General features: G+C 47.5%; 2 protein-coding genes across 2 annotated transcripts; both read right to left on the bottom strand.

Moving 5' to 3' along the window:
- Nucleotides 1-49,755: 49,755 nt before the first annotated feature.
- LOC134966016 (trans-1,2-dihydrobenzene-1,2-diol dehydrogenase-like) lies at nt 49,756-115,001 on the bottom strand. Its single transcript, XM_063942467.1, has 7 exons — nt 114,714-115,001; nt 70,953-71,064; nt 66,689-66,852; nt 60,764-61,016; nt 60,419-60,543; nt 51,942-52,092; nt 49,756-49,899 (listed from the first exon to the last, which is right to left on the bottom strand). Exons 1-7 carry the CDS (start codon nt 114,876-114,878, stop codon nt 49,796-49,798), a joined length of 1,074 nt encoding a protein of 357 aa, XP_063798537.1. The 5' UTR covers nt 114,879-115,001; the 3' UTR covers nt 49,756-49,795.
- A 9,447-nt stretch (nt 115,002-124,448) lies between these two features.
- LOC134967015 (trans-1,2-dihydrobenzene-1,2-diol dehydrogenase-like) lies at nt 124,449-137,169 on the bottom strand. Its single transcript, XM_063944009.1, has 7 exons — nt 137,024-137,169; nt 131,387-131,498; nt 129,439-129,602; nt 127,907-128,159; nt 127,702-127,826; nt 124,688-124,838; nt 124,449-124,607 (listed from the first exon to the last, which is right to left on the bottom strand). Exons 1-7 carry the CDS (start codon nt 137,111-137,113, stop codon nt 124,510-124,512), a joined length of 993 nt encoding a protein of 330 aa, XP_063800079.1. The 5' UTR covers nt 137,114-137,169; the 3' UTR covers nt 124,449-124,509.
- Between the last annotated feature and the right edge of the window lie 7,010 nt (nt 137,170-144,179).

Genomic DNA, 144,179 nt, shown 5'->3' with positions numbered 1-144,179 from the left:
TGTCGGCCACTAGGGTCGCTTATCTTACTCACACAGCTACCTCATTGCGCCTCTTTTTTTCTTTGCGTCATGTGCTGTTTGGGGAGGGTTTTTTGGAAGGGACATCCTGCGTGACACTGCAGTGCCACTCCTAGATGGGCCCGGTGTTTGTGTCGGCCACTAGGGTCGCTTATCTTACTCACACGGCTACCTCATTGCGCCTCTTTTTTTCTTTGCGTCATGTGCTGTTTGGGGAGGGTTTTTTGGAAGGGACATCCTGCGTGACACTGCAGTGCCACTCCTAGATGGGCCCGGTGTTTGTGTCGGCCACTAGGGTCGCTTATCTTACTCACACAGCTACCTCATTGCGCCTCTTTTTTTCTTTGCGTCATGTGCTGTTTGGGGAGGGTTTTTTGGAAGGGACATCCTGCGTGACACTGCAGTGCCACTCCTAGATGGGCCCGGTGTTTGTGTCGGCCACTAGGGTCGCTTACTCACACAGCTACCTCATTGCGCCTCTTTTTTTCTTTGCGTCATGTGCTGTTTGGGGAGGGTTTTTTGGAAGGGACATCCTGCGTGACACTGCAGTGCCACTCCTAGATGGGCCAGGTGTTTGTGTCGGCCACTAGGGTCGCTTAGCTTAGTCATCCAGCGACCTCGGTGCAAATTTTAGGACTAAAAATAATATTGTGAGGTGTGAGGTATTCAGAATAGACTGAAAATGAGTGGAAATGATGGTTTTTGAGGTTAATAATACTTTGGGATCAAAATGACCCCCAAATTCTATGATTTAAGCTGTTTTTTAGGTTTTTTGGAAAAAAAACACCCGAATCCAAAACACACCCGAATCCGACAAAAAAATTCGGTTAGGTTTTGCCAAAATGCGGTCGGACCAAAAACACGGCCGCGGAACCGAACCCAAAACCAAAACACAAAACCCGAAAAATTTCCGGCGCTCATCTCTAGTTGAGAATACACTCAAATCTTTGTATACAGCTGCTGGGGTGGCCCAGAGACCCACTATAGCATGTGGGTGGATTACTAAGGCCATTGCCAAATGGTCGGGTAACCTAATTGAGGGGTTAGGTACCTTGCCTCAGGGGGAGATTATTTTACTCCTGCAACATATACAGGACTGGTAGAAACCATAAAAGAAATAGGCTTGCTTAATGCACACACCACTGCTATGGTGGCGTCGGCACGCAGAGGCTTATGGCTACGCCAGTGGACTGCTGATGCGGACTCCAGGAAAGGCGTGGAAGGCATATCATTCACAGGAGAGGCCTTATTTGGAGATGAACTAGACAAATGGATCTCCAAAGCTACTGCAGTTAAGTCTATGTATCTTCCTTCCGCAGCTCCCCCAGCCAGGAAGGCCTACTCAGGACCTATTCTATAGTCCTTTTAGACTGCCAGGTTTAAAGGTAAAACCAGAGGTTCTTCTACAGCCACCAGAGGCGCTAGAGGTAAACCACGAAAACCAGTAACCGATGGTTCACAGGAGCAGAGCCCAAGCTCTGCTTCCTCAAAGCCTTCAGCATGACGGTGGGCCGCGATGCCTGGAGGACTGGCAGGTGGGAGCCCGAAAAAAAATTCAATCACATCTGGACAACATCATGCCAGTATCCTTGGGTCATAGATCTTATTTCCCAGGGCTACAGACTGGAGTTTCAGGAGCTCCCACCTCACAGATTCTGCAAATCAGGCTTACACGTGTAACCTTACAGGACGCCATTCAAAAACTGGTACATACTCAGGTCATTGTCCCAGTCCACCTCATCTGCAAAACAAGGAATATAGGTGGTCATTCAGAGTTGATCGCTCGTTGCCTGTTTTCGCAACGGAGCGATTAGGTGGAAAATGCGCATGGTACGCAGCGCGCATGCGTTCACTAATTTAACACAAAACTTTGGAGATTTGCACAAGCTCGAACGACGTTTTTTCATCGCTCGAGTGATCGTAGTGTGATTGACAGGAAGTGGGTGTTTCTGGGCGGAAACTGCCCGTTTTCAGGGAGTGTGCTAAAAACCGCAGGTGTGCCTGGAAAAAAATGCAGGAATGTCTGGAGAAACGGGGGAGTGGCTGGCCGAACGCCGGGCGTGTTTGTGACGTCAAACCAGGAACTAAACGGACTGAGGTGATCGCAGTCTAGGAGTAGGTCTGGAGCTACTCAGAAACTGCAAGGAATTATTTATTAGCAGTTCTGCTAATCTTTCATTCGCTATTCTTCTAAGCAAAGATACACTCCCAAAGGGCGGCGGCCTAGCGTTTGCAATGCTGCTAAAAGCAGCTAGCGAGCGAACAACTCGGAATGACCACCTTTGTTGCAACTTGATTGTAGTACCAAAGCCGGACAGTTCTTTAACACTGATTTGGAACTTCAAGTTGTTGAACCCGTACTTACGAGTGTTCAAATTCAAGATGGAGTCTCTGAGAGCGGTGATCTCAGGTCTGGAGGAGGGGGAATTCCGAGTGTCTCTGGATATCAAGGATGCGTACCTTCATATTCCGATCTGGCCACCTCATCAGGCTTATCTACGGTTTGCACTGCAGGACTGCCACTACCAGTTCCAGGACCTGCCATTTGGTCTCTCCAGGGCACCGAGAGTGTTCACCAAGGTGATGGCAGAGATTATGTTTCTACTCCGCAAACAGGGAGTGAACATAATTCCGTACCTGGACAATCTTCTGATAAAGGCACCGTCCAGGAAGCGGTTGTTGGACAGCATTGGCCTCTCAACCAAACTACTCCTGGATCATGGATGGATCCTGAACTTACCAAAATCTCACCTGGAACATGTCGAAGTCAGAAAAATGTCTCTATGCACGTTGCCATATTTGCACCGCACACTGGTCCGTGCTGCGCATGCGTGCGCTCTCCCGTGGAGGCGCATACCCGCAATAGCGTGCACTCGCAGGCGCGGTATGCGTATTTACGGTAGAGTTTACGTAGTCGTAGCGTGCGACCCATTCGTTACAACTGTTCACAATTAATGTAGTTTATAGATCATGGTCCCTTTGATAGATTCTGAAAGTTTGGTTAAAATAGAATGTCCCTGAGCTGAGGAATCCCTCTTTGCATCATACGAAGGGTCTAACAGGAATCATACAGCAGTGTTTGGTACCCATCGGAAGAGTATTTAATTAGCAATATTCCGGTGTTGGTTTGGAGCGTATTAATTGCTCGTGCGAATAGTTATGGACATAAGAAGTTATGTCCATTTATTTATTATTATTTGTTCTTACTTAGTCATGCATCTGAACAGTTGGAGACAGGCATCAGTAGGTCTCAAATGTCTCTTTGACCTCAGAGATCCCCCAAACAATAGTTTGCATGTTAAGAGGGCCTCATATCTACACATGCATAAGGTAAACACAGGAATAGTAATTGAAGATCAATTGTACTCCAAATCAGTATCTTTCCCGCAGACGGAGTACAATAGCCTTTAATTACACTGAGCTTTTGAGACTCAATAAGGAGGGCCAACACCTGTGTTTACAAATGGGGCTGGATTTGTATACAGGAGAATGAGGGCTGAGATGTCATTGTCTCAACTGAAAGTGGACATCATGAATATAGAACAAAACCCAGACAGGATTCTGTTTTGTATTCGCCAAACAATAGCTTCTCACTAGACAGGAATGTGTTGGTCATCACCCATTGTGTTACATAACCAAGGCCACTGATGCAGCTGGCTCACATGCTGGGAGGGACACACACTTCCTGTGGTTGGCACACCCCCACAGCTGGAATGCAGGTATGATATACCCACTGGAGATCACAGGGCTGACTGACACTCAGAACTAAGCTAGCATCAAGCAGCATGGCGGCTACATCCCCAGGACAGAATTCCTTCCCAAAGGCTAAGTATAGAATCACATGGCTATAGAAGGAAATATAGACATATTGCTTTCTGGTTTAAATAGGATATTGTAACTTGGCTGTGATGATTGTTGGGTGTTAGTGTTGGTGCCCTGTGGAATCTGTGATGGTAGCTGGGATCTTGTTAATCATAAATACCACCATGCAGTACTTTTGAATATGTGCTGGTAGCAATGGCAGGCTGATACTTGTGAGTACCTGGTGGTCTGGTCTTGTGATAACTCATATGCTCTGGTTATAGAGATACTGTGTTTGCTTGAAATTGTGAAAATCAGAACATATGCATTGTTTTGAGGCTTGGACATTTTGGAATAAAATGGAGTCTAGCTTCTGCCCCATGCGGCATTGTAGGGACGATTGTGTAGCTGGGTGTTGTGTATATAGGGACAGGCAGCATGGGTAAGCTCAAGTACTTTCTAAACAAAGATTCTCAGCATTGATTAACTGCGCAGCGATTGTTCCTCACATGTGTAAGCTTCGCTGCAACCATATTGTCTTTTAATGTTATTGTGAGCCAATCTCTCTCAAATCTCTCTCTCTCTCTTGTCTTCTCATCTTCTCTTATTTCTCCTTAAACTTAACTGTATTGTATTGTAGTGTGTTTCCTGTATAGTTATCTGGTTAGGTGGTTCATGTTATACTGTAGTGTATCATTTGTACTGTGATTCCTTTTTGCAAGTATATTAGTTATAATACAGTTAATAGGCTTTGGAACCTAAACCAGTATCTGTGTATTTTCTATAAGTGTTAAGTGTTCACTTGAGCGTCGGTGACTCTCAAGCAGCTTTGTAGTTAGTCAGGTTACACAAGGTTGCACTTACACCCTGTACCCACATTAAGGTATTCAGTGTATTTCATTGGTATAAGGTTTTAACATCAAGGTATAGTGTTGTGAGCGTCTGCATCGCTGGTGACCTCCTCGTGGTCTCGAGCGTAGGCTACGCTACAGCGAATCTTTCCCCTAGTCATAACCAATAACGTGTCCTGTGATCACTGGGCCGCGAGCGAACGTGACGCTTGAGCGTCTCGCCTACGGCCGAGCGATCGTTACGCCAACAGCGTACCATTACGGTACTTCTTAAGTAAACAGCGTACAGTGTTCTTAGCTTCATAAAGGGTTGTTTATACGACAAAGGAATTTAGCATTGTCAATTGGGAACTCGTCCTATACTTCTCACATCTGCACTAGGTAGATCAGCAGACATTATCCCCCAGCAAAGGGTGGGAGATTGTCTCATAGTGCTGGCGGGATAAGCGTCTGCTTCGCTTAGATAAAGAGTGCTGAAGGAACCCGGTAACCGGAAGTAAGAACAAAACGCTTGTGTCCTTTTAAAACTGTTTATTTTTCTTTTGTCTTGCGTACGCACGCATATATCTGCATTTCTGTTTCATTTTCGTATATCACTATTCCTGTTTGCCAATTTTATAGTTGATAGAAAGTGCTAAAAAGAGATTTGCTGTTATTTCATAGTAGAGGTAATAGTTAAAGTATAGAACAACACACGGTTTGTCTGAGATACAAGGCAGTCAGTGTGGATTGCGGTAGATGATCAGGGATCATTTACATTGATAAAAATATATTGTGTTACGGTGGATCCTTTGCATTGCGTACACGTGTCGCTAACAAAGACTAGCGTACGCAATCCAAAAGGCAGACGCACGCAGTGTACATTACGCAACGTAGCGTCCGGTTACGCCCACGTAGCTCAAGTTGTGATAAAGTGAAGTAACGCAAAGGCGATAAGTAACGCACAGCGGTAGATAACGCGACGCGGAAAATAACGCAAGTCTATTTTTGGAGAATCTGAAATTTAGTTTAACAGATCCTGCTCCTAATTGGTAACACTGTTGGGCTAAAGACAAATTTCTGCGCAGAAATAGATATAGAAACAAAAGTGTACATGTGTTGAGTGAGTGTGTTTTGTATACAAAAGTTTATATAACTGTGAGGTGGAACCAAAAGGAAAGCCGGGTACTCGTCAAGGGACATACGTGTAAGTGACATATACGGTGGCTAGGGAGGCATCCCTGGTTAAATAATATTTGAGCATTAGAGTATAGCGGACCATAAGGTAACAAGACCAGGAGGTCATAAGGTAACAGACCAGGAGGTCATAAGGTAACAGACCAGGAGGTCATAAGGTAACAGGTAAAATAGACAAAGAGGTCCGCTATAAAAGTCCAGTGGCACAACGCCTGGGGTGTTGGTGCAGAACCCATATAGGCCATACAAGCTCTTGCTGAAGGAATCGCGGCCGGAAACATCGATTCCATTGATCTTTCAGTACATGACAAGTAGTGCTCGTGTACTGAACGATTGGACCGCACGTAATTGTGTGCAGTAGTTAGTAATCTGACCTAATACCATTAGAGTAAAGTGGTCACAAACGCTATTTGTACATTCTGACGTGATTTGTGTAATTTTTTATTTTTGGAAGGGAAGTTCGCTGGTCACTCAGGAACTATCCAACAACCGATACTTGCTGGGGAACGCGCCCCAGTAAATAAAGGTTCACAGGGGCCCTGGGTTGGGTACAGCAGCTCTGGTTACAGTGATTGCAGCACAGGCCAACGTGGGCGAGAAGTAAGTGGGGTACTTGATAAACCACCACCGCCGGCCTGCCCAAGGACATCTTGGTTTGTTTGTAAGGGTTCGCTGAAAACCTTGAGATAAAGATCCAAGGAGGAATAAGCAACGCCTGCAGATTATGGGGGCCATTTGTTCAGGTAGGGGGCGATCAACCTCGGTTCGGGTTGATTCAGAGAACCGACCAGTTGGGTCGGCACGATATGTAATGTGTGAAAAATACGGTAGTCACACAGAAATTTTATGTGATGAATGGGAGAGAATGACTGTACAAGACAGGGACAAATTCCCAAGAATAGGTAGCTTCAGTCCAGTAGTGTTACAAAATTTAAGGAGGAGGATAAGTCTCATTGAACCAACGAAGAGACAAAATAAACATTATGAATATTTACAGTTATGGCAACAGGAAAGTGAATTACAAAAAGAGTCTATTGACTTTTCTGACTCTTATCTTGAGAGGAGAGACAGTGGCATCAGGAGAGGGGTTGATTGCGGAGAGAAAGACACAAGGGTGAACAATAAAAACGCTCTTAGCAACTGTAATATAGATTATAAGAATAAGTGTAATAAATGTAACAATGATTATTGTAATACTGTTGAATGTACAACTATTAACCTGTGCAAGCTGCACCCCATGTCAAACCTCCCTCAGGAATACAAACAAGAAAGTGAGCCCAGAACGATGTCGGCACCTCTTCCAGAAGCCATCCTACAAGACATCCAGGTGGACGCGACCAAATTGGTAAAGGCAATAATCAAACCCCCTAACGGAGGGTCAGGTGAGGTCGTGTCCACAGGTACGTACAATGTTTTATATCACGCACAAACAAATGTACCCCATATTATAAGACCAAAACAAGGTGATGTAATTGAGTTTAGTCCTGTCAGGGTGATCACAGTCCCCAATGGGAAGACTGACGATCAGGGAACCATTCCCGTCAAGGACAGTGCAATGCGCCATCCCTGGTCCCGGACAGAATTGAGATCAATCATGTCTGATTACCCAGATCCTAGGAAAGATCTAACTGTATGATCAAAGATTCACAGAAGGTATATCAACTCCCTAGACAACGACATAATCATGGTATCCAAGGAATCAGGTAGGTACAGGGAAAGCGGTTGATGGTGATGAGCATCCAAGCGTTTGAGGAGGCATCAAATCAACCAAAACCCCAGGCCATTGGCACATGGAGGAACTTAAGGATTTGTGATCTGTGCAAAAGAGAAGGGCATTGTGCTAGCAACTGTAATAACCCACATAAAGTTAGACCCCCTAGACCAAGAAATGAGCAAAATTACAATACACACCATTATAATCAAGGATCACATAGGCAGGAAAGGTGATTATTAGGAATGGAGGCAAGCCTGAAGTAACGGTTAATGAAGTGGGAGGTCATTCACTAAAGACACAGGAATGACCAGGTGAAAAGTTGTAAATGTATTTGTGAAAAATGTTTTTCTCTCCCTCTCTCTATCCCCATCTCTGACTAGTAGTGGTAAGAATTCACACATTGCATACCCACTTGGTCCTTGCAGAAGTCTACCAAACCCCAGCATGACCTCCGCCACAATGTATTTCTGGCCAGATACAGACAGTGGAGTAATGCAGGTGCTGGTGGGGAGGGACTGCTCAAGGAGACCAGTAGACACATAGATATGACAGCCTAATAAGTCTGACAATGTTTTTCTAATGCTAACAATGTTTTCTTACAATGTTTAAAAATGCTTTGTTTCTCTTTTCTTATTGATGGTTATTGTCGAGTTATGTAATGTATATATGCACATGAATTGTTCTCTATCTCTTTTGTTTTTTTTTATTTTCTCTCTCTTCTCACTCATGTTTCCATGGTTTAAAGATGCTATGTCACCCCTCAGTTGGACCAATGGTAATGCCAGATTTTTGCTCCTTACAGAAAGATCGTCGGTTAGGAAGGAATATTGCATCACCAGAATGATCGTTTTTGAAGACTGAGAGACAACACCTTTGAGAGGACAGCAGAACAAGAAGAACAACAAGACGAGAGAACTTATTATCGTAACGAGTTCTCTCCCCCTCAAACTGATTTTCTTATACCCCATTTACAAATTTCTTCTTTTCTCCTCCTGTAAGATGGACTTGCCCCAAGAGACTGTGATATGGATTTTTCCCGTTAACCATGATGTTGACCAGAGCAGTCTGTTTCGGTGAGAGTACCAGTGAGGTCGAGAAAGGATCCAGAAAGGTCCTGATGACTGAGACGGAGGTGTAAATTTCCAATAGCAACCCAATCACCAAGCAAAGGCGAGTACCGGGCACGATCTAACAACCATGTTATTTGTAAACAACTGTGAAGGAATGTTAGTTCAAAAAGAAAGTTGTATCTGTAGGCTCTGTAACAAAGAAATGCCAATCCAGTTTTAATATCCATATGGACCGGCATCCATTGAGTGACTATCACTCTCTAGTGGGTAACGTGTTAAACCAAACAGATTGTTGGGTATGCTCTCAAGTACCTCAGGGTCACAGCAAATCAGGGCTAGTACCATTTCCTTTAACGTTAGGGGAGGTACTTGAGCTAAGTGGTGGGAGACCGGTGGACCGGAGGTTTAATATCTCCAGCCCTCCTAGTTTGAAGCTCCACCAATACCATGTGGATAGGTCCCTCATATGTTTTAACATCTCCAATCCCAGAAAACCGGGAAATTGGGAAGTGTCATGGAGCAACCTTACCATGACCTTTTCACACAGAGCAGATAGAATGCCTACAGATACAGAGCTGGTACGCCACATAGCCAGTAGAGGAAAATCTTTCCGGTATCGATATACCTTAGGAAATAGGATTACTAGAGTTGGAGAGGTATCACCAGGATACTGTGCACATATCATACAAACTGATACGTGCATTAGGCAGATGGAAGAATTAGGGTCAGGAGATTTCACCTGGAAGGTTTGTAACATGGTCATGTCCTTCTCCGTCCCATATGTTCTCCCCGATGATGCATATTTCATATGCGGGAGAAAGGCGTACAAGTGGCTTGCCCCAAACTCTGAAGGATTGTGTTATATTGGAAAAGTATTGCCTGAAGTGATGACTGTAACACATGACAAAATGAAGGACATACACCGTGGTGCCCAAGCTCCTTATACTCACACTCATTACGAGCACCGAGTTAAAAGACAACTGTCAGAAAGGTTAGAGCATCCGGCCTCTGATCTTATCCATGAATCCACCGGGATTCAGGTTCTGGTAGCGTTAGATTTCACTCGCACCGCTCGAGGTGTGATGAATTATAGATACATTTCCGCACTCGCCAATTTGTTAGATAATATCACTGAAATGTATGATGACACGTTTAGATACACTGGAAGAGAACTTCAAGCTTACAAAACAGAACTAGTTCAGCATAGGATGGTTCTTAATTATCTTACAGCAGTAACAGGCGGATATTGTGTTACATTGGCAACACAGTACGGCATAAAGTGTTGCACGTATATCACAAATAGCACCGAGGATCCGGTAGAGGTCATAGACCAAAAGATGGACGATATTCTCCAATTGAAGTGGGAATTTCGTCGAAAACACAATCTCACCCTTGCTGCTGTAGGTAATGAGCTGACTAGTTGGGTGTCATGGTTGAACCCGCGAAATTGGTTCTCCGGTTTGGGAGAATGGGCTCAAGGAGTCATAAAGGATGTTGGAAAGTTTCTACTATGTATCTTGGGTGTCGTTATATCAATTGGATTGATATTTAGATGCGGGCAGGCTTTAATGAGGTGCAAACAAAGTACAAAAGTGATGAGCTTGAGGAGTGAGGAAACTGTAATTAACCTGGATTTGATTTATGACCCAATGATAGAAACCAGAATGTGATGAAAAATAGGATTTTGGTACTTACCAGGTAAATCCTTTTCTTTGAATCCATAGGGGGCACTGGAGTACTCTTGGGATATGGACGGCTTCCACCGGAAGAAGGCACTGAATAAATTAATTTTGAGACTACTCCTCCCCTCCATATCCTGCAGCACTTCAGTGTTTTTTACTGAGCCGAACAGGATCGATAGAGAGATTGACAAAAGGAGAATTACATATAGTCTCACAGACAACAATAAAGTTGACACAACGTAACAGACAACTAAACAGTTGACACCATAACTGATTAACCCTTGTTAAATTTAAACCAGTCGTGAAAGTGTGTTACCATAAGAACCACTGAACTCCTAAAACAGGTAAACTGCTCTGGGTGGGCGTCCAGTGCCCCCTATGGATTCAAAGAAAAGGATTTACCTGGTAAGTACCAAAATCCTATTTTCTTTTTCATCCACTAGGGGTCACTGGAGTACTCTTGGGATGTACCAAAGTCTCCTCCGTGGCGGGAGAGCTGTTTGGCCCTTGTAACACTAAACGGCCAAAGCTAGATGCTGATGCCGCGAACGTATCAAACTTGTAAAAGCGCACGAACGTGTGCACTGACGACCAAGTAGCCGCACGGCAAAGCTGTGTCGTAGAAGCCCCACGACTCGCTGCCCATGACGTCCCCACAGAACGTGTGGAATGAGCTGTTACTGAAGTAGGTGGCTGTAACTTAGCATAAAGGTAAGCCTGACGTATAGTCAGTTTGATCCATCTGGATAAGGTCTGCTTAGAGGCTGGCCAACCCCTCTTAGCTGCGTCATAGAGAACAAACAACGTATCTGTCTTACGCACAGTAGACGTTCGGGAAACATAGATGCGCAATGCGCGAACTACATCCAACATTCCAGAATCTCCTGTTAACACAGGAACTACTATTGGTTGATTGATGTGAAAAGACGACACTACTTTTGGTAGAAAAACGGGATTCGTCCGAAGTTCCGCTCTGTCATCATGAAAAATTAAATACGGTGACTTGCATGACAAGGCACCCAAATCTGAAACACGCTTAGCCGAGGCTAAGGCTAAAAGAAAAATCGTTTTCCAAGTGAGAAATTTAATATCCACTTGTTGTAAGGGTTCAAAGTAATCGGACTGTAAGAAATCTAAAACCAGATTCAAGTCCCATGGTGCTGTAGGTGGAATGAAAGGAGGCTGTATCCTCTTTACACCCTGTAGAAACGTATGTATTGACTGCAACGAGGCCAATTTCCTTTGAAAATAAATTGACAACGCAGATACCTGCACCTTTAGTGTGGAAAGACGTAGTCCTCCATCTAACCCCATTTGTAAAAATAACAAAAGACGGGATAATTTAAAAGACGATGTCGGAAATTTCCGAGCTTCACACCAACCTATATAAGTACGCCAAATTCTATAATAATGAGCTGCCGTAACCGGCTTCCTAGCTCGTACCATGGTTGGTATAACAGACTCAGGAATGCCCTCTTTCCTTAAGATGGCCTTTTCAACAGCCACCCCGTCAAACGCAGCCGCGCTAAATCGGGGTAGAGGAACGGACCCTGTTGTAACAGGTCCGGACGTAGTGGGAGTGGCCATGGATCGTCTGCGAGTAACCCGAGAAGATCCGAGAACCAAGCCCTCCGAGGCCAATGAGGCGCTATTAGAATGACTGTGGCGAACCCTCTCTTGATCCGTTTTAGCACCAGCGGGAGCAGCGGAAACGGTGGAAACAGATACACAAGGCTGTATGGCCACGTGGCTGTGAGAGCATCCACCGCCACTGCCCCTGGATCTCTTGTTCTGGACACATATCTTGACACCTGATGATTGTGGCGGGATGCCATTAGATCCACCTGAGGGTAACCCCACTTCTGGATCAACATCTGAAAAACTTCTGGATTTAATGCCCACTCTCCTGGATGAAAATCCCGACGACTGAGAAAATCTGCCTCCCAGTTGTCCACTCCAGGAATGAACACTGCCGATAATATCACCTGGTGATATTCGGCCCATCTGAGGATCCGAGCTACTTCCCGCATAGCCATGCGGCTTCTCGTTCCTCCTTGTTTGTTTATGTATGCGACTGCCGTCGCATTGTCTGACTGCACCTGCACAGTCTGAAAACGAAACATGTACACCGCTTGTCTTAGAGCATTGTAAATCGCCCTGAGTTCCAGAACATTTATGGATAGCGATCTTTCGTGATCCGCCCAGAGGCCCTGGAGCCGATAACTCTGAACTACAGCTCCCCAACCTCTGAGACTTGCGTCCGTTGTCAGAATTATCCAATTCGCGACTCCGAATCGTCTCCCTGCAGATAGATTGTGTATTTTTAACCACCAGAGAAGAGACACCCTGACTTGTGGTGACAACCTCACCCTGTGGTGCAGCTGCAGATGTGATCCCGACCACTGTGCTAACACCTCCAGTTGAAACGGACGTGAGTGAAATCTTCCGAACTGAAGTGCTTCGAAAGCCGCCACCATTGTGCCTAAAAGGCGAATGCACAAATGTACTGAGACTGTGCGTGGCTTGAGCACTAATTGCACCAGATGACGAATGCCCTGTACTTTCTGTTGTGGCAAGTAAACCCTTTGTTTTACTGTATCGAGAATCATCCCTAGGAATTGAAGTCGTTGACACGGAATTAGATGTGATTTCTTTAAACTGACTATCCAACCGTGCTGAACTAGTACATTGTACGTTAGCAAGGCATGTTGGAGAAGCAATTGTTGAGACGGAGCCTTTATGAGTAGATCGTCTAAATACGGAACAATTATTACCCCTAGGGACCTGAGATGAGCTGTCATCACGGACATTACCTTGGTGAATACCCGAGGCGCTGATGAGAGGCCAAACGGTAGAGCCTGAAATTGGTAATGGTCTCGCCTTATCGCAAACCTTAAAAAACTTTGGTGAGGTGGCCAAATCGGAATGTGCAAATACGCATCCTTGAGATCTAGTGCAATCATGAATTCCTGTGGCTCTAACCCTGCAATTACTGACCTGAGAGATTCCATCTTGAATCTGTGGTAAGTGACGTAATGATTGAGACCTTTTAGGTTCAATATTGGCCTGACTGAGCCATCTGGTTTTGGTACCAGAAACAGACTGGAATAATAACCCTGCCCCTGTTCCTGCACAGGGACTGGAATTATCACTGCAGCATTCAGCAGAGACTGAATGGCAACCTGCAGAACTGCTTTCTTGTCGTCCGACACAGGCAGTCCTGTCGTGAAAAATCTTCCTGTCGGAAGATAATCGAACTCTATTTTGTAACCCTCTAATACTAAATTGCGGATCCACCCATCTGTGGACGTCTGCAGCCACGCCCCCTGAAAGCTCTGAAGGCGTGCTCCCACAATTGGGGATCCGAGATGGGCTGGGAGCCCGTCATGCCACTGGTTTGTTAGTGGTCTTGGTGTCTTGACGACGTGCATTGGATTGTCGGGCACTACGTCCCCGACCTCTTCTGCCCGGCGTGACTGCTCCTGTGCCCTGCCCACGAAAGGGCTGAGTTCTAAAGGATTTGAACGCCGGACCAGAATATTTCCGTTTAGGTATAGTTGTAGGCGAAGGAAGAAAAACAGACTTCCCTCCAGTAGCCTCAGAAATCCATTTGTCCAATTCAGGACCAAAAAGTTTCTCGCCATCATAAGGCAATGCCTCTATACCTTTTTTAACCTCCGTCTCCGCCTGCCACGAACGCAGCCAAAGTGCTCGTCGTACTATGACTAGCGATGAGGACAGGCGAGAAGTAAGCTGACAGACGTCAGTAGAAGCTGTACATAAATATTCAGCAGCTTCCCAGATTTGATCTGCGAGAAGTATAAGATGATCATCTTGCAGAGCCGACTTGAGCTCTTTTATCCATACCATTAAAGCTTTAGTAACCCAAATGCCAACCAACCCAGGTCTTAACAGCACTCCAGTTGCTGTATACATGGACCTTAGCATAGCCTCTATTTTACGATCTGCAGGGTCTTTAAGTGTAGTAGCAGTTGGTACTGGTATGGTTAACTTCCTCGTAAGTTTAGATACGGATGAATCCACCAATGGTGGGTTCTCCCATGTAGCTGTCATGGCCTCTGGAAACGGGTAACTCGATTTAAATCTACGAGGAATAGAAAACCGTTTGTCCGGATTTTTCCGTGACTCCAGTAACATTTTATTAAGAGATTCCGAGATAGGGAAACACATCGGAGATCTCTGTCGTTTAGTAAAGACTACTTCATCATTCGTCAGTGGCTCCTCAGTTTCTGTAAACTCCAGCGACTGACGAACTGCTCTGATGAGATTGTCAATACCTGGGCTGTCAAAGTCGTCACCTTCTGACTGTTGTTCTATTTCGCCCTCCTCATACTCCTGTTCAGTGAGATCTAGTATCCCAGAGACAGGAAAATTAGTAGGAAAAGGAAACTTATCTTTTCCACTCAAGGTGGACTTATGACCAGCTTGAGATTCTCCAGGTAACTCAAATGGTCTCATTTTAAACTCAGATCTTGCCGCCTCTCTTTCTTCACGAGAGGCGGCCAGCTCTGATTGTAAACCAACTAATACATCTGCAAGTAAAGCCCACGGAGGGTCCTGAGATGCTGGCTTTACTTCTGGAATGGAAATCGTATTTATGGCTGTATTAACAACACATGCTGTACATGTGGTGGATCCATCAGGCAACACACTCTTACAGACATGACATGACAAATGTTTCTTAGATTTTGCTGGTGTCTTACTCATTATGACAGACAATACAAACTCCACACAGACAGACTGCACGACTCAGTAATAACACCAAAGTTCCTGGTATATATTTTAGGCAAGTGCAGTGCCTGCTAATACGAAAACTGACCCAAAAATTCCCCTAGTACCACTCTTAGCTGAGATGTAAAATAGGAAACCTGGAACAGACAGGAGAACATTAAACATACTAAGCACCAAGTTTTTTTTTTTTTTTCTTAAAACCTAACACTGCCCTTCTGTTAAAGTCTCCCCCCCCCACTCCCACGACCTCCGTGTACAGCACCGGGTCTGGGCCTGTGGAAGTTTTTGCAAAGGGCCGTGTGAGCGGCCTGTCCTGTAGGCCCCGGACAACGGAACTCCTCGGCTGCTGCGGGCGGATGGCGGAAGCAGAGAGCGTGCTGCATAGAGCCGTGGAGCGGCCTATGCACACGTGCTCCCGCCCGCCACACACAGCATGGCGGCGTGTTTGTGTAGCCAAGCAGCGCTGCTGCTGCGCAGGGAGCAGCGGTCTCCTAGGATGCTGGGGGCCGGAGAGTGAGAGCGCGCCCCGGGCAGCGGTGAGTACCAAATAATCCCCCACAGTGGAGCGGCAGCAAGCGCTGACCGCCCCAACCCAACATACCTGGACCGTGACAGAAGTCTATGACGGGGCTTTCATCCAAGCTCCGTCCAGCTTTCCTGCAGGCAGCCTGCAAGTGGAGTGAGGGAGCTCTTTACAGAGAGGTCCGACACTCACGGCTACTCAGCCGCTTCCACTGTCCCTGACCCACGCCTGTTAGAAGGGGGGAAAGGACGTGGAAATTGACGGAAAAAAAAAAACTTAGAAAAAAATTCCAATACTTTGTGGACGAGCTCCACTATGCCTTCTAACTGTGTCGAGCACAGAAAAAACACTGAAGTGCTGCAGGATATGGAGGGGAGGAGTAGTCTCAAAATTAATTTATTCAGTGCCTTCTTCCGGTGGAAGCCGTCCATATCCCAAGAGTACTCCAGTGACCCCTAGTGGATGAAAAAGAAAATGCGATTATACGGTCCGTTTCTTTCACCTGTTTTTCTGCTTTTCTCCAAGATGCAAAGACCCCCTTGGACGTGGAAGTTGACGAGACGCTATACAGACAACAGACAAGCACCAAAGATGAAGTTTTGACAACCTATGATATGGACACTTGATGAACTTTGCCATGGATCCCCAGTTTCCCTAGTACTTTTAAACTCACGCTAGCCCAACATTTTTTGTAAATCTGATGGCTCAGACAAAGCTATTTGCTCATGCCTAAGGAGCAATACAGCGCAAAGAAGACGACTCTCAACAGATACCGAACACAACCTCAACGACAGATGTACATTTCCCTGACATAGAATATCATTGCATTCTCCATAAGTGTTCTTTATCTTCATCTCTACAACCCTCAGGTAATAACACACATAGTCGACAGGGAATACAGGCACAGATATCAGCAACCACATACCTCCCCCATTCATGTATCATCAACTAAAATGTGCATCCCCATTTTGTTACAACCATAGCCGAAATGAGCTCGGTAGAGTTTGACAGCCCATCCACAGACCCTTAGTACGGGATAAGAAGGAATTCAAATGTATACTTCGCAATACCTCGAAGCTTGATTTACCACACGTACGGCACGATGATACATGACCCTCCAAACATGGACTCATACACACATGCTTCTACTCTCTCACTAGGTCATACCCTTTTCACACCTACTCCTCTCTTCTTCCTTACCCCACCATGGAAATCAATTAACCCCTGACTTACATTTTTCTCCTTAAACGTTTTGTGGCAGTTATTATTGACTGCCAAAGGGTGGACTGTCGAAGTCAGCAAAATGTCTCTATGCACGTTGCCATATTTGCACCGCACACTGGTCCGTGCTGCGCATGCGTGCGCTCTCCCGTGGAGGCGCATACCCGCAATAGCGTGCACTCGCAGGCGCGGTATGCGTATTTACGGTAGAGTTTACGTAGTCGTAGCGTGCGACCCATTCGTTACAACTGTTCACAATTAATGTAGTTTATAGATCATGGTCCCTTTGATAGATTCTGAAAGTTTGGTTAAAATAGAATGTCCCTGAGCTGAGGAATCCCTCTTTGCATCATACGAAGGGTCTAACAGGAATCATACAGCAGTGTTTGGTACCCATCGGAAGAGTATTTAATTAGCAATATTCCGGTGTTGGTTTGGAGCGTATTAATTGCTCGTGCGAATAGTTATGGACATAAGAAGTTATGTCCATTTATTTATTATTATTTGTTCTTACTTAGTCATGCATCTGAACAGTTGGAGACAGGCATCAGTAGGTCTCAAATGTCTCTTTGACCTCAGAGATCCCCCAAACAATAGTTTGCATGTTAAGAGGGCCTCATATCTACACATGCATAAGGTAAACACAGGAATAGTAATTGAAGATCAATTGTACTCCAAATCAGTATCTTTCCCGCAGACGGAGTACAATAGCCTTTAATTACACTGAGCTTTTGAGACTCAATAAGGAGGGCCAACACCTGTGTTTACAAATGGGGCTGGATTTGTATACAGGAGAATGAGGGCTGAGATGTCATTGTCTCAACTGAAAGTGGACATCATGAATATAGAACAAAACCCAGACAGGATTCTGTTTTGTATTCGCCAAACAATAGCTTCTCACTAGACAGGAATGTGTTGGTCATCACCCATTGTGTTACATAACCAAGGCCACTGATGCAGCTGGCTCACATGCTGGGAGGGACACACACTTCCTGTGGTTGACACACCCCCACAGCTGGAATGCAGGTATGATATACCCACTGGAGATCACAGGGCTGACTGACACTCAGAACTAAGCTAGCATCAAGCAGCATGGCGGCTACATCCCCAGGACAGAATTCCTTCCCAAAGGCTAAGTATAGAATCACATGGCTATAGAAGGAAATATAGACATATTGCTTTCTGGTTTAAATAGGATATTGTAACTTGGCTGTGATGATTGTTGGGTGTTAGTGTTGGTGCCCTGTGGAATCTGTGATGGTAGCTGGGATCTTGTTAATCATAAATACCACCATGCAGTACTTTTGAATATGTGCTGGTAGCAATGGCAGGCTGATACTTGTGAGTACCTGGTGGTCTGGTCTTGTGATAACTCATATGCTCTGGTTATAGAGATACTGTGTTTGCTTGAAATTGTGAAAATCAGAACATATGCATTGTTTTGAGGCTTGGACATTTTGGAATAAAATGGAGTCTAGCTTCTGCCCCATGCGGCATTGTAGGGACGATTGTGTAGCTGGGTGTTGTGTATATAGGGACAGGCAGCATGGGTAAGCTCAAGTACTTTCTAAACAAAGATTCTCAGCATTGATTAACTGCGCAGCGATTGTTCCTCACATGTGTAAGCTTCGCTGCAACCATATTGTCTTTTAATGTTATTGTGAGCCAATCTCTCTCAAATCTCTCTCTCTCTCTTGTCTTCTCATCTTCTCTTATTTCTCCTTAAACTTAACTGTATTGTATTGTAGTGTGTTTCCTGTATAGTTATCTGGTTAGGTGGTTCATGTTATACTGTAGTGTATCATTTGTACTGTGATTCCTTTTTGCAAGTATATTAGTTATAATACAGTTAATAGGCTTTGGAACCTAAACCAGTATCTGTGTATTTTCTATAAGTGTTAAGTGTTCACTTGAGCGTCGGTGACTCTCAAGCAGCTTTGTAGTTAGTCAGGTTACACAAGGTTGCACTTACACCCTGTACCCACATTAAGGTATTCAGTGTATTTCATTGGTATAAGGTTTTAACATCAAGGTATAGTGTTGTGAGCGTCTGCATCGCTGGTGACCTCCTCGTGGTCTCGAGCGTAGGCTACGCTACAGCGAATCTTTCCCCTAGTCATAACCAATAACGTGTCCTGTGATCACTGGGCCGCGAGCGAACGTGACGCTTGAGCGTCTCGCCTACGGCCGAGCGATCGTTACGCCAACAGCGTACCATTACGGTACTTCTTAAGTAAACAGCGTACAGTGTTCTTAGCTTCATAAAGGGTTGTTTATACGACAAAGGAATTTAGCATTGTCAAACAGACGCAGAGGCTCTCCTTCCTGGGAATGATACTGGACACAGTCTCAGAGTGTTCCTTCCCTGGGAGAAGGCTATGGAAATCCAGTTGATTGTTCGGGCTGTCCTGAAGCCAACCCGGATATCTGTGCACCTTATGAGGTGCTTCAATACGGAAGGTTTCATGCGAGCCTTCCAGTTGAATCTGTTGGACAAATGGTCCGGATCGCATCTTCACATGCACCAGAGGATCCATCTGTCGCCAAAACCAGAATCTCCCTTCTGTGGTGGCTACAAACTTCTCACCTCATCGAGATGGTCAAGTCAGGAAGTCGTCCTTCCAATAAACATCTTGGAACTCAGGGCAATCTACAATGCCCTTCTGCAGGCCTCATCTCTACTTCGGAATCAGGCCATTCAGGTCCAGTCGGACAATGTAATGTACATAAACCGACAGGGCGGAACGAGAAGCAGAGCAGCAATGTTGGAGGTGTCAAGAATCCTCCTCTGGGTGGAAAAACACTGTGGCGTTGTCGGCGGATTTCATTCTGGGAGTAGACAACTGAGAAGCAGACTTCCTCAGCAGACACGACCTGCACCCCGGAGAGTGGGGCCTCCACCCGCAGATGTTCCAGTGGTTGACACGTCGGTGGGGATATCCACAGATCGACATGATGGCCTCAACTCAACAAGAAGCTCAAGCGGTATTGTTCCAGGTCAAGAGACCACAAGCAGTGGCGGTAGACACTCTGACAACTCCTTGGGTCTACCAACTGGTGTACGTGTTTCCTCCACTTCCTCTGATGCCAAGAATTCTAAAAAGAATAAAAAGGGAAAAGGTTCAAGCAATCCTCATTGCTCCGGACTGGCCTCGAAGGGCCTGGTACGCGGATCTTCTCGAGATGCCGTTAGAAGATCCGTGGCCTCTACCTCTTCGCGAGGATCTTCTGCAAAAGGGCCCGTTCATCTATCAAGACTTACCACAGCTACATTTAACAATATGGAAGTTGAACAGCTGATTCTAGCCAGGAGAGGGATTTCTGACAAGGTCATCCTGACTATGATCCAAGCCAGGAAGGGGTGACGTCTAAACATTACCACCGTATATGGAAGAAGTATGTCTCTTGGTGTGAGAGCAGACGATATTCTCTGGTGGAATTTCATCTGGGATGTTTCCTGCTTTTTCTGCAGTCGGGAGTGGATGTGGGCCTACGCCTAGGCTCTATTAAAGTCCAGATTTCAGCTTTGTCTATTTTCTTTCAGAAACAATTGGCTTCTCTCCCTGTCGTCCAGATGTTTTTGAAAGGTGTTCTGCACATCCAGCCTCCCTTTGACTCCCACGGCACCTTGAGATCTCAATTTGGTGCTGCAGTTCCTCCAATCAGACTGGTTTGAACCGTTACAGGAGGTTGACATAAAGTACCTTACGTGGAAGACCGTCACAGTGTTGGCCTTGGCCTCAGCAAGACGTGTTCGGAGCTAGGGGCGTTGTCTCACAAGAGTCCCTATTTAATTTTCCATGAGGACAGAGCTGAACTCAGAACCCATCAGCAATTTCTTCCTAAGGTGGTGTCCGCTTTTCACATCAACCAACCTATTGTGGTTCCGGCTGTGACAGACACCTCTGCTACTTCAAAGTCTTTGCATGTTGTGAGGGCTTTGAAGGTGTATATAAAGAGAACAGCTCATCACAGAAAATCTGACTCGCTGTTCGTTCTCTATGATCCCAATAAAATTGGGTGTCCTGTTTCAAAGCAGCTGGATTAGGCTTACTATCCAGCATGCTTATTCCACGGCAGGATTGCTGGTTCCAAATTCTGTACAAGCCTATTCTACTAGGTCGGTGGGTTCTTCTTGGGCGGCTGCCCGGGGTGTCTCGGCTTTACCGCTCTGCTGAGCAGCTACACGGTCAGGTTGGAAAACGTTTGCAAAGTTTTACAAGTTCGATACTTTGGCCTTTGTGGACCTTCAGTTTGGTCAAACAGTTCTGCAGGAACCTCAACACTCTCCCACCCTGTTTGGGAGCTTTGGTACTTCCCCATGGTACTAAATGGATTCCCAGTATCCTCTAGGACGTAAAAGAAAATAGGATTTTAATTACCTACCATTAAATCCTTTTCCCATAATCCGTAGAGGATTCTGGGCGCCCACCCGGTGCTTTGTTTTTTCCTGCACTGTTACTTGGTTAAGTATTATGGTTGGTTCAGCTGTTGCTGTTAATGTTTCAAGTTTGGTTAGCATGGCTTTCCTATTGTTCTGTGTGCTGGTTCGTAATCTCACCACTTTCCTTATCTATCCTTCTCTCAATGTATGTCCATTTCCTTGGGCACAGTTTCCTAGACTGATTTTGGTAGGAGGGGCATAGAGGGAGGAGCCAGCGCACACTTTCAAATTCTTAAAGTGCCCAAGGCTCCTAGTGGACCCGTCTGTACCCATGGTAATAAATGGATTCCCAGTATCCGCTACGGACTATGAGAAAAGGATTTACCGGTAGGTAATTAAAATCCTATTTTTACACACTTTGGGGACATTGGGGCCAGTATAAATATCTGCAATAGTCTGGGCAGGCTTGCTTGTACCTGTTGTTCGTGTGTGTGTGTGTGTGTGTGTGTGTGTGTGCGTGTGCGTGTGCGTGTGCGTGTGTGTGTGTGTGTGTGTGTGTGTGTGTAAGTAAATGTCCTCTGTCAGCATGGTGGAAAAAAGCTGTGCGCACCATTTGTCACACCAGGTTTTCCCCTTCCCCTGTAGATTCTCTCATGTGTTAACAATGCAGTCAGCCCTCACAAGATAGTGGGGCTTCAGGGGGTAATTTGCAGGAGCCTGTGTGGCTCAGCTCTAAAAAAAATCTATGATGGCTGATATGTCAAAAAAACTGACTAGTGCTTGACAAGAAAGGCAGCAGTTACAACAATCTATGACTGCTCTGGCAAAATATAGGGTAGGCAGTAGATGTGTTTCCCCTCTATCAAATCCGTTACCCCAAAAAGTAAAAAAAAATAGTGTGGAAGCCTTACCCTTCACATTACATTGGCTGTTCGAGGGTGAATTGGATACCTGGATTTCGAAGGCTACTGCTGGCAAATCCACATACCTCCCCTCGGCTGCTCCACCGGCTAGATGTTCCTACACTGGGCCATCTCTGCAGTCCTTTTGGACTTTAAAGGTAAGGTGCGAGATGCCTCAAATGCAGCACAAGTTTCAAGAGGTAAGTCTCGTAAACCTGCCACCTCCGCTTCCCAGGAACAGGGCGTCAGCTCTGTCTTCTCAAAACCCTCAGCATGACGGTGTCCCTCCAACTCCAGGGGGATCTCAGGGTGGGAGCTCGTCTGAGATTCTTCAGCTCCATCTGGAGCAGCTCCTGCCAGGACGCCTGGGTAAAAGATCTAATCTCCCAAGGCTACAAGCTGGAATTCTAAAGTCTTCCACCTCTCAGGTTTTTCAAGTCGGGTTTACCAGCTTCAGAAACCATGCGCCTCACTGTGTAGGAGGCCATTTAAAAGTTGGCACAGGAACAAAATCCTTGGTCTTTGCTACCTCAACAACAAGGCGAGGGATACTACTCCAGCCTTTTTGTGGTACCAAAACTAGACAGTTCAGTGAGACCCATTTTGAACCTCCAATCGTTAAACCCATATCTGTGGGTTTTCCAGTTCAAAATGGAGCCTCTGAGAACAGTGATCTCAGGTCTAGAGGAGGGAGAGTTCTTGGTCTCCCTGGATATAAAGGATGCATACCTCCATATACCAATATGGCCGCCTCATCAAGCTTACCCAAGGTTTGCTCTGCTGCAGGAACATTACCAATTCCAGGAGCAGCCCTTTGACCTATCCATGGCCCCAAGGAAAATCACCAAAGTGATGGCGGAAATGATGTTCCAACTCAGGATTCAAGGTGTGAACATTGTCCCCTACCTGGACAATCTGATCAAAGCAAGATCGAAGGAAGTACTGCTGGACAGCATCTCCCGTACTACATCCCTGCTATCACGCCACAGATGGATTCTGAACTTTCAAAAGTTCCACCTGGATCCAACACAGCGTCTCCAGTTTCTCGGGATGATCCTGGACACGGTAGCTCAGAAGGTCTTCCTCCCTACGGACAAGGTGAACGCAATTCAGGAGTTGGTTCAGGACGTTCTGCAGAAGGACCGGGTCTCGGTACATCTCTGCATCCGTCTGTTGGGGAAGATAGTGGCCTCCTTCGAGGCCATTCAATTTGGCAGATTCCATAAGAGGATATTCCAACTGGATCTCCTGAAGAAATGGTCGGGTTCACATCTGCAGATGCACCAGGTCTACGTCTCTCACCGCAGACCAGGATCTCCCTCCTGTGGTGGCTGTAATCCTCCAACCTCTTGGATGAGCGGAGTTTCGGGATCAAGGATTGGATTCTCTTGACCACAGATGCCAGCGTTCGGGGCTGGGGAGCGGTAACCCAGGGACAACCGTTCCAGGGCCAGTGGTCACTCCTCGAAAGCAGACTCCCTATAAACATACTGGAACTCAGAGCGATCTACAATGCTCTGCTACAGGCAGCTCATCTGCTCCAAGGCCTGGCCATTCAGGTACAGTCGGACAACGCCACGGCTGTGGCTTATGTCAATCGGCAAGGTGGAACAAATAGCAGGGCTGCATGAGGGAGGTATCCAAGATTTTGGCAAAAAGATTTGGTAGAATATATGGGGCGCTCCTTGGAAGTGGAGTTCCTGCTGCCTCTTCCTAACACCTATGGATCAATCCCAAAAAAGATCCAAAACCAGAAAAACTAAAAGATGGGTTGGTGTCGAAGTTGGCGCTGGAATGGGGGGCTAATAGCTGATGAGTCAGCTGGAGATAATATTGTTGGGGTGTTTAAAAAAAAATGGTGAAATGAAAAAAATAGGGTAATGAATAATTTATACTTAACCTTGATGGTTTTTCCAATATATTTCTGGTTATCCAGATGATGAAAGGTGGTGATGGTGTATTTCTCTCTGTGGTGGATTGGATCACAAGATGTAATGGTGAAAAGAAAAAGATAAAGTTTTCAATGTGGATTCTTCAAAGCTCCATATGTATAATATTTCACTTATGATGATAGGTAACAAGTGATGTGGCATGTGAACAGAGGATTTCTCCAAAAGGATTAATCATACCTCACTTACATGAAGTGGGTGACAAATGTATCAAGGTATCTTTTAAAGATGTAATGGTGAATCTTAAGCGTACCTAACTTACAATAAAAGGTAAAAATTGAAGCTCATCAAGGTATCTTTTTTACTGAACTGCGTACCGGTACTCACTGGTTAGTGTGTCCTCCGTAATTTGTAAGTTAGGTACGCTTAAGATTCACCATTACCACTTTAAAAGATACCTTGATACGGTTTTTTTGTCACCCACTTCATGTAAATGAGGTATGATTAATCCTTTTGAAGAAATACTCTTCATACGCCACATCACTTGTCACCTATCATCATAAGTGAAATATTATACATATGGAGCTTTGAAGAATCCACATTGAAAACTTTGTTATCATTTTCTTTTCACCATTCCATCTTGCGATCCAATCCACCACGGAGAGAAGTACACCATCACCACCTTCATCATCTGTATAACCAGAAATATATTGGAAAAACCATCAAGGATAAGTATAAATTATTCATTACCCTATTTTTTTAATTTCACCTTTTTTTTTTTAACACCCCAACAATATTATCTCCAGCTGAATCATCAGCTATTAGCCCCCTATTCCAGCGCCAACTTCGACACCAACCCATCTTTTAGGTATCCAAGATTCTCTGCCGAGCCGAACAGAATGCAAGGACTGTGTCGGCCATATTCATTCCAGGAGTCGACAACTGGGAAGCAGACTTCCTCAGCTGTCACGACCTCCACCCAGGAGAATGGGGTCTTCACCTTCAGGTGTTTCAACTGATAAAAGATCTGTGGGGCTGCCCACAGATCGATCTGATGGCCTCTCGGCTCAATAACAAGCTTCAGTGCTATTGTTCCAGAACGAGGGACCCTCTGGCATCAGCAGTGGATGCGCTGACTACTCCATGGGATTACCAGATGGTGTACCTGTTTCCTCCGATTCCGTTGCTCCCCAAGGTTCTAAAGCGAATCAAAAGAGAGGGAGCTCAGGCGATTCTGATCGCCCCAGACTGGCCTTGGAGGGTTTGGTATGCGGATCTTCTGGAGATGGCCATAGAAGCCCTCTGGCCCCTACCGCTAAAGGGAAGATCTTCTTCAAGAAGGACCGTTCATCTACCCAGACTTACGGTGGCTTCGTTTGATGGCATGACGGTTGAGCGGAACCTTTTAGCTGAGAAGGGCATTCTGGCCAAAGTTATTACCACCATGATTCAAGCCAGAAAACCGGTTACGTCAAAGCACTACCACCATATCGGGAAACGATACGTCTCCTGGTGTGAGCTCCGAAAATATCCTGCAGATTTCAACCTGGGGAGCTTTTTGCGCTTTTTACAGGCTGGTGTGGATATGGGCCTAGTGGACTCCATAAAGGTTCAGATCTCGGCCTTGTCCATTTTCTTTCAGAAAAAAATGGCTGCTTTGCCTGAAGTCCAGCCTTTCCAGCAGGGTGTCCTGCACATCCAACCTCCTTTTGTGCCGCCCACGGCACCTTGGGATCTAAAATAAGAATTTACTTACCGATAATTCTATTTCTCATAGTCCGTAGTGGATGCTGGGGACTCCGAAAGGACCATGGGGAATAGCGGCTCCGCAGGAAACTGGGCACAAAGTAAAAGCTTTAGGACTAGCTGGTGTGCACTGGCTCCTCCCCCTATGACCCTCCTCCAAGCCTCAGTTAGGATACTGTGCCCGGACGAGCGTACACAATAAGGAAGGATTTTGAATCCCGGGTAAGACTCATACCAGCCACACCAATCACACCGTACAACTTGTGATCTGAACCCAGTTAACAGCATGATAACAGAAGGAGCCTCTGAAAAGATGGCTCACAACAACAATAACCCGATTTTTGTAACAATAACTATGTACAAGTAATGCAGACAATCCGCACTTGGGATGGGCGCCCAGCATCCACTACGGACTATGAGAAATAGAATTATCGGTAAGTAAATTCTTATTTTCTCTAACGTCTTAGTGGATGCTGGGGACTCCGAAAGGACCATGGGGATTATACCAAAGCTCCCAAACGGGCGGGAGAGTGCGGATGACTCTGCAGCACCGAATGAGAGAACTCCAGGTCCTCCTCAGCCAGGGTATCAAATTTGTAGAATTTAGCAAACGTGTTTGCCCCTGACCAAGTAGCTGCTCGGCAAAGTTGTAAAGCCGAGACCCCTCGGGCAGCCGCCCAAGATGAGCCCACTTTCCGTGTGGAATGGGCTTTTACAGATTTTGGCTGTGGCAGGCCTGCCACAGAATGTGCAAGCTGAATTGTACTACAAATCCAACGAGCAATCGTCTGCTTAGAAGCAGGAGCACCCAGCTTGTTGGGTGCATACAGGATAAACAGCGAGTCAGATTTTCTGACTCCAGCCGTCCTGGAAACATATATTTTCAGGGCCCTGACTACGTCCAGCAACTTGGAATCCTCCAAGTCCCTAGTAGCCGCAGGCACCACAATAGGTTGGTTTAAGTGAAATGCTGAAACCACCTTAGGGAGAAATTGAGGACGAGTCCTCAATTCTGCCCTGTCCGTATGAAAAATTAGGTAAGGGCTTTTATAGGATAAAGCCGCCAATTCTGATACACGCCTGGCTGAAGCCAGGGCTAACAGCATTACCACTTTCCATGTGAGATATTTCAAGTCCACAGTGGTGAGTGGTTCAAACCAATGTGATTTTAGGAATCCCAACACTACATTGAGATCCCAAGGTGCCACTGGAGGCACAAAAGGAGGCTGTATATGCAGTACTCCCTTGACAAACGTCTGAACTTCAGGAACAGAAGCTAGTTCTTTTTGGAAGAATATCGACAGGGCCGAAATTTGAACCTTAATGGACCCTAATTTGAGGCCCATAGACAGTCCTGTTTGCAGGAAATGCAGGAATCGACCCAGTTGAAATTCCTCCGTAGGGGCCTTCCTGGCCTCGCACCACGCAACATATTTACGCCAAATATGGTGATAATGTTGTACGGTTACATCCTTCCTGGCTTCGATCAGGGTAGGGATGACTTCATCCGGAATGCCTTTTTCCTTCAGGATCCGGCGTTCAACCGCCATGCCGTCAAACGCAGCCGCGGTAAGTCTTGGAACAGACATGGTCCCTGCTGGAGCAGGTCCTGTCTTAGAGGTAGAGGCCACGGGTCTTCCGTGAGCATCTCTTGAATTTCCGGGTACCAAGTCCTTCTTGGCCAATCCGGAGCCACGAGTATAGTCTTTACTCCTCTCCTTCTTATGATTCTCAGTACTTTTGGTATGAGAGGAAGAGGAGGGAACACATACACTGACCGGTACACCCACGGTGTTACCAGAGCGTCCACAGCTATTGCCTGAGGGTCCCTTGACCTGGAGCAATATCTGTCCAGTTGTCCAGTTTTTTGTTGAGGCGAGACGCCATCATGTCCACCTTTGGTTTTTCCCAACGGTTTACAATCATGTGGAAGACTTCTGGGTGAAGTCCCCACTCCCCCGGGTGAAGATCGTGTCTGCTGAGGAAGTCTGCTTCCCAGTTGTCCACTCCCGGAATGAACACTGCTGACAGTGCTATCACATGATTTTCCGCCCAGCGAAGAATCCTTGCCACTTCCGTCATTGCCCTCCTGCTTCTTGTGCCGCCCTGTCTATTTACGTGGGCGACTGCCGTGATGTTGTCCGACTGGATCAATACTGGCTGACCCTGAAGCAGAGGCTTTGCCTGACTTAGGGCATTGTAAATGGCCCTTAGTTCCAGGATATTTATGTGAAGTGACGTTTCCATGCTTGACCACAAGCCCTGGAAATTTATTCCCTGTGTGACTGCTCCCCAGCCTCCCAGGCTGGCATCCGTGGTCACCAGGACCCAATCCTGAATGCCGAATCTGCGGCCCTCTAGGAGATGAGCACTCTGTAACCACCACAGGAGAGACACCCTTGTCCTTGGAGACAGGGTTATCCGCTGATGCATTTGAAGATGCGATCCGGACCATTTGTCTAGCAGATCCAACTAAAAAGTTCTTGCGTGGAATCTGCCGAATGGAATCGCTTCGTAAGAAGCCACCATCTTTCCCAGGACCCTTGTGCACTGATGCACTGACACCTGGCCTGGTCTTAGGAGTTTCCTGACTAGGTCGGATAACTCCCTGGCTTTCTCTTCCGGGAGAAACACCTTTTTCTGTACTGTGTCCAGGATCATCCCTAGGAACAGCAGACGTGTCGTCGGAATCAGCTGCGATTTTGGAATATTTAGAATCCATCCGTGCTGTCGTAGTACTATTTGAGATAGTGCTACTCCGACCTCTAACTGTTCTCTGGACCGTGCCCTTATCAGGAGATCGTCCAAGTAAGGGATAATTAAGACGCCTTTTCTTCGAAGAAGAATCATCATTTCAGCCATTACCTTGGTAAAGACCCGGGGTGCCGTGGACAATCCAAACGGCAGCGTCTGAAACTGATAGTGACAGTTCTGTACCACAAACCTGAGGTACCCTTGGTGAGAAGGGCAAATTGGGACATGGAGGTAAGCATCCTTGATGTCCAGAGACACCATGTAGTCCCCTTCTTCCAGGTTCGCTATCACTGCTCTGAGTGACTCCATCTTGAACTTGAACCTTTTTATGGAAGTGTTCAAGGCTTTCAGATTTAAAATGGGTCTCACCGAGCCGTCCGGCTTCGGTACCACAAACAGCGTGGAGTAATACCCCTTTCCCTGTTGTAGGAGGGGTACCTTGATTATCACTTGCTGGGAATACAGCTTGTGAATGGCTTCCAATACCGCCTCCCTGTCGGGGGTAGACGTTGGTAAAACAGACTTCAGGAACCGGCGAGGGGGAGACGTCTCGAATTCCAATTTGTACCCCTGAGATACTACCTGCAGGATCCAGGGGTCCACTTGCGAGTGAGCCCACTGCGCGCTGAAATTCTTGAGACGGGCCCCCACCGTGCCTGAGTCCGCTTGTAAGGCCCCAGTGTCATGCTGAGGACTTGGCAGAAGCGGGGGAGGGCTTCTGTTCGTGGGAAGAAGCTGTCTGTTGCAGTCTTTTTCCCCTTCCTCTGCCCCGGGGCAGATATGAGTGGCCTTTTGCCCGCTTGCCCTTATGGGGACGAAAGGACTGAGCCTGAAAAGACGGTATCTTTTTCTGCTGCGAGGTGACTTGGGGTAAAAAGGTGGATTTCCCAGCCGTTGCCGTGGCCACCAGGTCCGATAGACCGCCCCCAAATAACTCCTCCCCTTTATACGGCAATACTTCCATATGCCGTTTGGAATCCGCATCCCCTGACCACTGTCGCGTCCATAATCCTCTTCTGGCAGAAATGGACATCGCACTTACTCTTGATGCCAGAGTGCAAATGTCTCTCTGTGCATCTCGCATATATAGGAATGCATCCTTTAAATGCTCTATAGTCAATAATATATTGTCCCTGTCCAGGGTATCAATATTTTCAGTCAGGGAATCCGACCAAGCCACCCCAGCACTGCACATCCAGGCTGAGGCGATTGCTGGTCGCAGTATAACACCAGTATGAGTGAATATACTTTTAAGGATATTTTCCAGCCTCCTATCTGCTGGCTCCTTAAGGGCGGCCGTTTCTGGAGACGGTAACGCCACTTGTTTTGATAAGCGTGTGAGCGCCTTATCCACCCTAGGGGGTGTTTCCCAACGAGCCCTAACCTCTGGTGGGAAGGGATATAGTGGCAATAATTTTTTAGAAATTAGCAGTTTTTTGTCGGGGGTAACCCACGCTTCATCACACACTTCATTCAATTCATCTGATTCAGGAAAAACTACGGGTAGTTTTTTCACACCCCACATAATACCCCTTTTTGTGGTACTTGCAGTATCAGAGATGTGCAAAACCTCCTTCATTGCCGTGATCATGTAACGTGTGGCCCTACTGGAAAATACGTTTGTTTCTTCACCGTCGACACTGGAGTCAATGTCTGTGTCTGGGTCCGTGTCGACCCACTGAGGTAACGGGCGTTTAATAGCCCCTGACGGTGTTTGAGACGCCTGGACAGGCACTAACTGAGCTGCCGACTGTCTCATGTCGTCAACAGTTTTCTGTAACGTGCCGACACTGTCACGTAATTCCTTAATTACGGCCATCCATTCAGGTGTCGACTCCCTAGGGGGTGACATCACCATTATAGGCAATTGCTCCGCCTCCACATCATTTTCCTCCTCATACATGTCGACACACACGTACCGACACCCAGCACACACACAGGGAATGCTCTGATAGAGGACAGGACCCACTTAGCCCCTTGGGGAGACAGAGGGAGAGTTTGCCAGCACACACCAGAGCGCTATATATGTATAGGGACAACCTTACAATAAGTGTCTATCCCTTATAGCTGCTTATATCTGTTATTTTGCCAAATAAGTGCCCCCCTCTCTTTTTTTACCCTGTTTCTGTAGTTGCAGGATGCAGGGGAGATTCTGGGAGCCTTCCTACCAGCGGAGCTGTGTGGGAAAAATGGCGCTGTGTGCTGAGGAGATAGGCTCCGCCCCCTTCACGGCGGGCTCTTCTCCCGCTTTTTTCTGGAAAACTGGCAGGGGTTAAATACATCCATATAGCCCAGGAGCTATATGTGATGTATTTTTTGCCAAATAAGGTAAATTCATTGCTTCCCAGGGCGCCCCCCCCCAGCGCCCTGCACCCTCAGTGACCGAAGTGTGAAGTGTGCTGAGAGCAATGGCGCACAGCTGCAGTGCTGTGCGCTACCTTATGAAGACAGGAAAGTCTTCTGCCGCCGATTTATGGACCTCTTCTTGCTTCAGCATCTGTAAGGGGGCCGGCGGCGCGGCTCCGGGACCCATCCATGGCTGGGCCTGTGATCGTCCCTCTGGAGCTAATGTCCAGTAGCCTAAGAAGCCCAATCCACTCTGCACGCAGGTGAGTTCGCTTCTTCTCCCCTTAGTCCCTCGATGCAGTGAGCCTGTTGCCAGCAGGTCTCACTAAAAATAAAAAACCTATTTAAACTTTTACTCTAAGCAGCTCAGGAGAGCCACCTAGATTGCACCCTTCTCGTTCGGGCACAAAATCTTAACTGAGGCTTGGAGGAGGGTCATAGGGGGAGGAGCCAGTGCACACCAGCTAGTCCTAAAGCTTTTACTTTGTGCCCAGTCTCCTGCGGAGCCGCTATTCCCCATGGTCCTTTCGGAGTCCCCAGCATCCACTAGGACGTTAGAGAAACGTGGTTTTGTCTTCTCTACAGTCGTCTTGATTTGGACCTCTGATGTCGGTGGAGGACAAATACCTTACGTGGAAGACTGTTATGCTATCCTAGCCTTGGCTTCCGCTAGGTGTGTCTCCAAACTTGGCGCTTTGTCCTGTAAAAGCCCCTACTTGGTCTTTCATGAGGACAGAGCGGAACTCCGGTGTCAGGATTCTGATTTAGTATGTCCCCGGAGGGGGCACTAGTGGGTCAGTGTAGGAGTGATAGAGGAAACTGGTAAACGGACAAAAAGTTCCGCGCATGTGCGCTTGATATTTATTATCACACAGGGATAACCGATGACAGGAACAATGAATAATAACTTAATCCGATAAATGAATATTTCAAAAGTCACTGGTAACAAATAAGCAATGAAGATGAACTTGAAACTTGATATAAATGATAAGGCAATAATGAAATCAGATGCAGCAAACAAAACTCTGGTATATAACGAATAGCCATCAAAGCACACAGTCTCTGTAGAAGCATACGTCTTTAAGCCAAGCAAGGCCCTAGCAGGAGACAGTCCCAACACAGCAAGATGTTAAGTGCTAAAGGCAATGCACAGTATGGAATGCTGGTAATTAGGTGAAGAGGCTGAGAACACACCTGAGGAAAGTCTCTACTGCAGATTGGTGTAGCAGACTGTGGCTGGAGTTTGTAGCAAACTGGAACAATGAAGACTGGAGACTGGAACACAGGAACTTGCACACTGAATGTGACTCGCAGGAGAGCTGGAGTGGTTGCTGCTACTTGTAGTTCCACAGGAACACAACTTGGGGATGCCAGAAATAGGAGATTGCTGGAAACAAAGAATTGAAGACTGGAACCTGGAACTGGAACGGAACTGGAACTGCTGGGACCTGTAGTTCCACAGGTCCAAAACACAGGGGTATCTCTGCTGACAGAGGACTGCAAACAGGAGACGCCTGTTCACAGAATGTGACGTGTTGTCCAAGGCTGGAACCTGGAACGGAACTGGAACTGCTGGGACCTGTAGTTCCACAGGTCCAATACACAGGGGTATCTCTGCAGACAGAGGACTGCAAACAGGAGACGCCTGTTCACAGAATGTGACTTGTTGTCCAAGGCTGGAACCTGGAACTGGAAACTGGAACGGAACTGGAACTGCTGGGACCTGTAGTTCCACAGGTCCAATACACAGGGGTATCTCTGCAGACAGAGGACTGCAAACAGGAGACGCCTGTTCACAGAATATGACGTGTTGTCCAAGGCTGGAACCTGGAACTGGAACGGAACTGGAACTGCTGAGACCTGTAGTTCCACAGGTCCAATACACAGGGGTATCTCTGCAGACAGAGGACTGCAAACAGGAGACGCCTGTTCACAGAATGTGACGTGTTGTCCAAGGCTGGAACCTGGAACTGGAAACTGGAACGGAACTGGAACTGCTGGGACCTGTAGTTCCACAGGTCCAAAACACAGGGGTATCTCTGCTGACAGAGGACTGCAAACAGGAGACGCCTGTTCACAGAATATGACGTGTTGTCCAAGGCTGGAACCTGGAACGGAACTGGAACTGCTGGGACCTGTAGTTCCACAGGTCCAATACACAGGGGTATCTCTGTAGACAGAGGACTGCAAACAGGAGACGCCTGTTCACAGAATGTGACGTGTTGTCCAAGGCTATGAGACTGAGCCAGGAACTGGCGTTTATACTAGAGATGAGCGGGTTCGGTTTCTCTGAATCCGAACCCGCCCGAACTTCATGTTTTTTTTCACGGGTCCGAGCGACTCGGATCTTCCCGCCTTGCTCGGTTAACCCGAGCGCGCCCGAACGTCATCATGACGCTGTCGGATTCTCGCGAGGCTCGGATTCTATCGCGAGACTCGGATTCTATATAAGGAGCCGCGCGTCGCCGCCATTTTCACACGTGCATTGAGATTGATAGGGAGAGGACGTGGCTGGCGTCCTCTCCATTTAGATTAGGGTTGAGAGAGAGAGAGAGAGAGAGATTGACCTGAGGCTGTGATACTGTAGAAGAGAGTGCAGAGTTTAGTGACTGACGACCACAGTGACCACCAGACAGTGCAGTTGTTTGTTTTATTTAATATATCCGTTCTCTGCCTGAAAAAAACGATACACACAGTGACTCAGTCACATACCATATCTGTGTGCACTGCTCAGCCCAGTGTGCTGCATCAATGTATATATATATCTGACTGTGCTCAGCTCACACAGCTTATAATTGTGGGGGAGACTGGGGAGCACTGCAGTACCAGTTATAGGTTATAGCAGGAGCCAGGAGTACATAATATTATATTAAAATTAAACAGTGCACACTTTTGCTGCAGGAGTGCCACTGCCAGTGTGACTAGTGACCAGTGACCTGACCACCAGTATATATAATATTAGTAGTATACTATCTCTTTATCAACCAGTCTATATTAGCAGCAGACACAGTACAGTGCGGTAGTTCACGGCTGTGGCTACCTCTGTGTCGGCACTCGGCAGCCCGTCCATAATTGTATATACCACCTAACCGTGGTTTTTTTTTCTTTCTTTATAGTCATACTAGTTACGAGTATACTATCTCTTTATCAACCAGTCTATATTAGCAGCAGACACAGTACAGTGCGGTAGTTCACGGCTGTGGCTACCTCTGTGTCGGCACTCGGCAGCCCGTCCATAATTGTATATACCACCTAACCGTGGTTTTTTTTTCTTTCTTTATACATACATACTAGTTACGAGTATACTATCTCTTTATCAACCAGTCTATGGCCCTCATTCCGAGTTGATCGGTCGCAAGGCGAATTTAGCAGAGTTACACACGCTAAGCCGCCGCCTACTGGGAGTGAATCTTAGCTTCTTAAAATTGCGACCGATGTATTCGCAATATTGCGATTACTAACTACTTAGCAGTTTCAGAGTAGCTCCAGACTTACTCTGCCTGTGCGATCAGTTCAGTGCTTGTCGTTCCTGGTTTGACGTCACAAACACACCCAGCGTTCGCCCAGGCACTCCCACCGTTTCCCCGGCCACTCCTGCGTTTTTTCCGGAAACGGTAGCGTTTTCAGCCACACGCCCCTGAAACGCCGTGTTTCCGCCCAGTAACACCCATTTCCTGTCAATCACATTACGATCGCCGGAGCGAAGAAAAAGCCGTGAGTAAAAATACTTTCTCCATAGTAAAGTTACTTGGCGCAGTCGCAGTGCGAACATTGCGCATGCGTACTAAGCGGATTTTCACTGCGATGCGATGAAAAATACCGAACGAACAACTCGGAATGAGGGCCTATATTAGCAGCAGACACAGTACAGTGCGGTAGTTCACGGCTGTGGCTACCTCTGTGTCGGCACTCGGCAGCCCGTCCATAATTGTATATACCACCTAACCGTGGTTTTTTTTTCTTTCTTTATACATACATACTAGTTACGAGTATACTATCTCTTTATCAACCAGTCTATATATTAGCAGCAGACACAGTACAGTGCGGTAGTTCACGGCTGTGGCTACCTCTGTGTCGGCACTCGGCAGCCCGTCCATAATTGTATATACCACCTAACCGTGGTTTTTTTTTCTTTCTTTATACATACATACTAGTTACGAGTATACTATCTCTTTATCAACCAGTCTATATATTAGCAGCAGACACAGTACAGTGCGGTAGTTCACGGCTGTGGCTACCTCTGTGTCGGCACTCGGCAGCCCGTCCATAATTGTATATACCACCTAACCGTGGTTTTTTTTTCTTTCTTTATACATACATACTAGTTACGAGTATACTATCTCTTTATCAACCAGTCTATATTAGCAGCAGACACAGTACAGTGCGGTAGTTCACGGCTGTGGCTACCTCTGTGTCGGCACTCGGCAGCCCGTCCATAATTGTATATACCACCTAACCGTGGTTTTTTTTTCTTTCTTTATACATACATACTAGTTACGAGTATACTATCTCTTTATCAACCAGTCTATATATTAGCAGCAGACACAGTACAGTGCGGTAGTTCACGGCTGTGGCTACCTCTGTGTCGGCACTCGGCAGCCCGTCCATAATTGTATATACCACCTAACCGTGGTTTTTTTTTTCTTTCTTTATAGTCATACTAGTTACGAGTATACTATCTCTTTATCAACCAGTCTATATTAGCAGCAGACACAGTACAGTGCGGTAGTTCACGGCTGTGGCTACCTCTGTGTCGGCACTCGGCAGCCCGTCCATAATTGTATATACCACCTAACCGTGGTTTTTTTTTCTTTCTTTATACATACATACTAGTTACGAGTATACTATCTCTTTATCAACCAGTCTATATTAGCAGCAGACACAGTACAGTGCGGTAGTTCACGGCTGTGGCTACCTCTGTGTCGGCACTCGGCAGCCCGTCCATAATTGTATATACCACCTAACCGTGGTTTTTTTTTCTTTCTTTATACATACATACATACTAGTTACGAGTATACTATCTCTTTATCAACCAGTCTATATATTAGCAGCAGACACAGTACAGTGCGGTAGTTCACGGCTGTGGCTACCTCTGTGTCGGCACTCGGCAGCCCGTCCATAATTGTATATACCACCTAACCGTGGTTTTTTTTTCTTTCTTTATACATACATACTAGTTACGAGTATACTATCTCTTTATCAACCAGTCTATATTAGCAGCAGACACAGTACAGTGCGGTAGTTCACGGCTGTGGCTACCTCTGTGTCGGCACTCGGCAGCCCGTCCATAATTGTATATACCACCTAACCGTGGTTTCTCTATCGTCCTAGTGGATGCTGGGGTTCCTGAAAGGACCATGGGGAATAGCGGCTCCGCAGGAGACAGGGCACAAAAGTAAAGCTTTCCAATCAGGTGGTGTGCACTGGCTCCTCCCCCTATGACCCTCCTCCAAGCCAGTTAGATTTTTGTGCCCGGCCGAGAAGGGTGCAATCTAGGTGGCTCTCCTAAAGAGCTGCTTAGAAAAGTTTAGCTTAGGTTTTTTATTTTACAGTGAGTCCTGCTGGCAACAGGATCACTGCAACGAGGGACTTAGGGGAGAAGAAGTGAACTCACCTGCGTGCAGGATGGATTGGCTTCTTGGCTACTGGACATCAGCTCCAGAGGGACGATCACAGGTACAGCCTGGATGGTCACCGGAGCCTTGCCGCAGGCCCCCTTGCAGATGCTGAAGTAAGAAGAGGTCCAGAATCGGCGGCAGAAGACTCCTCAGTCTTCTAAAGGTAGCGCACAGCACTGCAGCTGTGCGCCATTTTCCTCTCAGCACACTTCACACGGCAGTCACTGAGGGTGCAGGGCGCTGGGAGGGGGGCGCCCTGGGAGGCAAATGAATACCTATTTTGGCTAAAAATACCTCACATATAGCCTCCGGAGGCTATATGGAGATATTTAACCCCTGCCAGAATCCGTTAAGAGCGGGAGACGAGGCCGCCGAAAAAGGGGCGGGGCCTATCTCCTCAGCACACAGCGCCATTTTCCCTCACAGAAAGGCTGGAGGGAAGGCTCCCAGGCTCTCCCCTGCACTGCACTACAGAAACAGGGTTAAAACAGAGAGGGGGGGCACTAATTTGGCGTTTAGAAATATATAAAAAAGATGCTATAAGGGAAAACACTTATATAAGGTTGTCCCTATATAATTATAGCGTTTTTGGTGTGTGCTGGTAAACTCTCCCTCTGTCTCTCCAAAGGGCTAGTGGGTCCTGTCCTCTATCAGAGCATTCCCTGTGTGTGTGCTGTGTGTCGGTACGTGTGTCGACATGTATGAGGACGATGTTGGTGAGGAGGCGGAGCAATTGCCTGTAATGGTGATGTCACTCTCTAGGGAGTCGACACCGGAATGGATGGCTTATTTAGGGAATTACGTGATAATGTCAACACGCTGCAAGGTCGGTTGACGACATGAGACGGCTGACAAACAATTAGTACCGGTCCAGACGTCTCAAAAACACCGTCAGGGGTTTTTAAAACGCCCGTTTACTTTAGTCGGTCGACACAGACACAGACAGGGACACTGAATCCAGTGTCGACGGTGAATAAACAAACGTATTCCTTATTAGGGCCACACGTTAAAGGCAATGAAGGAGGTGTTTCATATTTCTGATACTACAAGTACCACAAAAGAGGGTATTATGTGGGATGTGAAAAAACTACCGTAGTTTTTCCTGAATCAGATAAATTAAATAAAGTGTGTGATGATGCGTGGGTTCCCCCCGATAGAAAATTATGGGCGGTATACCCTTTCCCGCCAGAAGTTAGGGCGCGTTGGGAAACACCCCTTAGGGTGGATAAGGCGCTCACACGCTTATCAAAACAAGTGGCGGTACCGTCTATAGATAGGGCCGTCCTCAAGGACCAGCTGACAGGAGGCTGGAAAATATCATAAAAAGTATATACACACATACTGGTGTTATACTGCGACCAGCGATCGCCTCAGCCTGGATGTGCAGAGCTGGGGTGGCTTGGTCGGATTCCCTGACTAAAAATATTGATACCCTTGACAGGGACAGTATTTTATTGACTATAGAGCATTTAAAGGATGCATTTCTATATATGCGAGATGCACAGAGGGATATTTGCACTCTGGCATCAAGAGTAAATGCGATGTCCATATCTGCCAGAAGATGTTATGGACACGACAGTGGTCAGGTGATGCAGATTCCAAACGGCACAAAGGTGTATTGCCGTATAAAGGAAGAGGAGTTATTTGGGGTCGGTCCATCGGACCTGGTGGCCACGGCAACTGCTGGAAAATCCGCCGTTTTTACCCTAAGTCACATCTCTGCAGAAAAAGACACCGTCTTTTCAGCCTCAGTCCTTTCGTCCCTATAAGATCATATCTGCCCAGGGATAGAGGAAAGGGAAGAAGACTGCAGCAGGCAGCCCATTCCCAGGAACAGAAGCGTTCCACCGCTTCTGACAAGTTCTCAGCATGGCGCTGAGACCGTACAGGACCCCTGGATCCTACAAGTAGTATCCCAGGGGTACAGATTGGAATGTCGAGACGTTTCCCCTTCGCAGGCTCCTGAAGTCTGCTTTACCAAGGTCTCCCTCCGACAAGGAGGCAGTATGGGAAAAAATTCACAAGCTGTATTCCCAGCAGGTGATAATTAAATTACCCCTCCTACTAGAAAAGGGGTATTATTCCACACTATATTGTGGTACTGAAGCCAGAAGGCTAGGTGAGACTTATTCTAAAAAATTTTTTGAACACTTACAAAGGTTCAAATCAAGATGGAGTCACTCAGAGCAGTGATAACGAACCAGGAAGAAGGGGACTATATAGTGTCCCGGGACATCAGGGATGCTTACCTCTATGTCCCAAATTTGCCCTTCTCACTAAGGGTACCTCAGGTTCGTGGTGCAGAACTGTCACTATCAGTTTCAGACGCTGCCGTTTGGATTGTCCACGGCACCCCGGGTCTTTACCAAGGTAATGGCCGAAATGATGATTCTTCTTCGAAGAAAAGGCGTCTTAATTATCCCTTACTTGGACGATCTCCTGATAAGGGCATAGTCCAGGGAACAGTTGGAGGTCGGAGTAGCACTATCTCGGATACTGCTACAACAGCACGGGTGGATTCTAAATATTCCAAAATCGCAGCTGATCCCGACGACACGTCTGCTGTGCCTAGGGATAATTCTGGACACAGTCCAGAAAAAGGGTGTTTCTCCCGGAAGAGAAAGCCAGGGAGTTATCCGAGCTAGTCAGGAACCTCCTAAAAACAGTGCATCATTGCACAAGGGTCCTGGTAAAAATGGTGGCTTCCTACGAAGCAATTCCATTCGGCAGATTTCACGCAAGAACTTTTCAGTGGGATCTGCTGGACAAATGGTCCGGATCGCATCTTCAGATGCATCAGCGGATAACCCTATATCCAAGGACAAGGGTGTCTCTCCTGTGGTGGTTATAGAGTGCTCATCTTCTAGAGGGCCGCAGATTCGGCATTCAGGATTGGATGCTGGTGACCATGGAGCCCAGCCCGAGAGGCTGGGGAGCAGTCACACAAGGAAAAAATTTCCAGGGAGTGTGATCAAGTCTGGAGACTTTTCTCCACATATATATACTGGAGCTAAGGGTAAATTTATAATGCTCTAAGCTTAGCAAGACCTCTGCTTCAAGGTCAGCCGGTATTGATCCAGTGGGAAAAAAATCACGGCAGTCGCCCACGTAAACAGACAGGGCGACACAAGAAGCAGGAGGGCAATGGCAAAAACTGCAAGGACTTTTCGCTGGGCGGAAAATCATGTGATAGCACTGTCAGCAGTGTTTCATCCCGGGAATGGAAACTGGGAAGCAGACTTCCTCAGCAGGCACGACCTCCACCCGGGAGAGTGGAAACTTCATCGGGAAGTTTTTTCCACATGATTGTAAACCGTTGGGAAATACCAAAGGTGGACATGATGGCGTCCCGACTGAACAAAAAAAACGGGACAGGTATTGCGCCAGGTCAAGAGACCCTCAGGCAATAGCTGTGGACGTTCTGGTAACACCGTGGGTGTACCAGTCGGTGTATGTGTTCCCTCCTCTGCTTCTCATACCTAAGGTGCTGAGAATTATAAGACGTAGAGGAGTAAGAACTATACTCATGGCTCCGGATTGGCCAAGAAGGACTTGGTACCCGGAACTTCAAGAGATGCTTACAGAGGTCTTATGGCCTCTGCCGCTAAGAAGGGACTTGTTTCAGCAAGTACCATGTCTGTTCCAAGACTTACCGCAGCTGCGTTTGTCGGCATGGCGGTGGAAAGCCGGATCCTAAGGGAAAAAGGCATTCCGGAAGAGGTCATTCCTACCCTGGTCAAAGCCAGAAAGGAGGTGACCGCACAACATTATCACCACATGTGGCGAAAAAATGTTGCGTGGTGTGAGGCCAGGAAGGCCCCACAAAGAAATTTCAACTCGGTCGTTTCCTGCATTTCCTGCAAACAGGAGTGTCTATGGGCCTCAAATTGGGGTCCATTAAGGTTCAAATTTCGGCCCTGTCGATTTTCTTCCAGAAAGAATTGGCTTCAGTTCCTGAAGTCCAGAAGTTTGTCAAGGGAGTATTGCATATACAACCCCCTTTTGTGCCTCCAGTGGCACTGTGGGATCTCAACGTAGTTCTGGGATTCCTCAAATCACATTGGTTTAAAACCAGTCAAATCTGTGGATTTGAAGCATCTCACATGAAAAGTGACCATGCTCTTGGCCCTGGCCTGGACCAGGCGAGTGTCAAATTGGTGGTTTTTTCTCAAAAAAGCCCATATCTGTTTGTCCATTCGGACAGGGCAGAGCTGCGGACTCGTCCCCAGTTCTCTCCCTAAGGTGGTGTCAGTGTTTCACCTGAACCAGCTTATTGTGGTGCCTTGCACCTACTAGGGACTTGGAGGACTCCAAGTTGCTAGATGTTGTCAGGGCCCTGAAAATATGTTCCAGGACGGCTGGAGTCAGGAAAACTGACTTGCTGTTATCCTGTATGCACCCAACAAACTGGGTGCTCTTGCTTCTAAGCAGACTATTGCTAGTTGGATGTGTAATACAATTCAGCTTGCACATTCTGTGGCAGGCCTGCCACAGCCAAAATATGTAAATGCCCATTCCACAAGGAAGGTGGGCTCATCTTGGGCGGCTGCCCGAGGGGTCTCGGCTTTACAACTTTGCCGAGCAGCTACTTGGTCAGGGGCAAAACACGTTTGCTAAATTCTACAAATTTGATACCCTGGCTAAGGAGGACCTGGAGTTCTCTCATTCGGTGCTGCAGAGTCATCCGCACTCTCCCGCCCGTTTGGGAGCTTTGGTATAATCCCCATGGTCCTTTCAGGAACCCCAGCATCCACTAGGACGATAGAGAAAATAAGAATTTACTTACCGATAATTCTATTTCTCGGAGTCCGTAGTGGATGCTGGGCGCCCATCCCAAGTGCGGATTATCTGCAATACTTGTACATAGTTACAAAAATCGGGTTATTATTGTTGTGAGCCATCTTTTCAGAGGCTCCGCTGTTATCATACTGTTAACTGGGTTTAGATCACAAGTTGTACGGTGTGATTGGTGTGGCTGGTATGAGTCTTACCCGGGATTCAAAATTCCTCCCTTATTGTGTACGCTCGTCCGGGCACAGTACCTAACTGGCTTGGAGGAGGGTCATAGGGGGAGGAGCCAGTGCACACCACCTGATCGGAAAGCTTTACTTTTGTGCCCTGTCTCCTGCGGAGCCGCTATTCCCCATGGTCCTTTCAGGAACCCCAGCATCCACTACGGACTCCGAGAAATAGAATTATCGGTAAGTAAATTCTTATTTTTTTTTTTCTTTCTTTATACATACATACTAGTTACGAGTATACTATCTCTTTATCAACCAGTCTATATATTAGCAGCAGACACAGTACAGTGCGGTAGTTCACGGCTGTGGCTACCTCTGTGTCGGCACTCGGCAGCCCGTCCATAATTGTATATACCACCTAACCGTGGTTTTTTTTTCTTTCTTTATAGTCATACTAGTTACGAGTATACTATCTCTTTATCAACCAGTCTATATTAGCAGCAGACACAGTACAGTGCGGTAGTTCACGGCTGTGGCTACCTCTGTGTCGGCACTCGGCAGCCCGTCCATAATTGTATATACCACCTAACCGTGGTTTTTTTTTTCTTTCTTTATACATACATACTAGTTACGAGTATACTATCTCTTTATCAACCAGTCTATATATTAGCAGCAGACACAGTACAGTGCGGTAGTTCACGGCTGTGGCTACCTCTGTGTCGGCACTCGGCAGCCCGTCCATAATTGTATATACCACCTAACCGTGGTTTTTTTTTCTTTCTTTATAGTCATACTAGTTACGAGTATACTATCTCTTTATCAACCAGTCTATATTAGCAGCAGACACAGTACAGTGCGGTAGTTCACGGCTGTGGCTACCTCTGTGTCTTCACTCGGCAGCCCGTCCATAATTGTATATACCACCTAACCGTGGTTTTTTTTTCTTTCTTTATACATACATACTAGTTACGAGTATACTATCTCTTTATCAACCAGTCTATATATTAGCAGCAGACACAGTACAGTGCGGTAGTTCACGGCTGTGGCTACCTCTGTGTCGGCACTCGGCAGGCAGTCCATAATTGTATACTAGTATCCATCTCCATTGTTTACCTGAGGTGCCTTTTAGTTGTGCCTATTAAAATATGGAGAACAAAAATGTTGAGGTTCCAAAATTAGGGAAAGATCAAGATCCACTTCCACCTCGTGCTGAAGCTGCTGCCACTAGTCATGGCCGAGACGATGAAATGCCAGCAACGTCGTCTGCCAAGGCCGATGCCCAATGTCATAGTACAGAGCATGTCAAGTCCAAAACACCAAATATCAGAAAAAAAAGGACTCCAAAACCTAAAATAAAATTGTCGGAGGAGAAGCGTAAACTTGCCAATATGCCATTTACGACACGGAGTGGCAAGGAACGGCTGAGGCCCTGGCCTATGTTCATGGCTAGTGGTTCAGCTTCACATGAGGATGGAAGCACTCAGCCTCTCGCTAGAAAAATGAAAAGACTCAAGCTGGCAAAAGCAGCACAGCAAAGAACTGTGCATTCTTCGAAATCCCAAATCCACAAGGAGAGTCCAATTGTGTCGGTTGCGATGCCTGACCTTCCCAACACTGGACGTGAAGAGCATGCGCCTTCCACCATTTGCACGCCCCCTGCAAGTGCTGGAAGGAGCACCCGCAGTCCAGTTCCTGATAGTCAGATTGAAGATGTCAGTGTTGAAGTACACCAGGATGAGGAGGATATGGGTGTTGCTGGCGCTGGGGAGGAAATTGACAAGGAGGATTCTGATGGTGAGGTGGTTTGTTTAAGTCAGGCACCCGGGGAGACACCTGTTGTCCGTGGGAGGAATATGGCCGTTGACATGCCAGGTGAAAATACCAAAATAATCAGCTCTTCGGTGTGGAGGTATTTCACCAGAAATGCGGACAACAGGTGTCAAGCCGTGTGTTCCCTTTGTCAAGCTGTAATAAGTAGGGGTAAGGACGTTAACCACCTCGGAACATCCTCCCTTATACGTCACCTGCAGCGCATTCATAATAAGTCAGTGACAAGTTCAAAAACTTTGGGTGACAGCGGAAGCAGTCCACTGACCAGTAAATCCCTTCCTCTTGTAACCAAGCTCACGCAAACCACCCCACCAACTCCCTCAGTGTCAATTTCCTCCTTCCCCAGGAATGCCAATAGTCCTGCAGGCCATGTCACTGGCAATTCTGACGAGTCCTCTCCTGCCTGGGATTCCTCCGATGCATCCTTGCGTGTAACGCCTACTGCTGCTGGCGCTGCTGTTGTTGCCGCTGGGAGTCGATGGTCATCCCAGAGGGGAAGTCGTAAGCCCACTTGTACTACTTCCAGTAAGCAATTGACTGTTCAACAGTCCTTTGCGAGGAAGATGAAATATCACAGCAGTCATCCTACTGCAAAGCGGATAACTGAGGCCTTGGCATCCTGGGTGGTGAGAAACGTGGTTCCGGTATCCATCATTACTGCAGAGCCAACTAGAGACTTGTTGGAGGTACTGTGTCCCCGGTACCAAATACCATCTAGGTTCCATTTCTCTAGGCAGGCGATACCGAAAATGTACACAGACCTCAGAAAAAGAGTCACCAGTGTCCTAAAAAATGCAGCTGTACCCAATGTCCACTTAACCACGGACCACGTCAAGTGGAGCAGGGCAGGGTCAGGACTATATGACTGTGACAGCCCACTGGGTAGATGTATGGACTCCCGCCGCAAGAACAGCAGCGGCGGCACCAGTAGCAGCATCTCGCAAACGCCAACTCTTTCCTAGGCAGGCTACGCTTTGTATCACCGGTTTCCAGAATACGCACACAGCTGAAAACCTCTTACGGCAACTGAGGAAGATCATCGCGGAATGGCTTACCCCAATTGGACTCTCCTGTGGATTTGTGGCATCGGACAACGCCAGCAATATTGTGTGTGCATTAAATATGGGCAAATTCCAGCACGTCCCATGTTTTGCACATACCTTGAATTTGGTGGTGCAGAATTATTTAAAAAACGACAGGGGCGTGCAAGAGATGCTGTCGGTGGCCAGAAGAATTGCGGGACACTTTCGGCGTACAGGCACCACGTACAGAAGACTGGAGCACCACCAAAAACTACTGAACCTGCCCTGCCATCATCTGAAGCAAGAAGTGGTAACGAGGTGGAATTCAACCCTCTATATGCTTCAGAGGTTGGAGGAGCAGCAAAAGGCCATTCAAGCCTATACAATTGAGCACGATATAGTAGGTGGAATGCACCTGTCTCAGGCGCAGTGGAGAATGATTTCAACGTTGTGCAAGGTTCTGATGCCCTTTGAACTTGCCACACGTGAAGTCAGTTCAGACACTGCCAGCCTGAGTCAGGTCATTCCCCTCATCAGGCTTTTGCAGAAGAAGCTGGAGACATTGAAGGAGGAGCTAACACGGAGCGATTCCGCTAGGCATGTGGGACTTGTGGATGGAGCCCTTAATTCGCTTAACAAGGATTCACGGGTGGTCAATCTGTTGAAATCAGAGCACTACATTTTGGCCACCGTGCTCGATCCTAGATTTAAAGCCTACCTTGGATCTCTCTTTCCGGCAGACACAAGTCTGCTGGGGTTGAAAGACCTGCTGGTGACAAAATTGTCAAGTCAAGCGGAACGCGACCTGTCAACATCTCCTCCTTCACATTCTCCCGCAACTGGGGGTGCGAGGAAAAGGCTCAGAATTCCGAGCCCACCCGCTGGCGGTGATGCAGGGCAGTCTGGAGCGACTGCTGATGCTGACATCTGGTCCGGACTGAAGGACCTGACAACGATTACGGACATGTCGTCTACTGTGACTGCATATGATTCTCTCAACATTGATAGAATGGTGGAGGATTATATGAGTGACCGCATCCAAGTAGGCACGTCACACAGTCCGTACTTATACTGGCAGGAAAAAGAGGCAATTTGGAGGCCCTTGCACAAACTGGCTTTATTCTACCTAAGTTGCCCTCCCACAAGTGTGTACTCCGAAAGAGTGTTTAGTGCCGCCGCTCACCTTGTCAGCAATCGGCGTACGAGGTTACATCCAGAAAATGTGGAGAAGATGATGTTCATTAAAATGAATTATAATCAATTCCTCCGCGGAGACATTGACCAGCAGCAATTGCCTCCACAAAGTACACAGGGAGCTGAGATGGTGGATTCCAGTGGGGACGAATTGATAATCTGTGAGGAGGGGGATGTACACGGTGATATATCGGAGGGTGATGATGAGGTGGACATCTTGCCTCTGTAGAGCCAGTTTGTGCAAGGAGAGATTAATTGCTTCTTTTTTGGGGGGGGTCCAAACCAACCCGTCATATCAGTCACAGTCGTGTGGCAGACCCTGTCACTGAAATGATGGGTTGGTTAAAGTGTGCATGTCCTGTTTTGTTTATACAACATAAGGGTGGGTGGGAGGGCCCAAGGACAATTCCATCTTGCACCTCTTTTTTCTTTTCTTTTTCTTTGCATCATGTGCTGATTGGGGAGGGTTTTTTGGAAGGGACATCCTGCGTGACACTGCAGTGCCACTCCTAAATGGGCCCGGTGTTTGTGTCGGCCACTAGGGTCGCTAATCTTACTCACACAGTCAGCTACCTCATTGCGCCTCTTTTTTTCTTTGCGTCATGTGCTGTTTGGGGAGGGTTTTTTGGAAGGGACATCCTGCGTGACACTGCAGTGCCACTCCTAGATGGGCCCGGTGTTTGTGTCGGCCACTAGGGTCGCTAATCTTACTCACACAGCTACCTCATTGCGCCTCTTTTTTTCTTTGCGTCATGTGCTGTTTGGGGAGGGTTTTTTGGAAGGGCCATCCTGCGTGACACTGCAGTGCCACTCCTAGATGGGCCCGGTGTTTGTGTCGGCCACTAGGGTCGCTAATCTTACTCACACAGCTACCTCATTGCGCCTCTTTTTTTCTTTGCGTCATGTGCTGTTTGGGGAGGGTTTTTTGGAAGGGACATCCTGCGTGACACTGCAGTGCCACTCCTAGATGGGTCCGGTGTTTGTGTCGGCCACTAGGGTCGCTTATCTTACTCACACAGCGACCTCGGTGCAAATTTAAGGACTAAAAATAATATTGTGAGGTGTGAGGTATTCAGAATAGACTGAAAATTAGTGTAAATTATGGTTTTTGAGGTTAATAATACTTTGGGATCAAAATGACCCCCAAATTCTATGATTTAAGCTGTTTTTTAGTGTTTTTTGAAAAAAACACCCGAATCCAAAACACACCCGAATCCGACAAAAAAAATCCGGTGAGGTTTTGCCAAAACGCGTTCGAACCCAAAACACGGCCGCGGAACCGAACCCAAAACCAAAACACAAAACCCGAAAAATTTCAGGCGCTCATCTCTAGTTTATACCCCTTGGTCTGTGATGATTGGATGTTGCATCTGTGAGAGCACACCCCGCTGGATTAGGTGTTCAGATCAGCTGTGGGTTAGCTGAAGCACTGTGTGCTCCAGGCTGCAGTAGACTGAAAACTAGAACTGGAACAGAAATGAACTGCTGGAACCTGTAGTTCCACAGTAGTGATGCAATGGAGAATGCAGATTCATGACATCCGGACTCGACAACAGTTCCTACCTAAGGTGGTATCTGCATTCCACTTGAATCAGCCTATTGTGGTTTCAGCAGCTTCAGCCACTTCCTCAAATTCCTGAGTCATTGGATGTGCTGCAAGCCCTGAGAATTTATATCAAGAGGACTGCTGCTGTCAGAAAATCAGATTTCCTCTTTGTGCTGTATGATGCTCACAAAAAGGGTCGTCCTGCTTCAAAGCAGTCCATTGCCCGTTGGATTAGACTTAATGTTCAACAGGCCTACGCTTCGGCGGCCTTGCCTATTACTTGGTCTATCACGGCCCACTCCACAAGGTCTGTGGGTTCCTCCTGGGCGGCTGTCTGGGGATTGTCGGCTCTACAGCTGTTTCGGGCCGCTACCTGGTCAGAGACAAACACGTTTGTCAAGTTTTACAGGTTTGATACCCTGGCTGCAGAGGATGTCCAGTTTGGATGTACAGTGTTGCAGGCATCTTGGCACGTTCCCACACTGTTTTGGAGCTTTGGGACGTCCCCAGTATCCCTTATGGATGATAGAGAAAAGAGGATTTTATTTACCTAGCGGTAAATCCTTTTCTCGTAGTCCATAAGGGATACTGTGCGCCCGCCTCTGTGCTGCGACTTTCCTGCAAGGTTTTGGTCTTGTGTGAAGTTGTTTCAACAGCTGTTTCGGTTGTGTTTTGCTAGCTCATTGTTGTGTTGTGTGCTGGTTCGTTAATCTCACCACTCGTTTTTTGTCACGTATCGTCCTCTCAAGTATGTACATCTTCGGGCACAGTTTTCCTAGACTGAGCTGTAGGGGAGGGCATAGAGGGGAGGAGCCAGCACACTCTGCGGAAGAAATTTCAAATGCACCAGCTCCTTTGGACCCCTTCTATACCCATTGTACTAAGGTCCCCAGTATCCCTTATGGACTACGAGAAAAGGATTTACTGGTAGGTAATTAAATTCCTCTTTTCAGGGAAAGAAGTGAGAACTGTCCCTGCAAGTTCCATCCCAGGCATGTTAGAGCGGTCTCTCAGTGTAAACTGCAGAGCTTCTGCCATTGCATGTGTGCACCGCGACTGTTTTCAGTGTCTAGTACAAAGGGGTGAGAATGGTTCCATCAAGAATGGGGTCTTTGGTCTCTTTGCAGCAGACTTCTGTGAAATCTCCCAGCACTAGACTATTAGCACATACTGCTAGCAATACACACAATGGTACAGAAACTGCAGTTTATCCATACTGTTATGAAAAAGAGGCTTGATAAATAGACCCCAAGTGTTAGTCTGACACCTTGGTACAAATGGGACTGTACACGAGAACCAGAGTGTTGTAGGCAATAGTAATATGTACAGTTGCCTACACATTCAGTGCCATTGTAGTTCTCTATACCATTAGACTGACCCTTACATTAACAAGGCTATCTTTAATATCAGATCTAATTGAATGACTTTGTTACCGGTTGCTGCACATAGGAGTTCCTGATTGGACTACAGTAGCTAGAATATCTGGGCAGTTGATTGTGTGGGTTCATCAGCCAATCACTGTGCTGTAAACTATGTATTGTCCGGCTTCAGTGTGTGATGTGACTGTCCACAAGTCTAGTTAGGAGCTAAACTGGCCCAAATGTCTCACTAACAGTATGGAGTCTTACTAAAGCATTAGGAGATTAGCAAAATACAGCTGTTGCCACACTAACTTGTGAAGGCGAAAACATGGCCTGCAGTTGGATATGCCCCTTAAGGTCTCGTTTCTGTAATGTGGTGCAGAAAACTTTAACTTTCTGCCAGGGCATATGCTATGCCTATCTAGAGGTGGATTTACGAAAGCTTCTGTATGTGATGTTGCCATAGCAACCACATTCTAGCTATCATTTTTATTCTAGCAAATCTGGTTGCTACAGGCAACAACGCTCCTTGTCTTAAACACTTTAGTAAATGTACCCCCTAGTGTAGGGGTGGCAAGTGGGCATCCAGCTGCTGCAGAACTAAATATCCCAGAGTGACCTGCCACAGTTTTGCGATTTGGCCATGAGAAAACTTTTGCAGGGCATGTTGGGATGTGTAGTTCAACAGCAGCTGGGGGAACACTTATTGGGGGTCATTCCGAGTTGTTCGCTCGTTGCAGATTTTCACAACGGAGCGATTAAGGCGAAAATGGGCATGCGCATGGTACGCAGTGCGCATGCGCTAAGTTTTAACTCAAAACTTAGTAGATTTACTCACGGCAGAACGAAGAATTTTCATCGCTGAAGTGATCGCTATTTGTGAGTAGGTCTGGAGCTACTCAGAAACTGCTAAGAATTTTCTATTCGCAATTCTGCTAATCTTTCGTTCGCAATTCTGCCAAGCTAAGGTACACTCCCAGAGGGCGTTGGCCTAGCGTGTGCAATGCTGCTAAAATCTGCTAGCGAACGAACAACTCGGAATGACCCCCATTGCTCCTCCCTGCCCTAGTGTCTAATCTGGAGATGCTTCCACAAACTAGACTGTTCGGAGGCAGGCAAAGAACAATGGAGTGTCAATATCATCAGCAGTCCATCTTGCAATGGGGCTTCTCCTAATACTTGGATAAGCCTCACTCACCCTCTCCTTGGTTTGCCCAGTTCCTACCATTGCCAAGTGTAATGGTCTGCTTGCACCATGCTTTTCCTTCACAAACCCATCTGGAGATCTAGATTTCTGCGAGCCATGATAATCCACATCACCGCAGAGGGTTTTGCACTCCTGTGTGCAGTGATTTGTAGGCGAGACCCTCAGAATTACAGAAACAAGACAAAGGTGTCGCAAAGTGTTTATTTCTGCATTTTAGACTTTTACATTCATTCACTTTTCTTACTGATCCCAAGTTGTACTTGTGCCTCTTCCATAATGCCAGCCAACAACTCGCTGTCAGCCAGGCTCATCACTGGGCTCTCTTTCACTCCTGAAACACAAAATGACAGTCGTGATTAGATAAACTTAGAAAGCAACTCGCATTGTATTATTGGGTGTGTATTTACAAATAGGTGGATAATGAAATGATAGAACGCTTTGCTCTGGCAATGGCAGCCTGTATCCCCAGGTCTCTTCTGCTTCTCCTCAACTTTCCACCTTTTTAACCAGTAGAAAATTCTGAACAATTCATGTTCTGCAGGATAAATCCGGCCTGCCCTTAGCGCTAAACTTTCTTTAGCGGATCCCCATGTTCAGCTGTTATTCCATCCTATATACCACATATTATGTTACCTGCTAATCTATGTAATGCGCCCTACACACTGGGTGACAGCAGCAATATGGACAATGATCGATCTCGATATTGTCCCAATTGGCTTGCACTGCAAAATGACGGAAAACCAACCATGTATGACCGCGGGGCCGTGCATCGTTCATCGTGGGTGCATTAATGAATGTTCATATCGCCCTGCAACATTACACAGGTACTTACTCTTAAGCCCAGTACACACTAGCCGTTCCCCGCCGATATTGGCGGCGGCGGGGTGCCAGCATCAGCAAGTGCATACACACTTGCCGATGCCAGCGGGAAAGGGAGCGACGGTCCTGCTGCAGGTGCAGCATGGCTGTCATTAACCAGGACCTCCCTAGTCTGTACATGTTCAGACGAGGGAGGGGGTCATTAACGAAACACGGGAGTGCGCATTGTTAACGACACTGAGTATACACACTGGACGAGATTGTGAAAGATCTTGCTCAGATTGGCCCTTCTGAGCGAGATATTTCACTTTCTCGTCTAGTGTGTGTGGGGCTTTACAGTGCTGATGTCCCATCGTCCAAATCTTACCTCATGACCAGAGCACATATTATATCTATCTATCTATCTATATATCTGTCACATTCACCTTTCAATCCTGAGTGCCTGGCCTTACTCCACCTGGTCTCTCCTCGTACTTCCATTCCCCAGCTATCCTCAGCTGCTTCCCACACTCGCTCCATAGATCCTTCCCTGATTTCCTCCCACATTAAAAACCTACTCTAATCAAATGCCTCCATCACAGACCTCTGCAATTCATCCCCTGCCCCCAAAGACTGCCATTCTAGATCAGTGGTACCCAATCTCAGTCCTCAAGTCAACCTAATAACAGTCAAGGTTTTAAGGATACCATGCCTGAGTACAAATGGTTAAATAAAATTGACTGAGGTACTAATTTAGCCTCATGTGCTCGTGCATGTATACCCTTATAACCTGGACTGATAGGGTGCCATGAGGACTGAGTTTGGGAACCACTGATCTAGATTATCCTCAAAACCACACACATTCCTCTTTATAATTGTTATTTAGGGTTGCTTAATATCTGTAAGCTGCTGTTTGCTTGTTTTATGACCCCCCCTGCCATCCTTACTTCCCACCCCTGACCACTGTTCTTTACCCATCCCCCTTTCACCATGTAGTAATTTCAATGACCTGCCGCTTTCTCCAAGCTTTCAATCCTTGTCTCTACCGTCTAGGTCAAAACTGCCCTCTTTTATTTCTCCTTTACCATCATGTTTGACTTATAACCCTGGTTTGCGTTAATGCCTTACACAACTGGGCATTTGTTTCAGACCCGTTATGCCCTCTTCTTACAGTCTCAACGTGTCCATGTCTCCGGGGGCTCAGGTTTCTTCCCACTGTGGTAAATTACCTTCTGAAGAAACTGCCCTTGGGATCTGTTCTGTTTTTTAGATTAATTAGTAAATGTAATGTGGCTTGTAGGCCCCGGCAAGATCCCGGCTGGTCTGGCCAATGATTCAAAGTGGTAATCATTTAAAAAGCAAAACCAGGCTTGAATTTTCTTTAAAATAATTGCCACTTTAAAACATCAGGGAGATTCACCAATGCCTGCAAGTCACAGACTTCCATTTACCCTAGGTGTTATTTCCCATTCCACAGTCTCCATTCCCTCTCCTCACCTACAATTATCCACCTATTCTGACCATCTCGGAACCTTTAACATAATCCCCTACAGTATGTATCAGGGCTCATGTTACCTTTTAATAGACACTGTCGCACATGTTCTGCTTCATAACTCAGTCCAGTGCTGTTATTAAAGTTCAGGTGCCTTGTGGTAGGGGGAAGGGAGTACTTGGTTTCTTTCCCGTTGACGATTATGGAAGTTGGAGACCAGACGTAGGACGGAATCTGGATAGAATAAATTAGAATTACATTATGTAGCACGTGATGGACTTGGTTTATACTATGGAATAAAACTCGAACCAGTTCACGCTGCAGTGCTGCCTAGGGCAGTCTTACTCTACACAGAAACAAAGCACAAGTTACATCATCACAGAAATCTCCTGCGTTCAAACCACTGTACGTTCTAATCGTGATGATCCAGGGGAAGATCCAACACCACACTAGTGATGCAGCTGCCAATCTGTCCTCCCGTCTCGGTAACCATTCCTCCCTGACGCCAAAAATCCCATGTGATAATTCTAGCTAGAGATACTATACGTCGCTCTAGACCTAGCTAATCCAGTGACCTCTACCACATTATAGAAAGCCATAGTGTGACTACCCTTACATGCAGGAGTTATTATTATTACCACCAGTTATTTATATAGCACACACATATTCCGCAGCACTTTACAGAGAATATTTGGCCATTCACATCGTGAAATGGCCTTTCTAGCTTTAGTGGATGCCACTTTCGCAGTCCTGTGTGTGAAAACTCATCAGGCAAATCATATATATTATGAGATAAATTTGTACATTCTAATTAAGTCACCTCCAGAGCACCGTTTACCCCCACTGTAAAGAACCCCAGTTTGTCTCCATTGCCTCCATAGAAAAGAGCTTAACACAAACACTCTTATACATCCTCGTGCAAGAAAACATACCCAATATTCTGAACAGTGTCTTCTACAATGATAAACTGGATTGGGATTTATGCATCCGAAAAACGCATTAGCCTTTGCAGCAGTCACTTGGCTCTGAGTTCTGATAATCCGGGAAACAGACTGTGCTTTCCCGTTCACAGGGCCTAATTCAGACCTGATTGCAGCAGCAAATTTGTTCTCCAACGGGCAAAACCATGTGCACTGTAGGGGGGGCGGGGGGGGCAAATATAACATGTGCAGAGAGAGTTAGATTTGGGTGGGGTGTGTTCAAACGGAAGTCTAAATAGCAGTGTAAAAATAAAGCAGCCAGTATTTACCCTGCACAGAAACAATATTATATAACCCACCTAAATCTAACTCTCTCTGCACATGTTACATCTGCTCCACCAGCAGTGCACATGGTTTTGCTCATTAGAGAACAAATTTGCTGTTATCAATGCTGAATTAGGCCCACAGTCTGTGATATCCCGTACAAACACTTGTTTGTATTGTTTTTGCGTGAAAGTGTCTGTCAGGGACTGTTCCTGATACAAGGCCTTGTGGGCCTCGGTTGCTTGCTGCGCTCACCACAGGTTTTATTCACACTCTATGGGTCTCGTGGACACCCATGAGTGGGAATATCCCTTGGCCTCCTGCCGGCATTCTGGTGGCCGGGATCCCGGCGTCAGTATGTGGACCACTGAGATCCCAACCAAAGGGATAGTACGTACATCCCTTGCAAATACCCTGAAAGCCTGAAATTGCAGTGACAACAAATGAAGGAAGGTTCTGCTGATGAGATCAGTTATGAATAACAGTTTCAAGATAGGCTGAATTAATTTCCAGTAGACATGTCACAGTGACCCTGTCTTCCTGACATTTTAGGAGCTGGTAGGTTGGTACTTTATCTCTCTCCAAGGTTTGAAGCATCTACCCCGCACTGGGATATACCATTATGCAGAAACAATGAGAGCAAACCCTTGTCCTACACTAATACAGTTTTTTATTGTCTGTTACAACTCCTAGTAGCAGCTGTGAGATTCCAGAAATATAATGCTCTGCTCGGTGGATCCAGAGAATCTGAGATACAGGTTGAGTATCCAATATCCAAATGTTCCGAAATACAGAATATTCCGAAATACGGAATTTTTTGAGTGAGAGTGAGATAGTGAAACCTTTGTTTTCTGATGGCTCAATGTACACAAATTTAGTTTAATACACAGTTATTAAAAATATTGTATTAAATGACCTTCATGGTGTGTGTGTGTGTGTGTGTGTGTGTGTGTGTGTGTGTGTGTGTGTGTGTGTGTGTGCGCGCGCGTGTGTGTGTGTGTGTGTGTGTGTGTGTGTGTATAAGGTGTATATGAAACAAATGCATTCTGTGCTTAGATTTAGGTCCCATCGCCATGATATCTCATTATAGGATGCAGTTATTCCAAAATACGGAAAAATCCGATATCCGAAATACTTCTGGTCCCAAGCATTTTGGAAAAGGGATACTCAACCTGTATTTGCTTTGGGTCACATGGCTACAAATCCATCCATCCAAAAAAAGAATCAAATAACAGGATTTTAATACCTACCGGTAAATCCTTTTCTCCTAGTCCGTAGAGGATGCTGGGGTCCACTTTAGTACCATGGGGTATAGACGGTTCCGCAAGAGCCATGGGCACTCTAAGACTTTTCAAGGGTGTGAACTGGCTCCTCCCTGTATGCCCCTCCTCCAGACCTCAGTATAGGAAATGTGCCCAGGGAGACGGACATTTCGAGGAAATTATTTACTTTTAATTTAACGGTGAGATTCATACCAGCTCACACCTCAACCATGCCGCACAACATGGCATTCAACATAACACATGCCAACGGGCATGAACAATTTGCAGCAACATGCTGAAAAATAACCGTAACACAACACTTGTGTAACTACAAACTAACAACTGCAGGTAAAGTACACACTGGGTTGGGCGCCCAGCATCCTCTACGGACTAGGAGAAAAGGAATTACCGGTAGGTATTAAAATCCTGTTTTCTCATATGTCCTAGAGGATGCTGGGGTCCACTTCAGTACCATGGGGTTATACCAAAGCTCCAGTACGGGCGAGAGAGTGCGGATGACCCTGCATCACCGATTGACCAAACTTGAGGTCTTCATCGGCCAAGGTGTCAAACTTGTAAAACTTTGCAAACGTGTTTGCCCCTGACCAAGTAGCTGCTCGGCAAAGTTGTAATGCCGAGACCCCCCGGGCAGCCGCCCAGGATGAGCCCACCTTTCTAGTAGAATGGGTATTTATCGACCTTGGTATCGGCAATCCTGCCGTGGAATGAGCATGCTGAATCGTCCCTCTGATCCAGCGCGCAATGGTTGGCTTAGAAGCAGGACACCCAATCTTGTTGGGGTCATACAGGACAAACAGAGCCTCTGTTATCCGTATCCGAGCTGTTCTTGCGACATAAATTTTCAAAACTCTAACCACATCAAGAAACTTTGATGCAGTGAAGGTGTCAGTAGCCACTGGCACCACAATAGGTTGGTTTATATAGAAAGACGAAACCACCTTTGGAAGAAATTGTTGGCGAGTTCTCAACTCTGCCCTATCTTCATGGAAGACCAGGTAAGGGCTCTTGTGAGACAAGGCCCCCAATTCAGACACCCGCCTTGCGGATGCCAAGGCCAAGAGCATCACCACTTTCCAAGTGAGAAACTTCAATTCTATCTCTTGCAGAGGTTCAAACCAATCTGATTGAAGGAACTGCAAAACCACATTCATTAAGGTCCCAAGGTGCCACCGGAGGCACAAATGGATGTTGGATGTGCAGCACCCCTTTCACGAACATCTGAACTTCTGGAAGGGAGGCTAATTGTTTTTGAAAGAAAACTGACAAGGCCGAAATCTGGACCTTGATTGAACCCAATCTTAGGCCCGCATCCACACCTGCCTGCAGAAAATGGAGAAAACGTCCTAACTGAAACTCTTCCGTAGGAGCCTTCTTGGATTCACACCAAGACACACATTTTCTCCAAATACGGTGGTAATGTTTAGACGTTACTCCTTTCCTGGCCTGAATAAGAGTGGGAATGACTTCCTTGGGAACACCCTTTCGGGTTAGGATCCGGCGCTCAACAACCATGCCGTCAAACGTAGCCGCGGTAAGTCTTGATACATGCACGGCCCCTGCTGCAGCAGGTCCTCGCAAAGAGGAAGAGGCCGAGGATCTTCTATGAGCAACTCCTGAAGATCTGGATACCAAGCCCTCCTTGGCCAGTCTGGTGCAATGAGGATTGCTCGAACCCTTGTTCTTATTATTATTTTGAGAACTTTTGGTATTAGTGGAAGTGGAGGGAAGACATATACCGACCGAAACACCCACTGGGTCACCAGTGCATCCACTGCTATTGCTTGAGGGTCTCTCGTCCTGGAACAATATCTCTGAAGCTTCTTGTTGAGATGAGATGCCATCATGTCTACTTGAGGAACTCCCCAAAGACTTGTCACCTCTGCGAAGACTTCTTTTTGGAGGCCCACTCTCCTGGATGGAGATCGTGTCTGCTGAGGAAGTCTGCTTCCCAGTTGTCCACTCCCAGAATGAAAATTGCTGACAGAGCTCTTACATGTATTTCTGTCCAGAGGAGGATCTTTGTCACCTCTGCCATTGCCGCTCTGCTTTTCGTTCCGCCTTGACGGTTTATGTACATGACTGCTGTTACATTGTCCAACTGGATCTGCACGGGTTGATCTTGAAGAAGAGGCACCGCTTGTAGAAGGCCGTTGTAAATGGCTCTCAATTCCAGAATGTTTATGTGAAGACAGGTTTCCTGACTTGACCATTTTCTTTGGAAGCTTTTTCCCTGTGTGACTGCTCCCCAGCCTCGGAGACTTGCATCCGTGGTTACTAGGACCCAGTCCTGAATCCCGAACCTGCGTCCCTCTAACAAGTGAGAACTGTGCAGCCACCACAGGAGCGAAATCCTGGTTTTGGAGGACAGGATTATCTTCTGGTGCATGTGTAGGTGGGATCCGAACCACTTGTCCAACAGGTCCCACTGGAATACTCTGGCATGGAATCGGCCAAACTGTATGGCCTCGTAGGCCGCTACCATCTTTCCCAACAACCGAATGCATTGATGGATCGACACTCTTGTTGGTTTCAAAATTTGCTTGACCATTCTCTGGATTTCCAGAGCCTTTTCCACTGGAAGAAATACCCTCTGTACTTCTGTGCCCAGTATCATCCCCAGAAAGGACAATCTTGTTGTCGGTTCCAACTGTGACTTTGGATAATTCATGATCCAACCGTGTTGTTGGAGTACGGACAGGGAGAGTGCAGTGTTCTTCACCAACCGTTCTCTGGATCTCGCTTTTATCATGAGATCGTCCAGGTAAGGAATTATATTGACTCCTTGTTGTCGAAGGAGGACCATCATCTCTGCCATCACCTTGGTGAATACCCTCGGTGCCGTGGAGAGTCCAAACGGCAACGTCTGGAACTGGTAATGGCAATTCTGTACTGCGAATCTCAGATACGCTTGATGAGGAGGATAAATGGGAACATGTAAGTAAGAATCTTTTATATCTACTGATACCATGAAGTCCCCTTCCTCCAGACTGGAAATCACTGCTCTCAGAGATTACATCTTGAACTTGAACCTTTTTAGGTAAAGATTCAGAGATTTCAGGTTTAAAATCGGTCTGACCGAGCCGTCCGGCTTCGGAACTACGAAGAGGCTTGAATAAAACCCTTCTCCCTGTTGGGACAAGGGTACCAGTACAATGACTTGATCCTGACATAATTTTTGAATTGCAGCTGATACTACTTCTCTGTCTGGAAGAGAAGCTGGCAAGGTCGATTTGAAAAATCGGCATGGGGGGACGTCTTGAAACTCCAGTTTGTATCCATGGGACACTATTTGCAAGACCCATGGGTCCAGGCCCGATTGAAACCAGAGCTGACTGAAAAGTTTCAGACGTGCTCCTACCCGAGCGGACTCCCGCAAGGGAGCCCCAGCGTCATGCTGCAAATTTGGCAGAAGCAGGGGTTGATTTCTGCTCATGCGATCCTGGAGACGCTGCAGACTTCTTTCCTCTTCCCCTCCCTCTACCTGCAAAGAAAGGGGAACCTTTACCCTTTTTGTATCTGTTGGGCCGAAAAGACTGCATCTGAGAGTGATGTGACTTTTTCGCCGGCGCAGGAGCAAAAGGCAAGAATGTCGACTTACCTGCGGTAGCCGCAGAGACTAAAGCTTCCAGCCCATCTCCAAACAAGGCCTCCCCTTTATACGGGAGAGCCTCCATATTTCTTTTGGAATCTGCGTCAGCATTCCATTGGCTAATCCATAACGCCCTTCGAGCTGAGACAGCCATGGTAGCGGCTTTTGAACCCAAGAGCCCAATATCTTTCATGGCTTCTAGCATGTATGCAGCAGCGTCTTTGATATGACCTAACGTTAGGAGTATCTCGTCTCTATCTATTGTGTCAATTTCAGATGACAAATTGTCCGACCATTTCTCGATAGCACTACTCACCCACGCCCAAGCAATGGTGGGCCTGAATAGTGTACCATTGGCCACATAAATAGATTTTAACGTAGTCTCTAACTTGCGGTCTGCCGGCTCCTTTAGTGAAGCCGTCCCAGGTGCAGGAAGAATCATCTTTTTAGTTAATCGTGACAGAGCACTGTCTAAAACTGGGGGTGACTCCCATCTTTTCCTGTCCTCTGCCGGGAAAGGATAAGCAACCTGAATTCTTTTGGGAATCTGAAACTTCTTTTCAGGGTTTGCCCAAACTCCCTCAAAGAGAGTATTTAGTTCGTGAGAAGGAGGGAAAGTTACACTTAATTTCTTTTCCTTATAAAAATAAGCCTTCTCCTAAGGTAAAGGAGGGGCTTCCGTAACTTCCAAGACCTCCTTTATAGCAACAATCATGTATTGAATGCTTTTTGCCAATTTAGGATCTATTCCCCTGGAATCACTAGTGTCAACACAGGAATCAGAGTCCGTGTCGGTATCAGTTTGTACTATTTGTGCAAATGGTCTCTTATGTGACCCAGAGGGGTCTCCTGTGGATGAAAAGGCAGAACTATGAAAAATCACATCTTCCACTGATTTTCTCCAGTTTTCTGCATGAGACTCAGACTTATCCAATCTCTTACTGATATGATTCACACTATCACGTAATTCTTTCACCCATTCAGGCTCGTGGTGTGCCGGTATCGTCACCACATTACAACTCTGTGTCCCTAAAATGGCTCCTTCAGGAGAAGAGCTCCCTGCCTCAGACATGTCACACACGTGCACAACCACACCACAGACTTATAGGGGACAGACCCACAGTAAAATCTGTCAGAAGGACACAGATAGGATTTGCCAGTTCACAACCCAGCGCCAGTTATAAAAATCCTGTGAAACACAAAATGCCCACCGACCTATAGCGCTTTTAAATTGATAAATTCACAATATAGCACCAAATTACACTGTGGCCCCCCTGTTTTGCACCCAGATACTTGGTTCAGAAGTGGAGTAGGACCAGCGTTCTTCTCTGCAGCTTGCTAGGAGAGAAAATGGCGCTGAGCAGTGTGCTGGCTGCCTGAGGAGGAAGCCCTGCCCCCGTAATGGCACGTTTCCTCTCAGAATTTTTAATACTAATTTTTATACTGGCGGGGGTAGGACTGTGCCTCAGCAACTTATGTCCCCTTATCTGCCAGTTTTGAGTAGGTTTCATGCTGCCCAGCCCCCCCCCCCCCCCCCCGCGCCCTGCACCCTGTTGTGCCTGTGTTACTGGGTAGCATGGCGCGCAGCGTTCCGGCCTGCTGCGCGGTACCTTTTAGCCGTCACGATGAAGATCCTTCTTCTTGTACACTCACCTGTCTTCTGACTTCTGGCTCTGTTAGGGGGGTGACGGCGCGCTGTGGGAGTGAGCACATAGCCTCAGCTAGTGTTCAGTACCCTTCAGGAGCTAATGGTGTCCTGTCAGCCATAAGCAGAGCCATGAAACTATTCAGGAAGTTGGTTCCTACGTCTGCCCCCTAAGTCCCACGAAGCAGGGAGACTGTTGCCAGCAGTCCTCCCTGAAAATAAAAAACCTACCATAAAGTCTTTCAGAGAAACTCAGTAGAGCTCCCCTGGAGTGCATCCAGTCTGCCTGGGCACATTTTCTAAACTGAAGCCTGGAGGAGGGGCATAGAGGGAGGAGCCAGTTCACACCCTTGAAAAATCTTAAAGTGCCCATGGCTCCTGCGGAACCGTCTATACCCCATGGTACTGAAGTGGACCCCAGCATCCGCTAGGACGTATGAGAAAAGGGTCATCAAGTTGGGTTGGTGTCCCAGTGCTTGGGTGGGTGGACATATTATGCGGGTGTCCTCTGTAGAAGCTGCTCTCCACAACCTTGTTGGAGGAGATTTTGGTACAACATTATGGTGTATCAGTAGTAGTATGTGCTAGAAGTACATGCAGGTCATGGGCTGCCTCACATGGAAGCTACAAGCTCCTCACCATTGGGCTCAGACTTATTAGACTTCTGTATTTTTTATTTAATTACTGAAGTAGCACACAAACTATGGATGAGCGACAAACCACGTACTAATAAATAAAGTCACACATAAAAGAGAATTATCATTTCCTTTGGCCACTGTTCTGGAGATGTGTGGCATACCTGAATCATCCCTTTGGTTCCACAGATAGCAGCTTGGTTTGGCAGCTCGGTCACCATGGTACAGGTCAGTATGGCCTGACGTTTCCCTGGGTACTGCAGGATAACCGTCACAGTCTCGTCAGCACCTATCACAGAAATCAGGACAAATTAGGATAAAACATTCCACAACCATAACACCATGATCCGTGCCCAATTTCTGGTAGGCTACACCACTTTGCCCTTCAGAAGCCGTGACTGTCTGGAATGTCGGGAGGTCTGCTTAGGTTTCCAATACCTTGCTTTGCCTGTAGGATAAGGCTCAGAGCTGGTCAGGTTGCAGTTCGCTGTGGTGTAATAGAAGCTTACCAGTCTCATTCAGAAATCCTCTGGCAGTTACAGACTCTGGTTTTTCTCCATTGAAAGCCATTAAGGCAAACTGTATACAGTAACAACCAATGTCCAGGATTGCTCCACCACCCAGCTCCTTCTCCACTGCCCGGGGCACGCCGAGCAAGTTAGCACCGAACTCTGCCCGTACAACCTTCACCTCTCCGAGGACTTTCTGGTTCAGCAGGGAGCGGATCTGTTCATAGACTGGGAAAAAGCGGCTCCAAAAAGCCTGTAACAAAAGGAGAGAATACAGAGTGTTATGCTGGCTACATACTAGGGCGACTGATTCACCGCCCTGTCTAACGATCGGCAAGTGCATACACACTTACCGATCGCCAGCTTCAATTTGTTGTGCCCGACGTCACAAATGGGCGGGCATTTACATGTGCCCGCCCAGTTGTGATGTCAGTCACAGACGGCCTCTGCAGCAAGTCTGCCCTTACATACAGCACAATGCACCGATATATATCTGCTGTGCAGCAGGGCTGACATATGTCTGGGAATGACGTCATTTACAGACATATTGGGGGTACACACCCGCCGATGTGCCCTCGATATATTGGCCGTCCAGTTGAACAGCCGATATACTGGCGGGTGTGTTCCCTGCTTTAGGCACCAGGGTCTCTGAAATCTCCCATCAGTGACTAAGGGGTTCATTTACTAAGCAGTGATAAGAGCAGAGAAGTGAGCCAGTGGAGAAGTTGCCCATGGCAACCAATCAGCACTGACGTAACATCTATAATTTGCATACTATAAAATTATACAGAGCTGCTGATTGGATGATGGGGAAACTTCTCCACTGGCTCACTTCTCTGCTCTTATCACTGCTTAGTAAATGTACCCATACAGTAGTGGAAGGAGTACAAGCTCCATGCTTGCCTCAGTTCCCCAGCTCACATTGTGACATTACCCGATGGGGTATTACTCTGGTACTAATCGTGAGTAGAAAGCTGTATAGACATTATACAGAGGAAATCTTGGTGCATGGGTTTCCCAACATGAATGAACAGCACAAACCTCAAACATGCATAAAAATATTTAACTTACTTTTATATCACACCGCAGCAGCCACTCATTGTACGCTGCACTACTATCTATCATAATAAATGTGTGTAGTATAATTGTTACTATACTGTATATGTCAAACTGTTCTATAATCCCTTCTTACGGTCGTCTCACATGTGCTTGACATAAACACACTATATCACGCTTATTGATAGAGATTTGCACCGGAAATTTTTCGGGTTTTGCGTTTTGGTTTTGGATTCGGTTCCACGGCCGTGTTTTGGATTCGGACGCGTTTTGCCAAAACCTCCCTGAAAATTTTTTGTCGGATTCGGGTGTGTTTTGGATTCGGGTGTTTTTTTACAAAAAACCCTCAAAAACAGCTTAAATCATAGAATTTGGGGGTCATTTTGATCCCATAGTATTATTAACCTCAATAACCATAATTTACACTCATTTTCAGTCTATTCTGAACACCTCACAATATTATTTTTAGTCCTAAAATTTGCACCAAGGTCGCTGGATGGCTAAGCTAAGCGACACAAGTGGCCGACACAAACACCTGGCCCATCTAGGAGTGGCACTGCAGTGTCAGGCAGGATGGCACTTCAAAAAAATAGTCCCCAAACAGCACATGATGCAAAGAAAAAAAGACGCACCAAGGTCGCTGTGTGACTAAGCTAAGCGACACAAGTGGCCGACACAAACACCTGGCCCATCTAGGAGTGGCACTGCAGTGTCAGACAGGATGGCACTTCAAAAAAATAGTCCCCAAACAGCACATGATGCAAAGAAAAAAAGAGACGCACCAAGGTCGCTGTGTGACTAAGCTAAGCGACACAAGTGGCCGACACAAATACCTGGCCCATCTAGGAGTGGCACTGCAGTGTCAGACAGGATGGCACTTCAAAAAAATAGTCCCCAAACAGCACATGATGCAAAGAAAAAAAGAGGTGCAATGAGGTAGCTGTGTGACTAAGCTAAGCGACCCAAGTGGCCGACACAAACACCTGGCCCATCTAGGAGTGGCACTGCAGTTTTCTAGCGAGAGGATGAGTGCTTCCATCCTCATGTGAATCTGAACCACTAGCCATGAACATAGGCCAAGGCCTCAGCCGTTCCTTGCCACTCCGTGTCGTAAATGGCATATTGGCAAGTTTACGCTTCTCATCAGACGCTTTTAATTTTGATTTTTGGGTCGTTTAACTGAACTTTTGTTTTTTGGATTTTACGTGCGCTCTACTATGACATTGGGCATCGGCCTTGGCAGACGACGTTGATGGCATTTCATCGTCTCGGCCATGACTAGTGGCAGCAGCTTCAGCACGAGGTGGAAGTGGATCTTGATCTTTCCCTATTTTAACCTCCAAATTTTTTTTCTCCATTTTTTAATGTGTGGAATTATATGCCAGTATCAATAGCAATGGCCTACTACTATATATACTGCGCACAACTGAAATGCACCACAGGTATGGATGGATAGTATACTTGACGACACAGAGGTAGGTAGAGCAGTGGCCTTCCGTACCGTACTGCTATATATACTGGTGGTCACTGTCAGCAAACTGCAAAACTAAAATGCACCCCAGGTATAGAATCTAGATGGATAGTATACTTGACGACACAGAGGTAGGTAGAGCAGTGGCCTTCTGTACCGTACTGCTATATATACTGGTGGTCACTGTCAGCAAACTGCAAAACTAAAATGCACCACAGGTATAGAATCTAGATGGATAGTATACTTGATGACACAGAGGTAGGTAGAGCAGTGGCCTTCCGTACCGTACTGCTATATATACTGGTGGTCACTGTCCGCAAACTGCAAAACTAAAATGCACCACAGGTATAGAATCTAGATGGATAGTATACTTGACGACACAGAGGTAGGTAGAGCAGTGGCCTTCCGTACCGTACTGCTATATATACTGGTGGTCACTGTCAGCAAAACTCTGCACTGTACTCCTCCTATATAATACTGCTGGTCCCCAGTCCCCACAATAAAGTAGTGTGAGCACAGATATATGCAGCACACTGAGCACAGATATGGAGCGTTTTTCAGGCAGACAACGTATAATACTGGTGGTCACTGGTCAGCAAAACTCTGCACTGTACTCCTCCTATATAATACTGCTGGTCCCCAGTCCCCACAATAAAGCAGTGTGAGCACAGATATATGCAGCACACTGAGCACAGATATGGAGCTTTTTCAGGCAGAGAACGGATAAAACTGGTGGTCACTGATCAGCAAAACTCTGCACTGTACTACTCCTATATAATACAGCTGCTCCCCAGTCCCCACAATTAAGCAATAAGCACAAATATTTGCAGCAATATTAATAAACGGAGAGGACGCCAGCCACGTCCTCTCCCTAACATATCCAATGCACGAGTGAAAATGGCGGCGACGCGCGGCTCCTTATATAGAATCCGAATCTCGCGAGAATCCGACAGCGGGATGATGACGTTCGGGCGCGCTCGGATTAACCGAGCCATACGGGAGAATCCGAGTATGCTTCGGACCCGTGTAAAATGGGTGAAGTTCGGGGGGGTTCGGTTTCCGAGGAACCGAACCCGCTCATCACTACTTATTGATACATTTAGGTGCAGATTCAGTCACCCGTGGGCTGTGGCGTGGTCCGTCTCCTGGGTAAAGCACCCAGAGCTATTCAATTTCAGACCCGCGAGCAGCAATGAGGGAGCAGTTAGAGCTTGTACCTGCTCGCACCTCCTGAAAGTAAGAGACGCAACATATATTCGGAGGGATAGCCTTTGCACAGAGTATAGGGTAATTGGAAGGGGATCCGGTCTCTTGGTCGACAGTAACTAAGTCGACACTATCTAGGTCGACCACTATTGGCCGACAGAAACTAGGTCGACAGGGCTTCTAGGTTGACATGTTCTAGGTCGACAGGTCAAAAGGTGGACATGAGTTTTTCACGATTTTTTTATTTTTTTGAACCTTTTCATACTTAACGATCCACGTGGACTACTATTAGAATGGTAATTTGTGTCGAGCGAGGCACCTTGTCCGAAGCATGGCGAGCGAACACGGTGCACTAATTGGGGTTCCGGTCACTATATGAAGAAAACGACACAAAAAACCCCCATAATAAACTCATGTCGACCTTTTGACCTGTCGACCTACACCATGTCGACCTAAATACCCTGTCGACCTAGTGCCTGTCGACCAATAGTGGTCAACCTAGACACTGTCGATCTAGTTACTATCTACGATGATGATGATGATTGATGATGAAAACTGCAGTTTCTATAGGGAAGTGCACACGAAATAGCTGGAACTGAAGTACACAGAAGGAAACAATACAAGGATCAGGTGCCCTTGTGTCCCTGCAGATAAACTATATAGCCTCCTTTGTATGGGCATAATTATAGTGGGTGCAAGGGGTGCCATTGCTATGGGGCTCAGAAGCAACTGCGTCTTATCCATTACCCAGCCTGAATTGTGTGCCATTACATTGTCAGTGAGAGGAGTGTGTAGTGGATGGTAAAATGGTAATGGGGTACTGTAATGTGGCACAATGTGAACTGGAGGGCACTATAAAGAGGCACAGTATGAACAGGGGGCCCTGTAATGTGGCATAATATGAACAGGAGACAATTTACTAAGGTGGGAGTTTTTAAGAACTGGTGATGTTGCTCATAGTAACCAATCAGATTCTGCTAAACATTTATCTAGCTGCTTCTAGAAGATAATAGATAATGGGCTAGATGCATCATCGCTTGGAGAGTGATAAAATGGAGAGTGATAAATGACCAGCCAATGAGCTCCTGTCATTTTTCAAACAAGGCCTGTGACATGGCAGTTAGAAGCTGATTGGCTGGTGCTTTTTCTCTATCCATTTTATCACTCTTCAAGCGATGATGCAACTAGCCCATAATCTGAATGGTTGCTATAGGCAACATCACCAGTTCTAAAAAAAACCTCCCACCTTAGTAAATTTACCCCTATATGTTATAATGTGAATTGGGGATATTGTGTGGCATAATGTATACTGGCAGCCCTACAATGTGACTTCACGTATACTAGGGAACTACGATAGTTCATAAAATAAACTAGGGCTCTACTATGGTTCAGAAAATGAACTAGGGCACTATTATGGGGCATACAATTAACACCTGCAGCAGGGAGGTGTCTCTCAAGAAGCACTGGGACAGGGGCCCCTTCAATATGCTGCTACGGGGCAAACAAAGTTCTAGTTACGCTCCTGCCTCTTTGGCTAAGATGTGCTTTTCGAGACATTATAATTGTTAGCTACAGTCCAAGGGTGGAATCCAGATTGTCGATGTACCTCCGAACATCACCGCTCCATTCAGCCTCGCACTTCTTCTAATATAACTCAATAGGGTGCAAAGGTAAATCTGCAAAGAAGTATGGTCGCATAGTGCACCCAGAACCATTCTAGAGGCACGATGAGGCCACTGCCGGGAACTGAACCCTCCTTCCCACTTGTGTCATTTGTTTTGCTTAGAATTACGCTAGAGAGGGGTCTATTTACTAAGCCTTGGACGTAGATAAAGTGGATGGAGATAAAGTACCAGACAATCAGCTCCTAGTTGTCAATTTTCAAACACAACCTGTAACATCGCAGTCAGGAGCTGATTGGCTGGTACTTTATCTCCGTCCAAGGCTTAGTAAATAGACCCCAGAGTCTTAAATCCAGCTGCATTACCGCACCCACAGGGCAAGCGCTTTGACTTGCTTCAATGATGCAGAAGGGAATTTGTCTATCTTCTTGGGTCAATAATTATCCTACTTCTCCCAGTAATGAAAATCCTCAAAACATAGCCTGGTGGGATACCCGAGTCAGGAAATCCTGCATCACACAATACATGTAACAGATTCATAGGGAAAGTAAAGAACATACATGAACCTACTTCCATTAGAAAGACGTTGTACTTCCTGGCAGCCGCTGTCAGCTCCTTAACCTCCGAGAGGTTCATGGCCATCGGCTTTTCACATAAGACATTTTTCCCGTTCTTCATAAACATCAGTGCCACATCTCTATGGACGGTATGAATGGCGCCAACATAGACGACATCTGGTGTAAGAGAAGAGATACGTGTGAGAGTCTAGAAGCAGGAACCACGGATAAAAAACATTTATATGTTTTAATTTGTGAACATTATAAAAAGCCAATTGTCATGAAACTTTAAAGCACATCTATCACGTACGTGTGTGTGTGTGTGTGTGTGTGTGTGTGTGTGTACGCACTCCTAAGCAGCTCAGCGTTACTTGCAGTGAAAGATTAGGGGGGAGATGTATCAAGCACTGTAAAGAGTGGAAAAATGGATAAGTGGAGAAGTTGCCCCTAGCAACCAATTAGCATCTACCTACCATTTTGTAGAATGTACTTGATAAATGCTAGAGAGAAGCTGATTGGTTGCTGGGAAATTTCTGCACTTGTCTACTTACCCTCTCTCAGCTATGTTACAGGCTAAGGGGGTAATTCAGACTGGATCGCTGCATCAACAGTGATCGCAGTCTGAATTACTGTGTGGAGTGCGCACACAGAGCAGCCGCACTGCGTGTGCGCACCCCGGGAGCCCAGTGAGATGCTATCAGCATCTTACGGTCTGCGATCGCCTCTGCCTGATTGACAGGCAGAGGCGGTCGTGGGGTGGGAGGGGGCATGCCAGCAGCATTAAAACGCTGGTGGCGGGCGCGGTCCGGACAACGGAGGCGTGTCTGGACCGATGGGGGGCAGGCCGCAGCGGCTGCGTGACATCACCCTCAGCCGCTGTGACCCAGGACGCAGCCAGTAGCTCCCTGCCAGCGCGCAAGAGCTGCGCTGGCAGGGAGCTACTTGTCAGGCACTAAAGCATCACCGCCGTGCAATGCTTTTGTTCCTGTGCGGGAAGAGGGGGCAAGCAGGGCCTGACATGCGGGGCAGACTAGCCCTGTGCTGGGCGTCCCCCCGCATGTCAGAGTAACGGATCATAGATGTGCTAAATTTAGCACATCTACGATCAACTCTGGATTACCCCCTATGTTTGAAAAATGACAGGAGCTGGTTGGTTAGTACTTTATCTCTGTCCCCTTTATCTCTCTCCAAATTTTATATATATATATATATATATATATATATATATATATATATATATATATATATATATATATACACATATATAAAATCAAGGTTTGTCATTTTTAAGCGTATATAAACTGGGCCATATTGAATAGAACAGTCATAGAAAGTGCATACAAACATACGTACATCACTAACTGCACTACTAAAGCTGAATAGTCTGTAATCAAAAGGTAACATGTATTACGATATTTATATACTGTGGGCCCATAGAATACCAATGTTAGTAGCTTTTAATGTCAGAGAGGTCCTTATTTATTTATACTTTTATTGATTTATTTAACAGTGTGTTTTACTAATAAATGTGATTTAATTTTATTGACAATACGTGTGCTGCTGACTGCGCAGCCAATTCACGATTAGAAACTTTTGGGGAGAATTTGCCCTGTCTTCTCATATTGGCAGCAGCAGCGTCACATCACTGAACTGAGAGCGCTAGTGTCTGCAGTAGATTTACTGTCTTTCAGCGCTCTGCCTTCTCCATACTAATGCCCTTATTTATCAATGAGTGATAAATTTCACTGTGAGTGATAACTTGCACCAGCCAATCTGCTCCTGTCATTTTTCAAACCCAGCCCATGACATGGAAGTTAGGAGCTGATTGGTTGGTACAATTTATCACTCACAGTGAAATTTCTCACTCATTGATAAATAATGGCATACAGTATATTTGTTCCACTGAAAGGAAAGGAGTTTCCCCAAAGTCAGAGCAGGTTCTTCAGTCTCCTTTTAAAACAGCGACCCCCCCCCCCCCCTCTCTAAATTGAGTGTGTGTGTGTGTGTGTGTGTGTGTGTGTGTGTGTGTGTGTGTGTGTGTGTGTGTGTGTGTGTGTTTGAGGGTGTGTGGGTGGGTGTGTGTGTCTGAGGGGGCTATGATGTACGATGCGCAAACTGTCATCACCATCAATCCCCTGCACCTGTCTCCGCAGACAGTTACCAGCCATGCACCTCAGACTGCATCAGTAAGTGTGGTGTTTGTTCTGTGTAATCACTGAGGGCTTCCAACTACATTTAGTTTGTGAACAAACTGATCATAAAGAAAAAAATGGTTGAAAATGCCATTTGGTCCAGGTTTTTGGAATTTAAAGTAGCCATCCCATGAAAAAGTGAAGAGTGTTTCTCCTTACTGTAAATCACTTTGGCAGGCACTGGCGTGCGCAGCACATTTTATTAGGGGGTGCACCGTCGGAGGGGTGTGTCTAGCATCGCCTTTTGGGCGTGTCTAGCACCATCTATTGATGGTCAACGCATATAAAATATCCACTTTTGTACCAATCCTAATAAAGCAGATACATTGTCAGATGTTCTGGTGTGCACCAAACACCCCTGATGGCACTCATGCAATTACAGTGCTCCTCCTCAGCCTGGTCTGGCTCCCCCTCTCTTTCCCCTGCAAGCTGCAGCAGCTTACTTACAAGTCAGTCACTCACTGACACTGACAGTCGCAGACTAGTTACTGCTGCTGCTGCTGGAAAAACAAGTGACGTGTCAAAGCTGCTGCCGGCCGTCTGCCAGTACTGAATTTGTCTTCCTAAGAGGAACGCTGGCTGCATGCTGCTCCTCATCAGTGGCTGGTGTTGGCATAGCATAGAAGGAGAGAGGTGGGCGTGTGACGGATGGACGTGCGAGCAGCATGACGTAATCACATCACACTGTTTTTGTACATGGAGGTGGAGCTGGGAATTTGAAAGCCGGTGGCAGTGGCATCCTTGATTAACCCAGGCGTCCGGTCAGTAATGCAGTCCTGCAGGGCGCAGAGGGGACAGTAATCAGCCTGCTCGGCAATCGCTGCATCAGGCATGTGAGATCGGGGCGCCAGACATTAGGGGGTGCCTGTGCGCACCAGGCACCCCCCCTGCGTACACCTATGTTGGCAGGCCATAAGAATAGTAGTATTTACCATTTTCTGTTGTCTTTTTTCTTTGCTATTAATAATGTATTGTTCTGTACAGTGTCATTGTCTACCACGGCAACCACAGTCACATGATAAAGTGAGCAGACACACTTTGGAATGCCTATCTGAACTCTGTTTTCACTATGATCCCCCACACGCTCACACTCACACACATCCTCTAGCTCATCTGATCACATGACTTGCTGAGAGTCTGTAGAGGATTCTTTGGGGTACATTAACTTAAGCTTCTAAAACAGAGAATTGGTGATGTTGCCCATAGCAACCCATCAGGTGCTGTATATCATTTCTTTTTTGCCTTTTAGAAAATAGTAGAAAGCATCTGATTGGTTGCTATAGGCAACATTACCAATTCTCTGTTTTAGAAGCTTTAGTAAATGTACCCCTTTGTGTCTGTGTCTGGATGCCACATATATTTCCCTGCACAGAGATGTTGAAAAGGAGATAATTATTTTTAGAAGGTGAGAAATATTATCAGAGACACATGCCTAAAAAGGCACTTAAAGCTCCAATTCCTCATAGAAGTTTTTTTAAAATCTTTAAATAGCACATACAAGTAGGAAGTGAGCATGGCTAAAAATGAGGTGGATCAAGTTGTAAGGTATATATGGAATAAGTATAATGGTTTCTTCTAGTGCAGTAAAGAGCTACAGCGGCAAATGCAGAATTTCTAGAGTGGGGTTTCCAAATGCACTCCGTAATCTCCCACTCTTTGGAACATAGAATACAGTATTAATATTTAATACTATATATGGGCTATAGTTTAGGCTGTATCAAACTTATTTAAATAATATAAATAAGATAAGTGGCCAGGAAAAGGTTAAACATACTATTATAAACACATATAATAAAAAATAGAATCAGTAATTTCTAAGCACACATTCTCCTACCTCATGATGAGGCTCCTGTCTCTTCTTCCTGATAGCTAATCTCTGGTCCAATGCACTGAGTAAGGACTACAGACAAGCAAACTTGGTAGAAGACGCTGCTACCACTGGGCATGTGCAGCAGCTCTGCTCTATCCCTTATACTGCATGATGTGGCAGCAGCTCTAGTAATCGTATTCTATACCATTGCTATTGCGGTCATAATTTGAGCCACTTAATAATCAGCCTTCTCTCATGCTACAGTACCTCCTTACCAATGTCAGGGTCTCTGGCAAGCTCTTCATATGAATCATACACTTTGGGAATGTTAAACGTTTGGGCAAATTCCTTAGCACGGCTGACATCCCTGGCAGCCACCGCTACTACCTGAGGAGATACAAATCAGAATAATGTTGCACTAAATAGACATTTATACAATAGACAGAAAATGTACAGTGTTCCAGCATGCTGTGCCTAGGCTGCAGCAGGGTACAGTATGCCCTACCTAGCCACCAGCACACACTGCCTATGCTGCAGCAGTGTACAGTACGCCCTACCTAGCCACCAGCACACACTGCCTATGCTGCAGCAGTGTACAGTACGCCCTACCTAGCCACCAGCACACACTGCCTTTGCTGCAGCAGTGTACAGTATGTCCTACCTAGCCGCCAGCACACACTTCCTAGGCTGCAGCAGTGTACAGTATGTCCTACCTAGCCGCCAGCACACACTTCCTAGGCTGCAGCAGTGTACAGTATGTCCTACCTAGGCACCAGCACACAATGCACAGCAGTATACAGTACACCCTACCTAGCTGTCAGCACACACTTCCTAGGCTGCAGCAGTGTACAGTACGCCCTACCTAGCCGCCAGCACACACTGCCTAGGCTGCAGCAGTGTACAGTACGCCCTACCTAGCCGCCAGTACACACTGCCTAGGCTGCAGCAGTGTACAGTACACCCTACCTAGCCACCAGCACACACTGCCTAGGCTGCAGCAGTGTACAGTACACCCTACCTAGCCGCCAGCACACACTGCCTAGGCTGCAGCAGTGTACAGTGCACCCTACCTAGACGGGAAACGGTCATTAGGTCGACCACTATTGGTCGACATGGTCACTAGGTTGACATGCAAAAAGGTCGACATGCGTTTTTCACATATTCTTTTCTACTTTTTCATACTTTACGATCCACGTGGACTACGATTTGGAATAGTAACCAGTGCTGAGCGCAGCGAGGCACCTTGCCCGAAGCATGTGCGAGCAAAGCGAGCCATGTGAGGGGACGCGGTGCACTAATTGGGGTTCCCGTCACTTTACGATGAAACAGACACCAAAAAAAGTTTAAAAACTAATGTCGACCTTTTTCCATGTCGACTTAATGACTGTGTCGACCTATTTCAGGTGTCGACCTAGTCACTGTTGACTAATAGTGGTCGACCTAATGACTGCTAACCTAATGCATGTCGACCCTATAACCCATACCCACCTAGACGCCAGCACACACTGCCTAGACTGCAGCAGTGTACGTCACACCCTACCTAAGTGCGAACATACAGCCTATGCTGCAGCAGTGTACAGTACGCCCTACCTAGCCACCAGCACACACTGCCTATGCTGCAGCAGTGTACAGTACACCCTACCTAGCCACCAGCACACACTGCCTATGCTGCAGCAGTGTACAATACGCCCTTCCTAGCCACCAGCACACACTGCCTAGGCTGCAGCAGTGTACAGTACGCCATTCCTAGCCACCAGCACACACTGCCTAGGCTGCAGCAGTGTACAGTACACGCTACCTAGCCACCAGCACACACTGCCTAGGCTGCAGCAGTGTACAGTACGCCATTCCTAGCCACCAGCACACACTGCCTAGGCTGCAGCAGTGTACAGTACACGCTACCTAGCCACCAGCACACACTGCCTAGGCTGCAGCAGTGTACAGTACACCCTACCTAGCCAAGAGCACACACTGTCTATGCTGCAGCAGTGTACAGTATGCCCTTCCTAGCCACCAACACACACTGCCTAGGCTGCAGCAGTGTACAGTACGCCCTACCTAGCCACCAGCACACACTGCCTATGCTGCAGCAGTGTACAGTACGCCCTACCTAGCTGTCAGCATGCCCTGTCTAGGCTGCAGCAGTGTACAGTACACCCTACCTAGCTGTCAGCACGCCCTGTCTAGGCTGCAGCAGTGCACAGTACACCCTACCTAGCCGCAAGCACATGCTGCCTAGACTGCAGCAGTGTACAGTACGACCTACCTAGCTGCCAGCATGCACTGCCTAGGCTGCAGCAGTGTACAGTACACCCTACCTAGCCGCTAGCACAAACTGGCTAGGCTGCAGCCGTTTACAGTACGCCCTACCTAGCCACCAGCACATACTGTCTAGGCACCAGCACATACTGTCTAGGCTGCAGCAGTGTACAGTACACCCTACCTAGCCACCAGCACACACTGCCTACACTGCAGCAGTGTACAGTACACCCTACCTGGCCGCCATCACACACTGCCTAGACTGCAGCAGTGTACGGTATGCCCTACCCAAGAGCCAATATACAGCATATGCTGCAGAAATGTACAGTACACCCTTCCTAGCTGCCAGCACACACTGCCTAGACTCCAGCAGTGTACAGTGCACACTACCTAGCCACCAGCACACACTGTCTATGCTGCAGCAGTGTACAGTATGCCCTACCTAGCCTATGGGAGTTAATATAATAATAGTATAGTGATAATAGCATTGGAAAAAAGTTATTTCTCAGAAGACACAGTTTATTTGTAAATAATTAAGCAGAGTATATTTTGTTAGCAATGCAGGGATGGGTCAAACAACTTATAACTTTGCTGGGTGTACAGTACATAAGTTTATTGTGTGAAATGTACAGCAGAGCTGTAACTAGACATTTTAGCGCTGTGTGCAAGAAATCGCATCAGCGCCCCCCCCCCCCCCCCAATTTAAAATAGGGCCAGTGCACACAACAAAATTATAAGGGCATGGCTTCATCGGGAAGGGGTGCGGCCACAAAACAATTCATTATTTAAATGACGCCGCACAGTAGCGCCACTTACACACATTACGCCAGGTAGAGTCCTATTTTTTCCTCATTACGCCAGGTAGAGCTCCCTTTACCCAGTATGGCAGGTTGAGTCCCCATTTACACAGTACGGCAGGTAGAGTCCCCATTTACAAAGTACGGCAGATAGACTCCTTTTTTACACATTACGGCAGGCAGAGTCCCCCTTTTACACATTACAACAACAGAGTCCCTCTTTTTACACATTACACTGCACGGGACACGGGACTGTGAGCCTCTCGAAGCCAGCGCTGCCGCTGCCTGCTGTCATCTCAAGGGCGGCCAATCGGGGACAAGGCGCACAATGCGCTCCAAGAAGAAGTGCGCTGTGTGCAATGCACACCCTGCACACATGTAGTTACGGCTCTGATGTACAGTAGGGGTGTAGTATGGTATGCCGGCGGTCAGGCTCCCGGCGACCAGCATACCGGCGCCGGGAGACCGACCGCCGGCATACCGACAGTGTGGCGAGCGCAAATGAGCCCCTTGCGGGCACGGTGGCGCGCTACGCTATTTTATTCTCCCTCCAGGGGGGTCGTGGACCCCCACGAGGGAGAATAAGTGTCGGCATGCCGGCTGTCGGGATCCCGGCGCCGGTATACTTTGCGCCGGGATCCCGACAGCCGGCATACTGAAGACCACCCGTACAGTAGTCTGTTAGATAAATAATCATTGTTGTAGCTTTTTGGACACTTTTCCTCCGGCCAGTGGGGTACACGACTGCATATCCGCGATAATGTGCAATATGCGGGGGCCACCGTCGCTTGGGCACAGTAACATTTTGCAGGCATACTTGAGACCCGAGGAACGATGTTTCCATAATACTAGAATTATATCACGTTTGATATATGGGTATGTAGGATTAGTTTATCTATTGTTTATTGTGTGTTGATTGAATAAGCTGTTTGAATCTATATATGGTGTATTATATGATGGGCTGTACCGATTACAATGTTAGCTTAACTTTGGACTGCAATGGCAGTGCCAAGAATTTAGGAAAGACAATCAGTTTATCAGGACATGTGAGAGATGTGGGGGCTCCTTGAGAGTAAACTTATGTAACTGATGATTGAACTTCTATCTATTCTATAAGTATTCACTAACACATGTTTACGCTACCACACACACACACATATATATATATATATATATATATATATATATATATATATATATACACATATATATATATATATATATATATATATATATATATATATATATATATATATATATATATATATATATACACACACACCAGAGCCGTAACTACATGTGTGCGCATTGCACACAGCGCACTTCTTCTTGGAGCGCATTGTGCGCCTTGTCTCCTGTAATGTGTAAATAGAGGGACTCTGCTCCTGTAATGTGTAAATAGAGGGACTCTGCTCCTGTAATGTTGAAAATAGAGGGACTCTGCTCCTGTAATGTGGAAAATGAGGGACTCTGCTCCTGTAATGTGGAAAATGAGGGATTCTGCTCCTGTAATGTGGAAAATGAGGGACTCTGCTCCTGTAATGTGGAAAATGAGGGACTCTGCTCCTGTAATGTGGAAAATGAGGGACTCTGCTCCTGTAATGTGGAAAATGAGGGACTCTGCTCCTGTAATGTGGAAAATGAGGGACTCTGCTCCTGTAATGTGGAAAATGAGGGACTCTGCTCCTGTAATGTGGAAAATGAGGGACTCTGCTCCTGTAATGTGGAAAATGAGGGACTCTGCTCCTGTAATGTGGAAAATGAGGGACTCTGCTCCTGTAATGTGGAAAATGAGGGACTCTGCTGCTGTAATGTGTAAAATGAGGGACTCTGCTGCTGTAATGTGTAAAAAGGGGACTCTGCTCCTTTAATGTGTAAAAAGAGGGACTCTGCTGCTATAATGTGTAAACGGAGGACTCCGACTGCCGTAATGGTGTAAAAAGAGGGACTCTGCTGTTGTAATGTGTAAAAGGAGGACTCTGCCTGCCGTAATGTGTAAAAAAGGAGTCTACCTGCCGTACTTTGTAAATGGGGACTCTACCTGCCGTACTGTGTAAAAGGGAGCTCTACCTGGCGTAATGAGGAAAAAAAAAGGACTCTACCTGGCGTAACGTGTGTAAGTGGCGCTACTGTGCGGCGTCATTTAAATAATGAATTGTTTTGTGGCCGCACCCCTTCCCGATGAAGCCATGCCCTTATATTTTTGCTGTGTGCACTGGCCCTATTTTAAATTGGGGGGGGGGGGCGCTGATGCAGTTTCTTGCACACAGCGCTAAAATGTCTAGTTACAGCTCTGATAAACACACTAGGGTAATTTTTTGTGAGGAGTCAAGTAACCTACCAGTATATTTTAGGGCTGTGTAAGGAGCTCAGAGTACGCAGAGGAAATTCATGAAAACAATGTGAAAACATACGAACTCCACACATATTGTGGCTTGCTGGGAATCGAACCCAAAACTCAGTGCTGTGAAGCAGGAAGCTAATACTCTGTAATTCCTATTTGCCTCTATTATAAATAACATAATTCCGTCATAATAAACCCCTATATCTCCCAATGTCTGCCCCCTGCCCTCCAAGCTTACGTGAAAATGAAAAAGAGGAGGCCAGAAACAGGCAGCCATGTGCCACAATCTGGGTACAGGTGCCCCCAGGTGCTCCCTCTGCACCCTGGGCTGTGGCGCTGTTTACACCATCCTTTGCACGGCCCCATAATAAATCAATATAGCCCCCCAACAAAATAATATATTAATTTTTTTTAATTAAATGACACCTTTGGAGCAAGTGTGTGACCATAAATCTTTGTGACATAGGCAGATGTGTGCAGGTGGTGAATATTTTTATATGGCACATATTATTTATTCAAATTTTACAGAAGTTGTCCATGTTTTGTAATGTGTTAGTACGATCAGTGAATGTAAAATCCTATCCCTGCTTTCATATGACATAGATAACAAAACACGGAAATGTATATCTTAATCAGGGGTTCTCAACTCCAGTCATCAAATACAACCAACAGGTCATGTTTTCAGTATTTATTTTAAAGTTCGAGTGAGCAATTATCAGAAATCCTGAAAACATGACCTGCTGGTGGCTCTTGATGACTGTAGTTAAGAATTCTGACTTCAAGTTAGATGTGTCCCGGGTTATGTATGATAAAGGTAGGAGCTGTAACCAAGATCTTCTACACTGCCAAGGCAGAATGTAGGGTGCTGACACCCTCACCTCACTTGTGTTCCACACACAATGATGGTACATAGTTATACACACAGATGAATGGAGACCAAGACTCTGCATTACGCTCTCTGAAGGCCAGCACGCCAAGCTTCTTGAGGTAAACAAAGTGAGCCTATGTGGGAAATAGTCCTTTATCTCCAACTGGGAAGAGTGCATATTTATAAAGTGCATTCTGCATTGTTCACTAATCATAAGTCATTAAACTTCTCTAAGGTTTCAGCACGTGGAAAGGACACGGAATTCAGACAAAGACATTTCATGGGGATCGGTATGCGATCCCAGCAGACTGGATGCCGGCGATCACAATACAGAGTCCAGCATTCCAATGGTCACGATCAGAGCCGGCCATAGGCATAGGCAAACTAGGCAATTGCCTAGGGCATTTGATATGCCTAGGGGCATCAGCAGCTTCTGCTGATTAAAATGATATGCGGCATGCCTATATTCTGTGTGTAGCATTTCATGTGCAGATACAGCCACATGCTCACACAGTATATAGGCATGCTGCATATCATTTTAATCAGCAGAAGTTGCTTGTGCATCCTAGCCACATAGCAATGCAAATAAGATGCATTTTAATTTAAAAAAAGGTGCCCGACATTAGCATTGAGGCAAGATTTATGAAGACACATCTGTATCCAAGCAGAGGCAGAGGTCACAGTGTTAGTGGCAGTGTGAGTGCTGTGTGCATGTGAGTGGGTTGGTTGTGCAGTAGTGTTCGGAATATGTGTAAGGAGCATTATGTGTGTCATGTAAAAATGCATTAATAATGTGCAACATATGTGTAAAGGAGCACTATGTGTGTCATTATGTGTATAAGGGCATTAATAATGTGCGCCAAATGTGTAACAGGGTACTACTGTATGTGTGTCATGTGTATAGGGGCACTAATAATGTGCAGCAAATGTGTAGGGGCACTATGTGTGTCATTATGTGTATAAGGGCATTAATAATGTGTGGCATATGTGTAAGGGACATTATGTGTAAAAAGGCATTAATAAAGGTTGTCATAATGTGTACGACGCATTGGGGGAGATACAAATGTTTGAAAAGTCAGTTGGGAGTCTGTTTTTTCCTATCTAATAGACAGGACAGACACCCAACGACTTTTCAAACATTTGAATCTCCCCCCATTATGTTTCTAAGGACATTAATGATGTGTCTCATGGGGTGGTATTCATGTGACCGGCAGTCGGGAGACCGACGGTCACATGACCTCCTCCGGCATCCCGACATCTCACTATCCCGATGGTCGGCATGCCGACCAACATGGACTATTTCCACTCGTGGGTGTCCACGACACCCATAGAGTGGGAATAGAACCCGAGGCGACCGCAGTTCGCCACCGAGCCCGCAAGGTGCTTGCTGCACTCGACCCTCCCCGCCGGGATACCGGCATCGGTATGTTGCCGGGAGCCCGGCGTTGGTATGCTGACCGGCGGTCAGGAGACCGCCGGTCAGCCATACTACACCCGTCTCATGATGTGTAAGGGGCATTACTGTGTGGAATTATGTGTATAAATGCATTACTAATGTGTGGCATTATGTGTATAAGGTGCTCTACTATGTAGCATTGAATATAGAAAGGGCATTACTGTGTCATTAATGTGAATAAGGAGCAATTCAGTGTGATGTAATGTGAATAATAAGATTTTACTTACCGATAAATCTATTTCTCGTAGTCCGTAGTGGATGCTGGGGACTCCGTCAGGACCATGGGGACCAGCGGCTCCGCAGGAGACAGGGCACAAAAATAAAGCTTTAGGATCAGGTGGTGTGCACTGGCTCCTCCCCCTATGACCCCCCTCCAAGCCCCAGTCAGGATACTGTGCCCGGACGAGCGTACACAATAAGGAAGGATTTTGAATCCCGGGTAAGACTCATACCAGCCACACCAATCACACCGTACAACTTGTGATCTGAACCCAGTTAACAGTATGATAACGTAGGAGCCTCTGAACAGACGGCTCACAACAATAACAACCCGATTTTTTTGTAACAATAACTATGTACAAGTATTGCAGACAATCCGCACTTGGGATGGGCGCCCAGCATCCACTACGGACTACGAGAAATAGATTTATCGGTAAGTAAAATCTTATTTTCTCTAACGTCCTAGTGGATGCTGGGGACTCCGTCAGGACCATGGGGATTATACCAAAGCTCCCAAACGGGCGGGAGAGTGCGGATGACTCTGCAGCACCGAATGAGAGAACTCCAGGTCCTCTTTAGCCAGGGTATCAAATTTGTAGAATTTTACAAACGTGTTCTCCCCCGACCACGTAGCTGCTCGGCAGAGTTGTAATGCCGAGACCCCTCGGGCAGCCGCCCAGGATGAGCCCACCTTCCTTGTGGAATGGGCCTTGACAGATTTAGGCTGTGGCAGGCCTGCCACAGAATGTGCAAGTTGAATTGTGCTACAAATCCAACGAGCAATCGTCTGCTTAGAAGCAGGAGCACCCAGCTTGTTGGGTGCATACAGTATAAACAGCGAGTCAGATTTTTTGACTCCAGCCGTCCTTGAAATATATATTTTCAATGCCCTGACAACGTCCAGCAACTTGGAATCCTCCAAATCGCTAGTAGCCGCAGGCACCACAATAGGCTGGTTCAGGTGAAACGCTGACACCACCTTAGGCAGAAAATGAGGACGCGTCCGCAGTTCTGCCCTGTCCGAATGGAAAATCAGATATGGGCTTTTATACGATAAAGCCGCCAATTCTGACACTCTCCTGGCTGAAGCCAGGGCCAGTAGCATGGTTACTTTCCATGTAAGATATTTCAAATCCGCCGATTTGAGTGGCTCAAACCAATGGGATTTGAGAAAATCCAAAACTACATTAAGGTCCCACGGAGCCACTGGGGGCACAACCGGGGGCTGTATATGTAGTACTCCTTTTACAAAAGTCTGGACTTCAGGAACTGAAGCCAATTCTTTCTGGAAGAAAATCGACAGGGCCGAAATTTGAACCTTAATGGACCCCAACTTGAGGCCCATAGACAATCCTGTTTGCAGGAAATGTAGGAATCGACCCAATTGAAATTCCTCCGTGGGGGCCTTCCTGGCCTCACACCACGCAACATAATTTCTCCAAATGCGGTGATAATGTTGTGCAGTCACCTCCTTCCTGGCTTTTACCAGTGTAGGAATGACCTCTTCCCTTAGAATTCGGCGTTCAACCGCCATGCCGTCAAACGCAGCCGCGGTAAGTCTTGGAATAGACACGGTCCCTGTTGAAGCAGGTCCCGTCTTAGAGGTAGAGGCCACGGATCTTCCGTGAGCATCTCCTGAAGTTCCGGGTACCAAGTTCGTCTTGGCCAATCCGGAGCCACGAGTATCGTTCTTACTCCCCTTTGCCGTATAATTCTCAGTACTTTTGGTATGAGAGGCAGAGGAGGAAACGCATACACTGACTGGAACACCCACGGCGTTACCAGAGCGTCCACAGCTATTGCCTGAGGGTCTCTTGACCTGGCGCAATACCTGTCCAGTTTTTTGTTGAGGCGAGACGCCATCATGTCCACCTTTGGTTTTTCCCAACGGTTCACAATCATGTGGAAGACTTCTGGATGAAGTCCCCACTCTCCCGGGTGTAGATCGTGTCTGCTGAGGAAGTCTGCTTCCCAGTTGTCCACTCCCGGAATGAACACTGCTGACAGTGCTATCACATGATCTTCCGCCCAGCGAAGAATCCTTGCAGCTTCTGCCATTGCTCTCCTGCTTCTTGTGCCGCCCTGTCTGTTTACGTGGGCGACTGCCGTGATGTTGTCCGACTGGATCAACACCGGCTGACCCTGAAGCAGGGGTTTTGCCAGGCTTAGAGCATTGTAAATCGCTCTTAGCTCCAGTATATTTATGTGAAGAGACATCTCCAGGTTTGACCATACTCCCTGGAAGTTTCTTCCCTGTGTGACCGCTCCCCAGCCTCTCAGACTGGCATCCGTGGTCACCAGGACCCAGTCCTGTATGCCGAATCTGCGGCCCTCTAATAGATGAGCACTCTGCAACCACCACAGCAGAGACACCCTTGTCCGTGGCGATAAGGTTATCCGCTGATGCATCTGCAGATGTGATCCGGACCATTTGTCCAGCAGATCCCACTGAAAAGTTCGTGCGTGGAATCTGCCGAATGGAATCGCTTCGTAAGAAGCCACCATCTTTCCCAGGACTCTTGTGCATTGATGCACAGACACTTTCCCTGGTTTTAGGAGGTTCCTGACAAGTTCGGATAACTCCTTGGCTTTCTCCTCCGGAAGAAACACCTTTTTCTGAACCGTGTCCAGAATCATTCCCAGGAACAGCAGACGTGTCGTCGGGGTCAATTGAGATTTTGGAAAATTCAGAATCCACCCGTGCTGTTGCAGCACTATTTGGGTTAGTGCTACTACGTCCCCCAGCTGTTCCCTGGACCTTGCCCTTATCAGGAGATCGTCCAAGTAAGGGATAATTAATACGCCTTTTCTTCGTAGAAGAAACATCATTTCGGCCATTACCTTGGTAAAGACCCGAGGTGCCGTGGACAATCCAAACGGCAGCGTCTGAAACTGATAATGACAGTTTTGCACCACGAACCTGAGGTACCCTTGATGTGAAGGGCAAATTGGGACATGCAGGTAAGCATCCTTGATGTCCAGGGACACCATAAAGTCCCCTTCTTCCAGATTCGCCATCACTGCTCTGAGTGACTCCATCTTGAACTTGAATTTTTGTATGTACAGGTTCAAAGATTTCAGATTTAGAATAGGTCTTACCGAGCCGTCCGGCTTCGGTACCACAAATAGTGTGGAATAATACCCCTTTCCCTGTTGTAGGAGGGGTACCTTGACTATCACCTGCTGAGAATACAGCTTGTGAATGGCTTCCAATACCGTCGCCCTGTCTGAGGGAGACGTTGGCAGAGCAGACTTTAGGAACCGGCGAGGGGGAGACTTCTCGAATTCCAACCTGTAACCCTGAGATATTATCTGCAGGATCCAGGGGTCCACCTGTGAGTGAGCCCACTGTGCGCTGAAATTCTTGAGTCGACCCCCCACCGCCCCTGAGTCCGCTTGTAAAGCCCCAACGTCATGCTGAGGGCTTTGCAGAAGCCGGGGGGGGCTTCTGCTCCTGGGAAGAAGCTGCTTGGTGCACTCTCTTACCCTTTCCTTTGCCTCGGGGCAAATATGACTGTCCTTTCGCCCGCTTGTTCCTATAGGAACGAAAGGACTGCGGCTGAAAAGACGGTGTCTTTTTCTGTTGGGAGGGGACCTGAGGTAAAAAGGTGGATTTCCCGGCTGTTGCCGTGGCCACCAAATCCGATAGACCGACCCCAAATAATTCCTCCCCCTTATACGGCAATACTTCCATATGCCGTTTGGAATCCGCATCACCTGACCATTGTCGCGTCCATAAACTTCTTCTGGCAGATATGGACATCGCACTTACTCTCGATGCCAGAGTGCAAATATCCCTCTGTGCATCTCGCATATATAGAAATGCATCCTTTAAATGCTCTATAGTCAGTAAAATACTGTCCCTATCCAGGGTATCAATATTTTCAGTCAGGGAATCCGACCAAACCCCCCCAGCACTGCACATCCATGCAGAGGCGATGGCTGGTCGCAGTATAACACCAGTATGAGTGTATATACTTTTCAGGGTAGTTTCCAGCCTCCTATCTGCTGGATCCTTGAGGGCGGCCGTTTCAGGAGACGGTAACGCCACTTGTTTTGATAAGCGTGTGAGCGCCTTATCCACCCTAGGGGGTGTTTCCCAGCGCGCCCTAACCTCTGGCGGGAAAGGATATAATGCCAATAACTTCTTTGAAATTAGCAGTTTTCTATCGGGGTTAACCCACGCTTCATCACACACTTCATTCAATTCGTCTGATTCAGGAAAAACTACAGGTAGTTTTTTCAGACCCCACATAATACCCCTTTTTGTGGTACATGCAGTATCAGAGATATGTAAAGCCTCCTTCATTGCCGTGATCATATAACGTGTGGCCCTACTGGAAAATACGTTTGTTTCTTCACCGTCGACACTAGATTCGGTGTCCGTGTCTGGGTCTGTGTCGACCGACTGAGGTAAAGGGCGTTTTACAGCCCCTGACGGTGTCTGAGACGCCTGTACAGGTACTAACTGGTTTTCCGGCCGTCTCATGTCGTCAACTGATTTTTGTAATGTGCTGACATTATCACGTAATTCCATAAATAAAGCCATCCATTCCGGTGTCGACTCCCTAGGGGGTGACATCACCATTACCGGCAATTGCTCCGCCTCCACACCAACATCGTCCTCATACATGTCGACACACACGTACCGACACACAGCAGACACACAGGGAATGCTCTTATCGAAGACAGGACCCCACTAGCCCTTTGGGGAGACAGAGGGAGAGTTTGCCAGCACACACCCAAGCGCTATAAATATATAGGAACAACCCTATAGAAGTGTTGTCTCCCTTATAGCAGCTTAATATATATCAAAAACGCCAAAAAAAAGTGCCCCCCCCTCTCTTTTTTACCCTGTTTCTGTAGTGCAGTGCAGGGGAGAGTCCTGGGAGCCTTCCTCGCAGCGGAGCTGAGCAGGAAAATGGCGCTGTGTGCTGAGGAGATAGGCCCCGCCCCCTATTTCGGCGGGCTCTTCTCCGGAGTTTGTGAGACCTGGCAGGGGTTAAATACATCCATATAGCCCCAAGGGCTATATGTGATGTATTTTTTAGCCAGAACAAGGTATTCTCATTGCTGCCCAGGGCGCCCCCTGCAGCGCCCTGCACCCTCCGTGACCGCTGGTGTGAAGTGTGTGACAACAATGGCGCACAGCTGCAGTGCTGTGCGCTACCTCATGAAGACTGAAAAGTCTTCTGCCGCCGGTTTCTGGACCTCTTCGCTTTTCGGCATCTGCAAGGGGGTCGGCGGCGCGGCTCCGGGACCGGACTCCATGGCTGGGCCTGTGTTCGATCCCTCTGGAGCTAATGGTGTCCAGTAGCCTAAGAAGCCAATCCATCCTGCACGCAGGTGAGTTCACTTCTTCTCCCCTAAGTCCCTCGTTGCAGTGAGCCTGTTGCCAGCAGGACTCACTGAAAATAAAAAACCTAAAAACTTTTTCTAAGCAGCTCTTTAGGAGAGCCACCTAGATTGCACCCTGCTCGGACGGGCACAAAAACCTAACTGGGGCTTGGAGGGGGGTCATAGGGGGAGGAGCCAGTGCACACCACCTGATCCTAAAGCTTTATTTTTGTGCCCTGTCTCCTGCGGAGCCGCTGGTCCCCATGGTCCTGACGGAGTCCCCAGCATCCACTAGGACGTTAGAGAAAAGGGGCTCTACTGTGAGGAGTAACGTTTATAAGGTACAGTGATACTACTGTGGGATGTAATGTGAATTATGAACACTATTGCATGATCAAATGTGAATAAAGTTGCAGTACTGTGTGGCGTAATTTGAATTGGGGATACTATTGTGTGGCCATGCCCCTTGCCAGCAAAAATACCCCCCTTTTTGGGCTGTGCGCCAAATGTGCGAACTGTTCCTATTTAAAATATAGGGGGTACAAACACCAAAATAAGGACTGCTATGGGTGGGGGGTGATGGTGCTGGGAAAGAGGTGCAAGGTCAGAGACGGAACCAGCGGTGGTGCTAGGGGGCACCAGCCAAAATCTTGCCTAGGGCATCATATTGGCTAGGGCCGGCTCTGGTCACGATCCCGACAGGGGTGAGGTAAGTATTCTACCTATCCCCCTTACCGCAGCCTTACCCTAACCTTCCCCCTTAGTGCCTAAACCTAACCCCGCCTTTTCCGCAGCCTAGTGCCTACACCTAACCACCCTCCTGGTGGTGCCTAACGCTAACCCCCCCCCCTCCCTGCAACCTAAGCCTAACCCCCCCCCCCCAACCCCCCGTAGAGTAACCGTAATCCACCCAGGTGGTGAGTAACCTACACCACCACCCCAACCCCCCCCCCCCCCTCCCTCCCCGACAGCCAAATCCTAACCCTCCCAGCTATACTTACCTCAAGGTTCCCGGTTGTCCTTCTTCTGGCATCAGGATGCTTATCTGGTCAGGATTCTGGCATCGATGTTCTGATGGGTGTCGGGATTCCGACGTTGGTACTGCAGGTGCGCGAGTAGGGAGATGTGATGGCATCTCAGTTATGCGAATGCCTCTGCCTGATTGACAGGCCGAGGCGTTCGCTGGGCAGTAACGCGGCCTTGTGGGGGAGGTGATGCGGCGTTGGGTGGGCGTGGTTACGAAAACAGGGGCGGATGATGTCATATGCAGCCGCTGCGACCCGCAAAAATAGCCGGCCCTGGCTGCAGAGGGGGCATCCACAAATCGCCGGGTATTTGCATGTGCTGGGCTGCCCCCGGCATGCGATGCAAAACTGCAACTCAAGCTGAATGATTGCCTGTGTCTATACTGTCCTCAGCAGCAGAGACGTGGCGGCCATCCCCTCTCTCTACAGTGTTTTGATGTTGCGCGCATGTGCACAGCATACATTCACTGCTGCTCTGCATGTGACCTAACCTTCCTCTACGCAATATACTTTGGATGGGACACAGGGGAACATTAAGAGAGGAGGAGGCTGTGTGCAGTTTCCATCTGGGCCCTCTCCTGTCTAGTAGTCAGCGGTAGTGACCACTAGGTTGTGCGCAGGTCTCCTGGAAAAAGTTGCGGCGCCCATTTTCCCAACTGCGCATGCGTGCGTTACCTCTGGGAGTTACACCACTGGAAATACATAGGTTTTCATAGCAAAGTGATAACATCAGAACTCGGTGATGACATTAGAACTTAACAGTTTATTCATACACAGATGGAGCCACGCTAATCATGGCTCCGTGTGTTCCTTAGGCGCGCCTAAAGCCACATCTGGGGGGCGCGCAAATCCGTGACGCGCACACGCCCCACTCACTAGAATAGGAGTGTCTCTGTGCGCTCCCGGCGTAACTAGGCGGACGGATCTCCTAGTCACACTGGGAGCGCTCGTATGGGATGGAGCCACAGTAGATGAGTGCGGCTCCATCTGTATTAACACTTCTTAAGTATTATAACAACATAAACTACACAGGGCTGGATTAAGGGCAACATGGTGCTAAAACCAGTGCTTAAAGTGGTCCTAGAGAGTTGGTGGAACTCACCCCCCTCCCCACGGCGACCATGCAATAACGGTATTGCGCATGCCGTAGATGGGCTGTGCAAAAAAAAGAGGCGTGGTCTCAAAAAGAAAGGGGCGTGGTCACACATAAGTAATAATGCGCACAGTAGTAGCACCCCATAATACACATAATGCCCACAGCAGTAGCGCCCCTTATACAATGCCCACAGTAGTAGTGCTCCTTATGCAATGTCCACTGTACTGGTAGTGCTCCTTATATAGAGCCCATAGTTGTGGTGCCCCTTATGCAATGCCCCCAGTAGTAGTGCCCCTTATGTCTCCAGGAGTGATGTCCCTTATGAAGTGCCCCCTTTACAATGCCCTCATTAGTAGTGCCCCCATTAGTAATGCCCCCGTGTAGTATTGCCCCCACTAGTAATGTTGCCTGTAGTAATGCCCCCTGTCATTTAGCCCCAGTAGTTATGCCCCCAGTGGTAATGCCCCTGCAGTTATGATCCCAGTAGTTTACCCCCCACCCAGTGGTAATGCCCCCAGTAATTTAGCCCCAGAAGTTTGCCCCCTGTAGTTTAGCCACCAGCAGTAATACCCCCCTGTAGTTTGCCCCCTTGTAGTTTAGCCCCTGTAGTTATGCCCCAAAGTAGTAATGCTCCAGTAGTTGCGCCCCCCAGTAGTAATGCCTTCCTGTAGTTTGCCCCCCAGTAATAATGCCCCCAGTAGATGCCCCACAATAGTTTGCCCCCCCAGTAGTAATGTCTCCCAGTAGTTTGCCCCCAGTAGTAATGTCCCCCAGTAGATGCCTCCCAGTAGTTTGCCCCCAGTAGATGCCCCTCAATAGTAATGCCCCCCCAGTAGTTTGCCCCAGTAGGTGCCCCTCTGTAGTAATGCCCCCAGTAGTTTGCCCCCAGTAGTTTGCCCCCAGTAGTTTCCCCTCAGTAGTAATGCCCCCAGAAGGTGCCCCTCTGTAGTAATGCCCCCAGTAGATGCCTCCCAGTAGTTTGCCCCCAGTAGTTTGCCCCCAGTAGATGCCCCTCAGTAGTAATGCCTCCCAGTAGGTGCCTCTCTGTAGTAATGCCCCCAGTAGATGCCTCCCAGTAGTTTGCCCCCAGTAGATGCCCCTCAGTAGTAATGCCCCCCAGTAGGTGCCCCTCTGTAGTAATGCCCCCAGTAGGTGTCCCTCTGTAGTAATGCCCCCCAGTAGTTTGCCCCTAGTAGGCGCCCCTCTGTAATAATGCCCCCCAGTAGGCACCCCTCTGTAGTAATGCCCCCCAGTAGATGCCCCTCAATAGTAATGCCCCCCCAGTAGTTTGCCCCAGTAGGTGCCCCTCTGTAGTAATGCCCCCAGTAGTTTGCCCCCAGTAGATTCCCCTCAGTAGTAATGCCCCCCAGAAGGTGCCCCTCTGTAGTAATGCCCCCAGTAGATGCCTCCCAGTAGTTTGCCCCCAGTAGATGCCTCCCAGTAGTTTGCCCCCAGTAGATGCCTCCCAGTAGTTTGCCCCCAGTAGATGCCCCTCAGTAGTAATGCCTCCCAGTAGGTGCCTCCCAGTAGTTTGCCCCCAGTAGATGCCCCTCAGTAGTAATGCCCCCCAGTAGGTGCCCCTCTGTAGTAATGCCCCCCAGTAGGTGTCCCTCTGTAGTAATGCCCCCCAGTAGTTTGCCCCTAGTAGGCGGCCCTCTGTAATAATGCCCCCCAGTAGGCACCCCTCTGTAGTAATGCCCCCCAGTAGTTTGCCCCCAGTAGGTGCCCCTCTGTAGTAATGCCCCCCAGTAGGTGCCCCTCTGTAGTAATGCCCCCCAGTAGTTTGCCCCCAGTAGATGCCGCTATACAACAGAAAAAAACAAAAACAAAATAAACCATACTCACCAAGCCCCGCTCCGTGTCCGGCCGCTGCAGTCCTCTGGGCGCCCGCTCCTCGGCACTATGGGAGAGACGTCATGATGTCTCTCCCATAGCGCACAGTGACAGCGCTGGAAGCCGGAGCTCAGTACTTAGCTCCTGCAGCCGGGCACCCGCTGGTAACGCAATCTCAGCAGGCACCCGGCATCTCCCTGCTGCGCCGGCCACACATCGGGTTAGGTGTGCCGGAGGAGGCGGAACTGCGTTCCGTCGCCAAGTGGAACTGACGGAACGCAGTTCCGGCTCACTTTAACCCCTGGATAAAACTGATCAAGGGACTACTATGAAAAGCAGAGGATGTGTGACCAGTGCTGTGTGGGTGTGGCCACTGCTATGTGGGTGTGACCAGTGCTGTATGGGTGCGGCCAGTGCATGTGGGCGTGTACACCCCCTACACTATAAGCCCCAATGTCTCCCTAAATACATAAAATTTTAAAAATTGCCTGATTTAGTGGGGGGGGAAAAAAAAACTAGAAATATAATTTTTATACTTCTGGATTTATGGCCGACTTTGTGGCCAGCTAGGCCAGGGCCGAAACTAGAATTTTTGTTACCCGGGGCAAGGCAGTAGCTTGGCGCACAGCGTCCCCACATAATGCCCTTATCTGGCTGCAGTGTGTGGGCTGACTGACTGCACCTATCTGATGGACGTGCAGAGCCAGCCTGAAGTGCAGTGCAAGTTTCATAAGTCAGGCACTCTGCAGTCTGGAACAATCATATACTGGGGATACTGAAATGACTTCTTATTCACTTCCTCTCTGGGCACCGCTTGTGTCGGGTCACTAATAACCTGGCATATTGTGATGTGAAAGGGGCCTTGGAGAATTCCTGAGTCGCCTGACCCGGTAATTCAACCCGGGTAATAAGAAGGGTTATTCCCGGGTTGAATACCGGGTCAGGCGCAGTGTGAATGGCTTGCCGGGTCGATGCGACCCGGTACCCATTCACAGCATAGGGAGAGGTGTCGCAGAGATGAGCTCATCTCCCAGCGCCGCCTCCACCCCCGCCGCTATGGCAACCGACCCAGCATATTACCGAGTCTTGAAGTCAGCAGTGGCAGCGCAGAGTCTCCAACGCCAGATCCTACCCGGGAAGGACCCGTTTCCAATTCCCGGGTGGGATCCGGCATTGGAGATGCATACCTCCCAACTGTCCCGCTTTCAGCGGGACAGTCCCGCTATTCGGACCCTGTCCCGCTGTCCCACCCGCGGGCAGCAGTGTCCCGCGGGTGAGGGGACAGTTGGGGGGAGGCTTTGATCACCCGCTGCTCTGCTCTGCAAAGCAGCCGGTGATCACTGAATACATGCTGTGCGCACGCGCACGGCATGTATTCAGAGTTAGGAGGGGAGCGGGGGCTGCCCAGCTGCTGGGGGAGCGCTGGGCACGCCCCCAAAAGAAATAAAATAAGAATTTACTTACCGATAATTCTATTTCTCATAGTCCGTAGTGGATGCTGGGACTTCCGTAAGGACCATGGGGAATAGCGGCTCCGCAGGAGACTGGGCACAAAAAGTAAAAGCTTTAGACTAGCTGGTGTGCACTGGCTCCTCCCCCTATGACCCTCCTCCAAGCCTCAGTTAGGATACTGTGCCCGGACGAGCGTACATAATAAGGAAGGATTTTGAATCCCGGGAAAGACTCATACCAGCCACACCAATCACACTGTACAACCTGTGATCTGAACCCAGTTAACAGTATGATAAACGTAGGAGCCTCTGAAAAGATGGCTCACAACAATAAACAACCCGATTTTTTTGTAACAATAACTATATACAAGTATTGCAGACAATCCGCACTTGGGATGGGCGCCCAGCATCCACTACGGACTATGAGAAATAGAATTATCGGTAAGTAAATTCTTATTTTCTCTGACGTCCTAGTGGATGCTGGGACTTCCGTAAGGACCATGGGGATTATACCAAAGCTCCCAAACGGGCGGGAGAGTGCGGATGACTCTGCAGCACCGAATGAGAGAACTCCAGGTCCTCCTCAGCCAGGGTATCGAATTTGTAAAATTTTGCAAACGTGTTTGCCCCTGACCAAGTAGCTGCTCGGCAAAGTTGTAAAGCCGAGACCCCTCGGGCAGCCGCCCAAGATGAGCCCACTTTTCTTGTGGAATGGGCTTTAACAGATTTTGGCTGTGGCAGTCCTGCCACAGAATGTGCAAGCTGAATTGTACTACAAATCCAACGAGCAATCGTCTGCTTAGAAGCAGGAGCACCCAGCTTGTTGGGTGCATACAGGATAAACAGCGAGTCAGATTTTCTGACTCCAGCCGTCCTGGAAACATATATTTTCAGGGCTCTGACTACGTCCAACAACTTGGAGTCCTCCAAGTCCCTAGTAGCCGCAGGCACCACAATAGGTTGGTTCATGTGAAACGCTGAAACCACCCTAGGGAGAAATTGAGGACGAGTCCTCAATTCTGCCCTGTCTGAATGAAAAATTAGGTAAGGGCTTTTATATGACAAAGCCGCCATTTCTGAGACACGCCTGGCTGACGCCAGAGCTAACAGCATGACCACCTTCCATGTGAGATATTTTAATTCCACAGTGGTGAGTGGTTCAAACCAATGTGATTTTAGGAACCCTAAAACTACATTGAGATCCCAAGGTGCCACTGGTGGCACAAAAGGAGGTTGTATATGCAGTACCCCCTTGACAAACATCTGAACTTCAGGCAATGAAGCCAGTTCTTTTTGGAAGAAGATCGACAGGGCCGAAATTTGAACCTTAATGGATCCTAATTTTAGGCCCATAGACAGTCCTGCTTGCAGGAAATGCAGGAAACGACCCAGTTGAAATTTCTCCGTGGGGGCCTTCTTAGCCTCACACCAGGAAACATATTTTCGCCAAATGCGGTGATAATGTTTCGCAGTTACATCCTTCCTGGCTTTGATCAGGGTAGGGATGACTTCATCTGGAATGCCTTTTTCCATCAGGATCCGGCGTTCAACCGCCATGCCGTCAAACACAGCCGCGGTAAGTCTTGGAACAGACAAGGTCCCTGCTGGAGCAGGTCCTTTCTTAGAGGTAGAGGCCACGGGTCCTCCGTGAGCATCTCTTGCAGTTCCGGGTACCAAGTTCTTCTTGGCCAATCCGGAGCCACGAGTATAGTCTTCACTCCTCTCCTTCTTATGATTCTCAGTACTTTTGGAATGAGAGGCAGAGGAGGGAACACATACACCGACTGGTACACCCACGGTGTTACCAGAGCGTCCACCGCTATTGCCTGAGGGTCCCTTGACCTGGCGCAATATCTGTCCAGTTTTTTGTTGAGACGGGACGCCATCATGTCCACCTTTGGTTTTTCCCAACGGTTTACAATCACTTGAAAGACTTCTGGGTGAAGTCCCCACTCCCCCGGGTGGAGGTCGTGTCTGCTGAGGAAGTCTGCTTCCCAGTTGTCCACTCCCGGAATGAACACTGCTGACAGTGCCACCACATGATTTTCCGCCCAGCGAAGAATCCTTGCAGCTTCTGCCATTGCCCTCCTGCTTCTTGTGCCGCCCTGTCTGTTGACGTGGGCGACTGCCGTGATGTTGTCCGATTGGATCAATACCGACTGACCCTGAAGCAGAGGCCTTGCTTGACTTAGGGCATTGTAAATGGCCCTTAGTTCCAGGATATTTATGTGAAGAGACGTTTCCATGCTTGACCACAAGCCCTGGAAATTTCTTCCCTGTGTGACTGCTCCCCAGCCTCTCAGGCTGGCATCGGTGGTCACCAGCATCCAATCCTGAATGCCGAATCTGCGGCCCTCTAGAAGATGAGCACTCTGTAACCACCACAGGAGAGACACCCTTGTCCTTGGAGATAGGGTTATCCGCTGATGCATCTGAAGATGCGATCCGGACCATTTGTCCAGCAGATCCCACTGAAAAGTTCTTGCATGGAATCTTCCGAATGGAATCGCTTCGTAAGAAGCCACCATTTTTCCCAGGACTCTTGTGCATTGATGCACTGACACTTGGCCTGGTTTTAGGAGTTTCCTGACTAGCTCAGATAACTCCCTGGCCTTCTCCTCCGGGAGAAACACCTTTTTCTGGACTGTGTCCAGAATCATCCCCAGGAACAGTAGACGTGTTGTTGGAATCAGCTGTGATTTTGGGATATTTAGGATCCACCCGTGCTGACGTAGCACTACCTGAGATAGTGCTACTCCGACCTCTAACGGTTCCCTGGACCTTGCCCTTATCAGGAGATCGTCCAAGTAAGGGATAATTAAGACGCCTTTTCTTCGAAGAAGAATCATCATTTCGGCCATTACCTTGGTAAAGACCCGTGGTGCCGTGGACAATCCAAACGGCAGCGTCTGAAACTGATAATGACAGTTTTGTACCACAAACCTGAGGTACCCTTGGTGAGAAGGGTAGATTGGGACATGGAGATAAGCATCTTTGATGTCCAGAGACACCATATAGTCCCCTTCTTCCAGGTTCGCTATCACTGCTCTGAGTGACTCCATCTTGAATTTGAACCTTTTTATGTAAGTGTTCAAGGATTTTAGATTTAAAATTGGTCTCACCGAGCCGTCCGGCTTCGGTACCACAAACAGCGTGGAATAATACCCCTTTCCCTGTTGTAGGAGGGGTACCTTGATTATCACCTGCTGGGAATACAGCTTGTGAATAGCTTCCACTACCGCCTCCCTGTCGGAAGGAGACGTTGGTAGAGCAGACTTCAGGAACCGGCGAGGGGGAGACGTCTCGAATTCCAATTTGTACCCCTGTGATACTACCTGCAGGATCCAGGGGTCCACTTGCGAGTGAGCCCACTGCGCGCTGAAATTCTTGAGACGGCCCCCCACCGTGCCTGAGTCCGCTTGTAAGGCCCCAGCGTCATGCTGAAGACTTGGCAGAAGCGGGGGAGGGCTTCTGCTCCTGTGAAGAGGCTGCCTGGTGCAGTCTTTTTCCCCTTCCTCTGCCCCGGGGCAGAAATGAGTGGCCTTTTGCCCGCTTGCCCTTATGGGAACGAAAGGACTGAGTTTGAAAAGACGGTGTCTTTTTCTGCTGAGAGGTGACCTGGGGTAAAAAGGTGGATTTTCCAGCCGTTGCTGTGGCCACCAGGTCCGATAGACCGACCCCAAATAACTCCTCCCCTTTATACGGCAATACTTCCATATGTCGTTTGGAATCCGCATCACCTGACCACTGTCGCGTCCATAACGCTCTTCTGGCAGAAATGGACATCGCACTCACTCTAGATGCCAGGGTGCAAATATCCCTCTGTGCATCTCGCATATATAGTAATGCATCCTTTAAATGCTCTATAGTTAATAATATACTGTCCCTATCCAGGGTATCAATATTTTCAGTCAGGGAATCCGACCAAGCCACTCCAGCACTGCACATCCAGGCTGAGGCGATTGCTGGTCGCAGTATAACACCAGTATGTGTGTATATACCTTTTAGGATATTTTCCAGCCTTCTATCAGCTGGTTCCTTAAGGGCGGCCGTATCGGGAGACGGTAACGCCACTTGTTTTGATAAGCGTGTGAGCGCCTTATCTACCCTAGGGGGTGTTTCCCAACGCGCCCTAACCTCTGGCGGGAAAGGGTATAGTGCCAATAATTTATTAGAAATCAGCAGTTTTTTATCGGGGGAAAACCACGCTTTATCACACACCTCATTTAATTCATCTGATTCAGGAAAAACTACTGGTAGTTTTTTCACACCCCACATAATACCCTTTTTTGTGGTACTTGTAGTGTCAGAAATATTCAATGCCTCCTTCATTGCCGTGATCATGTAACGTGTGGCCCTACTGGACATTACGTTTGTCTCCTCACCGTCGACACTGGATTCAGTATCCGTGTCTGGGTCGACCATCTGAGGTAACGGGCGTTTTAGCGCCCCCGACGGTGTCTGAGACGCCTGAACAGGCACTAATTGATTTGCCGGCTGTCTCATGTCGTCAGTTTTTTGCAAAGTGCTGACACTGTCACGTAATTCTTTAAATACGACCATCCAGTCAGGTGTCGACTCCCTAGGGGGTGACATCACTAACACAGGCAATTGCTCTGCTTCCACATCATTTTCCTCCTCATACATGTCGACACAATCGTACCGACACCCAGCACACACACAGGGAATGCTCTGAAAGAGGACAGGACCCCACGAGCCCTTTGGGGAGACAGAGGGAGAGTTTGCCAGCACACACCAGAGCGCTATATATATATACAGGGATAACCTTATGTAAGTGTTACTCCCTTTATAGCTGCTGTTTTATATTAGCTGCCAATAGTGCCCCCCCTCTCTTGTTTTACCCTGATTCTGTAGCAGGACTGCAGGGGAGAGTCTGGGAGCCTTCCTTCCAGCGGAACTGAGGGAAAATGGCGCTTGTGTGCTGAGGAGATAGGCTCCGCCCCCTTCACGGCGGCCTTTTCTCCCGCTTTTTTTAGGAAAACTGGCAGGGGTGAAATGCATCCATATAGCCCAGGAGCTATATGTGATGTATTTCTTTAGCCATATAAGGTTTAAACATGTTTTATTGCGTCTCAGGGCGCTCCCCCCCAGCGCCCTGCACCCTCAGTGACCGGAGTGTGAAGTGTGCTGAGAGCAATGGCGCACAGCTGCAGTGCTGTGCGCTACCTTATCTGAAGACAGGAACGTCTTCTGCCGCCGATTTCTCCGGACCTCTTCGCTCTTCTGGCTCTGTAAGGGGGCCGGCGGCTCGACTCCGGAACCCATCCAGGCTGAACCTGTGATCGTCCCTCTGGAGCTAATGTCCAGTAGCCAAGAAGCCCAATCCACTCTGCACGCAGGTGAGCTCGCTTCTTCTCCCCTTAGTCCCACGATGCAGTGAGCCTGTTGCCAGCAGGACTCACTGAAAATAAAAAACCTATTTAAACTTTTACTTCTAAGCAGCTCAGGAGAGCCACCTAGCATGCACCCTTCTCGTTCGGGCACAAAAATCTAACCGAGGCTTGGAGGAGGGTCATAGGGGGAGGAGCCAGTGCACACCAGCTAGTCTAAAGCTTTTACTTTTTGTGCCCAGTCTCCTGCGGAGCCGCTATTCCCCATGGTCCTTACGGAAGTCCCAGCATCCACTAGGACGTCAGAGAAAACGGTCTGTTTGGCGAGGCCACGCCCACCCGAGCGAGGTCACGCCCATCACGGGTGAGGTCACGCCCCCTTTTCGGAACGGCGCGCGGCTTCGCCGCTCGAGAGTCCCTTTATCGGCAAGCCAAAAGTTGGGAGGTATGGAGATGTGAAAATAAGAATTTACTCACCGGTAATTCTATTTCTCGTAGTCCGTAGTGGATGCTGGGAACTCCGTAAGGACCATGGGGAATAGACGGGAAAGATTAGGTACTATCTGGTGTGCACTGGCTCCTCCCTCTATGCCCCTCCTCCAGACCTCAGTTAAGGAAACTGTGCCCGAAAGAGCTGACACAACAAGGAAAGGATTTGGAATCCAGGGTAAGACTCATACCAGCCACACCAATCACACTGTACAACTTGTGATAACCATACCCAGTTAACAGTATGAACAACAACTGAGCCTCAGTAACAGATGGCTCATAACAATAACCCTTTAGTTAAGCAATAACTATATACATGTATTGCAGAGAGTCCGCACTTGGGACGGGCGCCCAGCATCCACTACGGACTACGAGAAATAGAATTACCGGTGAGTAAATTCTTATTTTCTCTGACGTCCTAGTGGATGCTGGGAACTCCGTAAGGACCATGGGGATTATACCAAAGCTCCCAAACGGGCGGGAGAGTGCGGATGACTCTGCAGCACCGAATGAGCAAAGGCAAGGTCCTCCTCAGCCAGGGTATCAAACTTGTAGAACTTAGCAAATGTGTTTGAACCCGACCAAGTAGCAGCTCGGCAAAGCTGTAAAGCCGAGACCCCTCGGGCAGCCGCTCAAGAAGAGCCCACCTTCCTTGTGGAATGGGCTTTTACTGATTTAGGATGCGGCAATCCTGCCGCAGAATGAGCTTGCTGAATCGTGTTACAGATCCAGCGCACAATTGTTTGCTTTGAAGCAGGAGCACCCAGCTTGTTGGGTGCATGCAGGATAAACAGCGAGTCAGTTTTCCTGACTCCAGCCGTCCTGGCTACATAGATTTTCAAAGCCCTGACTACATCTAGTAACTTGGAGTCCTCCAAGTCCCGAGTAGCCGCAGGCACCACAATAGGTTGGGTTCAAATGAAACGCTGATACCACCTTAGGGAGAAATTGGGGACGAGTCCTCAATTCTGCCCTGTCCATATGGAAGATCAGATAAGGGCTTTTACATGACAAAGCCGCCAATTCTGACACACGCCTAGCCGAAGCTAAGGCCAATAGCATGACCACTTTCCACGTGAGATATTTTAGCTCCACGGTCTTAAGTGGCTCAAACCAGTGGGATTTCAGGAAATCCAACACAACGTTAAGATCCCAAGGTGCCACTGGAGGCACAAAAGGGGGCTGAATATGCAGCACTCCCTTAACAAACGTCTGAACATCAAGCAGTGAAGCCAGTTCTTTTTGAAAGAAAATAGATAGGGTCGAAATCTGGACCTTTATGGATCCTAATTTTAGGCCCATAGTCACTCCTGACTGTAGGAAGTGCAGGACTCGACCCAGCTGGAATTCCTCTGTAGGGGCCTTCCTGGCCTCACACCAAGCAACATATTTTCGCCATATACGGTGATAATGTTGTGCTGTCACGTCTTTCCTAGCCTTTATCAGCGTAGGAATCACTTCATCCGGAATGCCCTTTTCCGTTAGGATCCGGCGTTCAACCGCCATGCCGTCAAACGCAGCCGCGGTAAGTCTTGGAACAGACAGGGCCCCTGCTGTAACAGGTCCTGTCTGAGAGGCAGAGGCCATGGGTCCTCTGAGATCATTTCTTGTAGTTCTGGGTACCAAGTTCTTCTTGGCCAATCCGGAACGATGAGTATAGTTCTTACTCCTCTCTTTCTTACTATCCTCAGTACCTTGGGTATGAGAGGAAGAGGAGGGAACACATAAACCGACTGGTACACCCACGGTGTCACTAGTGCGTCCACAGCTATCGCCTGAGGGTCCCTTGACCTGGCGCAATATTTTTTTAGCTTTTTTTTGAGGCGGGACGCCATCATGTCCACCTGTGGCCGTTCCCAACGGTTTACAATCTGCGTGAAGACTTCTGGATGAAGTCCCCACTCTCCCGGGTGGAGGTCGTGCCTGCTGAGGAAGTCTGCTTCCCAGTTGTCCACTCCCGGAATGAACACTGCTGACAGTGCTAGCACGTGATTTTCCGCCCATCGGAGAATCCTTGTGGCTTCTGCCATCGCCATCCTGCTTCTTGTGCCTCCCTGGCGGTTTACATGGGCGACCGCCATGATGTTGTCGGATTGAATCAGCACTGGTTGGTTTTGAAGCAAGGGCTCTGCTTGACTCAGGGCGTTGTAAATGGCCCTTAGTTCCAGTATATTTATGTGTAGTGAAGTCTCCTGACTTGACCACTGTTCTTGGAAGTTCCTTGCCTGAGTGACTACCCCCCATCCTCGGAGGCTTGCATCCGTGGTCACCAGGACCCAGTCCTGTATGCCGAATCTGCGGCCCTCGAGAAGATGAGCACTCTGCAGCCACCACAGCAGAGACACCCTGGCCCTTGGGGACAGGGTGATCAACCGATGCATCTGAAGATGCGATCTGGACCATTTGTCTAACAGATCCCACTGAAAGATCCTTGCATGGAACCTGCCGAAGGGAATTGCTTCGCAGGAATCAGCTGCGACTTTGAGATATTCAAAATCCAGCCGTGCTGTTGCAACACTTCCCGAGAGAGTGCTACGCTGACTAACAACTGCTCTCTGGACCTCGCCTTTATAAGGAGATCGTCCAAGTACGGGATAATTATAACTCCCTTCTTCCGAAGGAGTATCATCATTCCGGCCATTACCTTGGTAAATACTCTCGGTGCCGTGGACAGACCAAACGGCAACGTCTGGAATTGGTAATGACAATCCTGTACCACAAACCTGAGGTACTCCTGGTGAGGTGGGTAAACGGGGACATGCAAGTAAGCATCCTTGATGTCCAGCGACACCATAAAATCCCCCTCTTCCAGGCTTGCAATAACCGCCCTGAGCGATTCCATTTCGAACTTGAACTTCCTTATATAAGTGTTCAAGGATTTTAAATTCAGAATGGGTCTCACCGAACCGTCTGGTTTCGGTACCACAAACATTGTGGAATAGTAACCCTGTCCCTGTTGAAGGAGGGGAACCTTGATTATCACCTGCTGGAGGTACAGCTTGTGAATTGCCGCCAGTACTACCTCTCTTTCCCTGGGAGCAGCTGGCAAGGCTGATTTGAGGTAACGGCGAGGGGGAGTCGCCTCGAACTCCAGCTTGTATCCCTGAGATACAATTTGTACAGCCCAGAAATCCACTTGTGAGCGAACCCACTGGTTGCTGAAGTTTCGGAGACGCGCCCCCACCGCACCCGGCTCCGCCTGTGGAGCCCCAGCGTCATGTGGTGGACTTAGAGGAAGCGGGGGAGGATTTTTGTTCCTGGGAACTGGCTGCCTGGTGCAGCTTCTTTCCTCTACCCCTGCCTCTGGGCAGAAAGGATGCGCCTCTGACCCGCTTGCCTTTCTGAGGCCGAAAGGACTGTACATGATAATACGGTGCTTTCTTAGGCTGTGAGGAAACCTGAGGTAAAAAAGTCGACTTCCCAGCTGTTGCCGTGGATACGAGGTCCGAGAGACCGTCCCCAAACAATTCCTCACCCTTATAAGGCAAAACCTCCATGTGTCTTTTAGAATCAGCATCACCTGTCCACTGCAGAGTCCATAATACTCTCCTGGCAGAAATGGACATTGCATTAATTCTAGATGCCAGCAGGCAAATGTCCCTCTGTGCATCCCGCATATATAAGACGACGTCTTTTATATGTTCTATGGTTAGCAAAATAGCATCCCTGTCGAGAGAATCAATGTTGTCTGACAGGGTATCAGACCATGCGGCTGCAGCACTACACATCCATGCTGAAGCAATAGCAGGTCTCAGTATAGTACCTGAGTGTGTATACACAGACTTCAGGATAGCTTCCTGCTTTCTATCCGCAGGCTCCTTTAAGGCGGCCGTATCCTGAGATGGCAGTGCCACCTTTTTTTTATAAGCGTGTGAGCACCTTGTCCTCCCTAGGGGATGTTTCCCAACGTAACCTGTCCGTTGGCGGGAAAGGGTACGCCATCAGTAACCTCTTAGAAATCACTAGTTTCTTATCGGGGGAACTCCACGCTTCCTCACACAATTCATTTAATTCATCAGATGGGGGAAAAGTCACTGGCTGCTTTTTCTCCCCAAACATAATACCCTTCCTGGTAGTAACCGGGTTAATATCAGAAATGTGCAATACATTTTTCATTGCAGTAATCATACATCGGATGGCTTTTGTAGATTGTGCATTTGTCTCATCCTCATCTACACTGGAGTCAGACTCCGTGTCGACATCTGTGTCTACCATCTGAGCTAGCGGGCGTTTATGAGCCCCTGATGGCCTCTGAGACGCCTGGGCAGGCGCGGGCTGAGATCCCGGCTGTCCCAAGGCTGCTGCGTCATCGAACCTTTTATGTAAGGAGTTGACACTGTCTGTTAAGACCTTCCACATATCCATCCAATCCGGTGTCGGCCCCGTCGGGGGCGACACCACACTTATCTGCCCTTGCTCCGCCTCCACGTAACCCTCCTCATCAAACATGTCGACACAGCCGTACCGACACACCGCACACACACAGGGAATGCTCTGACTGAGGACAGGACCCCACAAAGTCCTTTGGGGAGACAGAGAGAGAGTATGCCAGCACACACCACAGCGCTATATAACACAGGGATTTACACTATAATGAGTGATTTTTCCCAATAGCTGCTTATTATCTTATTTGCGCCTAAATTTATGTGCCCCCCCTCTCTTTTTTACCCTTCTTGTACAGGATACTGCAGGGGAGAGCCTGGGGAGCGTCCTTCCAGCGGAGCTGTGAAGAGAAAATGGCGCTGGTGTGCTGAGGAAGAAGGCCCCGCCCCCTCAGCGGCGGGCTTATCCCTGCGTTTTGTATATCTTAATGGCGGGGGTTTTTGCACATATACAGTTTTCCAGACTGTATTATGTGCATAATGTGCCAAAAGGTATTCTTACTGCTGCCCAGGGCGCCCCCCCCAGCGCCCTGCACCCTACAGTGACCGGAGTGTGTGGTGTGCAGTGGGAGCAATGGCGCACAGCTGCAGTGCTGTGCGCTACCTTAATGAAGACCGGAGTCTTCTGCCGCCGATTTCATCTCCTTCTTCTGTCTTCTGGCTCTGCAAGGGGGACGGCGGCGCGGCTCCGGGAACGGACGATCGAGGTCAGGCCCTGTGTTCGAACCCTCTGGAGCTAACGGTGTCCAGTAGCCTAAGAAGCACAAGCTAGCTGCACGCAGGTAGGTTTGCTTCTCTCCCCTCAGTCCCACGTAGCAGTGAGTCTGTTGCCAGCAGATCTCACTGAAAATAAAAAACCTAACAAATACTTTCTTTACTAGCAAGCTCAGGAGAGCCCACTAGGTGCATCCAGCTCTGGCCGGGCACAGATTCTAACTGAGGTCTGGAGGAGGGGCATAGAGGGAGGAGCCAGTGCACACCAGATAGTACCTAATCTTTCCCGTCTATTCCCCATGGTCCTTACCGAGTTCCCAGCATCCACTAGGACGTCAGAGAAAGGGGTATTGAAATCCTTAAATAAATACATATGCATTTTTCCCACATTACACATATAAACAATGTCAGAGTGTGATTGCCACCCATTTTCATTCTCTTCAAAACATCTGCAGCGGGCCCGCACGTCACATGCCAGTTACCATTCACAGACACGCTACTGTTGCAGGACTGCCAAATCCTATAGGAGGTACAGTATAGATGTATTGTTAACTACTGATCATTTTCCTGGCAAATACATCAGAGCCGAAACTAAGATTTTTGGCACCCGGGGCAAGGCAGTAATTTGGCGCCCCCCATGTTGGCAAAGTGACTTCCAGTACTGCCAGGGTGCATCCAGCACACATTCCCTATGAAAATGGATAGGAACACAAGAAAACTAACATGCACCTCAGATAGAGTATTGTGGGGGACTCTGGCTGGCCAACTGCTGTAGGAATACAAAACCCAGTATGCCAGTCAAGACCTAGGACCAATTAAGGAGGAGTACCAACTTTCTGGGGAGAGGGGACACAAAGTGGCTTATCCTGGTTGCAGAGAGGAGTCCCTAGTCCCTAGGTCTGGCTGGTGTTATAAACCTGATATAAGCCATGCAATAACTGTATCACATACATGGGATGGGGGGAGGGGGTATGACTCCAACTTGCCAACTGCTGTATTACTACAAAGCCCTGTATGCCAGTTGGGACCTTGGACCATACTTTGGGGGATAGCAGCTGTTTTGGCGTATAGAGACCTCACCTCAGTGCCCAGATTATCGTAGCAAGGGGGAGGCCCTGAGGAACAGGGCTAGGGGCAGACATAGGAGTGTGTGACATAAGTCTTCTATTTGCCTGGGGGGTTGGTTTCCCAGGAGTCCACATTGGTGGTACTGGGGAGCGGGGACCTGCAGCGAGGGTCCTGGGACCCCGCAGAAGGTAGCCTCTTAGGGCTGAGAGGAAGGAGAGGAGGCAAAGTACCTATCTCTGCACCCTCTCAGATTCTGCACCCGGGGCACATGCCCCCTTAACCCCCCCTAGTTGCGGCCATGCAAATGCTGCAGGCCTGGTTCTCTTCCAACATTGGACAGCTCTCGTGGCATATCGCATTTGCTTTACAATACATGCTCGCCGTCAGTGCCGTAACGACATTTTAGCACTGTGTGCAAGAAATGACATCGCCCCCCTCAATGCAAAGCAGCGGCAGTGCGCGCCGTAGGCGTGTGCAAAAAATATTGGGGTGTGGCTTCATGGGGAAGGGGTGTGGCCACAAAATAATACCAATTCATATAATGGTGCATAGTAGTCTCCATTATTTAAATTACGCCGCACAGTAGCGCCACTACACCAGGTAGAGCCCCCTTTTCACATTACGGCGGACAGATTCCCCTTTTTACACATTAAGGCAGACAGCGTCCCCTTTTTTTACATATTACGGCAGACAGCGTCCCCTTTTTACACATTACGGCAGGCAGAGTCCCCCTTTTACACGTTACGGCAGGATAGGTCTCCCTTTTACACATTATGGCAGGCAGAGTCCCCCTTACACTCCCCCCCCCCCCCCTACCCTTAGAGTGTATTGTAGTGTAGTGTACTGTGGTATAGTGTAGTGTAGTGTACGGTAGTGAAGTGTAGTGTAATATAGTGTAGTGTAGTGTAATATAGTTTAATGTAGTGTATTGTGGTATAGTGTAGTGTAGTATAGTGTAGTGTACTGTAGTGAAGTGTAGTAATATAGTGTAGTGTAGTGTCTGTGCAGGCACTTACGTGAGGTGTACGTTCTTCCAGCGCTGTTGCCGGCTCCTGACTCCTCCTGTCAGACTGTCCACTTCACAGGCAGAGAAACTCAGCAGCAGCGCTGCCGGGACACAGGCGGGCGGGCGGTTGCTTCAGCAGGACACAGTCGGACGGGCGGCAGCAGCTTCAGCGGGACGCAGACGGCGCCGCCATCAGCGGGACACAGGCGGCGCCGCCTACAGCAGTGAGTCTGGACTCAGAGCTAGCAGCCGTGTGGATGTGATGCTCGATGGTGCACCCTCAGTGCATTTGCACTATGGGCAAGGCACCATCGGAACACACCTAGTTACAGCTCTGCTCGCCGTTCAAGTAACTTAGGGGTCTATTAACTAAGCCTTGGATGGAGATAAAGTAAACAGAGATAAAGTACCAGCCAGTCAGCTCCTACTTGCCATATCACAGGCTGGGTTTGAATAATGCCAGTTACATACCCTCCTTTACACATAAAAATTGGTACAAATTAGAAAAGGGGCGTGGTCACGGGTAAAGGCCTTTTCCTATATTTTCAATGGAAGTTTGGAGAGCCAAAAATTGGTACAGACCATTAAAAAAAAAAAAAGTAATGTGCCTGCTAAAAAGGTACAGTTGAAGCTGATTGGCTGGTACTTTATCTCTGTCCATTTTATCTCCACCCAAAGCTTAGTAAATAGACCCCTTAGTTTAATTTTATACTAAATGCAAATCATCATCTTGTCTAATAGCCAGATAAGCCCAAGTAATATTAATCAGCGCACGGAATAAAAGCACAATAAGGGTTATTTACAAACGGGGAAGATGACCGAGCCGCGGACCAAGTGCCGCTTTCTGTTCTTACGCAAGGTCATGTCTCAGCGCCTGCACAGTCATGTACAAGGATGAGCGCATCAAGGCAGAAGCATCTGCAGTGCAAATACTTTGGGGACTATTTTCTAAGCCTTGAATGGAGATAAGGCGCATGGAGATAAAGTACCAGCCAATCAGCTCCTGTCATTTTTCAAACACAGCCTGTGACATGGCAGTTAAGAGCTGATTGGCTGGTACTTTATCTCCATCCTAGGCTTAGTAAATAGACCCCACAGTTCCTTAACTGAACAAGAGTTGGACGGACATGGGACCAGGCCAGCGCACGACACACAACGTACTTTATGGGCTACGCGCTGCCGCTGTCAAGTGTAGGAGGTGGCCTTAATAATGCGACTCAACCGTGTATATTATATATATAGCTTACGCAGATCCGATTTTTCAGATTCTAGAATTGCTAATCATCGCAGATAAAGCTGCCGCCTAGAAAATATTATAGACACCCACTGGATCTATCAGGAAGTACTTCGCAACTGGCAGGGGTGAATGTAGGTGGTCAGGAGCCGTCCCCCATCACGTCACTGCCCCCTTCATGTTGGAGCCTCCCAACTGCCAAAGCAGAACCAACCTCACCCCCCACCACCTCCACAATTTACTGACCACTGTCCCCCCCCCACTCCCTCACCAATTACAAAATAACCCTAACCCCTTCCAGAGGAGGAGCATCACCAACCCAAGAACCCTCTAATGCAGGGGTGGCCAACCTGCGGCTCTCGAGCCAACCTGCGGCTCAGCCGGCTCCTGGCCACCGCTGCCCTGGCCCCCCCTTCCCCCGTGCTGCTCACCGCGCTGCTGCTGCCTGTAAGGGGAGGAGAGCGCAGCGTGCGCCTCTCCTGCCCCTCACTCTCCGGCGGCGGTCCGTGAGCCAATCCGAGCTTGCGGACCGGCAGCTAAGGCTGCCGGACTGGTGCCTAATTGAAAAGAGACACAGCCGCCTGAGAGTGAGGGGCAGGAGACGCGCACGCTGCGCTCTCCTCCCCTCACAGACAGCAGCAGCGCGGTGAGCAGCACGGGGGAAGAGGGGGGGGGGTTTCATTTATATCTGGCAGTGGGGGCATTGCTGGCACTGTGGGAACATGTATACCTGGCACTGGGGTCATAGCTGGCACTGGGGAGACATGTATATCTGGCACTGGGGGCAGAGCTGGCACTTTGGGGACATATATCTGGCACTAGGGGCATAGCTCACTGTGGGGGCATATATATCTGGCACTGGGGGCATATCTGGCACAGGGGCATAATGTATATCTGGCACTGGGGGGAGAGCTGGCACTGTGTGGGGACGTATATCTGGCACTGAGGGGACACTGCATTGGGGGTATAGCTGGCACTGTGGGGACATATATATTTGGCACTGGGGGCATAGCTGGCACTGGGGGACACACACACGTATATCTGGCACTGGGGGACACACGTATATCTGGCACTGGGGGGGGACACGTATATCTGGCACTGGGGGGGGACACGTATATCTGGCACTGGGGGGACACACGTATATCTGGCACTCGGGGGGACACACGTATATCTGGCACTCGGGGGGGACACGTATATCTGGCACTGGGGGGGGGGGGGGGACACGTATATCTGGCACTGGGGGGGGACACGTATATCTGGCACTGGGGGGGGGGGGGGGACACGTATATCTGGCACTGGGAGATATATATGTATCTGGCACTGTGGGGACATGTGTATTTGGCACTGTGGAGGCACCCATTTCTCTTACGTCCTAGAGGATGCTGGGGACTCCGTAAGGACCATGGGGATAGACGGGCTCCGCAGGAGACATGGACACTTTAAGAAAGACTTTAGGATTTGGGTGTGCGCTGGCTCCTCCCTCTATGCCCCTCCTCCAGACCTCAGTTGATTACTGTGCCCAGAGGAGACTGGGTGCTTTTCAGAGGCTCTCCTGAGTTTCTGACAGAAAGTATTTTGTTAGGTTTTTTTTTTCAGGGAGCCTGCTGGCAACAGACTCCCTGCATAGTGGGACTAAGGGGAGAGAAGCAGACCTACTTCTGTGAGTTGAAAGGCTCTGCTTCTTAGGCTACGGGACACCATTAGCTCCAGAGGGATCGGTACGCAGGTCTCATCCTCGCCGTCCGTCCTGGATCCGCGCCGCCGTCATCCTCACAGAGCTGAAGGTAGAAGCCACGTGAGTATGAGAAGTTAGAAGACATCAGAGGCGGCAGAAGACTTCAATGTTCTTCACTGAGGTAACGCACAGCACTGCAGCTGTGCGCCATTGCTCCAATTCACCTCACATACTGTGTCACTGTAAGGGTGCAGGGCGCGGGGGGGGGGGGGGGGGCCTAGGCAGCAAATAAACCTCTCCTGGCAAAAGATGGGTATATACAGCCGGCCACTGTATATACCTACGAGCCCCCGCCAATGTTTTGTATTTTAGAGTGGGACAGAAGCCCGCCGCCGAGGGGGCGGGGCTTCTCCCTCAGCACTCACCAGCGCCATTTTTTCTCCACAGCACCGCTGAGAGGAAGCTCCCCGGACTCTCCCCTGCTTAGATCACGGTTGATTGGCGAATTGAGTATAAAAGCGCTATCTGGGTAAACATAAATATTGTGTTTTTGTCCTGGGTTATTATAGCGCTGGGTGTGTGCTGGCATACTCTCTCTCTATCTCTCCTAAGGGCCTTGTGGGGGAACTGTCCTCAGATAAGAGGGTTCCCTGAGTGTGTGGTGTGTCGGTACGTGTGTCGACATGTCTGAGGTAGAAGGCTTTTCGAGGGAGGAGGAGGAGCAAATGAATGTGGTGTCGCCGTCGACGGCGCCGACACCTGACTGGATGGACATGTGGAATGTTTTAAGTGCCAATGTAAATTTATTGCACAAAAGATTGGATAAAGCTGAAGCTAGGGAACAGTCAGGGAGTCAACCCATGCCTGTACCTATGTCGCAGGGACCATCGGGGTCCCAAAAGCGGCCCACTATCCCAAATAGTTGACACAGATACCGACACGGATTCTGACTCCAGTGTCGATTATGATGATGCAAAATTACAGCCAGAGGTGGCTAAATGTATTCGATATATGATTATTGCAATCAAAGATGTTTTGCATATCACAGAGGAACCCCCTGTCCCTGACACGCGGGTACACATGTATAAGGGAAAGAAAAAAAGATACATTTTCCCCCCCTCACATGAGCTGAACGAGTTATGTGAAAAAGCTTGGTAATCTCCAGACAAGAAACTGCAGATTCCCAAAAGGATTCTTATGGCGTATCCTTTCCCGCCAACGGACAGGATACAGTGGGAATCATCCCCTAGGGTGGACAAAGCTTTGACACGCTTATCCAAAAAGGTAGCGCTGCCTTCCCAAGATACGGCTTCCCTCAGGGATCCTGCTGATCGCAAGCAGGAGGTTACCCTGAAGTCCATTTATACACATTCAGGTACCTTACTCAGACCGGCTATTGCGTCGGCATGGGTGTGTAGTGCTGTAGCAGCATGGACAGATACCTTATCAGCGGAATTTGATACCCTGGATAAGGATACCATCCTATTGACCCTAGGACATATAAAAGATGCTGTCTTATATATGAGAGATGCACAAAGAGACATTGGTCTATTGGGTTCGAGAATCAACGCTATGTCGATCTCGGCTAGAAGAGTCCTTTGGACCCGACAATGGACAGGTGATGCCGACTCAAAAAGGCATATGGAGGTTTTACCTTACAAGGGTGAGGAATTGTTTGGGGAAAGTCTCTCGGACCTGGTCTCCACTGCTACGGCAGGCAAATCTAATTTTTTGCCTTATATTCCCTCACAACCTAAAAAAGCACCGCATTATCAAATGCAGTCCTTTCGATCAAATAGAAACAAGAAAGGCCGTGGATCGTCCTTTCTTACCAGAGGTAAGGGCAGAGGGAAAAAGCTGCACAACACAGCTAGTTCCCATGAACAGAAGTCCTCCCCGGCCTCTGCAAAATCCACTGCATGATGCTGGGGCTCCGCTAAGGGAGTCCGCCCCAGTGGGGGCACGTCTTCGAATTTTCAGCCACATCTGGGCCCACTCACAGGTGGATCCCTGGGCAATAGAAATTGTTTCCTTAGGTTACAAACTGGAATTCGAAGAGGTGCCTCCTCGCCGGTTTTTCAAATCGGCTCTGCCAACGTCTCCTCAAGAACGGGAGATAGTGTTAAATGCAATCGACAAATTGTATCTTCAACAGGTGGTGGTCAAGGTTCCCCCGCTTCAACAGGGCAGGGGATATTACTCAACCCTGTTTGTGATCCCGAAACCGGACAGTTCGGTCAGACCCATTTTAAATTTAAAATCCCTGAACCTATACTTGAAAAGGTTCAAATTCAAGATGGAATCGCTCAGGGCAGTCATCGCCAGCCTGGAAGGGGGGGGATTTTATGGTATCTTTGGACATAAAGGATGCATACCTTCATGTTCCCATAAATCCACCTCATCAGGCGTACCTGAGATTTGCTGTACAGGATTGTCATTACCAATTTCAGACGTTGCCGTTTGGGCTTTCTACGGCCCCGAGAATTTTCACCAAGGTAATGGCGGAAATGATGGTGCTCCTGCGCAAGCAAGGTGTCACAATTATCCCGTACTTGGACGATCTCCTCATAAAAGCGAGATCAAGAGAACAATTACTGAACAGCATGTCACTTTCACTGAAGGTGTTACAGCAACACGGCTGGATTCTCAATATCCCGAAGTCGCAGCTGATTCCTACGACTCGTCTACCCTTCTTGGGCATGATTCTGGATACGGACCAGAAAAGGGTGTATCTGCCGATAGAAAAGGCTCAAGAACTCGTGACTTTGGTCAGGAACCTATTGAAACCAAAACATGTGTCAGTGCATCACTGCACGCGAGTCCTGGGAAAGATGGTGGCATCTTACGAGGCCATTCCATTCGGCAGGTTCCATGCACGGACCTTCCAATGGGACCTACTGGACAAATGGTCCGGGTCGCATCTACAAATGCATCGGTTGATCACCCTGTTCCCCAGGGCCAGGGTGTCTCTCCTGTGGTGGCTGCAGAGTGCTCACCTTCTAGAGGGCCGCAGATTCGGCATTCAGGACTGGGTCCTGGTGACCACGGACGCGAGCCTCCGAGGTTGTGGTGCATTCACACAATGAAGGAATTTCCAGGGTCTTTGGTCAAGTCAGGAGACTTGTCTTCACATCAACGTCCTGGAGCTAAGGGCCATATTCAACGCCCTTCGTCAAGCGGAGACTTTGCTTCGCGACTTACCAGTTCTGATCCAGTCAGACAACACCACCGCAGTAACTCATGTAAACCGCCAAGGCGGCACAAAGAGCAGAGTGGCAATGGTGGAAGCCACAAAGATTCTACGCTGGGCGGAAAACCATGTAAGCGCCATATCAGCAGTGTTCATTCCGGGAGTGGACAACTGGGAAGCAGACTTCCTCAGCAGGCACGACCTGCATCCGGGAGAGTGGGGACTTCATCAGGAAGTCTTCACACAGATTGCAAGCCAGTGGGGCCTGCCCCAGAAAGACATGATGGCGTCCCGCCTAAACAAAAAACTGCAAAAGGTATTGCACCAGGTCAAGAGACCCTCAGGCGGTAGCGGTGGACGCACTAGTGACACCGTGGGTGTTCCACTCAGTATATGTTTTTCCTCCTCTTCCTCTCATCCCAAAAGGTGTTGAGAATAATAAGAAAAGGAGGAGTTCGGACAATTCTCATTGTTCCAGATTGGCCACGAAGGGCCTGGTACCTGGAATTGCAGGAGATGCTCACAGAAGATCCGTGGCCTCTTCCTCTAAGACAGGACCTGTTGCAACAGGGGCCCTGTCTGTTCCAAGACTTACCGCGGCTGCGTTTGACGGCATGGCGGTTGAACGCCGGATCCTAGCGGAGAAGGGTATTCCGGATGAGGTCATTCCTACTCTGATAAAGGCTAGGAAGGATGTGACAGCTAAACATTATCACCGTATATGGCGTAAATATGTTGCTTGGTGTGAGGCCAGGAATGCTCCTACGGAAGAATTCCATCTGGGCCGTTTCCTTCACTTTCTACAAACTGGAGTGAATTTGGGCCTCAAATTAGGCTCCATTAAGGTTCAGATTTCGGCATTGTCCATTTTCTTTCAAAAAGAATTGGCTTCACTTCCAGAAATACAAACTTTTGTAAAGGGAGTGCTTCATATTCAGGCTCCTTTTGTACCTCTGGTGGCGCCTTGGGACCTTAACGTGGTTTTGAGTTTCCTTAAGCACTGGTTTGAACCACTTCAGACAGTAGAGTTAAAATATCTCACTTGGAAGGTGGTCATGTTGTTGGCCTTAGCTTCGGCTAGGCGAGTGTCAGAATTGGCGGCTCTGTCTCACAAAAGCCCCTATCTAGTTTTCCATATGGATAGGTCAGAATTGCGGACCCGTCCTCAATTCTTGCCTAAGGTGGTGTCATCCTTTCTTATGAACCAACCTATTGTGGTGCCGGTGGCTACACGAGTCTTGGAGGATTCCTAGTATCTGGATGTAGTCAGGGCTTTGAAAATTTACGTGGCCAGGACGGCCAAAGTCAGGAAAACTGAAGCGCTGTTTATCCTGTATGCAGCCAACAAGGTTGGCGCTCCTGCGCTGGATCTGTACCACGATTCAGCAGGCGCATACGACGGCTAGATTGCAGTTACCTAAATCAGTCAAGGCCCATCCCACTAGGAAAGTGGGCTCTTCTTGGGCGGCTGCCCGAGGGGTCTCGGTACTACAGCTGTGCCGAGCGGCTACTTGGTCAGGGGCAAACACGTTTGCGAAATTCTACAAATTTGATACCCTGGCTGAGGAGGACCTCCTGTTTGCTCAATCAGTGCTGCAGAGTCATCCGCACTCTCCCCCCCCCCCCGTTTGGGAGCTTTGGTATAATCCCCATGGTCCTTACGGAGTCCCCAGCATCCTCTAGGACGTAAGAGAAAATAAGATTTTAAACCTACCGGTAAATCTTTTTCTCGTAGTCCGTAGAGGATGCTGGGCGCCCGTCCCAATTGCGGACTACTTCTGCAAGACTTGTATATAGTTTTGCTTACATAAGGGTTATGTTATGGTTGCTTTCAGTTTCTGACTGAAGCTATGTTGAATTTCATACTGTTAACTGGTTAGTTTATCACAAGTTATACGGTGTGATTGGTGTGGGCTGGTATGAATCTTGACCTTGGTTTAACAAAAATCCTTTCCTTGTACTGTCCGTCTCCTCTGGGCACAGTTTCTCTAACTGAGGTCTGGAGGAGGGGCATAGAGGGAGGAGCCAGTGCACACCCAAATCCTAAAGTCTTTCTTAAAGTGCCCATGTCTCCTGCGGAGCCCGTCTATCCCCATGGTCCTTACGGAGTCCCCAGCATCCTCTACGGACTACGAGAAAAAGATTTACCGGTAGGTTTAAAATCCTATTTTTTTGACATTTTTATATGTATGTGGCACTGTACAACATGACTAAAAACGGAGTTATGACACAAGGTCATACTCCTACAAACGTCATAACGAAAGGTGTGCGCACAAAATGGGGTGTGGCTTTGTGAAAACTAGGCCTTGGCGCGCGCATGATACTGGCTCTTGCCCTTGACTACAGATCTTTTTTGACTCTTTGCCTCTGACTGGTTGGCCACCCCTGCTCTAATGCAACACACAGTTCTAAACTTAAACATAATAAATTGTTGGCTCCTTCATAAAATTATGCATTCTGACTCTCACTAATATATTATTATCAACTCCATTATTTCGGTGAGCATGGTTTGCAAAACATAAATACTTTAAAGCAGAAACTCCTATAACACTTGCACCTTGCCCCCAATTATCTGTTATATAACTTTGGAAAAGAATAGAATTCTCAGACGGAGTAGAACACACACTTATCAGTACTGTGGACATAGGTGTTGCTTTTATAATCTCCCTGATTGCTTTCTCAGGAGTAGGCAATTGTGCAATGTACATGTTCCCGTATGATAATAGTGTAGGACAAGGGCAGTTCCTGCTCCAGGCCACAATACAGTGCATGTTGCGTTCTGGAATGAAGATGCAGCTGTGGGATGGTTTGTTATTCATAACCATACTTGCCGATTTTGGCAAGTCCCTTTCCGGGAGGTCCTTGAAAAGGGAGGTCCAGGTGGGTGCAGTGAGCATCACTGTGGCCCCACCCGCGTGATGTTTTACCACAATTCCCTCTAAGAAGTTGTGGTGGCTGCTGGGTTGCGGGAGAGTTGCCCACTTTTCTGGGAGCCTCTACCCAAGTTCAGAAGTGTCTCGGCAGTTCTTGGGGAATTGGCAAGTACAGTATGGCTACAACCATGGCTGTCTTAACAGCATTGTAGGCACTGGACAGAGCAATGCACTACAGTGACGTGCGGTGGGGTGAGGCAGAGCCTTTCCTGTCATACTAATGCTTGTGCGTCCCTGATGCACTAGGGCCCCTACCCACCCATTCACGTGAACAACTGATGATAAAAAAAAAAACATAATTTGTCTCTCCTGTAGTCCTGCGCCATCTCTCAACATGCTTCCATACAGTGACATACCTCCCAACATGACCCTCTCCAGGAGGGACACAATGCTCTGCTCCTGGACTTCCCTCTTAATGTATGATTGCCATCACCTGTGCTGAAACACCTTTCTTATCCATTAACCTGTTCAAAACAGGTGCCGGCAATCATACATTAAGAGAAAAGTCCAGAAGCAGAGCATTGTGTCCCTCCTGGAATGGGTCATGTTGGGAGGTATGCAGTGAATGGCTGTCACCACTCTGATTGGTGGATAGCACCAGCCATCCACCAATCAGCATTCTGACAGCCATTCCCCATCTGGTGGCAGGCTGGTAGGCAGGTAGAGAATGCTAGCTGCTCTGATTGCATATAATTCATAATCAGATCATCTTGGCAGCATTCTCTACCAACCTCCCAAGGAGCTACGGAGGGCAACTGCTCGAAGGTGCCTAGAATTGTGGGGCCTGGGCAGCTGCTTATACGTTAAGATGGCCCTGGCTATAACTGTCACATGCCTGTCGCTGTACACACCATCCCTATGGGATCAGTATGAAATACCTACAATCAAAATCCTGACAGCAATTGACCGACGGTCAAAATCCCGACATGGACAAAATACCGACATTTAAAATGTCGACAGGTCAAAATGTCGACACGAGTTTTCGTTGATTTTGTGTGTATGTCGACATGGACACCATATAAGTGTACCGCTGCGCTCTCCATGCTTCGGGCACAATACGTCGCTGCATTCGGCACACTATTATATTCCCCCTCCAGGTCCACTGGGATGGTAAAGTATGAACAAGTCGGTTTCAATGAAAAATAATCATGAAAAAATCATGTAGACTTTTTGACCTGTCGACATTATAAATGCCGGTATTTTGACCATGTCGGGATTTTAACCGATGGTCATTTGCTGTCGGGATTTTGACAGTCGGAATGTTGATTGTCGGTAAATTGACTGCATCCCATCCCTATTTTGCAATTAATGCAACTAACGCTGCATGCGCGTTCTTACATTTACCTTTGTAAATCTAATAAACATTAACCAGGCAGTATTTTCCCTTACAGAGTACAGGACTGTGTGTGTGCAAATGTTTATTTAAGGTATGAGAACCCCAAGTGAGTCACCTCTGGCCACAGAATATCTGGTGGGAGGTAATGGCGTCCGAGATCGCCAGAGGTGCAATCACTAACAAGGCATGTAAATGATCGGCCCTTTAAAAAAGACCAAGATCAGCTGGCAATCCGCACCTCCAGCGATCTCAGACGCCATTACATCCCGCCGCTGGTGGGAAAGTTACTAGCTGCTTCCCCCCATTTCTTTTTTTTTTTTTTTACAAGCCACATGATTTTTTATCTGCATGTTGGCACTTGTGGTACCACAAATGTACACTATAAATGGTTCCCCCACTGTGAAATAATATGTGTTGCCACTATCATAAATAAAATGATTGCCCCTGTTAGCCATTAAATAGTATTGCCCCATAATATAATTATAAAATAATACTGGTCGCTTAATAGAATGTTAAATAATCGTTACCACTCAATAAAATCATACATTCATTTTGCCTAATATATTCATAAAACAATTTTGAATCTTGAGAAAATTGTTGGTTTTGTAATAAAAAAAATAATGATTGTCCTCATAATTAGTGTATTGTGCTTCCTCTTATATTCTGATTGGCCAGATGGGATCCAGTCAGGATCCTGGTGGTCGGGATCCCGGCAGTCAAAATATCGACGCCGGAATCCCAACACTGCAGGGAATGTCGGCGCTAGCATCCCGACTAGGGACACAATACCGCTGGTACAGTATGATTTGCCGATGGACGGGATGCCGGCTGTCAGTGTACCGACAGCAACATCCTGGTCATCAGAATCCCGACAGCCCCCCATTTAGCCCCCTAAGCTTCACCTTATCCCTACCCTAACCCTCCCTTCCCCGCTGCCTAAACCTAACCCTGACCTCCCCGTCTATGTGCCTGAATCTAACTCTCCCTCCCACCCCCCACGGCAGGACACCAGCACGTCCCGCTGTGAGGACGATCGGGATGCCGACTGTTGGTAATGTGACGTGGCACCCTGAGCGGCGTCGGTATGTGGACGCCGGCATTGTCCCCTCCTTCGGGATCCCGGCATCGGTATATTGACTGCCAGGATCCCATCCGTAGGGAAGGTAACTGCTTCCCAATCCCGCCACTAGTCCCGATTGAGTGTTTGCTGGGCTGTCGACAAGGTAAGGTGTGGGGGGGTGGGATAAGGTTTAGGCTACGAGGGTAGGGTTAGGCTTAGGCTGATGGGAGGGGGAGTTAGGGTTAGGCACCCCAGGGGAGAGTTCGGGAGGGGGGGGGGGGGTGTTAGGCACCACCGGAGACGGTTAGGCGACAGGGGTTAGGTTTAAGCTGCGGGAAGGAAAGGTTAGGGGGGCATTGGGGAAAGGTAACATCGGGATGCTGCTGTCGGTATTTTGACCGCCGGCATAACGAACCCGGCCAGATAGCCTACTTGTGCTTTGAGATATCCAGCTTCTCACAATCACCTTTTTTTACTGCCGGAATTTCACCCTTTTTGTCTATAGTACCATATTACACAATTGGGACGTCGTTGTCTAATGTAGGGATTTGAAGAACAGCAGCGGGTCTTTGCCAGTTGGACAGTTTCAAGAACACAAGAAAATTCACTGAAAAAAATGGCAGTTTCGCTAAATAGCATTTTAGTAATTTACAAGACCCCTCTCTGGCCACCTCCCCGCAGTTTTCTATGGACGTTACAGAAAATCTATAAATGACCATGCTTATTTTCCCACTGTCACACACTCAGTGGGCGTAGCACCTAACTGCTTATAACTGGCGCAAGTCACTAATTTATTTATTTTTTTCATTTAAAAATAATGATAACCCCAGATAAGGCTGTTATGACAAGTGGTCAGACACAAGGATGGCCATCCCTAATTATACACAGGTTTATATGGCCTCACTGCACCCACCTGGTGATCCTGAGCTGGCAGCGTCTCCAGAGCTGCCACAAAGTCATTGCTAATCTTTCCTGCAGAGCAGATGCCCCACTTTGTGGCCATGATAAGGCTCAGTATGGACTTCTGAATGAATCCGGATACTGGCAGAGAAAGAGAAACCTTCAGTCTCTGCTTCATAGGGCAGGCAGAGGGGAGGGTCCAGCCTGGAACATTCTGCTGACACCAAGCCAAATCCCTGAGCTCAAAGTGTGCTGCTGTGCTCTGTGGCTGTGATCCCCACTGCACATATGTTATTATATTGTATTGCTGTACTATGCAGACAGGTATTTTTATTGCCATGAAGCATATAGTGCTGGCGTTTATGGACTTTCTACTACTCCAGTGAACATTACAAGCTATTTTAAACCCACAATGTAAATGTGCTTCCTGTTGCTATTACAAGTAATTAGGTAACAGGAAGGCAGCAGGGTGGCTGCACATATATAGAGCAGGCATTCCCAGCAACCTCGGTCTTCAAGGCACACTAACAGTCCAGGTTTTAGTGATATCCAGGTGTAAGCACAGGTGACTTAATTAGTACCTCGGTTATTTTGATTTAACCATCTGTGCTAAAGGCTGGCTATCACCAACACCTGATCTGTTAGTGTGTGATGAGGCATGAGGTTCGGAAAGCCTGATACAGAGGGAAGCCTCCAGCGCCATTCCTAGTTCAACTGTAGATGTTTCAAATATAGAAAAACAAATGAATCATAAAAAAAAAAGCTCTCATTGCGGTCATGCTGGGAAGTGAAGCAGCAGGGAGGCAGGCTGCCACTTGTGGTCTGTCCCCAGTGCTGTGCTAGTAGCATACACTACTACTACAGCATACCCTCCAACATTTTACACAGAAAAATCGGTACAAACCCGAAAAAGGGGCGTGGCCGCGTGTAAAGGGGGCGTGGCCACGCCCCTTTTCCTATACTTTCAATGGAAGTTTGGAGAGGCAAAAATCGGTACAGACCATGAAAAAAAGGTACTGTACCTATTAAAAAGGTACAGTTGGAGGGTATGCTACAGGTTCCGAATGATTTGTGGGTGCACGGGATGCCGGCGGTCAGAATACCGACACCGCCATCCTAGAGTTGAAATCCTGACATGAGGGAGGCAAGAGTGTTCCTCACTCTCCAATACCCCCTGACCCCCCCCCCCCCCCCCCCCCACACACACACACCTCACGTAGCCTAACCCTAACCTCCACCGTTAGTGCCTGACCCTAACCTCCCCCTGGTGGTGCCTAAACCTAATCCATCCTGCCCCACAGCCTAACCCTAACTCTCCCCCATCAGTGCCTAAACCTAGCCTCCCCCCGGTGGTGCAGCGGGCGACGGTCAGTCCTCACTCTTCTCCCGCTGCTTCAATCTATTTGCAGCCTGTCTTCAAACTGCGCATGCGCAGCATGAAGACAGGCTGTGAAGAGTCTCGAAGGGCCGAAGCAGCTGGAGAAAACGGCACCATTTCCCAAAAGCTGTCTCCACAAATTAGCAGCTTTTCGGAAGTGATAATTTCAGTATGCAGGCATGCTGAATACTGAAAAAAAATTGAAATCCGTGATGTATTTAAAAGGCGGACTTTTGCCTGCTGTGATGTGTAAAATGGGGAGTCTTGCCTGCTGTGATGTGTAAAATGGGGACTCTTGCCTGCCGTGATGTGTAAAATGGGGACTCTTGCCTGTCGTGATGTGTAAAGTGGGGACTCTTGCCTGCCGTGATGTGTAAAACGGGGATTCTTGCCTTCCGTGATGTATAAAATGGGGACTCTTGCCTGCTATAATGTGTAAAAAGGGGGACTCTTGCCTGCCGTAATGTATAAAATGGGGACTCTTGCCTGCCGTGATGTGTAAAATGGGGACTCTTGCCTGCTGTGATGTGTAAAATGGGGACTCTTGCCTGCCGTGATGTGTAAAATGGGGAGTCTTGCCTGCTGTGATGTGTAAAATGGGGACTCTTGCCTGCCTTGATGTGTAAAATGGGGACTCTTGCCTGCCGTAATGTGTAAAAAAGGGGACTCTTGCCTGCCGTAATGTGTAAAAAGGGAGACTCTTGCCTGCTGTATTGTATAAAATGGGGGACTCTTGCCTGCCGTAATGTATAAAATGGGGACTTTTGCCTGCCGTGATGTGTAAAAGGGGGACAATTGCCTGCTGTGATGTGTAAAATGGGGACTCTTGCCTGCCGTGATGTGTAAAGTGGGGACTCTTGCCTGCCGTGATGTATAAAATGGGGACTCTTGCCTGCTGTAATGTATAAAATGGGGACTTTTGCCTGCCGTGATGTGTAAAATGGGGACAATTGCCTGCCGTGATGTGTAAAATGAGGACTCTTGCCTGCCGTAATGTGTAAAAAGGGGGACTCTTGCCTACCTTAATGTGTAAAAAGGGGGACTCTTGCCTGCCGTAATGTATAAAATGGGGACTTTTGCCTGCCGTGATGTGTAAAATGGGGACAATTGCCTGCCGTGATGTGTAAAATGGGGACTCTTGCCTGCCGTGATGTGTAAAATGGGGACTCTTGCCTGCCGTGATGTATAAAATGGGGACTCTTGCCTGCCGTGATGTGTAAAAATGGGACTCTTGCCTGCCGTAATGTGTAAAACGGGGACTCTTGCCTGCCGTGATGTGTAAAACGGGGACTCTTGCCTGCCGTAATGTGTAAAATGGGGACTCTTGCCTGCTGTAATGTGTAAAAAGGGGGACTCTTGCCTGCCGTAATGTGTAAAAAGGGGACTCTTGCCTGCCGTAATGTGTAAAAAGGGGGACTCTTGCCTGCCGTGATGTATAAAATGGAGACTCTTGCCTGCTGTGATGTGTAAAATGGGGACTCTTGCCTGCCGTGATGTGTAAAATGGGGACTCTTGCCTGCCGTGATGTGTAAAATGGGGACTCTTGCCTGCCGTGATGTGTAAAATGGGGACTCTTGCCTGCCGTAATGTGTAAAAAAGGGGACTCTTGCCTGCCGTAATGTGTAAAAAGGGAGACTCTTGCCTGCTGTATTGTATAAAATGGGGGACTCTTGCCTGCCGTAATGTATAAAATGGGGACTTTTGCCTGCCGTGATGTGTAAAAGGGGGACAATTGCCTGCTGTGATGTGTAAAATGGGGACTCTTGCCTGCCGTGATGTGTAAAGTGGGGACTCTTGCCTGCCGTGATGTATAAAATGGGGACTCTTGCCTGCTGTAATGTATAAAATGGGGACTTTTGCCTGCCGTGATGTGTAAAATGGGGACAATTGCCTGCCGTGATGTGTAAAATGAGGACTCTTGCCTGCCGTAATGTGTAAAAAGGGGGACTCTTGCCTACCTTAATGTGTAAAAAGGGGGACTCTTGCCTGCCGTAATGTATAAAATGGGGACTTTTGCCTGCCGTGATGTGTAAAATGGGGACAATTGCCTGCCGTGATGTGTAAGATGGGGACTCTTGCCTGCCGTGATGTGTAAAATGGGGACTCTGCCTGCCGTAATGTGGGGATTTAATGTATCAAGGGCATTGCGGTGTGTGGCATAATATGGTGCAGGGGGCATTACTGTGTGGGGCTTATATGGTAGAATTATTTTTTTTACCAATGGTGGCCGTGAACTGTTGGAGCAGTGTCAAATACTAGGGTGTGAGGTAGTCTTTTCAGACGAGGCCACGTCCATTAAAATGAGGCCATGCCCCCTTGCCGGGAGCACGCGCAAGGTTTTTTTTTTTATCTAAGGGGGGGATGCATTTATTTTTTTTTTGGGGGGGGCACATTTTTAAATCTGGGAATTGGCTCCCAGTGCGAGATTTAAAAATGCGCCCCCTCCAGAAACAGCCCTGCGTTGCTGGGGCGGGCCGCGGCAGCTGCGTGATGTCACATGCAGCCGCTGTGACCCGAGACACGGCGGGTAGCCCCCTGCCAGTGCGCAGGAGCTGCAAAGGCAGGGAGCTACTTGCCGGTTGCAAAAACATCACCGCCGTGCGATGCTTTTGCACCCGTGCAGTGGTAGCAGAGCTGGACATGCTGAGCGGACTAGCCCTGTGCTGGCCGTCACCCCGCATGTCTGAGTAAATGATCGTAGGTGTTCTAAATTTAGCACATCTACGATCAGATCTGAATTACCCACTATGCCCCTTTGTCACTGCAGATAGACACGTGGCCTGGTTTGGAAATGCAAGTGGCTGATTCATCTCTGATCCTTGTGGCCACAACAGGAGAACCTGACTAGCCGTTCCCACTCTAACAATGGGCCTAATTCAGACCTGATCATAGTAGCAACTTTGTTAGCAGTTGGGCAAAACCATGTGCACTGCAGGGGGGTGGGGGGGGGGCAGATATAACATGTGCAGAGAGAGTTACATTTGGGTGGGATATTATGTTTCTGTGCAGGGTAAATACTGGTTACTTTATTTTTACACTGCAATTTAGATTTCAGTTTGAACACACCCCACCCAAATCTTACTCTCTCTGCACGTTATATCTGCGTGTGTGTGTGTCCCCCCCCTGCAGTGCACATGGTTTTGCCCATCTGCTAACAAAGTTGCTGCTACGATCAACTCTGAATTAGGCCCAATGGGGGTAATTCCAGGTTGATCGCAGCAGGATATTTTTTAGCAGTTGGGCAAAACCATGGGGGTAATTCCAAGTTGATCGCAGCAGGAAATTTTTTAGCAGTTGGGCAAAACCATGTGCACTGCAGGGGGGGCAGATATAACATGTGCAGAGAGATTAGATTTGGGTGGGTTATTTTATTTCTGTGCAGGGTAATATTGGCTGCTTTATTTTTACACTGCAAATTAGATTGCAGATTGAACACACCACACCCATATCTAACTCTCTCTGCACATGTTATATCTGCCTCCCCTGCAGTGCACATGGTTTTGCCCAGTTGCTAACAGAATTCCTGCTGCGATCAACTTGGAATTACCCCCTATGTGCAGTGCAGGTGGGGCAGTTATAACATGTGCAGAGAGAGTTAGATTTGGGTGGGTTATTTTGTTTCTGTGCAGGGTAAATACTGGCTGCTTTATTTTTATACTGCAAATTAGATTGCAGATTGAACTCACCACACCCAAATCTCTCTCTCTCTGCACATGTTATATCTGCCCCCCCCCCCCCTGCAGTGCACATGGTTTTGCCCAACTGCTAAAAAATTTCCTGCTGCGATCAACTTGGAATTACCCCCAATGATCAAACATAGGGGTTATTAAGGTTTGTTAGCAATTGGACATAACCATGGGGGTGATTCCAAGTTGATCGCAGCAGGATTTTTGATAGCAACTGGGCAAAACCATGTGCACTGCAGGGGAGGAAGATATAACATGTGCAGAAAGAGTTAGATTTTGGTGTGGTGTGTTCAATCTGCAATCTAATTTGCAGTGTAAAAATAAAGCAGCCAGTATTTACCCTGCACAGAAACATTATAACCCACCCAAATCTTACTCTTTCTGCACATGTTATATCTGCCTCCCCTGCAGTGCACATGGTTTTGCCCAGTTGCTATCAAAAATCCTGCTGCGATCAACTTGGAATTACCCCCCATGTGCACTGCAGGAGGGTCAGATATAACATGTGCAGAGAGAGTTAGATTTGGGTGGGTTATATTGTTTTTGTGCAGGGTGAATACTGCCTGCTTTATTTTTACAGTTTGAACAGGCCCACCCAAATCTAAGTCTCTCTGCCCATATTATATCTGCCCCACCTGCAGTGCAACATGGTTTTGCCCAATTGCTAACTTTTTTGGTTTGCTAAAAAACCTGAATAAGGCCCATAGTCGTAAGACATAATGCTTTGTTGTTGCGCTCGCCCTCCCCAATCGGCATTCTGCTGCTGGAATCCTGGTGTCAGTCTGTTAACCACTGGGATCCCGGCTGCCGGCATATCATGCCCAACCCTTTTCAAGTTATAGATCACATATATATATATATATAGTTATAATTAGAGATGAGCGGGTTCGGTTCTCAGAGAACTGAACCCCCCCGAACTTTGCCTTCCGAGTCCGGATCCGAGCCAGGCTCGGATTTTCCCTCTGGACTCGGAAACCCGAACGCGGCAATCTTGCTGTCGGATTCTCGCGGGATTTGGATTCCATATAAGGAGCCGCGCATCGCGGAAATTTTCACTCCAGTCTCGGAGAGTGAGAGGACGTGTATTCAGTGTGCTCAGTGTCTGTTTATTGGGGCGGGAAAGTGGGGTGATAAGTGTTGTGCTGCTCAGTCCAGTCCAGATATCCAGTGTAGCTGTAAAGTGGTGCTGTGTTGTGCATGTTTTGTTCATATGTTTGTAAATCCAGTCATAAGGACACAGAGACATGTGAGTTCACTGCTGTGCTGTTTATTCCATCACCAACTCTAGGCACACTGCACACTGGACCACCCACTTCCCAGCATCCCCCTGGTCCCAGGGACCATCACTGAAGATTCAGGCTTACACAGATTAGTAAGGGAGTGTCTACAAATATTAAGCATTCTAATACACCAACATCACAGTGCAGACCAGTCCAGTGTAGTCAGTGTATTGTGCTGTATCAGTCCAGGCAGATCTATCCAATGTAGATGTAAAGTGGTGCTGTGTTGTGCAGACCAGTCCAGTGTAGTCAGTGTATTGTGCTGTATCAGTCCAGGCAGATATATCCAGTGTAGCTGTAAAGTGGTGCTGTGTTGTGTTTGACCAGTCCAGTGTAGTCAGTGTATTGTGCTGTATCAGTCCAGCCATTCACAGTGTTGGTGTTCTCTGCTGCCATATATCAGTAATTCCAGTATATATATCAGTAATTCCAGTGACGATATACGCTGCTGCTATATATATCCACTGCTACAGTATAACAACCTGTTGGGCTGCATCAGAGCAGTGGTAGTGTCCTGTGTCATCAGTAATTCCAGTGACGATATACGCTGCTGCTATATATATCAACTGCTGCAGTATAACAATTATAACAACCTGTTGGGCTGCATCAGACCAGTGGTAGTGTCCTGTGTCATCAGTAATTCCAGTGACGATACACGCTGCTGCTATATGTCCACTGCTGCAGTATAATAATTATAACAACGTGTTGTGCTGCATCAGACCAGTGGTAGTATCCTGTGTCATCAGTAATTCCAGTCATTCCTGTGATGCATATTGTCTCATATAACTCCCAAAAAGTAATGGAGAACAAAAATTTTGAGGAGAAAATAGGGAAAGATAAAGAAGAACCACTTCCTCCTAGTGCTGAAACTGCTGCCACTAGCCATGACATAGACGATGAAATGCCATCAACGTCGTCTGCCAAGGCCGATGCCCAATGTGATAGTAGAGGGCGTGTAAAATCCAAAAAGCCAAAGTTTAGTAAAAAGACCCAAAAAAGAAATTTAAATGGTCTGAGGAGAAAAGTAAACTTGCCAATATGCCATTTACGACACAGAGTGGCAAGGAACGGCAAGAGGCCCTGTCCTATGTTCATGACTAGTGGTTCAGCTTCACATGACGATGGAAGCCCTCATAACTGAGGCCTTGACACTTATGTTGGTGTTAGATGTGCGCCCGGTATCCGCCATTAGAGCAGTGGGATTTAGACAATTGATGGAAGTATTGTGTCCCCGGTACCAAATCCCATCTAGATTCCACTTCACTAGGCAAGCGATAGCGAGATTTTGCCATTTAATTCCAGTGATGTGGACGTATAATTACAGTGATTTTGCCAATTAATTTCAGTGATTTATAATTATTAATTACAGTGATCTTGCCAATTAATTCCAGTGATTTATAATTATTAATTACAGTGATCTTGCCATTTAATTCCAGTGATTTGGACGTATAAATACAGTGATTTTGCCAATTAATTTCAGTGATTTATAATTATTAATTACAGTGATCTTGCCAATTAATTCCAGTGATTTGGACGTATAATTCCAGTGATTTGGACATATAATTACAGTGGGAATTGTTTGTGTCGCTTGGCTTAGTCATACAGCTACCTCATTGCACCTCTTCGACATCTTTGCATGAGGTGCTGTTTGGTGCCTAGTTTTTGAAAAGTGCCATCCTGTGTGACACTGCGGTATGAGTCCAGCGGTACTGCTGTATTAGCCCTGGGGTACTGCCATATAAGTCCACCAATTGCAGAATTCTTTTAAAAGTGACTGGAGCGTGCTGGAGATGCTGTCAGTGAACCGAACAATTGCGGCCCACTCTCGACATTCAGCCACTGCGTGACACTACTAGATGAGCCAGGTGGTTGTGTCACTTAGCTTAGTCATACAGCAACCTCGGTGCACCTTTTTTTCTTCTTTGCATCATGTGCTGTTAGGGGCCTTTTTTTATATCTGCCCTCCTGTCTGCCACTGCAGTGCCACTCCTAGATGGGCCAATTGTTTGTGTCACTTGGCTCAGTCATACAACTACCTCACTGCAATTCTTTTTCTTCTTTGCATGATGTGCTGTTTGGGGCCTTTTTATTTATATCTGCCCTCCTGTCTGCCACTGCAATGCCATGCCTAGATGGGCCTAATGGTTTGTGTCGCTTGGCTTAGTCATACAACTACCTCATTACAATTCTTTTTCTTCTTTGCATTATGTGCTGTTTGGGGACTAGTTTTTGAATAGTGGCATCCTGTCTGTAACTGCAGTGCCACTCCTAGATGGGCCAGGTGTTTGTGCCGCACACTTGTGTCGCTTAGCTTAGCATACAGCCACCTCGGTGCAACTTTTAGGCCTAAAAACAACATTGTGAGGTGTGAGGTGTTCAGAATAGACTGGAAATGAGTGGAAATGATTGTTATTGAGGTTAATAATACTGTAGGAGCAAAATTACCCCCAAATTCTGTGATTTTAGCTGCTTTTATGGGTTGTTTTTTTTCCAAAAATCATCCAGATCCAAAACCAAAACACGAAAGGGTGGTTTTGTCAAAACCAAGCCAAAACCAAAACACGAAAATGGAATTAGAACCAAAACACAAAGGGGTATATTCAATTGAAGTCGAAAACTGCCGTCTGTCGAAAAGATGGCAGTTTTTGACTTAAGGTCGAATCCTGATTCGACCTATTCAATATTTTCCAAAATTTTTCGACAAGTCGATAAATTCGACTTGTCGAAAAGCACGTGGATCGGCAGAATAGCTGCCGATCCACGTGTTTATGTTGATAACGAGGTCAAAACCGATAGACTGAGATGGTCGAAAAGGGGGCCAAAACCTGACATCAAAATGATGTCGGAATGAGATGCGGACCCAGAGCAGGAGAGGGGGAGGGAGCTGCAGGGAGACGGGGGGACAGCCGGTGGGCATACAGGTAGATCAGCGCTACAGTAGCGCTGCAGCTGGATGTCACTCAGCCGCCCGACCTCACGGCAGCTTCCACCCGGCTCCAGTACGCTGCTGGAGCCGGGTGGAAGCTGCCGTGAGGTCGGGCGGCTGAGTGATATCCTGCTGCAGCGCTACTGTAGCGCTGATCTTCCCTGTATGCCCGCCGGCTGTCCCCCCGCGGCTCTACCCCTTTCTCCTCCTCTGCGTCCCATCTTAATTCGACTTGAAAAAGTCGAATTAAGATGGGTTTGACTTTGAATAGGGGTTGTCGGATCCATTCCGACAAATACATGTCGGAATGGATCCGAGTTTAATTGAATATACCCCTTGGTCTGAATGCTATCGAAATTTACCTTTCACTTTTAACTTAGGTTTAATATTTATTTTACATTTCCAAGTTCAAAAATATATATATAATTAATTATAATACAAAGAAATAAATACTAGCTTTTTACTTATATTTTTATTAAACATTAGTTAATTACAGTAATAATCCGAATGGGAATTGCTGTACTTAATCAGGCTCTGTCCTACGGGAACGTGACTCCAAGTTGCTTGCGTACCTCTTCCATAATGGTGGCTAGCTGCTCACTGTCCGCCAAGCTCATATGTGGACTCTCCTTTAATCCTACAATGCCAGAAGTTATCATTAGAGCGGAGCCTAGTGGACGATAGCGGGACAGTAGGTCACATTATCAGTTACATTACCCTTCAGCAGACACTGGCGCACGTGTTCCGCTTCGTAGCTCAGTCCCGTGCTGTTTGTAAAATGCATGGCCTTCTTGGATGGGGGAAGGGGAAACTTGGTTTCTTTTCCATTAAGGATAACAGAGGTTGGGCACCACATGCATGAAGGAACCTGAGGAGGTAATAACATTTATACTGGGGTAACAAATACAGGATATAAGTCTTGGCAAAGAACCCGTCTTAGGCAGAAAGGTTTGATGCAGCAAAATTATGATTTATTTTTTATTTTTAAAATAATCTTAAAATAATGATAACTACCTTGGTATTAGCGATAATGTTTAAAAATTACAATATCTGTATTTTAAGTGCACACACATCATATAGAACTAGTTATAAGGGTATACAGTTGCTGTTTCAGTTGGTATCCGGGTCCAATATTTAAACATTGGCTATATCTAATTAATACTACTTTGGCCACTGAGAAGTACACATATGTAGCCAGACAAGCAGAATCCAAGTTTAATAAAGTCTGGATCCATTACTGGACGGAAGGGAGACTGTGAAAGACCTGGTAGTCTACCGTGTGTGCGGGGTACTGCACGAAAAAGGGGAGTCTCCTGGCACCTGCCGGGAGATTAGACAAGCATGTTGTAAATAGCGCCACAGTCCAGGGTGCAGAACAGAGGGAGAAATATTTTTGTTACCCTGCATGACTGCCGGATTCTGGCATCTTTTTATTTTTATTTTCAGGTAAGCTTGGATGGCAGGGGGCGGGCATTGGGAGAGATGGGGGTTTGAATTGTGGGGTCTATTTTTCCATGGAAAACTGGAGAAAGATAAAGTATACACCATGTTACAGGCTGTCTTTGAAAAAAAATGACAGGAGCTGATTGTTTGGTAGTTTAGCTCCCTCCACTTTATCACTCCCCAAGACCAGTGGGAAGTTGATAATGGTTAAAATGAGGAAAAGCACACGAGGGAAGAGAACCCTGTTCATGAGAGCTTACAATTGTGGCATACTGGAATGTCAGGAGACAAGAGATATTGGAAAGTTCCAAAAGCCTTTTAATTCTTATCAGTGAGTGGGGGAGTTTATGGCCCCAAAACCAGAAAAACAGTTCTCACAGAGCCTGCCACATGTAGGGGGTTACGACAGAAAGTGTAGGGGGTTTTTAGGACAAGGAACAAAGCACAGGACAGTTCAGTGTGAGCTGAGGACTGAGAATGGAAGGCACAGGCTAAGTGTCCAGGAGAAACGCAGTCTGGGGACTGTGGAACAAGCATGGTACTCCACAGTCCCTGGCATTATAGAATGCATTATAGAGTGCTGCTAGGAAGAGCAAAGATATCCAGATGTGCAGTGTGAGAGCCATAGTATGCAGAGTACAGTAGAAGGAACCAGGAACAAAGGCATCTTCAGGGATACCCAAGAAGCAGGACGGGAGGTCTGAGTCTGCGGGAGAAGACGACCTGGGTGAGTGGTAGGAACCACGTTTGGTGGAAGGCCCCCAGTAACGTGTCCATGAGAGATCCCGTTTAGATAGAGCCCCTAGCGAATGGGGTAGAGCACACTCAAATGAATCTCAGTTTGCGGTTGCTGCACTACTGATTCCCAGAGACTGCGCTGGTATGTACTGTAATGCTGTCACATCATTGTTAATGCTGTTATTGCCCGTGAAGCAAATGAAAGGAGATGTAACCTGATGTAACCCATATGAATATTGTGCTGGAGAGGAGAATGAGGCGTTAAATCTTATTGTCGTGATAACCCTGTCTGAACTGTGAATAAACTACTTGCTTATGTGAGGAGATGGCCTGGCGTGACAATGCTTTTAAAAACACTGATGGATCTGGCGCTGCCTGGCTATCACACAATCTAATGGGCAATGGGAGAAAGACAGGGGTGACACAGGGCACTATCCACCAATCATCATGAGAGTCACTATCATACCCACATACCCAGAAACTGCAACTGTACAGGCCTAACCTGCTGACAGACAGGCGGTGTATGCATAATGTATGCTGAGCAAACCGTGCAGGTATATGTCTGTATACAGTCCAACTCATACAAGTTGTCAAATTAAGTGATTTAGGTCTGTTCAACTGGGGGAAGCATTTGATATCCCGACCGCCAGGATACCTACAACAATTCTCCACGATACCCCTGGAGGAAGAATAAATAGTGTGGCGCGCTACTGTGCCCACAGCGTGGCGAGTGCAACAAGCCCGCAAGGGGCTCTTTTGCGCTCGCCCCGCTGCCGGCATTCCGGCGGTCGGGATCCTGGTGCCGGTATGCTGGGCTCCGGGATATCGTAGTAGACCCGTGCAACTGATAGCCCCATCAGCTGCTATCCTACTGTAGAACATTATTCTAATCAGAGATCTGGAAGTGTTCGGCTGTACAGGTGATTTCTGCACATTCCGGAGACTGATCTTATGTTCTGTTGCAGGAGAGATTTGGGGGGTTATTTATGGTTTCCGCAGCAAGATCTGCGTCCATATACTCACATGCTGGGGGCCACCCAACATGTAAGTGGCGTCAGCCCGCGATACGTTCGCAATTTAATTGCGGGTGCATCAATTTAAGGTCAACCCCTGCGGCTTTGTGTGACGTCATACGCAGCTGCCCCGAAAATGCTCCCAACACGCCCCTGTTTTGCCTGCCACGCCCCCACAACGCCACGTTGTGGACCCATCCTTCGGGGATGTGCCTACAGTGTGAACAACCACGCAGGCGCGATGCGCAGTTTGCCGATGTTTGGCAAACTGCAATGCGACAGGATCAGCGGCCTACTCTGAATAAGGCCCTTTGTCATTAAGCTTCTTCAGAGTAGGGAGATCATTGTGGGTAGGAAATGTTCATTGAATAAGAGAACTATTTTAGTGCACATATTAACTTTGGCCATGTTCTGCGAGAGCAATTGTGTTTTTTTAATCATAATCAAATAATCAAAATCTAAATTATAGAGACTGTTGACTAAAAAATTTTGCAATTTTAAGTATTTTTGTTTTCCCTCTGCGCTCATCAGCAATACCTGAATCATTCCTGTGGAGCCACAAATGGCAGCCTGGTTTGGCATGGCAACCATCATGGTGCAGGTGAGGATGGCTTGCCGTTTCCCAGGGTACTGGAGAACAATCGTTATGGTTTCATCAACCCCTAGTAGAGAACAGAAGCAGTGGTAAGTGCTGGGAACGGTGCCCGTAGCGCATTGCTATGCTATCCATTGGAGGACTCACCAGTCTCATACAGAAAACCTCGGGCAGTCACAGACTCAGGCTTTTCATCTTTAAATACCATTAAGGCAAACTGGATGCAGTAACAGCCGATGTCCAGGAGAGCCCCACCACCCAGCTCCTTCTTCACCGCTCTGGGGACATGATACTGGTTAGAGCCAAATTCTGCCCGTACAACTTTCACATCTCCAATTGCCTTCTGGGATAAGAGGGTGCGGATCTGATCATAGACAGGGAAGAAGCGGCTCCACATTGCCTGTGATACAATGAGATATCATGATATTAATTATGAGTAGCGTAAAAGTTATTTTCCGTGAATTCATTATTCACAGTCTGAATTGTTGAATATTAAAAGTAGTATTGCTTGAAAGATGTATTCCCCTAAACAGAGAGACTCCGATGAGTCCCCATGGACTCCCGCGAGAGCAGCTCACCACCTATATCTACCCTCAAGATTTTCTGCTGTATGAAGCTGAATTTGCTAGGATAGGGATGACCCCCCTGTTATTTTAGGAAGTGTGGCTTTCCTTCCCAATTCACCCCACCCTTGTTCCAGGGTCCAGATCCATTAAAAGCTTCTTCCCACTAGCTGTCTACCAGCTGAACAATATATAATAAGAATGGTGTATTTGTAAAGGAAGGCACAGATGTCTTCATGAGAACACTCCTCAGTACAGCTCAAGCACATGTGTAGTAAGCCACCTTAGCCTGGGTACACACCAGAACAACGGGCAATCAGGCCGATGGTTGGGCCAAATTCCCTTCAGCCCGGACAATGCCGATTGCAAATGTGCACCATGAAGATTTATTGAATGATGGAATGATCACTGTCCCATCCTTCATTAATACGCACCGGGTCGCATGCAATATTTTTCGGTTGGCCATGCAGCAGGGCCGACCAGAAGATGTTGCATGCGACACATGGGAGCGGTCAGTGGCGGGTACACACTGCACGATGTAGACCTTTTGTCATACTGATATTGCAAAACATCCCAACATTGTGCTAGAGTGTACCCACCCTAAGTAGGAGGATACTGTATGCATGGACTGTACCTTTATACCACCGAATTACCCTGCTGTATGTGTACACTCCCCTCCCCTAGGAAAGCAACAATTACTGGTCAAAATGTTATTTATGGAACCAAATGAATCAATAAATCTCAGTTTCTGCGGCGTGTCAGAGTGCGGCACTAGGCACGCCCAGTGGAGGGAGCTAGACGCATCCTATTTTCAAAAGTGTGGGTTTTAAAGCTATAGAAGCCAAAACTGTCAGATGGTAGCAGGAAACACCATCTAATGTACAACAATGGATACATCCCTGTGCACCCAAAGTTCCTGAATCTCACAATTTATCAATCAACCATCATCTAATGGTTCGACACAAGAATGCTTTTACATGTTCCCCTGATCCAACCCAACCAGTCATACAGAATTCAATCAAAATTGTGCTACTACCAAACCAGTAAGGGGTAAAAAATTTTAGACATTTTATACAACTACAGTAATTATAATACTTTTCACAAAAAGAACTGTACCTCCATGAAAAAGACATTGTATTTCCTAGCGGCCAATGTCAGCTCTTTGACCTCCGATGAGTTCATGGCCAGGGGTTTTTCACACACAACATTTTTCCTGTTTTGAAGGAACATCAGTACTACTTCCCGATGGACTATATGTAAGACACCAACATAGACAACATCTGCAAGACAGTATCATTTCATTTAAAGTTGAAGGTACACCTATGATATATCTATTTTCCTTCAGTTTTTATTGTTGTTGTTTTTTTGTTTGTTTTTACATAAATATTAAAGGACAAATGTGCAGGATTACTCATGTTATAGGACGTTACTTATTTTCTATGATGGTGTTTAATGCAAAGTTCACCATTCAGTTGCCATTGTTTGCCTTAAATTTTCCACAAATAGCTCTACCCACAGCCACCAAAGAGATGCTCAGAAAATTTGCGGTGCTGTTGTATTGTAATTCCCAGCAATGTACATTGCTCATACGTTGCACAGATAGATAACATAACACTAAGTATAGCATATTATATACTGTGTTAAGACAATTTAGCAAATCCAATGTTTGTGACTGTACAAAGTAGCTCCAAACCTCTCAACAGCTATTATTTACACGGGATAATCTGTATTTGCAGATCTAGAAAAGGGTGTGGTCTCTTGATAATGTGGGCGTTGGTTAGGTGGATCTGGAGATGGGTGGATGGATCTAGGCTTGATCTGGGCAGATTATGGGAGTTGTTTAGAAGTGTTCAACGTTTTATAAATCAGTGGTGTCTTTATCGCAGAAAATAATCCAGATTAGCCAGTGTGTGCCATTCTGGGTACTCATGGTATTGCAGTATTTTATACCATACAGTGGCATATCAAGAGAGGAGGGGACCCGGTGCAGTCTCCGTGTTTGGGACCCCTCCTCTCCCGTAGCCGGCAGTGCTCTGAGTGCTATAGACTCTGGCACAGTAATTTATTACTTAAATTGAGCAAACACTTTATAAAGCATTAGTGGTACTTTGGCCCCGTTTTTGTGTGTCCCATATGCCATTGAGTTTTACACAACATACTGTAAATTCAGATGAATTGAAATGACCATGTGCAAAGATTGTAGCAAGCTCTGCTGCCACCCAGTGGCACCTGAAGAAATGGCAGAAGTCCGCACAATTTTCCTCCATTGGAGCTTTACAAGGGCAGATAGTGAAATGATAGTGCATACCTCCCAACTTTTGGTTCCCTTTGAATAGGGAACAGGGTAGGGCTGGCCATCGGTGTGCCTGCCATCGATGGTTACCATCGATGGTTATATGGCAGGTGTCCATCGATGGTTACATACTATACAACAGATGACCATGGATGGTTTCAAAAACCGATGGTCATCCATGTACTTTCACTGACTGGCCCATGGGCCAAACAGAACCTGGGTGTGGGGCTTCCTGTGATTCAAGACAAACCACAAGCTGCCCACCCATCCACTCATACAGTATGTACTGTAAACAGCTAGACGGTTCTATGTTAATCATCATCTATGTTAATCATCTTGCATAAATAACAACCAAAAAAGCATAACAGGAGCTACCTCTAACATTATACAGCAAAGTACTCAGCAAGAGCTACAATATGCCTTTATCACCTCCAAATCAGGGATTCTTTTCTGTCTGCGTGATGCTACATATCCTCACATGTGATAGGTGGCCCTGACACACACACCTTCCAGATGGCAAACTGGTTTGGTCTGCTTTCCTCCTGTTTCATGTAATCGCATGTGACGTCATATATTTTCATTCCCTTTACATACAGCGCTGTGTTATATTATTACATTTTATAAATGTGAAAATAATCCCCGATTACTGCCAAAGAGAATTATGTGAGTAGTTTAAGTGCAGAGCATTTTGTACTAGAAGCTGGACATTCTGCACCCCACAGAGCCCTTACTGTGTTTCATTTCCCCCACTATGACATAGCAAATCCTCACCAATACTTGGGTCCTTGGCAAGCTCCTCATAGGAACCATAGACTTTCGGTATGTTGTGAGTTTGGGCAAATTCCTTAGCCCGCTTCAGGTCTGTTGCTGCAACCGACACGGCCTGCGGGGAAGAGACGGATTGTTAGCACATTATAATATGCACAGACAGTCACCATGTAAGCCTGGACACGCATGGTTAGTATACACAACACGACCACACCGCTATTATTGCTCATACACGTGCTACACCTGCAGCAAGCTACTTGCAGATAAGCCTGGGATATGTTTGCTACCTGCCACAATATGAAAACTGAAGTTCAGCAAGGTTATATATTCTGAGGTGAAGGCCCTGTAAGCTAGAGAGAGAGAAGTATAGACAGTTACTACCCCGTCTCCAGGCCGTTGCTCCTGGCGGTAGTAAAAAAAACAAAGTTTAAACCTAGCGGGTCCCCATAATATTCCAGCCAAAGGAACAAGACGGCTGTAAATTTGGCCAGCGAGTTGAAGGTGATGCATGAGAGCATAGAGCCCAGCTTCTGCTATACAGAGACGCAGTGAGTGGTGACCCTACTGATAGTCGGTGAGGAACAGGGTAGGGCTGATTAAGACAGAGACAGGATGGTGTGATCAAGAGGGGTTCTGTTGTTTCTTGTGACTGATTTCCTGTACAGTGCATGAGATGCTTATGTGCACTAAACCCATTATGGGGGCAGCATGTATGTTGTACAGAGATGTATCCTGGGAGAGACTATATAACCCCTACCTGTCATATGACCTGTGGCTTCATCTGGAATGCTGAATGGCAGTGCCTGGAATTGATAGGAAAGACTGTCAGGACCTATGACGGCATTGGAGCAACCCCTGACGTAACACCGGAATCTCGTACTAGTTTTCCATGCACAAAATGCCATATGATATCTACTGTCCAGCACTGGGGTTCCCTGGACTGCGTGACTGTCAGGTGCCAATCACCTAAGCTCAGTGTCACTAGAAACTGTTATATATGTTTACCTAAAATACATGTAACATGTGTGTGAGTTTTGCCCAATATACCAACATGTGGGAAGCAGTTAGCTCCTCGACATATTGGACCGACGCCGGGATCCCGATGTAGGAAGCAATGTTGGAATCTAGATACCGACACCACTCGGGATACCGGCATCACATTACCGACAGCCGGCATCCCGATCATCCTAACAGCGGGACGCACTGGCGTCCTGCCGCCTGGTGGAGGGGGAGAGGGGTGTTCAGTTTAGGAAGAAGAAGGAAGGTTAGGGTTAGGGAGCAGGGACAGGAAGGTTAGGGTTAGGGACCGGGGAGGGAGGGTTAGGGATAGACACATAGCGGGGGGAGGTTAGGGTTAGGCATCAAGCGGGGAGGGTTAGGTATACTGTAGGGGGCAGAGGAGGGTTAGGGGGCTTTCTGCTGCCCTGTCGGAAATATGATGGACACGATGCCGCTGTCTGTAGACTGACCGCCGGCATCCCATCCATCGGCAAATCATACTGATCCCCAGCATATGACTTGTGTACCCAACCGGTGTCAGATGGGTGGGCAGGAGAGGGGAAGGAATAGCCTGTCAGGGGAGCTTAGTTATAAATGAAAGACACAATAATGGAGGAGAAACCCCATCCGTTCCTAACAAGTCGTTTCTTATCTAACATTTTATTTCCAGATCTGTGCTGCTGAACTAGTAGGTAGTAGTGTCCCTCTAGATGTTGCTGGACTAACAGACCATGGGGGTCATTCTGACCCGTTCGCACCCAGCGGTTTGTCGCTGCGGTGCGAACGGGTCTGGAATGCGCATACGGGGCGGACGCACTGCACGTGCGCGACGTTGCCCGGCGACAGGGGTCGCCGGGTTACGTCCAGAAAAACGAAGAAGGCAGGAAGAAGGCGGACCTGGGCGTCACCAAAGCATTTCCAGCTGTTTTCGGGGAGTGGATTTGAAAATGCAGGCGTGTCCAGGAGAACGGAGGGCGGATGTCTGACGTCAAAGCTGGCTCCAGCATTGCAGAGATCGTCGCACAGGGTAAGTATGTCCAGGGCTAGTCTTGTTTTACTTGAAATTTTTTTAGCATAGCAGGGCTGCACAAGCGATCGCAGCCCTGCTAAGCTAAAATGCACTCCCCCATAGGCGTGGACTAGTTGATCGCAGCAGCAGCAAAAAGTTGCTGGCTTCGATCAGAGTCGGACTGGCCCACAGGGGTACCAGGGAAACCACCGGTAGGCCCCACTGCCTGAGGGCCCACTCCCTCCTCTAGGGATCAGGTTCCAGACTGTGCACTTGTATTATACATGGTAGATATGTTGCATTACACTGCATTAAACTATTGTGTATTTCAAGCCTCTGTGGAGGCTGGCCACACCCCCTTTGTAGGCTGACCACACCCCTAAGTATGGGCCCCTATAACTGCGTTCCCCCGGTGGGCCCTTCATGTCCCAGTCAGATACTGGCTGCGATCAACTCGGAATGACCACCCATGTCGTCCTTCTGACTGGATCACGAGAGGTTATACTAGGAACAATACAGCTGGTACAATCGCCAGCATACCAGTAATGTACCAAGACTGGGCAAACACCACAGTGCGTACTACACACATTGTCTGATCATTGGGGGTAATTCCAAGTTGATCGCAGCAGGAAATTTTTTAGCAGTTGGGCAAAACCATGGCCCTCATTCCGAGTTGTTCGCTCGCTAGCTGCTTTTAGCAGCATTGCACACGCTAAGCCGCCGCCCTCTGGGAGTGTATCTTAGCATAGCAGAATTGGGAACGAAAGATTCGCAAAACTGAGAATAGAAATTTCTTAGCAGTTTCTGAGTAGCTCGACACTTACTCTGCCACTGCGACCAGTTCAGTCAGTTTCGTTCCTGGTTTGACGTCACAAACACACCCAGCGTTCGCCCAGACACTCTCCCGTTTCTCCAGCCACTCCCGCGTTTTTCCCAGAAACTGCAGCGTTTTTTCACACACACCCATAAAACGGCCAGTTTCCGCCCAGAAACACCCACTTCCTGTCAATCACACTCCGATCACCAGAACGAAGAAAAATCCTCGTAATGCCGTGAGTAAAATACCTAACTTTTGAGTAAAATAACTAAGCGCATGCGCTCTGCGAACATTGCGCATGTGCAGTAAGCGACTAATCGCAATATAGCGAAATTCGGCAACGAGCGAACAACTCGGAATGCAGGGGAGGCAGATATAACATGTGCAGAGAGAGTTAGATTTGGGTGTGGTGAGTTCAATCTGCAATCTAAATTGCAGTGTAAAAATAAAGCAGCCAGTATTTACCCTGCACAGAAACAATATAACCCACCCAAATCTAACTCTCTCTGCACATGTTATATCTGCCTCCCCTGCGGTGCACATGGGGGGTCATTTTGAGTTGTTTGCTCGTTATTTTTTTCTCGCAACGGAGCGATTAGTCGCTAATGTGCATGCGCAATGTCCGCAGTGCGACTGCGCCAAGTAAATTTGCTATGCAGTTAGGTTTTTTACTCACGGCATTACGAGGTTTTTTCTTCGTTCTGGTGATCGTAATGTGATTGACAGGAAGTGGGTGTTTCTGGGCGGAAACTGGCCATTTTATGGGTGTGTGCGAAAAAACGCTACCGTTTCTGGGAAAAACGCGGGAGTGGCTGGAGAAACGGAGGAGTGTCTGGCCGAACGCTGGGTGTGTTTGTGACGTCAAACCAGGAACGACAAGCACTGAACTGATCGCACTGGCTGAGTAAGTCTCCAGCTACTCAGAAACTGCACAGAGAAGTCTTTTCGCAATATTGCGAATCTTTCGTTCGCAATTCTACTATGCTAAGATTCACTCCCAGTAGGCGGCGGCTTAGCGTGTGCAAAGCTGCTAAAAGCAGCTTGCGAGCGAACAACTTGGAATGACCACCATGGTTTTGCCCAACTGCTAAAAAATTTCCTGCTGCGATCAACTTGGAATTACCCCTAGTAATTTTAAAGGGGTAGTTACCACAAAAGAATTTGAATGTTCCAAATAGAAAATATTCATTTAGCAACCAAATAAATACACAAATAAATAATTTAATAAAAAAGAATGTTGTATTGTTTATGATATAATGACCTACAGTCTATTGCATAATTCTTATAATGTTTCTGAAGGAATCTGGGGGTCATTCAGACCTGATTGCTTGCTATCTTTTTTTGCTGCGCTGCGATCAGGTTAGAACTGCGCATGCATATGCACCGCAATGCGCAGGCGTGTCGCACGGGTACAAAGCAGTTCGTTACTCTGCGATTGGTTTGTGCAAAGAATCCATTCGCACGGGCGATCGCAAAGAGATTTACAGAAAGAAGGCGTTTGTGGGTGGCAACTGACCGTTTTCTGGGAGTGTTTGGGAAAACGCATCCGTGTCGAAGCGTTTGCAGGGCGGGTGTCTGACGTCAATTCCGGGCCGGGCCCGTACAGGCTGTAGTGATCGCAGAGGCTGAGCAAGTTCTGGGCAACTCAGAAACTGCACAAAGTTTTTTTGTAGTGCTCGGCTGCACATGCGATCGCACACTTGCAAAGTAAATATACACTCCCCTATAGGCGGCGACTATCCGATCACAGCGCTGCAAAAAACTGCTAGCGAGCAATCAGGTCTGAATGACCCCCCAGAACACTACAATATAGTTTAACAGGCAAAACAGAAATCTCCTTGTAATTGATATCTGTAAAATGCTCAGAAGTCGGACGTAGTTGGGAGCAGATCGTTTAACTAACCTTTGCATAATTCAGCTGCAGTCTATCAGATCTCCAATGTAAGAAGATACAATTCCAATACTTACACATGGGGGTAAATTTACTAAGATGGGAGTTCTATTTAAGATGGGATGTTGCCCATAGCAACCAATCAGATTCTACTTCTAATTTATTTAGCACCTTCTAGAAGATAATACCTGGAATCTGATTGGTTTCTATGGGCAACATCCCATCTTAAATAGAACTCCCATCTTTGTAAATTTACCCCATGTTATCTTCCCACTCGGTTGGTGGCGTGGACCCACCAACCGAGTGGGAATAATCTGCGGTGGTCAGGATTCCATCTGTCGGCATTTCACAAGCTGTCGGGATTCCAGAGTCGGTTTCCTTAACTGCATCCCCTATAGACTAATGTGCTGATCTTTATATCTATCATTCCATTATTTTTTATTTGAAGTTAAATAAATAAATGTTTCATTAGACTTATAACCTTAATTTATGATATTGAGACTTTTTCTTTAACCTGTACCTTATCCAGCGGTGTGTTGGTGTCCGAGTGTGACTAATACTTTATACTTAATCCAGTGACAGCAAAACAAATTGAGAATGTTAACCCCATTTATTCTCAATATCTACATGAACTTTTGGAACCTTGAATTACCATGAAATGCTTTACTGTAGCGCTAGAACCACTGCATTCAGCTGATACCTTCTTGTTTAAATATATTTGGCTTATACAGCACGTTTGCACTGGCTGCACCCTAATGCTTCCTGTGTATGTGCTACAGGAGACTGTCGTGCTGTCTCCTTCCTTGCTGTGCGCCTGCTGCACTTGGGTGCTGACTGTGATGCCAGACAGACTGCCTCTGGGACTCTTCTTGTTTCATGCTAATTCATATAAAGCGAACTATGCAGGGTTTTAGCAGGACTCACCTGGTGATCCTGAGCTGGCAGGGTCTGCAGAGCTACCATGAAATCATTGCTAATCTTCCCTGCAGAACAGATACCCCACTTTGTGGCCATGGTGGCAGCAAATGCCCCGCTCCTGGCAGATTCCTGATACGGGCAGAGATGTGATGCTGTGTATCTGACAGCCTGCCTTTATATGATCATAGAATGGGAGTGTCCAGGTTACTAGAAGCAAACACCTGCTGACAAATCAGTGGTTGAGCTTAAGCCAAGACCCTATTACACAGTCCTGTGTTACATACATTGGATGGCTTGTAACTAAGTACCTCTTGCTACCACTAGAGGACACTATATATATATATATATATATATATATATGTATTAGTATTGAAATGTCACTTTGATAAAAATGACAGCCTTTTCTTAATTTTTGAAAGTTGATGTCATAGGCAAACACAGGGGGGATTTCCGGTTGCCCAGAAGCCCCACTCCTCTTGGCAAGTGGCTCAAATTATGACAATCGCAATGGTATTTAATACAATTACTAGAACTGCTGCCACATCATGCAGTTTAGAGGACTGAACAGAGCTGTGGCACATGCCTAGTGGTAGCAGCTTCTTCTACAAAGTTTGCTGTGGGTGGTTCTGAGCAGTGGCGTCATGAGGGGGGTGCGGCCCGCACACGGGTGTCACCCTTCAATGGAGTGACACCAAAATTGAAAAAGAGCTGCACACATGCACCCCATCCCAACCACAGACTTAACAGACATGTCCGTGGCACCAAGCCCCCGCACCCCAGCCAACTCATGAGCCAGACTGAAAGTCATTCAGAAGCCCGTCTGCTTGTACACCGCCGAGCTGCCGCCGGGTCCAGTAGCGCACGCAGGGGGGTTTTCTGGCCAAAGGCAGCTCTTCACACACAGCAGATGGCCGAGGGGAGCTGTAGCGGGCTCTCTACAGCAGCGGGGGATTCACGATCGCGGCAGTGGCGGGAGCTCAGCAGGTATTGGCAGCAGCTGAGTAAGCAGACACCAGTAGCTGCGGCTGCGGGTGTTCGGCAGTGGTTGGTGCTGCTGGGGATACAGACACCGGCAGCAACCCTCCGTGACCACAGCATAACCCTAACCTCCCCGGTAAGTGCCTAAACCTCTCCCCTCACACCCTACTGCCTAACCCTAACCCCTTGGTGCCTAAACCTAACCCCCTCGTGGTCTCTAACACCCCACGACCATAGCCTAAACCCCCCCATTGGGGCTAAGGTTCCCAAACCCCCCTCCCCACACACAGCCTAACCCTAACTCCCCCGGATTGGGGCTAAAGGTCCGTCCCCCGCAGCATAACCCTGTGTATACTTACCTTTGGCATCCTGGTTGTCGGGATTCCTGCATCAGGGTCCAGATTTCTGGATTCTGGCGATGATGTTCTGGTGGCGGTATCCAGACTGTACCTGGAAACCCCCTTGCAGAAATCCTGCATTTGCCCCTAGGGTCCGTACTGCCGCAATCTCTCAGGAAATTATGTCGGGTGCTGTACGTCACTCCTCATGACGTCATCACGCACGCCGGCACCGCATGCTATTCTGGGAGGGAAATATGGGAGGAGACTTGACTGCTGCTGCGTTACCAGAGGAAGGACCGCGTCACCTGGCTGTACTTCAGTGAAGTGCGCACCTCGGGTGTCCTCCTTCCTGTGGGTGACTTCAAGTGCTGTACTCATTTCCGCACTCTGAGTCTACCCCCATCAGCTGACAGAACGCACTCCCGCCGCACCTCCTAAACGCTACTACACCCGCCCCAAGCGCGCCACAATCACAAAGCTGCTGCCTCTGCCTAACAACCAGCACAGGCTCAGTGACTATATATATATATATTTAAACAGCCCTCTACATTTGACCCTTTATCCAACAACGCCAGCATCAAGACATATATGCGTCTAGTGGACCAGGAGACACAAGTACTTTCATCAATGAATAAGACGTTTAAAAATAATTTATCAAAATCTGAATCAATGGCCCTTCAGGATCTATCCAACAATACTCAATAAATTATCCGACCGGCGGACAAGGGTGGAGCCATTGTTCTTCATGATTTATCTGACTATTGTACAGAGATTTACCGCCAATTGGAAGTACCAGGAGTTTATTGCAGATTGAGTGGTAACCCAACAGCATTATTTACTAAAGATCTAAAGGAAGCATTAGTCATGGCATGCGATGCTGGGCTCATTACAGAAGAAATTATGGCATCATTACTCCCTGAACATCCAGTGGTACCCATTCTATACACAGTACCTAAAGTTCATAAGGGACTTTGCCCCCCCCCCCCCCCCCCCCCAGGGAGACCGATCATTTCAGCGAGGGGGTCTCTGTTTCAGCCCACATCAGTGTTTTTAGATTCCTTATTGCAGCCATACATACAACAACATCCGCATGCTTTGAGGGACACTACAGCCCTGTTGAATGAATTGAATGAATTAAGTCAAATACCTCCAGATGTGTGGCTGGTGAGAGCCGACGTAACCAGCCTATACACTATAATTCCACACTCCGAGGGTCTCAAAACGGTGAAGAAAGTATTTTCCAATAAATTGAATATTGATCCAACACATGCAGAAATTCTGTTAAATTTATTGGAACTGGTATTGACAAAGAATTTTTTTCTTTTTGACAATGCATTCTTTCTTCAACTACGGGGGTGTGCCATGGGATCGGCTGTGGCACCCACGTATGCGAACATATACATGTTCGATATAGAGCAAGATATCGTTTTTTCTGATACTGAAATTGCTTCCAACATCATTTTGTATAAGAGATTCATAGATGATCTCCTGATTCTTTGGAGGGACCGCAATGTACACTACAGGAAATTCTGGACAAACACAATGTATCCAGCAGCCCTGTCAAACTGGTGTATAAAATGGATCCTAACACTATAGATTTCCTTGATGTTAGAATTTCTATAAAAAATTCATATATCACCACCACAGTGTTTTCAAAACCGACGGACAGAAATACATTTCTTCATAACTCAAGCTGTCACCCGAGAGGGTTAAAACAAGGTATACCGTACTCACAAATGATCAGAATCCGGCGGATCAATTCAGATACAGCAATGGCAGCAACCCAAATGGATGATCTCATCAGTCGGTTTACACTGCGAAGATATGATCCGAAATCACTCCTGATTACAAAATCTAAAGTATTATCAATGGATCGAGGATCAATGCTACAGAAGAAGATTAATAATGGATCAAGATCTAAACTTCCATGGAAAAGTACCTTCAATATTGCTTCACAGGAGATTAATAAAATCACTAAGAAACATTGGCATCTTATACAAACAGATAATAAACTTAACCTACAGGAAACGGACATTATGCCTTGCTACCAGCGATCCAGAAATCTCAGGGATATGCTGGTTAAAACGGACATCTCCACTAAAACAAAACCTGTGAATACAAACTTCTTTCCAGCACGTAAATTAGGGTGCTTCCGATGCACATGTACGGCATGTCAACATCTAATTTCTGGAGACACCTCTTGTCACCCACATTTAGGGTACAAAATACGCATTCAACATCATCTAACATGTGAATCAACCTATGTGATTTACCAGATCATATGTCCATGTGGTCTTAGTTACATCGGAAAAACTATGAGAAAATTCAAAGAAAGAATGACAGCACACAGATCGGCCATCAGAATGGCCCTGAGCAAAGGTACCAGTGATCAACCAGTGGCACGCCACTTTGCAACCCTTAAGTACCCCTTGGCATGCTTACGATACCGTATGATTGACCACATACCAGCTAGGATCAGAGGAGGAGATAGACATAAGGCCCTCTTGAGATGTGAATCACGATGCAGGGCCGTAACTACATGTGTGCCAAGTGGGCTTGGCACACAGCGCAGTTGCCCTGAGGGCGCACGGCCAGCGGCATGTAATGAGTCAAATTGACTCATTACATGCCTCTGAAGTCTGCGCCGTGCGCCGCCGCCGCACTGTGGAGGAGAGCTACACAGCGCCGGGCAGGTGAGAAGGAGGAGGAGGGAGGGGGACTGGAGCCGTAGCAGCGCTATTTCATTGGTAGTAAGCGCCGCTGCAGCATCCCCCTCTCCTTCCGTATTGGCTGCCCGGCGCTGCTGTGGATGCTGGGATGCGGTTCCTCCATCCCAGCATCCACAGCAGCGCCGGGCAGCCTATACAGAAGGAGAGGGGGATGCTGCAGCGGCGCTTACTACCAATGAAATAGCGCTGCTGCGGCTCCAGTCCCCCTCCCTCCTCCTCCTTCTCACCTTCCTGCACCGAGGGAACTGCACGAGGAGCCTGTCAGCGGGGAGATGGTAAGTATGTATCTCTCTCTCTCTCTCTCTCTCTCTGGGACACCGTCTGCCATAATGTGTAAAAAGGGGGTCTGGCTGCCGCAATGTGTAAAAAGGGGGCCTGGCTGCCGCAATGTGTAAAAAGGGGGACTGGCTGCCGCAATGTGTAAAAATGGGGACTGGCTGCCGCAATGTGTAAAAAGGGGGCCTGGCTGCCGCAATGTGTAAAAAGGGGGACTGGCTGCCGCAATGTGTAAAAAGGGGGCCTGGCTGCAGCAATGTGTAAAAATGGGGACTGGCTGCCGCAATGTGTAAAAAGGGGGCCTGGCTGCCGCAATGTGTAAAAAGGGGGCCTGGCTGCCGCAATGTGTAAAAAGGGGGACTGGCTGCCGCAATGTGTAAAAATGGGGACTGGCTGCCGCAATGTGTAAAAAGGGGGCCTGGCTGCCGCAATGTGTAAAAAGGGGGACTGGCTGCCGCAATGTGTAAAAAGGGGGCCTGGCTGCCGCAATGTGTAAAAAGGGGGACTGGCTGCCGCAATGTGTAAAAATGGGGACTGGCTGCCGCAATGTGTAAAAAGGGGGCCTGGCTGCCGCAATGTGTAAAAAAGGGGACTGGCTGCCGCAATGTGTAAAAAGTGGGCCTGGCTGCCGCAATGTGTAAAAAGGGGGACTGGCTGCCGCAATGTGTAAAAATGGGGACTGGCTGCCGCAATGTGTAAAAAGGGGGACTGGCTGCCTTAATGTGTAAAAAGGGGGACTGGCTGCCGCAATGTGTATAAAGGGGGACACTGTCTGCCGTAATGTGTAAAAACGGGGACGCTGTCTGCTGTAATGTGTAAAAAGGGGACGCTGTCTGCCGTAATGTTAAAAAAGGGGACGCTGTCTGCTGTAATGTGTAAAAAAGGGGACGCTGTCTGCCGCAATGTGTAAAAAGGGGGACTGGCTGCCGCAATGTGTTAAAAGGGAGACTGTCTGCTGTAATGTGTAAAAAGGGGGACGCTGTCTGCTGTAATGTATAAAAGGGGCTCTACCTGGTGTAGTGGCGCTACTGTGCAGCGTAATTTGAATAATGTAGACTACTGTGCACCGTAGTATGAATTGCTATTATTTTGTGCCCACGCCCCTTCCCCATGAAGCCACGCCCCTATATATTTTTCGCGCGCCTACGGCGCGCACTGCCCCTATCTTACATGGGGGGCGCCAATGTCGTTTCTTGCACACAGCGCTAAAATGCCTAGTTACGGCACTGTCACGATGGATAAAGAAAATGGATGTAATAATCACACCACGTGGACTTAATGATGCATTACCATTAGCATGTTTTTATTAATAATACCCATCGTTTCCTAGTTAGGTTTTATGGAGTAGGTTCTTATGCCTCATTGGGACATATTTATTATGTCAGGAGCTTAGACACCTTACAAATATATAGGTGAGGTGTCACCTTAATGCGTTTGTTTATTTATTTACAGTCCATATAGCAATTTACTGGGGGGTACTTCTGTATTTATTTCTTAACATGGGCATGACCTCATTAATTATGCATATTGAGTGTTAATGTGACCACCGTTCTACCCGCAAGTTAACATATTAGTTTACCACCTGGGTCTTCTACTATATGTCAATTACATTGTTTATTTACACTTAGGAACGCTGCACCGGGTTACTATGGTGACGGGCTTTCACTGACGTGCACCGCGCAAAACGCGATGACATCATCATTTTGCGCCGCATCAGCCGGACGGGTCCCGCCGCACGGGCGCCACACAATCACAATGGTGGGGGATATAAGGTAAGCACTTTTTATTGCTTGTATACTTCCTGATGACAATTTTCTGAGTAAAATTGAAACGTTGAAGGAGCTCTGCTAGTGGTGATTATCTTTCAGCAAACCTGAGTGCCGCACATCATTTGCATTGTTTATTCCATCGCAGAGTGAGGGCACCAGGGACGGTTATTTTAGTTATTGGAGTGCCGGACCCACTGCAAGATATATATATATATATATATATATATATATATATACATACATACATACATACAGGTTGGGTATCCCATATCCAAATATTCCGAAATACAGACTTTTTTGAGTGAGAGTGAGATAGTGAAACCTTTGTTTTTTGATGGCTCAATATACACAAAGTTATTAAAAATATTGTATTAAATGACCTTCAGGCTGTATGTATAAGGTGTATATGAAACATAAATGAATTGTGTGAATGTAGATACACTTTGTTCAATGCACAAAGTTACAAAAAATATTGGCTAAAATAACCTTCAGACTGTGTGTATAAGGTGTATATGTAACATAAATGTATTCTGTGCTTAGACTTGGGTCCCATCACCATGATATCTCATTATGGTAGGCAATTATTCCAAAATACGGAAAAATCCCATATCCAAAATACCTTTGGTCCCAAGCATTTTGGATAAGGGATACTCAACCTGTACATATATATATTAGTGATGTGCACCGGACATTTTTCGGGTTTTGTGTTTTGGTTTTGGATTCGGTTCCGCGGCCGTGTTTTGGATTCGGACGCGTTTTGGCAAAACCTCCCTGAAAATTTTTTGTTGGATTCGGGTGTGTTTTGGATTCGGGTGTTGTTTTTACAAAAAACCCTCAAAAATAGCTTAAATCATAGGATTTAAGCTGTTTTTGAGAGAGCGCTTTCTGGCCGCGCCGGCTGCCGCTCAAGTTTCCGGCTTAGGCCGCAGGAGATCCCCGGCCTCGAGTTTGGCGGTGCATAGCCGCGCTGCCGCGGGAGCACGCAGGCGCGTCCCCGCGGCGAGAAAAATCCTGCAGTTCACACTACCTGGAGCCCGCGGCACCCCCCAACACCCGGTGACACTGTCTT

Source organism: Pseudophryne corroboree, chromosome 10, assembly GCF_028390025.1.
Source record: "Pseudophryne corroboree isolate aPseCor3 chromosome 10, aPseCor3.hap2, whole genome shotgun sequence".
NCBI classification, from domain to species: domain Eukaryota; kingdom Metazoa; phylum Chordata; class Amphibia; order Anura; family Myobatrachidae; genus Pseudophryne; species Pseudophryne corroboree.
The sequence above is the reverse complement of the archived record's forward strand: the minus strand, read 5'-3'. Positions and strand labels throughout refer to the sequence as shown.

Bases quoted from the DNA above. Each gene is read 5' to 3' on its own strand.
- LOC134966016 (XM_063942467.1), bottom strand. From the start codon at position 114,878: ATGAAGCAGAGACTGAAGGTTTCTCTTTCTCTGCCAGTATCCGGATTC. The intron at 61,017-66,688 runs GTAGGTTCATGT...CTTTTGTTACAG, and splicing joins ACAACGTCTTTCTAATGGAA to GCTTTTTGGAGCCGCTTTTT. The intron at 49,900-51,941 runs GTAACATGAGCC...TTTGTGTTTCAG, and splicing joins GCGACAGTGTCTATTAAAAG to GAGTGAAAGAGAGCCCAGTG.
- LOC134967015 (XM_063944009.1), bottom strand. From the start codon at position 137,113: ATGGCCACAAAGTGGGGTATCTGTTCTGCAGGGAAGATTAGCAATGAT. The intron at 128,160-129,438 runs GTACAGTTCTTT...ATTGTATCACAG, and splicing joins ACAATGTCTTTTTCATGGAG to GCAATGTGGAGCCGCTTCTT. The intron at 127,827-127,906 runs GTGAGTCCTCCA...GTTCTCTACTAG, and splicing joins AGGTTTTCTGTATGAGACTG to GGGTTGATGAAACCATAACG.